The 126,887-nt window shown below is 33.8% G+C and overlaps 2 protein-coding genes across 3 annotated transcripts; one reads left to right on the top strand and one right to left on the bottom strand.

Annotated features, from left to right (window-relative positions):
• The first annotated feature begins 39,744 nt into the window (after window positions 1–39,744).
• LOC109619239 (mannose-P-dolichol utilization defect 1 protein) lies at window positions 39,745–66,101 on the top strand. Its single transcript, XM_034473124.2, has 5 exons — window positions 39,745–39,897; window positions 49,413–49,478; window positions 49,748–49,880; window positions 60,049–60,253; window positions 65,780–66,101. Exons 1-5 carry the CDS (start codon window positions 39,795–39,797, stop codon window positions 65,999–66,001), a joined length of 729 nt encoding a protein of 242 aa, XP_034329015.1. The 5' UTR covers window positions 39,745–39,794; the 3' UTR covers window positions 66,002–66,101.
• A 20,230-nt stretch (window positions 66,102–86,331) lies between these two features.
• Window positions 86,332–124,131, bottom strand: LOC105327383 (serine/threonine-protein kinase 26). 2 transcript variants are annotated; one of them, XM_011427825.4, is made up of 10 exons: window positions 123,773–124,131; window positions 109,617–109,856; window positions 108,118–108,283; window positions 106,883–107,037; window positions 104,299–104,484; window positions 95,318–95,466; window positions 93,592–93,676; window positions 93,088–93,495; window positions 89,063–89,263; window positions 86,332–88,654 (listed from the first exon to the last, which is right to left on the bottom strand). In XM_011427825.4, the coding sequence occupies exons 2-10, from the start codon at window positions 109,854–109,856 to the stop codon at window positions 88,610–88,612; spliced, it is 1,635 nt and encodes a 544-aa protein (XP_011426127.3). In that variant the 5' UTR covers window positions 123,773–124,131; the 3' UTR covers window positions 86,332–88,609. The 2 variants fall into 2 exon arrangements, with proteins under 2 accessions (XP_011426127.3, XP_011426128.3); XM_011427826.4 differs by having other exon boundaries at window positions 89,055–89,263; window positions 123,773–124,130.
• Between the last annotated feature and the right edge of the window lie 2,756 nt (window positions 124,132–126,887).

Genomic DNA, 126,887 nt, shown 5'->3' with positions numbered 1-126,887 from the left:
CTGATAAAAGAGTCAGTAACATGACCGTTTTCCATGATAACTTTTTAAAGCAAATTCCTTTAGGTCTATATTCTCCATCCATTTTAACTCTAACGATTCATCCCAAACTTCAGAGTATGGTAGTAAAGAAGGTTTTTGATTAAATATTCCTTATAAAAATCTTTTCACTATAGGATGCTCGCCAATCAACACATTGTTGTTATCTGCCAAAGGCGCTTTTTGCCGTGTTAATGCCAGAATAACTGTCACAACCTTTTATTTAGCGTAATATTAAAGGAACACAATAATAATCTCAGCTGCGTTGAAAGATGGCCGATTTTCTGGCATTTGAAACAGCGCCTACTCAAAGCTCTACGTATTGTATTTCGTTGAATGGCCAAATTAAAAAAGGTAATGAAAATATCCTCGCTTTCTTACAAAATGCACTCGTACTATTCACACTAGTTTTGTTACTCGGAATTGTCCAGAGTTAAAAGACTTAGTTATTTCTTTGATGACGGAAAATCCAGTACATCTAAATCACGTCCGGGAATCTCCACGGCAGAACTTAAACTGACTCTTTCACACAACGCGCATCTTTCACTCAAACATTCAATTAACACAATTAAGGAATTATAACACTCTCACACCGTGAGATTTTTACTTGTAATGTCGGTGTACGACAAGGAGAAAGTTTATCTCCATTCTTGTTTTCCTTGTATATAAATGATCTAGAAGATTATTTGTTAGATAAAAACATAACTGGACTGTCTACAATTACTGAGGGAATTGAAAAGGAACTTTTTTTATATTTAAAAATGTTTATCCTGTTTTATGCAGACGATACTGTTATTTTAGCTGAGTCTGCAAACGATTTACAGTTTGCCCTTAATGAATTCTATAGAGACTGTGATACGTGGAAACTAACTGTTAATATTTGTAAATCAAAAATTGTTGTATTTTCTAAAGGTCGTCAACCCAAATATGTCTTTTCATATAATGGTTTACCTATTGAAATAGTTAAGGAATTTAATTATCTCGGTGTAATTTTCTCAAGAACAGGTTCATTTTTCAAAGCAAAAAAAAAAAAAACGGCTATGTGAGCAAGCACAGAAATCAATGTACGGAGTTATAAGGAAGATAAGAACTTTTAATTTACCTATTGATTGTCAATTAGATTTATTTGATAAAATTGTTGTACCAGTTTTATTGTATGCATGCGAAGTTTGGGGTTATGAAAATATTGAGATTATTGAACGTGTCCATTTAAAATATTTGAAACATATACTTAATCTGAAAAGTTGTACACCTAGTTACATGGTATATGGTGAAACTGGACGATTTCCTCTGTATATAACCATTTTTACTAGAATGATTTCATTCTGGGCCAACATAATCAATAGCAGTGAAAACAAGTTAAGCAAAATCATATATATGTTGTACGTATTCTTTTTGATAAGGGACAAATATTAAATCCATGGCTATGCTCTTTAAAACAATGTTTTAGATAAATGCGGGCTTTCAAATTTATGGTGTGATCATGAATCGTACCATTATAACTCCAGTTGGATTAAGACAACTATTAACCAAAGGTTAAGAGATAAATTTTTACAAAAATGGCATAACGATATTCAGGAATCGACTAAGGGTGTTATATATAGAATTTATAAAACAAATTTTGAATGTGAACGCTACTTACTCTTGTTACCCAGTAAATTAAGAAAAATATTAGTTAAGTTTAGAACTACAAATCATCATCTTCCTGTTGAAATAGGAAGGTGGGGTATTGTTGAAAGAAGTAAACGTTATTGTAATTTGTGTAATTGTAACCAAATTGGTGATGAATTTCATGTAATATTAGAATGCAAGGCATTAAGTAAATTACGAAGTCAGTTTTTAGATACATATTACTGTTTTTCTCCTAACACTAAAAAGTTTTATGAAATCATGTCTTCAGTCGATTATATCACATTAAGAAAACTGTGTTTCTTTATTTCAAAAATTAATCATATTGTTCGTTCACCCCACTTACTTTCTTGAACTTTACAACTATATTGTATATATGTAAATATGTTTGTTCTTCTTATGTACCTCTTGTACCATTATATGGTGTTGAGTGAAATAAACTGAACTGAACTGAACTGAACTGAACTGACTCTTTGATGGGGGGAATGACACTAATCTTAAGCAAAACAAACAACACCTATACTCTTTAGCTTTGTCCCCGGCCCTCGAGGGATCTGAAGTAAATGTTTTCAATTAACAAAGAATTAGAAAAAAAATAAAATGTCATGGAAATTGAGATTTTCATTAAATTTACAACGTGACAATTCCTCCCCTCTCCTAGTAAGACTCTGACCCAGAGTCTAAGAAAACTTGAATATACGTACTAGTAAAGGTATACACACATTTAAGATTAAACAATACTTAGACATTTAAGATAAAACAGCAAATAAAACGAAGATGATATTATTGTCTGAGAAGTACATGTAACAATTTTCAAAATCGTGCATAATAACCGGAAGTTTGGAACATCTGGGGACTCTGGTATATGGGAACTGTATGTGGACTGGGACGCGGATGTTTCTGCGATCTGTATGACTTGGACGCGTATGACTGTCTCGATACGTTAACACGTGCATGGCATTGTTGATTTGCAGATGATCGGGTGTGGTGGTTTCGTCCTTCATATGTGTTCGTTGTGTCTGTCTCTGTTTGAGATGACGCCTCCGTTAAATGTAGAGTTTATGTGTTGGTCTCCACACTCCTTTTCCGAATGTGAATTGGTACAAAAGGGGGCGCAAACCTCAGCATGTTTATTTGTCCTTCCTTGTTCCTCAGACGATCCATAAGCGATTGAATCTCACTTTCCAGTTTAAAAATGTCGACATCCTTTCTTGAGATTTTCTTTTCAAGGGCCTTATTTTTCGTCCGCGCATCTTCAAGTTTTTCTTCCAGCGTTAGAACCTGTGTTTGTTTTCTGGCCATGTTTTCTTTGTTCTTCTTCCATGACATTGAGAGCTTTTGTTCGAATATTTCAATATTTCTCTGCTACTTATTGTTAAGTTCCCTCAGTGCTAAAATTTTCTTTCTAACTGTAGTTCGCTTTTTCTGGTCCGGAACTGTCGGTCTTGACACTTTCAAGAAAGAAATAAGTTCTGCGTCAGAAACATTAAAGAATGGGAATTCTATGGCGGTCTCATGTCGAGCCATGAACATGGTCCACCGTTTTTGGTCGCGCTTTTTCTTATGAGTTGATTTCTTTTTGACAACCATTACGTTCACTAGCTGTTCCGATACAAGAATTCAGGCGCTGCGTTGAAAGATGGCCGATTTTCTGGCATTTGAAACAGCGCCTACTCAAAGCTTTACACTTTGTCAGGTGTCCTTTGTAGAATACATCTCCGCAACGGTTGCAAGCTGTGTCGGACATGGTGCGCGATATTAGGGGAATTAACTGCTTGCACAGTGGTATGACACCCAAAAACATATTCCAAGAGATGATTTAAGTACTATTATACCTCTATTAAAACTGTTTTAGAGGGTTAAATGGAAATGATAGAAAAGAACAAAGTCTACATAGTCTACTCTAGTGCACTCAAACGAAAGGCCTCTCGCTGCTCGCAACAACAAGCATCTAGTTATTAAGGTCTTGCGTTTCCAACGGAAGACCTTATAGTAATTGTAATGTTTTTACTTTCTTACTATTTCTCCCCTTTTTTGTCGGCAGAGTTTTTCAGAGATTGCTGGATAGATTTTTCTGAAATTTTAAGGGATGATTGAGAATGTTAATGTCATTCATTTTTTATCAATATTTTGACCCCCAGGACTACCAGAGAATTTTTGAAACCTTTTTACAAAACATCATAACACCCCAAATCGAAATTCAAGAGTTCAGTTTGCTGGTTTATAAGATGTTAGAGCAGTTTGAGAAAGTAAAACGTGACAGACGCACAATTGTTCCTGTTTGTTTGTTTTGTATACAATCGATGCTTAACATGTGGGTTGGAAATTTTGTTTGTTTTTCGGGGTTTTTTGGGTTTTTTTTGTTTTTTGTATGTTCATAAAAAATATCTTTATTTACTTCTAACTTTGAAAGGAGGCCGATTCTCCTGGTGTAAATAGCTGTAAAACTTTTATAGAAAAGTATTTGATAATGTAATAGCCGAAAAAAGTACCCTGCAGCTTTAAAAGTTTAAATCCGTACAATTACAATTTCTTTATATGTTAAATAATTTCTAGTGCATTTTTATTAACTGGTGGTTTCGCTACATACCCTTGTTTGCGCTTAGAGGTTTTGCTCCGAATACATGTTAGCCCCGAGTGGATTCCCCACACATCGATTGTCGGTATTCCGATTGTCAAGCGCTCAGGATCGGGATCTCAGGTACATTAAACAATTAAAGATGAGCAGATTAATTAAACTAAATGACGAGGAGGAGAGGGAGAGGCTGATAATTTTCCATTTCTTTAAAAAAAATCATTCTACCAAGAAATTTGTCATGACAAGCTGTATCATTTCACCCGATCCGTACCATTATCATTTTTTCCCAAAAGAAATCTATCAAGTTTTTTCATCTTTTAGTAGGTGACAACGGAATTCCGTGGTTCCGTACAGATTGACAGGAGACTTCTAGTAAAAGAGCTCTGTCTTCTTATATAGGCCTTATGCGAAGAGCAAGACTTGATAAAGCGCTGTTAGAAAAAATATCCGTGACGGATTCAGGCACGTAGCATCGTTTTTGAAAGTGGGGGGGGGGGGGGGGCAAAATAAAAATCACAGGAAATTTGATATTTCCCAAAATCTTTAAAAACCTAATAATCCCCCGGGGGGGGGGGGGGGGGGCTGGCTTCAATTTCATTCCTAACTGCCGTAATTTCATATCAATTTTTACATACTCCCAAAAAAGTGGGGGGGGGGGGCAACTCCATGACAATTCAATTTTTTATATATAAATTTGAAAAAGAAATAGTTGCTGCGAGGAAAAAGGGGAGAGGGGGGGGGGGGTGGCTGCCCCCCTCCCCCCTGATGCTACGTGCCTGGGATTGAGAACAACTGTTAGAAGAAGACAACGTTCTGCAAGCCGCAATTTATGAACGAACCCGATTTAAAAATATTAATCAATATTTTTTTTGTATGGAACAATGAAATGATTAAAAAATTATATTATTCATAAATAAATTTCTTTATAACACGGAAAACGAACATTACCGCAACCCATGGTACATAGGAAAACTTGATAGGCTAACGTGTTATAGTCTATAATATGTATAACTTTTTACGTTTTTTATAGAGTACACGATTTAAAACGTTTTTTATAGAATACACGATTTAAGTGAAACTTTCTTAATGCAAATAAAATCCTTAAAAATATTTGATAAGTTTAATGAAAAAATATATAACCTTCATGTTGTTAGCATCTTGACATTCTGGACACTTTTAATATGCTACCCGTACAATGAAGTCGGGATCGTCTTCCTCCATTTTGACCTTCGGATTCAGCAAGAAACCAACGTTCCTAAAAAAAAAAGGTGATGCATAAAATAGTTGTTTAAACTGAATATAAAACATTTATTAACAAACTTTTATCGTATTTATATATAACTCTACCATATCGTTTACAAATTTATGGAGATTTAACGTTGGCATTTTTGCTTCAATATGTTCAAGGTGGTTCAAACACATTGTACATTTGTAAATAAATCCCTCTTTTGGGAAATATTTATTGTAAACATTGTACATTTCATTCATTCATCAGATGATTGGAATCCACGAGGCAATATTGGGACATTGACTGGACATAGCTTTAGTTTATCATTGTACCCTTTTAGTTTAGAGTTTTCTTACTTTGTCATTCAACATTATTATACCTCTTTTTATTTTTCACTGTATAAGATTTTTGCTGATTCCCAGAAAATCGCTGTAAACAAACTGATTCCCTGCAAAAAGATGCGTCAGTTCGATGAACTGATACACCCCTATGTAGAACACTAAAATAATTTCTTTTAACCAAAGGAAAAGTTCCAAAATATTCAGAATAAAATAATGAATACCGGTATTCATAACCATATCATTTAATTCTAGTTGCAATGTCATTTTTCATTGGCTATAAGTCTTCATCTTTTTCGTATAGCATATTAAGTTGTCTTTGTCACAGAACATCGTACGTGCAATTTATTATATTTTAAATATTTTGACGTTATAACTTGTTGGATACACAAAGAATTATAATTATTTGAATTTGATTGTTTGTATTGGTATAATAAAACAGTAAAAGTATACCATTTAGGGAGTCGGCAAGATTCCAGTTCCCCTCAAGCTAACCTATTTACCGAGGCGAAACAATTTTTGCAAAGTGTGAATTAGACTAATTTTTTATCTATAAATAATTTTTCAAAATAATATTAAATAATAACAAAATACATGGTCTCTACATTAGATAGCGGACCATTACAACTTACTATGTATACATGTCATGGTTTTATAATAAGAACCACATACATGCGACCACATACCATAACAACCATGTATAACGTCATATGGTCTTATTATACAACTTTATACATGAGGCTAGGGACCATGACAACCTCTATACATGTAATGGTCTTATTACGGGCCGCCAGGAGGCGGTCCGTTATTTGATACACATTTGTGTAACTGCATTTGTGCGGGATAGTTTTTTTATTGAATTAATATTATGCTTATTTTTATGACTTAAAAGTAATTTTACATGTAGAAATATATTTAATGCCTTTTTAAAACATTACATATTTTTTGTTTTACTCGTAAATAATTTAATTCTGGTTGTAACGCGCTTTCTGATTGGCTAAAAAAATATTTTATATCGTATAAAGAATGTTGCCTACGTCATAGTAAGACTAACGTCAAAAACGTATCAATACGCCTGACGTTACGTTTGAATTTTGTACAATTTTACGTCATTTTAAAGGTCAAATGACCGGTTTTATCTACAACGAAGAGTAAAAAATTAAATTATAAGCAATGAATTCAATATTTATTAGTTTTATACGATATAAAATGGTTTGAAACAGTTTACGCTTTTTTATAAACCGCTTCGCGGTTTATAAAGCGTAAACTGCCCCAAACCATTTTATATCGTATAAAAGAAATAAATATTGAATTCATTCCTTAAATGAAAAGTTGGTCATAGCCTGTCGCGTTAATTATATTCGGAAAGTTTCGGAGTTTTTCATTCTTTTCAAAACATGCATCGTAGTCTCGTTCAACCAGACGCTCGGCTGTCTCCGTATATCTCCGACGAGCAGAGATATACGGAGACAGCCGAGCGTCTGGTTGAACGAGACTGCAGGTGTCACTACAGTATTAAATTTTACTATATATTCTTACCAAAATTGCACAACTTTAGATACAGATTAAAAATTCAAAACGAACTTCTGGAAAAAATCCTCTTGACATCTTTTTAAACAACACTTCATTTACAATTTTCTAGCAAAATACGCACGTGCATCCAGCAAGGCGTGAGACTTTGTTTACCTCGAAGTTACACACGTGCTTGGAAATCAAGCCCGGGACTTTTCACCCCCCTCCGGAAACAACACGCATCAAAAATTCAAATGACCTCGCATTATTACAAAAATGGGATAGTTAGACCTCTTACACATTGTTTTTCATCTCATAAAAAAAATCAGCTTCTGTCGCGTGCGGAACCGCCCCGAATTCAAAGGAAAATTCGGGAATTATTTTGGCTCAGCCATGTTTTGACGTGAACCTTCAGTGAAATACTGTTATGACACCTGCAATATAACTCATTTTTTGTTTTCGCAAAATCAACATTAATAAAACGATGAAGATATCATACAATTACCGTTAGAAATGCTTACAGTAACGAACTCTATTCTTAATAATAATAGTAAAATGTAAAAATTCAAAACGTGTTGCTGAAAATATAGTAATTAAAATTTACCATTAAAATTAATGTAACGTTAACCAACTCGTTATTTTGTTCTTTGTGGTGTTTTTTTTAAAAATGTAAACAGCCAATGATGATTCCTACAACAATAATATTTTTTGCGGCCCATTTGACGCTTGCGTCAATATTATTTCTTGTTATAACTGTAACAGAGACACTTATTGCATCTGTTGGGGTTTTGAACCCGGGTCCTCTGGCATGCCAGTCCAGCACTCTACTCTACCAATCGAGCTAAAGGGTTAACGCACTAGCCAGAGCTAATAGGAATGCCATATACCTGACTCTACCACATTGTCCCTCTCCAAGGAAAGAGGCGTCCCAACTGTCATTGAGTGCTAACACCTATAGTGCGAAGTACTAGAGACAATCTCTCTCACCCGCCAGAGAATACCCAGGTCTCAACGTGGGCGCCAATTGTAACAGAGACACTTCTTGCCTCTGCTGTGTTTTGAACCCAGGTCCTTTGGCACGCCAGTCCAGCACTCTACAGATCGAGCTAAAGGGTTAACCCACTAGCCAGAGCTAGTAGGAATGCCATATACCTGACTACCACATAACAACCACATGTCAGAGTCCTCAGACCATTACAACCATATAAACCTATCATGGTCGCATTAAAACAACCTATCCCGTAATATATGAGACACTTGACCATTATATAGCCTACATACATGACATGGTTTCATTACTACATTTTCATACATGAGACCATGTACCATTCAAAGTATCGTTTCGGTTATGACGTTCAAACGATTACTTTCAGTTTATCCCTCCGCGTGCTTCAAATAGTGCAAGTCAAAATGAGAGCATACGACAGTTTTTTAATAAAAAATATTGATAAATTGTAATTAATTTAGCAAAACATTTACTTAATGGATAATTTCAATCCACCATTTTGCATTTTCCTACAGCAGACAATGTTTGTTTACGTTTTAATACGGCGTAGTACATGTAATACACAGTGTAAGGCAAAAAAATCTCACACTGCTGTCTCACACCGGACAAACCGATCGTACACCGGTGATAATGCGAGAAAATTTAAGCTCTGCTGGCACCATATTGTCTGTCCATCCATCTTTCCGTCCATTCGTCTATCTAAGATCTCTTGTCCGGAGTATATCTTCTCTCCCCTTTGCCCAATCTGTCTCATACTTAACCCATATTTAGGTAATATTTTTAGGCTTTGAAAACATAGTTTCTACAAGAAGATCATGGGTCATTACAACCTAAATATGTGTCATGGTCTCATTATACCAACTACATGTACAAGACTCAGAACCATTACAACCTACAGTGCATACATGTCATGGTCTCATTATATCAACTTAATCCATACATGAGATTACAAACCATCCTATTGTCTATTACTTGAGAAGGGCCCTTTCAGATCGTCAACAATTCAGTAATATTTAGTGGTTTCTATCTGTGATGGTCAGACCTGTTCGAATACCCTTTGTAGAGCACCAGACTAGAGTTTCGGGGGTACCAATTTGATACCCGGTCTGGTCCTTCATTATTTCTCCCATCACGTTACATTTAGTGGCTTGACCAGCCCCTGGAACTCTGCCAGGGGAAGAGACTTGGGTGGTCTTGGAGGGTGAAGATCATTTAAAGGGCAAGAAATTCGAATACGGGCACTTGATAGCTCAACTGATATAGCATCTGACAAGAGATTCAGGGGGTCAGGGTTGGAATCCTAGATGCAGAAAATGTGCACTAAACATCTACAAGTGTTTACAGTGACACAGTATTGAGTTAGTAACCTTAATTATATTGTATATATACTTGGAAAACACCTAGATGTGTTACACAAATTAGCTAGGTGGGTCATTATCAAAATATGCAGACTTTTAAAATATGTAAAACATGAGAAAATTATTGGTGAAAAAATTACTTTGATTGCAAAAAACACATTTAACAAACAATGAAGTATAACATCTAAAAATTTGCAAACATTGGAATCTACCATTTGGTTGATAATTAGACTAAAATTAAATGAACTGTGAAAATTTTGTCAGTGGTGTAACAGGCATATAGTATAGGAAAAAATTCTTAAATAAAATAAAATAATTCTTTTAAAATGATGGACGTAAAGTTTATATCAACAAACTTCATTTAAAGTTATTAGAATTAGATAACAGAAAATATTTGACACATTTACATAGTGACCAACATAACATTTGAGACAAAGTCTTGATGTTACTCAACAGATTTTTAATTTGAGCATTAAAAAGAACACAACTGGATTTTTCTTTTAATGGAGCATAAAAAAGACATTATTGTAAATGCACTGGTGTTTTCAAATATACATGAATCATTGTCAGTTAATTTTATTTGGAGAAAAATGTACACGTTACACCACTGATTATTATGTTTTACCACTGACTAAAAGTTACATGACTGACCTAGCGATAATAAATAAGAGATAAGCGTGTTAAATTTTGTAAAATAAACTAATTTCTATTTTTGATTCCATTTAAAACATGATAAATTTGATCTTAAATAAAAGTTTTCGTGCCTCCTTCTTTCATAATCTGAAGATAGACACACTGTTACACCACTTATAATCAGTGTTACACCACTGACACAAAAATGGCATGTAGATGTTTTTTTTACATGAATTCACTCATTCTTTGATGTTATATTTTTTACTATTGGCATCCACACACTTTTATCCACCTTGTACCGAGTTCGAACTTTCTTCGGCTCATCAATCTCACAAACAACATCTTCAATACTATACCAGCTCATATCAATCATACACTTTGGATAATAAAATTGAAATTTCTCCAATTTTCTCCAAAATCTATGCATACAATGCATATACACTTCCTCTTTGTCTATATATGTTTTTTGAAGCTCAGCTAGCATTTGTTACCTTAAAGTATTGAAAGAGTTTAGTATAACATAATAGGGAATGTGAAATGTCAGTGGAATAACATATATTATTGTACACTATAAGTCATTAAAAAATTTGATTTTTTAATAAAAATATGATGTGGTTAATTTCATTTCTTTATTAGAATAAATTTGTTTTTACTTTTATCTTTTAATCAAGTATTTAAATGGGTAAAACATAATTAGAGCATACAAAATGTCAATGGTGTTTCAAATAATGTCAATGGTGTAACAGGTCTCATTTTCCAGATTAAGAAAACACAATTGCAATTAAATAGTCAAGCTTTCTTTATTGTGACAGTGTCTAACTTGTAAAATTGATAAATAACAATTGTTCAAAATGCTCAAAATATAAATGAAATGGAAGAAAAAGTAAAATAATTAAATAATGTCATGTGGTGTAACAGTTTTTTCAGTGGTGTAACAACAATTTTTGGTTACACCACTGACCGTTATACCACTGATGTATCCATAGTAAATGTAGCAGTATGACCCAAGAGAACAGATACTACACGAAGCTACATAGCCTATGTTATAATGTGATAAACATTCATCATTTATGTGAAAAACTTCTTTGTTCTTTCATAATAGAAAACCTTAAATAGCACGTTATCCCACTGACACAGTTTACATTGTATTTTTCGGAGCATACTAACATTTTCTGCCATATTTTCTATCACAATGATGTCATCACTGATACATTTATCTTTTTAGTAGCAGGGAATGATGTCACTATGATCTGGGGGATTCCAACTGTAGTACAATATTATTTACTTGATGTATTTTAAGATATTTTTATATAATTTGCCTTGTAACACCAATGACAAAAATTTTTTGTACAAGCATATATCTCATCAAATTCATTGTTTTTAAAAGAGAACTTGTTAAGGAGCATAGCAGAAATTAAAATATGAATGTTGTTTTGAAAATTAACGGCAATTTTTGGAATAAAACATCAATATTATTGAAGATATTGTAGGTTAAAGACGTTGGAAAAATTTAATGACAACATAAATTCACTGAAATCTCATAACAAATAATATTTTTTTTATACTTTAAGCAGTAAAATTGTCGATTTATTTGTTCAACAATATGGGTTTAAGTTTCTTAAATCCAATGGTACTGTATATATTCCCCAGAACATTATTTTTCCCCCTTTAAATTGACACTGACGCAAAAGGCTGCATATTTTGATAATGACCCAGATAATCCAATAAACATTTTAAATTTGCAGTGTAACATTGGCTGAGAAAAAGAAAATGGTCTTGGTGTCAAACAGGAAAAATCTGGGCCCAGCTTTACTTTGTGAGGAGGTTCAAGTGGGTTTTGCTTATCAGGTAATGAAAAAAAGGATGGTTATCTACCATAATATTGTTTGATACCATACGACTTTGTCCATTTTGTAAGACTACATGAAGTCCTTTATTATATTTTTTCACTAAATTCAGAGAGTTGTAAAGACCCTTTTACAATTAATGCATAAGCAGAAGCGATAAAAAAAAATTTAGATTTGGATTGTAAACTGTTGCTGAAATAATCACATATTAAAAAGAAATTTTCATACCAAATTTGCACTATCTAAAAAAACTGTTATGTGAGGTAAACACATTAAATATTGCAATACATATTGCACCATATGCAACTGTCGTACAATGAAAACAAGTGTTGTAAAATGATGCAAGAGGACCTCTCTACTGATCAGGTAATTGAACATTTAAATGTGCGCCAATGCGATTGGATGTGTGGCGCTTATGCGATCATGTGTTACATGGTACATGTACGAACGCTCATGTGAGTCAAATTGGGTATGTATACCGCTTGTTTCCAACGCTGTGCTTGGAGATTTCGCAGATGGCAAGGGGGTATTGTTGCTGCAGCATCCATGGTCAAATATTCACATTTAGTGTAATTTCCCCTTATGTTTGCATTGGAAGCCAGCATTACGTTTAATATTCTGCAAACAGACTTAGCCTTGTCAGAGCGCAGGAGCACAAATTAAGTATTGTCATCACAGGTTTTGAATTTATTTATCATTGGAAGATTAAATGAAACGTTCAAACTTACTTAACCAATTTGATACGTACTTATGAAAAATAATCGTTTAATAATATCTAATCATTAAAAAATAAATTCCTGGCTAATTTCTGGCAATATATTTTTATTTGTGGAAACGAACTAAAGAACATGTTACATAGTTTGCTTCTGCGAATAAGATTATGCTGCCAGAAAAGATCTAAACTACATTAGATACACATTTTAAAATCATTATGAAGCTGACATTAACCAAACTCAGGAATATGTATTATGCAATAAATTAAATGAACTTTTTGCTCTAAAACTATTTTTATAAAGTTGTCTGCCCTTTACAAACATTAGAAAAATATAATTTTCCCAAAATATATATGGTAAATTATGAATTTTTGGCATTTTCAAAATTTCAAAGGTGAATCTTTGTCATTTAATAAACCCTTAAAATCACACAGAGATTTTAGTGATCATTTGAACAACATGGTTGCAAACACGCATAGATATGGGCATCTGCGATCCCTCTTTTGACTGTTAAAAAGTGTGAAAATACAAAAACATTGCAAGACGTTTGTATTACTGTTTGTGCATTGCATTACGATAATTTGGATTGCATTCGGTCGTGTCTGAATGTGTGCATGTCCACTCTTTTGAGGAGACTGGACGCAATTACTAAAATGCATGCAACAAATGTGAGACATCATGCAACATATGCGAGAGCCAAAACATTCTGATCACAAAGTAATGTATAGTGCGCCAATTGCGAAAGGGTTTTTAGGTAAGCTAAAATAGCTTTTAGAATCATGCAATATCAGATGGTTCAATTAGCCTTGTTTTGTTCTTGTGTTCAATTATACTTCAATTTCATTGGAATTCATCATTGTCTGCTGCTATTTTGTAGATATTGTAGATGTGGATAAAAATATTCTGCCATGCTTCACATCAAAAGAAGATGCCATGCCTCATTTTGCAGTGTCCAAAGGTCCAAGTACGCATTGTTTTTGTCAAACTTTAAAAGAAGATACTTAGCGAGGCCTTGTACCTCTCTGGGCATTTCCTCGGGATTAATTATAATCACTGTATTATGTATATTTCAGCTGTAAAGGAATATTTTATACCCTTCCTTGGAAACTTTTCGCTCTTAGATAGTATTGGTTCCAAAATGTTTTGACTAAACACACTGAAGAATTGCGTGTGTGTCAGAAAAAAGACAGAAAGACAAAGAAAGAGAGACACAGAGAGAAAGAGGGGCTGACAGACAGACTGATGGAAATAAGACATTTACCAAAGGCAAAAGGGCATTTGATACAAGGCCTTCAGTGCCGAAAAAAATTCCTACTCCCGATTCCTTAGACCAACCAAATCGAAAGATGGAAGAAACGTACTTCGAAACCTCTATTTTCTGTCAGTTCAACTTGAAAACAGATTTAAGAATATCAAACAAGAAATGTTTACGACTAAAGGCCGACAACTCTAATTCTTGCATTAGAAATTTCACCATGTCCTGTCTGTCGAATGTAAATAAAAGCTTGTGCTGCATGTTTGTGTCTTGTTTTCGTTTTAATCCACAACTTGGATAGCATCTGATGGACACACGAGCATTAAAACCCTCAAGTATTCATTTCCCGATTTTATACGAATTAAATTTGCATTTTTTTTTTCTGTCTATCCTTTTTCCTCAAATTTCTCTGAAAATCTGCGTTTGCATATTTACATGTATCAGCAACCTGTTCAAGAATCACGAAGGATAACTCTTCCTTCCCAGACCCCGATTTCTTTTGAATTTAGGAGAATGCGCCTCAGTTTACCCAAAGTGACATTCCAACACCTTTAAATAGTCGCTCGAGACCAGAGTTTGACCTGGCCTGTTCATTTCTTAGCTAACGCTATCCGGTCACATTGTTTACAAGCGGCACTGATTTTTATTGATAAACTGATGAACAAATACTGCCCTCTCAACCAATCGCTAGGCGCCTATCTATTCTTAATTAAGGTTTCACAACATTGGGCATAGGCGTCGGAACCGGGGGTCTAGCGGGGGCTTAGCCCCCCCACTTTTTTTGCAAAGTTATACCTAACCATTAGAAACATAGCATGATAGAGGCTTCAGCCCCCCACTTTTTCTCGTAGGAAAGATTATTGTTCCTAAATTTACCTTGAAAGATTGAGAAGTTGGATTCAGAAGCATACTAGCCCCCCCCCCCCGGATTAGGAATTTCATGAAGTTGGAAAAAAAAAAAATTGGGTAAGTTTTTTTTTTGTTTTAGAAGAATAGGTATACCCCCCCCCCCCCCGGATTAGGATTTCCATGCTTTTGGGAGATATTTCTGAGGATTAGTCTAGCCCCCCCCCCCCCCCCCACTTTCAATTTGCTTCCGACGCCAGTGTTGGGTATCAACTTCAGATGGACGGAAGAACGCTCCATCTCTTCTTTCTATCATTTTCCAAATTGACTATACACAACTCAACAAATTTTACCTTCTGTCAAGTAACAAGCGAAATAGAGTAGTGGCAACACTCTCACCTACGCATCTAATGGTTCTCGGATCGATACCGCTTTGCGGAACCAATTTTTTTTTTAATTTACCGATTTCCTGCAAAAGATTTGAACAAAACAAGAGGGCAAATAAATGGTGTAAAAAACCTTCTAATTGTTCCATAAACAATTAGTCTACTAGTTGTATCTGTTTTTATTCTTAACTTTTCTCAGCACTACTATTTCTCTCTCTCTCTCTCTCTCTCTCTTCGTCTCTCTCTCTCTCTCTCATATTGAAAGGGCGATGAAAATAATCAGGTTATTGCGCCTAGAATTAATAGTAATAATTCGGAGAAAAACATTCTGACCTAAAAATGGAACTTGATTCGAATTTTAGTCTCGCCCAAACGTTTCACATTGTTTGATTAAATGCAAATTTTCAAACCAATATAAGCACAACATGTTGACAATTATAAGTAGGAATTATTTTCAGTCCTTGTGCAGATGGTTACTGCTTGCTGATCGTATATTATCAATTTCATCTATATAGATGTATTGGAAATTCACATTATGTAACAATACAATTACAAAATTACAGCAACAAAATTTAGGAGAAACACAAACAGATACAGAGATAAAGGATAAAAGAGGATGAGAGAGAGATGTCTCTGTATTTGGTTGTGTTGCTCCTAAAAATTTTTTTTACAAACTTTTTATCATCTTTAAATGTATTAATTTGTGTTTTCAGATGATACAAGAAATCATGTTGACGCAAGCGTCAAATGGGCCGCAAAAATATACATGCAATTGTTGTATGAATCATCATTGGTTGTTTACATAAAAAACACACCACAAAGAAAAAAAAACCGAATTGGTTGTACTAATTTTAATGGTAGATTTTAATTTTAATTACTATATTTTCAGCAACACGTTTTGAATTTTAACATTTTACTATTATTATTAAGAATGGAGTTCGTTACCGTAAGCATTTCTAACGGTAATTGTATGATCATTGCTTTAGTATGAAGTAATGGAGAACACATTGATTTGTACATTATTTAGTTCAATTCATCAATATTCTCATGGAGATTACATATTTCAAACCATCTTGAATTTTTTGTTTTATTGTATTGAATAAAAACTTAATGTTTTTCGAGCCTACCGGCAAGGCCGAGAAATTGAGATTGGATACAATGGAAAACTCCGAAATTTTCCGAATTTATTATAGTCTCGATAAAAACACGTCTAACACGACAGTCTATGACCAACTTTTCATTTACGAGTAAAACAAAAAATATGTAATATTTTTTAATAGGCATAAAACATATTTCTACATGCCAATTTACTTTTAATTGATAAAAATGAGCATAATATTAATTCATTAAAAAAACTATCCCACAGAAACGCAGTTACAATATTTAAATGTGTATTTTATCGGACCGCCTCTTGGCGGCCCGTAAAAAAATGTGTTAATTTGTACATTGTAAAAATCAAACGCAAAAAATATTCAAAGGAGAATTCGATAGAGAGAAAAAAAGGATGCGTACTATATTGGTAAACAGTATTGCTCAAAACCATTTCATCTATATAGATATATTTGGAATTCACATTATGAAACAATACAATTACAAAATTACAGCAGCAAAATTTAGGAGCAACACAAACAGATACAGAGATAAAGGATAAGAGAGGGTGAGAGAGAGGTGTCTCTGTATTTGGTTGTGTTGCTCCTTAATTTTTTTGCTGTAATTTTGCAATAGTATTGTTTCATACTGTGAATTTCAAATACATCTATATTGGTGAAATAGTGTTGTGCATTGTTTAATGTAGTATTCAATATCTGTTTCCAGTGTTTGGTAATGCCAAACATCAGATTTGACCGTACCGTTCATGATTTACGATCAGCAAAAGGTAAACGTCTTCATTATGAATGAAAAGTTTTCCTACTTATAACCGTCAACATGTTGTGTTTATATCGTTTTGAAAATTTGCATATTATCAAACAATGTGAAACGTTTGTGATACGTTGGGGCGAGACTAATATGCAAATCGAGTTGCATTTTTGGGTCAGAAATATTTTTTCCCGAATTATTACTATTATTTATATTATTATATATTATTTATATACGGTATACTATTATTTATATTTATTATATATTATTTATTTATATGCGCAATGACCTGATTATTTTCATCGCACTTTCAATTTTAGAGAGAGAGAGAGAGAGAGAGAGAGAGAGAGAGAGAGAGAGAGAGAGAGATGGATACATGTGTATTTTGATGAACAGATAGATAAGGAGAGAGAGAGAAAGATAGAAAAACAAGACAGAAAGAGAGATATGGAAACACCATGTGTATTTTGATTAATAGATAGATAGAGTGAGAGAAAAGAAAAACAGAGATAAAGACCATGAGAAAGGTTGAAACTTTTCGCTCTTATATAGTAATTGGTTCCAAAATGTTTTGACTAAACACACTGAAGAATTGCGTATGTGTCAGAAAAAAGACAGAAAGAAAGACAAAGATAGAGAGATACAGAAAAAAAGAAGGACTGACAGACAGACAGATGGAAATAAGGCATTTTCCAAAGGGCATTTGAAATCTATTATTTTCCTTTATTGTGATTGAAACAAATGCGCAAGTTTCATACACATTAAGATAAATACCTCCATTCTACTTTAATATCATATTGATGTCACTTCTTTCATGTTGTTGTATCTCCTCTCCTTTAGTTTCATTTCCTTTTCAGTCATCTAGGTGAAAAAGACAGAATTTTTTTTTCAAAAATACACTTGAAAAAATAAAGAATAAGGATTAAAAAAATCAAATTAACAATTAGTCTACTAGTTGTATCTGTTTTTATTTTAAACTTTTTCTCAGCAATAATATATATATTTATTACATCAAAATTGAAAACGCGATGAAAATAATCAGGTTATTGCGCCTAGAATTAATAGTAATAATTCGGGAAAAAATTCTGACCCAAAAATGCAACTTGATTCGAATTTTAGTCTCGCCCAAACGTTTCACATTGTTTGATTATATGCAAATTTTCAAAACAATATAAACACAACATGTTGACAATTATAAGTAGGAATAATTTTCAGTCTTTGTGAAGATGATGGTATTTCGAGTGTTGCTTTAACTTTGAATATATCTTTCATCAACTTCATATATATTTTACCATTTCTTCTACTGTCATGCAATGCAGATTCGATATTATCGTAATAATTAGTTATAGCGTGTATTTTCATATTATTTACTTTATTGCAAACGTGTCGAAATTTTGTACAGTCGGTTATTGGTTCTTAAAACTGACATGAATTCATAAATACGCATTATTTCTCTTTTATCTCCGCCTACCGCCATATAAGTTGTCGATTTCTATTGTTCTGCTCATTGCTACAGAGTGCGGGACGGTTCGCCCCTAAAGACCTTTCGCGCTGAGACGTTTCGCCCCGAGATGGTTCGCGCCTATTAATTATGTGGTAACAGTAAATTGATATCAGCATGGAGAGCCTCCAAATAATGAGTTATAACACCTTAGGGTAATTAGAAATTTGATGAGACACATAATTATGATTGCTTGATTTAGATGTTTTGCGGCTTTTAATTATATGGTAACAGTAAATTGATATTAACCTACCATTGAGAGCCTCCAAATAAGTTAAGGTCAAGATCTAGTAAATGTAAGGTGCCTACAGGTTTATGAAATTCAGGATATAAATTCTTTTAATGATGCTTCATATTTATTTCTTTATTTGATAGGGTGTACCGGGGCTTAAATTTTTGGAAAAAACAATGAAAAATCATGTTTTAAACATTCTTTTTCTATGCAATATGAAGGATAAAAGTAACAAATCTCGGAGTTTTGTCCATTTTTGACCAATGAAATATATCTAGAATGCCTACCGTCTCTCCAAAAACGGCATTATACAATACAAGCTCTTGACCTCCTCTTTAAAATGATGTCATATAGAATATAGGTACCGGAATGACTAATCCCGTGATTAAATATAGAATGTCAAAATATTGTTTTATTTTACACACAATTCTTTAAAAGCCGTAAAATACGGGAAAAAAATTCATCAAATCAATTATGACGTCATAATAGTTCTAGCACCAAAAAGACTGTCTGGAATCATTTACTAGATCTTGACCTTAACACCTTTGGCTAATCAAATTATATATATATATATATATATATATATATATATATATATATATATATATATATATATATATATATATATATATATATATATATATATACATGTATATATATTAACATCGGATTATATAAATAGTTATATGATGAATTACGATATATTTCATATTAATATTTACTCATTATATTTACTCAAATTATAATATTTTGTATAAATGAAATAATATTTCCTTCACAATGATTTAGAGATAACACCTGGATAAAACAACAAAACTAGGCAAAATAAATATTCCTTTTTATTTTCATTGTTTTCAACTGCAAACTGCAAACATGAATACATAACACATACATAATCAATATCGTATACAAACATGAATAAGTAAGTTATCTCAACACAAACACAATGTTTCACAGAATCACAGTACATCACAGTACATCACATCACACCTCAAACGTCGATTACACCAGCGTAGATAGATCCGCAGACCTTCACGAAATGGGACGCGGTGATGATGTCCTCCATGTACCTGGCTGCCGCATCTTCAATCTTCTTCTGGGTGGTGGTCACTATCTGCCTCACGTTCCTCTCCAGGTCACATGCGGCGATCCTTGTCTTCACCAACTCTGCTTCCCTCAGCAGCAGGGGGATCAGGTGATATAAAGGAAGAGAGAGTCCATGGGCCTTCACGTTCATCCTGCGATGCCAACCTGAAAAATAAATAATGAATAAACACAGACTTATCAAACTAGCAGGTTTTTGCAGCAAAATTAAATTATAAAAAAATACAGCTCATATTGCTTTAACAATAACTTATAACAAATTTATATTACTTACCAGACATTCTCAGATGAATCTTTCAACTTCAACACTGAATTGATGATGATGAAAATGGAGAAGGGATCTTCGCATATGTAGCCGCTAGTTCTCATAATTAACACCCGTCTCATAATTAATTTCTCCTCTTTAGCTTGACATGGAGAGCCTCCAAATTAGTTATAATATCTTAATTAGAAAACCGATTCAGACACTTAATAATGATTGCTAAACAAACATAATTATATTTGAACGTGGATAGGATAATCGCTTTTTACATTATTAAACTTATCAACACTGGCGTCGGAAGCAAATTGAAAGTGGGGGGGCTAGACTAATCCTCAGAAATATTGAGAAAAAAGTAATTCCCAAAAGCATGGAAATCCTAATCCGGGGGGGGGGGGGGGGGGTATACCTATTCTTCTAAAACAAAAAAAAAAACTTACCCAATTTTTTTTTTCCAACTTCATGAAATTCCTAATCCGGGGGGGGGGGGGCTAGTATGCTTCTGAATCCAACTTCTCAATCTTTCAAGGTAAATTTAGGAACAATAATCTTTCCTACGAGAAAAAGTGGGGGGCTGAAGCCTCTATCATGCTATGTTTCTAATGGTTAGGTATAACTTTGCAAAAAAAGTGGGGGGGCTAAGCCCCCGCTAGCCCCCCCCGGTTCCGACGCCTATGAAAAGTGTAGACCGTTTTCCTGTGTTTATTATAACATCGCACGTGCGCAAGATACACACTGTGGCAGATCGAGCAATGTCAATGATCGCATGGATTTTAGAAACGGAGCGTTTTTGATGGAAACGATGTTACGTTGTTACTTTCTTGGATTGACTATTGTAACGAGTTTATGTTATGTAATGTTGAATCATGCTTATGGCACATGACGGCTGTGTTTGTATTGTCGCCTAGCAACCAGCGGAGATTGTCATGTGACCCACAGAGGGTATATAAACGAGCGCGTCGCAGCCGCAGCGTTCTTTACCCTAGCAGTCTTGAAAGAGAAAGACCGAGGGAGAAATTGCGAGACTAAGGTTTAGTAGGTGGGTTGCCTTGAGAGAGAGGCTTACCACATTGATATTAATAGGACCAATCGTGTTTGACCACTAGTTTGGTTATTATAGAGGCTTTCCTCTTGGAGGTTAGCCTAGCTAAGTCGTCGCCGATAATCTAGTAGTATAAATGAAGGGGTACGCGTTCAGTTAGAGGTAGTACACTGTCCGTCCTGCATAAGGCGTTACCACAGTGACTACCTTTGCTGAGGGTTTACCTCTTGAGTAGGTTATATAGCTAGGGCGTGCCGCGGGTATTCACTACCGCCTGAATAAGGCATATAATAGTGTTTACCTCGTGGTATTAATAAAGTTTCAATCCCGGCCGACCAGATTCATTTGTGATTTTACCCTAAATAAGGGAAGCCATTTTGAAAATATTTGTAGGCCAATTGTAATCGCCAATCATTTAGAGAGGAAAATTATTATTGTTTGATATTTTAATATTCAACCCCCAGACCCTAGAAATGACTAGGTAACGGACCCCTCGACACGTTACAAAAATAAATGGTTGCAGCGCGGTGGGATCTGGGTGACTGTTGAATTATTAGCTGATTTCTTTATGTGATTTGGGGTCGGAATAAATTCTTTTAATTGTATTGTGTTTAATTTTAAATTATGATGAGTGCATTAGAAAAAGAATTGCGGCAGTTGCATGACGGGTTGCCTAAGACAGTTGAGAAATCGCACGCCAGAGATTCAGGCATACCTGACAGCAGGCACACCACATTACTGAGTTCTGGTGCGAAACCTAAGCAATTAAAGAAGACCCCCAGTCTTCTTGGAGATGACGAACCTAGTTTTGTCGAAAACCTCAACGAGCTGACAAGCTGCAAGCAACGTGTATCAAGCACACCATATATCGACTCTGCAGCCATTGATGACCCTTATGACTCACTGCCTGACAAGGACAATGTAACACGCAGGTGTCAGAAAAAGGATGACAATGAGCCCGTCCGTTCAGAAGTTAAGGCAGACAAGTTTGATGGTAATTCATCCTGGGTTGATTTCAAATCACATTTTGAAATTTGTGCCGCCCTTAACAAATGGTCTGTTTCAGACATGGGGATGCATTTGGCGGTATCTTTGAGGGGTCAAGCCCAGGGTGTATTAGGAAACCTACCAGAGGGCGAGAAGTGCAACTACATACTATTGTGTAAGGCGCTTGAAGAGAGGTTCTCCCCGACAAATCAGACAGAACTCTACAGGGCTCAACTGCGTGAGAGACGACAGAAAGCCTCAGATTCATTGCCTGAATTAGGTCAGGATATAAGGAGGCTTACCAATCTTGCCTACCCATCAGCACGAGTTGAGGTAAAAGAGACGCTTTCCAAAGAGCATTTTATAGACGCCCTGAGAGACAGAGACATGCGTCTCAGGGTTCAACAAGCAAGGCCCATTGATCTCAATGATGCAAAAAGACATGCTGTTGAGTTGGATGCTTTTCAGGCGGTAGACCATCGAATGCACGACAGTCCAACCTATGCAAGGTCTACACAGAGTGATGAAAAACAGTTAGACACTATTTCGGTGTTGACAAAGGCGGTACTTGACCTTCAAAATGAAATAAAAATTCTGAAGAAAAACACAGACCATCCCACAATAGATATACATGAAAGAGGCGTACAAAAATCTACTGTAGTTTGTCATTATTGTAAACGGGAAGGACATGTCAAAGCCAAGTGTTTCAAATACCTGAAGTTATTGGATAAGACAAAGAGTTCAGACAAAGATCCATCGAAGAATGGTCTGCCTAAATCCAACAAACCAAATACAAAAAGTTCTGTGGGAAGGTCTGGTGTCACCTACAAAGTTGGAGAGGCTGGCATGTATTTACATGCATTATTGAATGGCAAAGTTGTTAAATTGCTGGTAGATTCGGGAGCTACCCTGAGCATATTATCTCCGGATGTCTTAAACTCTGTTGGTTTTGGGAACTCGCAGCTTGTGAGGCTGAGTAAACCAATAGTAACTGCAAATGGTTCACCACTAAAGACTGACGATCTACTTACAATCAACATGCAGTTAGGGAATGATAATTTTGCACAAGCGTTTGCCGTTGCAAAAATAGGGGTTGATGGTATACTAGGTCTTGATTTTCTGAAATGACCATCATTGCTTCATAGATATGGAATCCCTGTCAGTGAAAGTAGGAGGCTAACATCATGCTATACACATGGAAGGTAAAATTGGCTGTTGCAGGGTCACATTAGCAGATGATGTTTAAATACCACCGAGTTGTGACGTTGTCGCCAAGTGCAATGTTATTATTATTATAACATTTATATAGCGCTAAATATAATAAAATTACTCTAAAGTGCTTTACATAATAAGTTAAAACTACACAATGAGCATACACAAATAAAATTGATTGAGTAATTATAGGCATATAAATCTATAAAAAGAGGTTTACATATAGAAAATAGGCTAAACAGTTTTTAAAATATTCATAAAACATTTTCAGCACAAATTAAAGACTGAAGATCTAATTAAACTGATGAAAGGGTCAATTATAAAACGCTAATTTAAAAAGATGTGTCTTGAGTAACTTTTTAAAACTGGTCAGATTTTCTTCGAGTCTTAAAACTGCGGGAAGACTGTTCCAGAGTTCAGCTGCACTGACATCGAAACACCGATTTCCATAAAATTTGGCACGTGCCTTGGGCTTACCCAGAAATCTCGAGTTCTCTGATCGAAGTGATCTTGATGGAAAATATACATCAACAAGGTTCTGAATGTATGCCGATGACATCTCTTGCAAAGCCTTGAAAACAGTCAAAACTAGTTTGTATTGAATTCGAAATTCCACTGGCAACCAATGAAGAGCAATCAGCACCGGTGTGGTATGATCATGCTTCTTGGTTCTTGTTATTATTCTGGCAGCTGTATTTTGAATTCTCTGTAGATTTGACAAGGAGCTGGAGCCCAATTCATACAGCAATGCGTTTCGATAATCAAGCCTTGATGTGACACTAACGTTTTCCAAGCATTTTCCGAAATGAGTTTACGAATTCGACCAATATTTCGAAGTTGGTAGAAACACTGTTTTGAAATAGAACTAATTTGGTCATCTAAAGTCAGTGTCCGGTCAAAGAGTACCCCAAGGTTTCTAACGCAGGAAGTTGCATCAATAATCTGACCGTCAAAGTTTATTTTGCAGTTTTCAAATGCACCAAGTCTGTTTTTAGGAGAAAATATAATAAGTTCTGTTTTGTCTTGATTTAATTTAATGTTTACCTCCAATATTTGATGAAGTCCCAGAATTAGGTCTTATAGAACCGTCAAGTCGGTTTATGGAGTCAGAATGAGCCTTAGTAGCGCGAGCTCTTGTAACTGGAAAAACATTTGCACCAGTTAGAATGCTTAACTTGTCTGATCAAGTTCTTAATGTGTACAAGGGGACACTGGTGGCAAACCTGGTGCCAGTAGAAAATGTAGAGGATTTAAAGGATGATAAATGCTTTGACGACAAACAACAGTCAATGCCTGATCACCGTGATCTTTACGAACGAACAATAAAAGGAATGGAAGATGGTACAACCAGATTTTGCGTCGATTATCGCAAGCTTAATGGCGTGACAATTAAAGACGCTTACCCCTTACCAAGGATTGACGACTCACTAGATCAGTTGAATGGAGTCAAGTGGTTTTCCACTCTTAATTTAAACTCTGGATACTGGCAAGTGGAAATGTCTCCGGATGATCGTAGCAAGACAGCTTTTGCTACAAGAAGAGGCTTGTATCAATTTAAGGTCATGCCATTTGGGCTTTGTAATGCCCCGGCAACCTTTGAACGTCTGATGGAGACAGTGCTAAGAAATCTTCAATGGGATATTTGTCTATTGTACCTATAGTCTGTCCCAAGTTATTGCTTCAATCAATTTTTGATGATTTTTAATAAAAATACACATACCTGTGAAAGAAATATACATTGTAATTGAAATCGATGGAAGGGAATATATTCAAGATATCTTCATTGAACAAATATCCCTTTTCACTCATAAAATTTCACAGGAACGAAAACAATTTTCTTACGGAGATTTGTAATGGGAAATGTTTACATCTTTTCTCCATTCGGAATACACTCGGAATACATTGCGAAATTTTTTAACATTATCATCCGGGCTTATTAATGGCTAATGCAATGCAAAATCTCCGTAGACTTTCAATTTTTGGATGTGTATTGAAACCTGAAGCGGCAGAGGGGGCGTTTCAAAACAGATAATCTGGATATTTTTCATATAATAGGATGAACTTAGTTTGAGCACAGAGGTATTTACTATTATTGAAATATCAAGCAAAAAGTGGTGGAAGCAAAAACTCGGGACAGAGTATAGATGATATTATTGTGGTAGGAAATACCATAGAGGATATGATTCGAAATCTTACTGTAGTGTTCGACCGCTTACTAGCTGCTGGTCTCAAATTAAAAGCGCGTAAATGCACATTGCTTGCAAAAGAAGTAGAGTATTTAGGTCATATCGTATCTGAAAGAGGGATAGCAACGAGCCCCGAAAAGATCAAGGTGGTGAAAAAGTGGTCTATTCCATCTAACCTCATCGAGTTATGGTCATTTGTAGGCTTCCGCAGTTACTATGTATGTGCCAAATTTTGCAATGATTGCGAAACCGTTACATGACTTGACGAAGAAGAATATAACCTTTAGATGGAACGATGACTGTTAAAATTCCTTCGATAGGCTAAAGAAGGAACTAGCGACAGATCCAGTTTTAGCTCACCCCGATTTCGGTCAAGAATTCATACTTGATACTGACGCTAGCAATGAAGCCGTAGGCGGGGTGCTATTACAAATACACAATGGGGTAGAGAGACCTGTAGCATTTGCGAGTAAAAGTCTATCGAAGTCTGAAAGGAAGTATTGCGTTACTCGCAAAGAACTGTTAGCTGTTGTGCTATTCGTCAAACATTTTCGACAATACTTGTTAAGTTTGGCCGAAAATTTAAAATAAGGACCGACCATAGTTCATTAAAATGGTTGATGAACTTTAAAAATCCCCAGGGGCAGCTGGCTCGTTGGATAGAGATGCTGTCAAGTTATGACTTCTATATAGAACATAGGCAAGGAAAGTTTCACAATAACGCGGACAGTTTGAGCAGAATTCCATGCAAGCAGTGTAAGAGTGACCATAGACTGGATTGCCTTGCTTTAAAGCAGGATTCAGACAATGCCTTTGGTTTCACTGGAGATGTTACTTACAGTGAAATGCGAATTCTGATAGAAATCTAGGTATGGTGAAGAAGTGGTTGGCAAATCAAAAGCGTCCTGAATACAATGCCATATCAGGGAAGTCAATGACTGTTAAATCGTTATGGTCTCAATGGGATATATTGATTTTACATGAAGGTGTTCTATACAGAAAGTGGGATGATTTGATTTCAAAGAGTCAAAAATTACAAGCTGTAATCCCAAATGAAGAAAGAAGAACAACTCTAAAATTCTGCCATGATGATTGAGCAGTTGGTCATCTCGGTGTGCATAAAACCTTGGCAAAAATACGACAGTCTTCTGGCCGGGCTTGCAAAGAGATGTCAGACAGTACATTAGAGGTTGTGAGGTTTGCACCAAGAGGAAGGTGCCTACTATGACAACTAAAGCCCAGATGCAAATAGTTGGTTCAGGATCTCCTATGGAAAGGATAGCCACTGACATTCTTGGAGAACTGCCCGAGACTGATAATGGCAACAGGTAGATATATACTAGTTGTAGCTGATTATTTTACTTATTGGACGGAGTGCTTTGCAATGCCTAACATGAAGTCGAAAACAGTAGCTACGAAAATTGTAGAAGAGGTGATTACTCGACTTGGTGTCCCAGACACAATACACTCGGATCAAGGTCGACAATTCGAAAGTGAACTCTTCCAGGAGACATGTAAGCTACTTGACATTCAAAAGACACATACGACTCCCTACCACCCACAGTCAGATGGTATGGTTGAGCGTTTTAATCGGACTTTGACAACGATGCTCAGTGCCTTTGTAAATGAGCACCACTCCGATTGGTATGTCCATTTGCCATATGTTATGATGGCCTATCGATCATCCATACAGCAAACTACTGGAATGACTCCAAATATGTTAATGTTAGGCCGAGAGTAAAAAACGCCCCTAGATGTTATGTATGAACCACCTTGTAACATTAAACAGACTCCCTCAAACAAATGGTATGGGAACTCCAAGAACGCCTAGAAATTGCTCACAATGCTGTCCGAGAGAACATTGGAGAAGCCATGGTTAGACAAAAGCACTACCATGATAGAAAACTGAAATGGAAAACATTTGTTAGCGGTGAAGAGGTATATGTTTTCTTTCCGAGACGAAAGCCCTGGACCTCTTCAAAATATACAAGCTATTGGCAAGGTCCATATAGGGTTATCAAAAAAGATATCTGATATAACGTACTTCATCAATTGTGGTCCTAAAGGGGGTGAACAAGTTGAACATGTTGACCGTATGCGGAAGAAGTATCCGCGGGTACTTTCAAATGAGGAACTTCCACCACTAGAGGAAGGTCAAGAGCCACTCGATGAAGAGGGCAAAGATGATGTTGCATATGATAGCCCTGTCCGTAATAATAGACCTGTTAGAAATAGAAGGCCACCTAAATAGCTTCATGATTATTATGTTGATAAACCTGATAAATAGTGTTAAGTATGATAATGTCTGTAAGAGTACAGTGACTTATACTCTTTTCATTTGTTGTAGATGGCAAAGACTAAGACCACTCCAAAGTATGAGTTTCGGCGTTGTCCAAAGTGTTCCTATTCAGCAAGAAGAGGACTACAAAGGACACGTCTTCAAGTGTCCTGTGTGCGACTTCTGTAATAATAAAGAAGCTAATTAACCTGAAGCGACACATGAAGAGATGTCACCCTGGCCTAGCCAAGGAAGAAGTTGTTGGGAAGCAAGGAGGATAAGTGTGAAGAAGTGAGAGAACAGCGGGAAGACGATTGGCTTGCTCAAGATCCGGGAGATCTTATTGGAGAAATTTCAGATGAGGATAGCGATAAAGAAGATGACGAAGACACCACGAGTGATAAAGGAGCTGGATCTCAAGAGAAAGGGGTAGATGAAAGTTTGCTTGAGGGAAGGATGTTTAGGAAGCCGACAACGCCTTCGCGGCTTTGTTAAGGCTGTCCAAAGCTAAATATATATCGAAAAATGATACTATTTTAATTATCGAAAAATACTTCAACCGAGCGAGTTTCTTTAAACTTTTATTACCTAAATTAGCAGTGACATCCAACACTATATTTAATGTATTTTTGGGACGTCATATAATTCTCTTAAGCACATGACGGGTGTATTCTAACACGGTAAATAATCTATAAAAATCGCATCGGCGCAAGTGAATAATGACATTAAATCAAAAATATTTTTATGAAAAATCTTTCGATAAGTATTGTATTTTGCAGTTCTTGCGCGGGGTTCATATAATATTTCGTTTATTTGAAATATTGTCAACACATTTTGCACCGCCATCGAAATTAGGAACATTTTTACCTTTTAGATTCGATTTACACAAAAGTGGGTCAATCGGTAGGTTTCCCCCAGCAAGATTCACATTGGTATTTATTTTCTCTCCCGATTTCACGTAAAATATACTAAGATTGTTTTTATCTTTCACTTGCGCCAAGCCGTTTTTTATATGCATATAATTTAATTCTGTTTGTAACACGCTTTCTAATTGGTTGAAAAATTTATTTTAAATCGTATAAAGAATGTTGCCTACGTCATAGTAAGACTAACGTCAAAAACGTATCAATCCGCCTGACGTTACGTTTGAATTTTGTACAATTTGATGTCATTTTATGGATCAAATAACTGTTTTTATCAACAATTGAAAGCAAATAAATTAAATTATAAGGAATGAATTCAATATTTATTAGTTTTATACGATATAAAATCAGTTTACGCTTTATAAACCGCGAAGCGGTTTATAAAAAAAAAGCGTAAACTGTTCCAAACCATTTTATATCGTATAAAACAAATATATTTACATTCCAAATATTTTTTGCATGTAAAGTGTGTGAAAAGACACTGCAGTTATAAGACCGTAACACACACAGGGTACTCAAAGGTTAGAATGACTTGTTTTATTATGACGTTACAAACGTTGAACGCTGTAAAATGCAACGTCACAGGCGAGAATCAAAGTTCACGCTTGTGGCTGTTACAGTGGCTCTTCCATTAAGGGTGTTGTTTACTCAGGGTTTGAGTTCTCAAATTCGGATTGTTATAAAGTTCAATGTAATGAGTAAAATTTGTTCTAAACAAAAAAAGTATGAATAAAATGAATATTTATTGACAAAACAATTGATATTTTTACTTTATTACGTAATTAGGCTCAAACAAAAATAGACTTTTAGCAAAACAGAGGAAATTCGGACTAAATTTTGCAGATTTTGTTTTCCGCTAAACATTTTTGGCAGTACTCTAATATTGAAAGTTAAGATTTTATATTTTAGTCTATATAATTTTTCATATTTTCTGCTGGTTTTACCTCACTTATTCATTAAAATAATTGTATGGCACGAATTGCGAAAATATTAAAAAATGCTTAAAAACGATAAAAGACACCTTATCTCAAAATTTTGATAATTGACCTCATATAAATTTTATGCCAACAGAATAAGGTCAATATAAGTAGTTCAATGCTATAAATGTTTTTGTATTATCATCATTCAATTTTTTGTAAACTTAGATCAAAAATGGGTAGGAATTTGAAAACTGATAGAGGAAATTCGGACTGGAATATTTTTTCAAATTGTAGCTGAAATCTTAATGTTTTGTACCTATTTAGTGGCACTGTCATTCATAAAATGTATTACAATTTTTAAAGTGCTTTATTATCTGAAATATATTTACAATTAAGAAAATTTCAATTGTAGTGTAAAATTTTATCGGATTTTTCTTGATTTTTCAAAAAATATTAAATGGCCATTTACTCAAAAAGTAGGTCATTGACCTACTTTTTTGAAAGTGAAAAATAACACTACAATCAAAGGTTTATAATATACAATAGATGGGGTTTCATTATCATCAGTGGAATTTTTTTTCATTCTGAGTAAACGTCATCCTTAATTTGAACTTACCCATAGGATAAAAAAGAAATTTTGACGTAAAAATGACATTTGCAGACAAGGAAAGAAGTTTTAAAAATGTAAATATAAGCATTAAATCCTTATTTTTTGAAAGATATAGTCTCATAACTGCAGCGGTGTGTGCATACAAATTTTCATAACGCGCGTTATTCAATTTGTATGCACACACCGTTGCAGTTATGAGACTATATCTTTCAAAAAATAAGGATTCAATACTTAAAAATATTGAATTCATTCCTTAAATACACATCACTATTCATTAGATTACACGTAGCAGGGGGAGTCTCAAAACCATTAGTTTACGAATAGTTATTTACCTATTACGAAGCTTTAAAACTGTTGATTTTTTTTACACTTCATATCGGTGATATTGAATCACTAGTGTTTACAACAGTGTCTATGTAAAGGAATGAAGCGGTTTTATTATGCACAATGAATATCAGGGTCAGGGGGGTGTAATGAAGAATAATGACCCCCATTGAATAATGACCGGGGTCATTTTTCTACATAAAATAATGACCCCCCGGTCATTTTTCTTCGTAGAATAATGACCCCCCCCCCCCCCGGTCATTATTTTACGTAGAAAAATGACCCCCCCCCCCCCGGTCATTATTCTACGGGGGTCATTATTCTTCATTACACCGACCTTCTCGCAGCAACTTATTTTTTGCTTGTCAAGATTTTTTGGATCAGTCTGCCCCCCCCCCCCACTTTCAAAAACGATGCTACGTGCCTGGAATCACATGTGCTTGTGGAATACTTAACAAGTCAACATTAAGATCGCCTATTATAATGATATTGTCTGTGATTTCCCCGACCTTTTCAATGCTCCAAGAAAGACTGGTCCGAATATTTCCGTCGGAATTTGGGGGTCGATACACGCAACATAGAAAATAACTACAGGTATGGCTTTCAATTTCTATCCATATGCTTTCATTACATGTTGTTTCGAATTCAGGACGCCTTGTTGCTCGTAATAAATCTAATAAATATATAAATATATATAGAATCCCTAGAATCTACAGTATTCGATCTTATTGTATATTCTCAGGATGACTGTTATTCTTAAGAAATTAAGAAGCGTTTCTCCCTAACAGTATTTATACCTCTGATCAAATTAGATGGCTATGTGGAGTTTCTGTCATAATTACATGTAAAATGCGCTGTAAAAATACAACATCTTATAAATTTTTTGCACAGAAATATAAAATATCGGAAAATTGGAATTAAAGTTTTGTTATATAGGTGTGTTTTGTGTTTCATTCGTAACTACCGGTACATGTATTATGAAATCAAAATGAATTAAAATTTCATATTTGTATAGAAACACGAATTACTTGAAAAATTAAATTGTGTTGATATGGAAAATGGAATTGACCTAAAAATTTCAATTAACCTTGAATTTTGAATTGACCTGTATATTTTTGTTGTCATTGTAAGAAATAAATGATTTGAAATGTGTGATAAATATAATCGAATAACACTGACATGAAATACGTAATAATTAAATAACACGATTAGATATGTTTGAGTAGATAGGCTCTATTAAAAAGAAATGATATTTAGATTTAAGGGTCAATTAAAATTTCCCAGTCACATTGGTATTCTGTACACACACACACCCACACCCGCACCCACCCACACACACACACACACACACACACACACACACACACACACACATATATATATATATATATATATATATATATATATATATATATATATATATATATATATATATATATATATATATATATATATATGATGTAAGAATGGTTTAAGTGCATTGTATATTTTAAAAGCAGTTTACACTTATCAACATAGCCTATAAAACAGATTGTATTCATTGGTAGAAATCATTTTTTCAGTAAATGAAACATAATTCAACAAATATTTTAGGTCAGATCATCTGAAATCAGTTTCAGTTCAACTGAAATTTTCATATCAAAGCGGCCGCGGATCCAGAATTTTTTTCAGCCCCCCCCCCCCCTCCGGGAGGGGGGCGGTGATGGATAAAGTTGTTTTGTTTTTTTTGGAGGGGGGATTGAGGACGATTTTTGGGAATTTTACTACATGAATTGAATGCTTCAATTTTAATTTTCAACCTCAACCCCCAGATCCGCGCACTAACCAAGAAGAGGCATATGAGGTCTTTAGTATTTCAGGTCTTTAGAATTTTCAACGTTTCTGTTGTTAAATTTTGAATCTATTTTTATAACATAACACCAAAGAATATTTACAACTATTGTAGTTTTTTATTTTAATTAGAGTAGTATCATGATAGAAATAACATATAAAAGTCAACCACTCTAAGCGATTTAAAAATCTTCGTATGGGTTAATCATTTTTCATCTTTAATTGGGTCCATTCGGGTAATTTAAACGGGGTCATACTAAAACACGCCTGCCGACGCCTGCCGGGGAAAACACGCCTGCCGAGAGAAAACCACACGCCTGCCGTTTACCTGATGGATTATTTTAATATTTTCTTTGATATTTTATTTAACTTAACTAAATTAAGTATCATAATAACAAAAAGTTGACTTTATATTGATTATTTAGAACAAAATTAGCAAAAATGTTCAATGTTGGTTAAGATAGATAACTCTTACGTAGAATTCATACGCCTGCCGAGGAAATCTAGACGCCTGTCGTTTATTTGATGGATTATTTTACTTTTTTCTTTGATATTTTATTTCTTTTTACTAAATAGATGATAATAGAAATCAAAAGTTGATTTCATATTAATTAATTAACACAAAATAAGTAAAAATCGGGTAAGCTGGTAGCTCTTACGAAGAAATCATACGCCTGCCAAGAAAATGTATACGCCTGCCGTTTATGTGATGGATTATTTTAATTATTTCTTTGATATTTTAGTTTACTTAGCTTAATAAACGATAATAGAAATAAAAACTTGACTTTAAATTCATCAATTAACACAAAATTAATGAAAATCGGGAAAATAGATAACTCTTACGCACAATGCATACGCCCGCCGAGAAGAGAACACGCCTGCCGCTTACCCGGTGGATGATTTTAATTTTTTTATTTATATTTTATGTTTTCTAACTTGATAAATGATCAGATTAATTAAAAATTTACCAAATTTTTTAATTAACACAACATGAGAAAAAACCATGGGTAAATATAGGCGGAATCCATACGCCTACCGTTTACCTGAAGATGATTTGATATTTTGCTTACGTTAGTATTTTATTTTACTGTACTAAATAGCAAGCATAGATAAAAAGGAAAAAAATTGCAAATGGCTTAAAAATAAAGGGAGACCTCTTATGTAGAAATCTTACGACTGTCGATTTAATATGCACGCTTGCCATTTTATTTGTCATTTTTATTTGTATAAAATAATTTATGAATATAATTATATAGACTTATCATTTTGCCTTATAATTATGTTCATAACTTTACTTATTGCTGCTATTGATTCATCATATTATATGAAGTCGGGTGATACGAGTATGATATAATATTTATGTCATCCCTTTTAACTTTGACAAAGTTTTGTTTTCTATCAGAATTTATTATTTTGATTATTACGCCTGTCACTGAAGCGTTTTATGATAGAAATACAGGGTAAGATTTATCAACACGTCTATAGATACGAAACGCCCAAGGAATATACATGTGTACGCTTTTACGCTTGTCGAATACCTATATTATTGCCTGATATGATTTTTTCATTTTTTTTTTCTTCAGTCAACTGTGTACATGATCATAGAATAAGAATTAAATAAAACTGTCTGTGTTGTAAAGAGGGATACTATTAATCAATATCACAACTTTTCGCCTAACGCAAAAATTTATAATCTGGTATTTTCAAACAATATTTCATATTTCATTTAACTTTACCAAGTAAACGAATAAAGACACAACAATTAGATTTCAATGATATTAAAACGTAACACGAAACGTGTGCATCAAGTATATTTTTTTTCAGGGGGGGGGGGGGGTTAGTATTTAGGTTTGTCCCGAGGGGGGGGGGGTTGTCGAGGCAAATTTTTGGTGATTTTACTAGTATGTAAAAAAATTTATTTTCCAAGGGAGGTGGGGACTCCATCACCCCCACTTCCGTAAGAAATTTGAGTTTTACCGAGGGGGGGGGGGGGGGGGGGGGTAACCCTACCCACCTCCCCCCGAGTAGATCAACTCATAAAAAGAATGAGTGAAAATCATTTACAAGGCATAGCAAGGCCAAAGAAAAATTCTTAGATATTTTTCGTATGAAACGAAGTAAAACTTTTCTATTATAATTACTTCAGTTAATAAACTAAAAAATACATTTGAATGCAGCTTTTAAAAGTAAAACGAATGCATGTACTCGTACTTGAACGTCGTTTTACTTGATGGCTTGTCAGTTCAAAACTGTATGAACTATGATCGATTTTTTTTTTAAAGAAATAGAGCAGAAAATACATTGTAGTTGTTATTTTAATCTGTGTTTTTAGCGATACTGCTTACATTTATGTATTTTTTTTTATTTCCCACATGTTTACTTATGGAAGTGAACACTGGATGATGAAGGGGAGTACTTTTTGTCGATAAAAAAAATCATTAGGGTTTTTTTTTCATATAAGAAATACATGTAAATTACAGTATGTTGTAAGACATTCTTTAAAGAAGCAATTTTAAAAGCATTTCTTTGAGATAATTACAGTAATTATATTATAGATGGGAAAGATTGCCTTTAAATAGGAATTACAAGTTTTAAAAAAAAATCATATGTCCCAGAGAAGGGGGAGGGGGGTTCGGACCCCCCCCCTGGATCCGCCAATGAGTTATACTAACATTGTTAGCAAGAACATTGATATTGAAATATCCCAATCTACAACAGCTTACTGATCACAAGGGTCGATCTATAATAGTGTTCCACGATCTTATGGTCTATAGACCAATCCTGTTTTAAAGTTTTTCTAAATACTGGATAAAAAATCGTGTTATAAAACCAACAGAAATGGTGATACCAGTGGTTACATGGGCGTCGGAACCGGGGGGGGGGGGGGGGGGGGGGATGAGCCCCCCCCCCCCCCCCACACTTTTTTTGCTAAGTTAGACCTAACCAATGGGCACATAGCATCATAGAGGGTTCAGCCCCCCCCCCACACTTTTTCTCGCAAGAAAGATAATTTTTGCGAAATTTACAATGAAAAGATGGAAACATTGAAATATTGAGATGTTGGAGTCACAGGTATAATAGCCCCTCCCCCCCCCCCCCCCACAGATTAGGAATTTCAAGATTTGTGGGGGGGGGGGGATTTTGGTAGGTAAGAATATATTTTTTTAACTATAGTCTCTCCCCCCCCCCCCCCCACCCTATGGATTAGGATTTTCATGATTTAGGGAATTGGGGATTAGGTTTTTGGTTTTTTTTCCTTGTCAAGATTTCAGAGGATTAGTTTAGCCCCCCCCCCCCCCACTTTCAATTTGCTTCCGACGCCACTGCTATATACGGAAACCTTTATGAGAAAAGAGAGTTCATACGTGTATATATAGTTGTTTGCGTGTTAAAGCAAGAAATTAAGCTGTTTTCTTGCATCTCTATCACTCTCCCTCTATCTTTGTCTCCTCTCCTTCTTTCACTTCCTCTCTCTCTCTCTCCTCTCTCCGTCTTTTCCATCCACTGCCCTCTTTCTTTGTCTCTTCATAAACGGAAACAATTCAAATATCAAGAGAAAAAATACTAATAAATGTAGTTGCACCTGCGTTCAACTGTTCTAGTACATGTATTTTTCAATAAAAAAAAAATTCAATAAAATATGGAGAAAACTGCAGCGAGTCGGTAAGCGTAAGACATTCACATTCCAAATGTTCGACATCTGAACGTGGTGTTTTTTTCGGTTTTAATGTATTTCATGAGTAAAAATTTCTGAGTCAAAAATGAACGCAATATTCTATGCAGATCGGTTGTCTTTGAACTTAATGAACGTAAACTATCTTCCCGACAATTTTTATATTAATCAACCATACTGACTATAATTAATCGTAGGTCGTGGAGGTTTTGATAAAAAAAAAAGATAAATGCATGCATTCGTTATTATTGATTCTTCAATGTATATAATCATACGATACGGCTTACAATATCATTCACTTCACTATCCCTCAAACAGTTTCACTCATAGTTTTGTTAATAAAAAAACGGGACCACAATCTGAACATGCACATACAGATTAATGTATTTTTATCTCATTTTATTACAAATCATGTACTAATAACAAAATAATTTACTCATTATGTTCTTTGCTATACTATTTTTGGCGAATCGGGGTTGGGGCTACATGTCCAAAGATAACTAGTGATCGTTGCTCTACTGATACACGTGTATACATACACGTGTTAGTTTCTTGTGTATTCTGTGTGAATTGAACGGTTTTTTGTCTCTTAAGAAACAATAGACCTTACCTACCTGTATATTGGAAGACGACCGTGAAGCACACACCTTGTACACAAGCCACCTCTCTCTCTCTCTCTCTCTCTCTCTCTCTCTCTCTCTCTCTCTCTCTCTCTCTCTCTCTCTCTCTCTCTCTCTCTCGTATGTGTTTTAGGTGACTGAGAAAAATAGTTATGAACGAGTCGATCTACCTAAGTATGTCTTAAGATACTATGTATAGCCTTTGAACTTGCACCTAATTATTAACCCAAAAGTATTATTAAAACCTTGCAGTCCACTTTAATTATTCCAACTGATAGAGCAAGGTCGCCATATCATGGTTTCTGACTCTTATATTTGTATTTTTTATGTATCTATATGAAATTGAAGAATACTACCATTTTATCCTTATATATGTATATATCATGTACAAGCACTTAATAAAAAAAAACTATTTCTGATTAATAAGCCATCAGTTTTTAATTGGCCAGACTTACGTCTCTTCATAAAACGTGTATAGTCCATTCATAGCCGTAAACATTGAAACATTTGTGTTACTTATATCTTCGAGAAGCTTAAAAAATATACAGAAAAACAAGACTTATTTTGTAGGGGAAAATATCATTCATTATTATTTACGAGACAGTCCAGGCTTATAACCAAGAATATTGACATAATTTGAATCACTTTACAACCTTAATCATTAAACCAGGGGTTTTTTTTCTCCATTAAAAACTGAGACCATAAATCGTAAAGTTTTAACCCGGTCACATTTTCATCAGCTTGGAAAAATTAAACGAACTTAATATTGAATGATAACCTCAAAATAAAGCATATACTGAACATGTAGCTGTAATAATTATACCGGTATATTGATTGTGTTGAATATTGAATCAACCTAAAGAGTTCTACTTTGATTTGGTAATTGCATGCTCTGTAAGTCTGCTTTTTTTCTTCTACGAACAGAATAAGTCATCACTGGAAGGTTAAGCGTGTATTGGGTTTCAAAAGTCTATAGTGGGGTATGATTGAGTCTATGTTAGATTTTCTTGTTAGAAAAAGCCAGTTTTTTTTTTAAATATTCAAACTGATACCCCCTACCCCTCTTTCCCTTGAATGGAATAATTATCCTCTACACTGATATCATGCAAAGTAAAATTTTGCTACAGGCTTATGAATGTCCTGTGTAATATTTGATTTTGAAAACGCAGCGAAACAGAATCAGAATCTAGAGATTTAGATATAGTTTGGTGAACTAGGCAGTGAAAGTCTTGAGATGAAAAAGTTTTTCAAGATGTAAACAGTTACGAACATTGTACAGAACTAATTGTGTACGAAAATGTAAATGCACTTTGCTTAAAAAGTCTAACATTTCCCCATATACATTTACTAGAATTAATAATTTAGGAGCATAAATATTTATAAAATCTGGAAAGCTTACACAATTTAAGTACGCTAGCCTGTTTGTTTAAGAAATACATTATATAGCCTTCATACACGGATAAAGGTTATGCTAGTCCACTTCTCTAAAGAAATGAAATTGTCGAATTGCATCTTTTGAATTGATTGAGTTGGTGTAAATATTAAGTTCCATTACATGTCTTGAATTTTGTATTTACATGTTCACCCAACACAGTATTTACAGTTTGACTCCATACGTATTTCTGAACTTAGTATAACAGTGCATTAATTATATATATTCACATCAGTATACTTTCCTTCTTATTTCAGACACCACTTTTAGATCGTATGAATATATAACATAAGATATTTTGATTATACGTAAAATACATGCATATTTTAAGGGTTCTTCGAAAAACTAGAGACCATCTTTAATCTTAAAATTCGAGCAGAGACATACAAAAGTCATGTACATATAACAGTACATATGTCCCTGATTCGAGTTTGTAATATATCTTAAACAGTTTCTGTTTAATTAATTGCAACAAAAGAATAAGGGTATGAAAACACTAATACAGTATAACGATAACTATGTAAAAAGCTGAAGTTTTTCAAGAAATAAAAATAAAAGACATGGATAAATGATTAAATCAGCAGGCTTACAACTCAGTGTATCGGCAGGCGTAAGCAGGGTAAGAACTCTTTGTCTTCTTTACAGACTTTAAACATTTTTAATACTATTTTTCATTAAACAGCGAATACTAAATAACCTTTTATTTCTTTGATCATGTATTTAGTTAGGAAACATAAAATATCCAAGAAGAAAAAAATTATCTATCAGATAACCGACAGGCGTGTACTCTTCTCGGCAGGCGTATGCATTCTGCGTAAGAGTTATCTATTTTACCGATTTTTACTAATTTTGTGTTAATTAACGAATTTAAAGTCAAGTTTTTATTTCTATTATCAATTACTAAGCTAGGTAAACTTAAATATCAAAGAAATAATTAAAATAATCCATCAAATAAACGGCAGGCGTATACATTTTCTTGGCAGGCGTATGATTTCTTCGTAAGAGCTATCAGCTTACCCGATTTTTACTTATTATGTGTTAATTAATTAATATAAAATCAATTTTTGATTTCTATTATCATCTATTTAGTAAAGAAATAAAATATCAAAGAAAAAAGTAAAATAATCCATCAAATAAACGACAGGCGTCTAGATTTCCTCGGCAGGCGTATGAATTCTACGTAAGAGTTATCTATCTTTACCAACATTGAACATTTTTGCTAATTTTGTGCTAAATAATCAATATAAAGTCAACTTTTTGTTATTATGATACTTAATTTAGTTAAGTTAAATAAAATATCGAAGAAAATATTAAAATAATCCATCAGGTAAACGGCAGGCGTGCGGTTTTCTCTCGGCAGGCGTGTTTTCACCGGCAGGCGTCGGCAGGCGTGTTTTAGTATGACCGATTTAAACGTACCGTAGAGAACCAGTATAATCATGGCGACTGAGAGCTCAACCGATGGAGTGGGAAGCTATTTGCACTTCATATTTCCACAACCATGCTATGACGAATATTTTTTGAAGCTCAATTTCTTTCACGGTATGCATTTCCAGCAATTTTAATGCAACATTGTAATATGAGAGGTCAAAGAGTACTGTAAGTCGAGAATAAATCAAAGTCCACAGTATATCTATGTGTTTGTACATGTAGGTGTGTAGTTCCCCGGTACATAGAATTACCGAAATCCTCGTGATTTTCCGAAATACCCTTCAAAAGTACCGAAATACCCATTATAACATCATAAAATAGGGTTTTTACGATACCTCATTAACAGGTTGCCCCCCCCCCCCCCGTTTGGTGGTTTGAGTCCCATTTGGTGGTTAAATTTTATTTAAAAAATGACATGGCCTCATTTCTTGAACTCTTACTTTTGATTCCTATCATCTGGGCAAGTGAAAAACAATAGCAGCCAATCAAAAGAATGATTGCTAGGTGCACGTCAGAACCTAATTTTGATATGGAGGCCTGTTTGTGCAATAAGATAATTTTCACTTAAAAGTACATAAGGTGGCTCTATACACCCACAGCTTATTCCAATTTTCAATAGAAGACCACAAAACATATATACTTATCAAATATTAAAGTGATGATAGGGATACCATAGGTATTTTTAAAGAATTTTTAAATATTTTTTCATGCTTATGTAAAATATTTTTTAAAAAGATAGCTATTAACAAATTGAAAGAAATTTGTTTGTCTTATGATGGATATTTCCTTCGGACACATAAAAAAAAATATAACACTTCTTAACATTCAAAAATGTTAATATTGTTTTTTTTTAGTATTTCCCCAAAACATAATTTTTCATATTTTCTTACTCTGTTGACAAATCATCTGAAAAAGTTGCTTGATGTTATAAGAAAATGTATTTTGATAACTGTGACATAAAAAATTGAATGAAAATCATTGCAAATAAACACAAAAAATATTTTAAATTTTATTTGGTATGAAAGTTCCTCAGGTAAGGGTTATCGTTCCTAAGTTCCAAGGCCCAAACACCTTGGGGGTTTTCATTTCTGAGTTGAAGAAAATTTCCTAAATAAGATGTTGGAATGTTAAATACATACGTATTTCATTATAGGCCTGTTAAAGTGAATATATTCGCTTTAATGCAAAACTAAGTCAACTAAATAAAGGGGAAAATTGACAAGGCTAATAGAATTTATGTATCCCAACCTGAGAGAAATTCAAAGCAACTTTCCCATCCCCTTAAGGTGGTAAGGAACATCTGTCGATATTAATCAGGTCGGGTACACTACCTTATATGGATAGCATTATTTAACACGTGACAGTATTTACTTCAAGCAGATTCTCCAATCCACTGAATGAGTTGCAATGCATGACGGTCTACAACGTGTTTACGATTCAACAAACACACATGGTTTTTGTCTGTTTTATTCACAATATCTAATTGTTTGCCGGAATGTTTGTACATCTTGATTTTTACTTTAGAAGGTAAAAAAAGAAAGATTATGTACCATTGACTTTGTTCCATGCTCACCTTGAAAAATACTGTTGTTTTAGTTGATCAATTGTTGCTTTAAAAAAATGATCAGTATCAAACGACTGACAAACATAAGCATACAAGTACAAACAGATTTTGATAAGAAAAAACTGCACAATTGTGTATTGGTGACTTTATCATTGTGCACTAGAAATAAATACAGGTAACTGTATATTTTTAACAAACGTGAATAGCCACGGTAGTAGAAATGCACAAATATACAAACGCAGAAGCGCAAGCTATGCAGCATTTATTATTTTGTCCGTTAAGCATTCTGATGAATGTCCCTGAAGAAAATATCAACGCGCATTCTACTAATGTTGTCCCAAATATGGGGTATCACGGGAAAAAACGGTACTCACTGCTTCTAATTCAATAGGACTTTCCTCTCTTTTGAACATTGACAATGGGGTTTTTAAATAAGTTGAAAATAGGTTGATATAAGCCCTCATATGCAATATTTTTTAAATGTGAGCATAGAAATTGAAGTTCAGACATAATTGTCCATATTAATTTCATAAATTCTGGAAAATCATTCAAAATGAGTTTCCAAAGGACAATTCAAAATGGTATATATTTTTAATACGCTTTGTATATACTGAAACTTTGTCAATAAAAGTAAACAGATGGCTAATTTAGTATGCAAATTTATGGCGACGTCACAAATTATAGTGGTCTCGACCTGTTAATGTGCAATAAAGTATATTATAATTGAAACACTTTCACTGGTTTAGATTTTTCTTACACAGTATTCAACCAAAAAATACGTTTTAGAAAATTTTGAAAAGTTATAAAATTTATGGTTCTCAACGGGAATCGAACTCATGACCTACCTACAGGTTTGTAGTGAACCCACTAACCCACTGCGCTACGGTGTAACATATTGATGATGGGAAAGAAACTATTTTTAAAAATATCAACTTGATTTTATTGTTTATTTTGATAAATATTACCACACAAGGTGAAGGTGTCACATATGCCACATTACTTGTAAGTAATGAATTTTCCATTTATCAAATCAAAATATTCATTTCACAAATTTTTCAAAAGGGCGGTCCCCATACAATTCGCCTCAGTTTAAATTAGCCAGTAACTTTTTTGCGAACTGTGTCATCAAAAAGTGATGTATAGAGCCACCTTAAAAACTAAAATATCGAAATTTTTTAACTCTTAAATAAATAATGACTTAAAACCTCGTACCTCTGGTATTTTTTTTTTTACAATCTGACTGATTTTAATTGCAGCATTTTACTAAACTAAAAGCATGTTTAGGCCTCCATACCTAAATTAAGCATTTGACGAACATCAGTAAAGATCACTGTTTTCATTGGCTCCAATTGTTTTTCACTTGCTGGATAATAGGAATCGAAAGTAAAGAGTTTGAGGAATGAGGCCATGTCGTTTTTTAAATAAAAATTTATCTTTTTGGAGACAGATACACTTTGTTTTCCGGGATGCATAACATCTCAACCTTTTTCTAAACACCCGTGTGGAAAAATCGACACATAGAGTTTTTTAAATGAATTTATTATTATTAAGAAAACATGTCAGAATACTTGCACTCAAACCACCAAACTGGGGGTTGTGCCCAACCTAATAAATATCAAATTATAAACGTTACCATACTACAAATGTGGTTATTTAGGAAAAGTAAAATCCATGAGCGATTACTCTTTCATATCTTTGATGCATTTGAAATTCTTTAACTATTATTCTTTAACAATTTATGTAATGAATGTAAAAAAAGAACAAAAGTTTAAATGATTTATTATTTTTTGAATAATTCTTGTTTCTGTGCAGAAATTGATCAGATGTTGATGTTTCACTCATGAAAGTCGATGTCAGATTTGATCTTGAGAAGTCCCTTGATTGTCTTACTTTTAATCTGATTAAATAGTTTATTCTAATTATACCCCTGGTAAATGTGATGATATAGAATAGATATGTATAAATACGTAATGTTGATTAAAGTACAGGGGGGTTTTTCTCCATAAATTTAGTGGTGTTTTGATGCTTTTGATATCAAAGCAGAAAAGAAAAGCATTTTTCACCTGAACTAAGTGTTTCCATTCATGTGTAATAGTAAAGAGAGATTCTGAGAGAGAAAGGACAAATTATAATATTTGTTATTAATCTTGCTAAAGTATTAAAAAAACCCACTGTTTACATGTTATGAAAGACTTAATTATTATTTTTTTTTAGCAAATAAAAGAAATCTTAAAAGGTATTTGATTTACACAAAGAAAAAAATTCTGGTACAGGTAAACAGAAATTCAGCTGTTTGCCTGTTAAAAAAATCGCTATCATTGAATAATTTTATAAATAGTTTCATTTATAATCTGAAACTTTAGGAATGACATTTTAACATTCAAATTCATAAAATTATGTTTTATATTAATGCTAAAATATGGAATTTTGGTATTTTTGAGGGGCATTTTGGTGTTTTCAACGGGCATTTTGGTAAATCATGGGCATTTCGGTAATTGAAGTTCCCCGTAGTTCCCCATTTTCAATTTAATGGTTGAACAATATGCAAAATCTGCATATATTTTTTAACTTGATTTTTTTCTCTCTATTCTTTTTTATTTAGTTCAAAATTATCTATTTTTTTTATTTCCTCCCTACTTATACTTACTGTACATGCATGCAAAACTAGCTTAAAATTAGATTGATATGACAGTAAAGTATGGCTCTTGCTTGTCTATTGTATATTTAATCTCTCTATCAACCCCCCCCCCTCCCCCCGAAAAAACCCCCAAATGAACCACCTCTAAATTTATCGCAGGAAATATAGCGCGAGATCACTTTGATGTCATACATTAAAATCTTTAATCCTTTGTTTACGTATCTCAACTAAGTACGAAGGAATGGAAGCATGTAAAAAATCTCTTGGGTCTCACCATATCTTGTGCGGTACTCAAAACGTGTCTTCAAACCTCAAGGCACCGTAAATTATGAGTTAAATGTTAGCCATTTTTGGCATAGCATCACAGGAGAAAACAGTAAAGAGCATGAGTCAAAGTTTGAAAATTCTTGCTCTACTGGTGGCTTCAAAAGCCAGTACAATATATTGATAGAAATATAAAAATATCGTTCAATATGTTTTTTAGAACATCATGAATATATTGTAATACACAAATTATCTAGAAGTTTGGTCTGCGCTGAAAATTAGGAAGCTAAAGTAACAGTACTCTAAAACTAGTTAGGGCCCCGCAAGGATTTGTTACTGAGAATGTTACCATTGTATACTTGGAAGGTTGTGCAATATTTGTCCTTTGGGATTAATTAACCTTCCACAGGAAGAAAATACTAAGCTTTATCTTTATCTGTCACATTGAGAATAATTACTGCCTGTGTCTGCAAATGAACTTTGTTTTGAAGTTATAAGGTCAATTTTGAATGATGTGTAGTATTGTGTACATTCTTTGAAATATGGATTTAAAATATAATATTCATACATTATTTTGGTTAAAATACCGTACACAATGATTTATGATAATTTCATTGAATTCTAAAATCAAGATATATACATGTATTAAGATATCCTTTTTCACTATTTTATTTTTTAATTATTTATTTTATTTTTTTCTGCCTTAATGCTGTTAATTTTAACAGGTAATCAGATATTAACCCCATTTTGTCATTTCTGAAAAAAAAATCTTATTGTAAATTTAGAAGAAAAGGATGAGAGAGCAGAACAATTAATCCCCTGGGATTACACTGTAATTATCTTGCCTGCTGCAGAAAATTTAGAGGCTTATCTCTATCTGTCATATGAAGATTAATGAACACCTTTGTCTGCAACTGATGTTTGTTTTGAAGTTGAGGTCAACCCTGGGTGATACAAAGTATTTGCTTCACTGAAGGCTTGCATTTTATATAACACCTGTTTAAATCTTTTTGAAATACACATTTAATTTAGTTTTTTTATAAGACATGAGGTTATCCCTGTTTTATGCAGATACAAGGTTACTATTTAGAGTTTTTGGACATTCAGGAATTATCTTGAAATTTTAAAAATACAGTTGTTACTTATAATTTTCATATTTTTTATTTTAAATGTAATCAAATTAAACTCTCATTCCATGAGCTGCACCCTTATATTTTTACCCCTCAGTTTAAGGATGGTATTTGATAAAGAATATATTTCATTCTAGTCCAAATACATGTACTTATATTCTGTAAAATAAAAATAAAATAAATGAATTACAATAAATTTATTACCAGGTAGGTATCAGTTTTTTGGTTCTTTCTTTTTCTTTTTTAATGGATGTTTTGGTGTTGTTGTTGTTTTTGGTTGCTATGTTTATATTAAAGGAAGAATAGTACCTGAAAACGTTCCTTCTGTAAGCCCTGATTAAATTCAATAAATGGATGAGAGCAGGATAATTAATCCCCTGAGATTAATTATCTTTCCTGTTTCAGAAAATCTAAGGTCTGTCTTTATCTGTTATATGTATTACCATACACATGTGTCTGCAAGTGATGTTTGTTTGAAGTTGAGGCAAAGCCTAGGTATCATTTCATTGGTATCAATTCTTTGTTTTTTTTAACAAATTTTATTTCATCCCATGTTAACCCCCTTTATCCCGTGGATATGACTCGTTGGATATTTTTTTGATATCCCAAAGTTGTGACTTTACAACGGGATTTGCGTAGGCATAATGAAGTAAAATAATGTGGAGTTTTATAAACAGTGTAAACATTGATTGTGGTGTATAAAACATGGGATAAATAGAATCTCATATGATTTGTAGTATAATATGATTTTTATCCAACTTGTGTGTTTTATCCCCTCACTAAGGCTCAAGAAAAAAACACTTTAATTGTTGGATATGAATCATATCCAACTACAAATCATGAGATCCTATATATTGCAGTTCTTTACATCTTATGCCGGGCATTTATTTTTCATCATTGTTAATATAAAGAGGATGGAATTCAAAGTTTTTTTCACTTCTCTATATTATCATAGCGGGGCCCTTTCTGACTGGTCAGTTTTCTAGTTAGTTATGAAAATTATTCATTTCCTTCTTGAAAACCTTCCGCCACCAAATATAATCTCTTACTAAACTCTGTAAAAATGAAATTTTTTAAAAACAATTTTATTAAATATAGTTTATTTTGCATTGTAAAAAATAAATATACATGTACTACTAGAGTAATATGTGATGCAAAATTTTCAGACTAGAGGTAACCCGAAATGGCTACCCAAAACCTAAGAAGCTAACCATTTTAAGGAAGGAGTCTTCTCGTTATCAAACATACTTCTTATAATAAGAAATTCATGAAATTTTGACACAGTCAAACAGATCATATTACCAAATGACTCTATCAGTTTAATCAAATTTGACCTTTTTGTTTTTGCATAAAGATCAGGTCATGGTCACTACCTTTTTCCTCAACGTAAAGGCTGATAAAAACAAGTGTAGCTCTTTGTAGTTCTGTAGACATTTGTTTAAGATTTGAAGATTCTATTCTTCAATGAAATGAAGGAATATCAGAATGTCTATCAGCTTATACTACTAAATTGGAATAAATATTTATACTAAAATTGATATTGCTTGGCCCGCATTTCCTCTAATTTTCTCCAATTGTGAAGAAATATTGATTATTTTTTAGCTCACCTGAGTTAAAAGCTGAAGTGAGCTTTTCTGATCACTTTTTGTCCGGCGTCCGTCTGTCTGTCTGTAAACTTTTCACATTTTCGACTTCTTCTCCAGAACCAATGGGCCAATTTCAATTAAACTTGGCACAAAGCATCATTTGGTGAAGGGGATTCAAGTTTGTTAAAATGAAGGGCCACACTCTCTTTCAAAGGGAGATAATTAGGATTTATTGAAAATTTGTTGATATTTTTAAAAAATCTTCTTCTCATAAACCATTTGGCCAGAAAAGATGAAACTTGCGTGGAAGCATTCTCAGATAGCTAGTGTAGATTAAAGGTTGTTCAAATCATGGTCCCCGGGGGTAAGGTGGGGCCACAATGGGGGTCAAAGTTTTACATAGAATATATATATATTATATAGAGTTAATCTTTAATAATCTTTTTCTTAGAAACCAATCAGACAAGAAAGCTGAAACTTGTGTGGAAGCATCCTTATGTAGTGTAAATTTAAAGTTGTGAAAATCATGACCCCCTGGGGTAGGGTGGGGCCACAGGAATAGGGGTAGAACTTGTACATTGTAATATATAGTCTAAATCTTTAAAAAATCTTCTTCTCAGAAACTTATCAGCTATGAAAGCTGAAACTTGTGTTGAAGCATCCTCAGATATCGTAAATTAAAGTTTGTTCAAATCATGGTCCCTGGGGGTAAGGTGGGGCCACAATGGGGGTTAAATTCTTACATAGAATATATAGGGTAAATCTTCTTCCCTGAAACCTCAAACTTGTGTGGAAACATTCTTATGTAGTGAAGATACAAATGTGTGGTACGGTAGATTCAAGTTTGTTTAAATCATGATCTCCGGAGGTAGGATGGGGTCACAACGTGGAGGGGGGGGGGGGTTAAAAATTTACAAAAGAAAATTTTTAAACTATCTTTTGCAAAAAAACCCACTTGCCTATAAAAGCTGTTACTTTACTGAAAGCAACCTCAGATATTGTAAATTTAAATTCTTTCAATCAAAATTTTGAGGAGTACGGTGCATGGGGCCATATTGGGATTCCAATTTTACAAAGTAAAATATTTTAATTCATAAAAAATGAAATGTTATGATATATGGTTTAACTTAAATGCAAAACATTTTGACATATTGCTGATTCTTTCAAATTGCTTAGACTTTGGCCCTTGAATGATTCTTGGGCCACACAAGGGGTTCAGAGTTGTAATGTAGGTTCATATCCCATATATAAGCAATTGTTTAGGAATTTTTTGAGAACTGCAATGCTCAACATGTGATATGACTATAAAATCATCCTGTTCGAAAAGGGACTTGATTATAAGCATAAAAATATCTAGGATAAAAATGGACTTTTATTTATGCAGGATCTACATGTATTGTACTACATTGTCCAGATAGTTTGTATTATGACTCCATTAAGCTGATTTTACCATACCTATTGTTGCTCAGGTGAGTGATGTGGCCCATGGGCCTCTTGTTTATGCTTCAAATAATAAAATATTTCTGATTTTTATGTATTATCATGACTTTATAAAAAGATATAAATTGACAGAAAACCTAATATATTGACCATTTAATAAGAGAGAAAATCTGATTTTAGTGATTTTTTCACAAAAATCAATGTATAGAATGGGCGCTTTAAAAAGCTTATAAAAATGTAATTTGATAGGCAAATCATATTTTAAAAACATATTCTGAAACCCAAGAATCATATCATAAGTTCACATTAGTAAAAAAATCCAACATTTAATGTTATTGTTTTTAAAATGCTAGAACTATCTCATTAATCTGCAGCAATTCTGAATTGCGAAACGTGATATTTTTCTACGCCAGTATTACGCCAAAAATATAGTCCTTGTTAGATTCTAAACATTGAGTACTTTTTATATGCCAAGTTGTATGATAGTAAAAAAGAAAGAAAAATATACTATTTTAATTTCCTTTCATCTTGATTTAATGCACAATTAATCAAATTTACGTTTGACTAGTTGAAATCAGAAAAGACTCATTCCTTAAGAGTAGAACAAACAGACCCTGTGCAAATGAATATCAAGGTGAACAGACTCTGGGCAAATGGCTTTAAGGGAGAACCCCCTTTCAGGTTGAACTAACTCATGTGTTGTATAGGAAATTATAATTCAAAGTTGATAAAGACAAAAGTCTGAATAAAATCAGATCCTTGTAGCTCCTGTTAAACAAGGAGCAAGAATCTGATTTTAATCAAATTGCTGATAACTGAATATTCAGTTTAAGTCAAATAATGTTATACAAGGTTAGTACACAGACAGTGAGGATGAAACTGGTGTTGCTTGAATTTTACTTTCAAGGTTTCCAATATAGGAATATGTGAAGGTAATGAATGCAAGATAAATGCTATACATGTATTACTGTAAGATTTTTTATACGGTACTTTATTTTTTTCAGTCCAATGTTTCAATGTTGTCCTCAGTAAGGCTTTGGGTTATGGAATTATCCTTGGCGCTGTTTTAGGTAAATGATGATGTTATTTTACAAGACTTTCTTAATGTACTATTTTTAAGGATTTTGTTCTTTAGTAAACATTTCAGGGTTTATTTCTGTCAATATTATGAAAAAAGAATGTAAACTGCTATTCAGTTTTTTCCTTCTCAACCCTAGATTTTTTGATAACTTATAAATTAAAGATGAACTAAATAAAGGTTACTTATTGTGACCAGAACATGTCCATATATTAAGAATTTTTCATGTGTGTGTATTAAAATTCAAAGAATATTTTACAGTAAAACTGCCCCAGATTATGAAGATAGTGAGTGCTGGCAGTGGGAAAGGAATCAGCCTGGTAGCTGTTATGTGCGAGTTATTTGCCATCTCAGCAACTACTACATATGGATTTGCCATGAGCTTCCCATTCAGGTGTGAATAAAGATGTGTTTTATTATCATAGAAGAGGTATTTTTAAGTTCACTAACTGACAAAATCTTGGAAGCACGCTATACTGTCTGAGTCGTTGTCCTATGAAAGTTTTTGAAGTAGGTCTCATATCACCCATATCACCCTGCGAATGTGTTCAGAATGTATTCTTTATCAAGCTAAGTATGTAATATATCTAGAGGTGCTCAAACGAAAGATCACATGACTTTCCTTGAGGCGAGTTGAAGATTTTTGCAGTTCCATGTGAAATTTCAAGCAAAAGTATGAAAGTTTGGATAATATTCTCAAAATATTTAAGTGTTGATCATTTTTCATATCATGTCTTTCTCTGATGTATGTTAAAACATAAAAAAATCTATTAAGGGATAAGTCTTATTTCACAATATAGCAGTTATTTAAACTTAAACGATGATATTTAGAACAGAGTTATTTTTTTTTATAAAAAGAGAAACATTGGGTTGCTTTAGGTTGTAAAGGACACTTCCATGTTGTGACATATTATTATCCCATCGTGCAACTTGTTGCAAGGGGGATATAGCATCGCTGCTGTGCGTGTGTGTTTATGTTTGTGTGTGCATGTTCAGCTTGGAAGCAAGTTTAAAAGAAAACCCTTGCACAGATATTTATCAAACTTGGTACACTTATTTGGCATGGTAAAAGGACAAACCCTGTTAATTTTCAAGTCAATTAGTTGAGTACTTTTTAATATATCGTTAAAATAAAACAATTTTAAACAGAAATTTTATGTACGACTTGACAATAACTACTTCCGCTTCACTTCTTTGAAACCAAAGTGAAAGTAAGCAGTTCAAATCAACAACTTGATATTTTGTGGATTTAGATCTAGTACAGGTAAAGAAAAAGTAGTTTTTGTAGTAATGGAGAGTTAGTAGAATGTGGTCTCCTCATTTACATTTACTATAACTATGTATTCCTAAATAATGCATCCACCACACAATAACTCATCATGCTCATGTCGTGAGGGGATGCTCCGCTTAGCGGTGCCCTTGTTTATTGAAATCAACAATAAAATCATGTGTAACATGGTAGCACAGTGGGTAAGAACATTCAGTAAGAATCTTTTAGTCATGAGTTAGAACCATGCCTGGAAGTTTAAATTTTCACCATTCCAAAAAAATTTTAAACATAATTTTTAGACGGTGGCTATAAATGGCCACGGTCTATTGCTACGGTCCTGACCGGAAGAGTATTTCTCACGGGGACCCTAGCGGATAAGGAACGATAACTGTTAGGTATGCAGTGTTACACGCAATGTTTTATCTGTGTCGATTTCAGTATGATAACTAATTTTAATCTTATCAGATATTTTAAGCATTATAGCTGCTAATCATTTTGTACATATATTTAAATAATTAATGAAATTGTGTTTTATTTTAAATGAGCCATTACCCTGTCTGCTTACGCGGTATCGATAATTTATGCACCAACTGCCAGTTGTGATGTTAAACTCTGTATCAGGACTGCAAAAACTATATCACTGCGATAATTGGCTAAGAGATCTCAGAATAATCGCTTCTTGTTTTTTTTTATAATGTAAACAATTGTCAGAAACACACTACCGTATTTAAACAGGTTTGCCCTTTCATATTTCAGCAAGTATGCTTCATCGATAAATTCATTCATTTTCAACGCATTAATTTTAGTTGAGGCAGAATATTTATTTTGTTGTAGCTTATTAAAGAATTCACAACAGATACTGACGATGAATATTAGATAAATTACATTTTATTGAACTTCAACCGATCAGTGGCACACTTTTGTCTACAAGTGTGCATGTATTTTTTTAACATACAAAAAACTTGAAATTTACGGTACAAATGTGTTAAATTTTGGACTATCCTGTGATTTACCTAATTTCGTAACCCACTCAGTCTGTAGGAACATTAATTTTATTACAGGCACCTCAATATTCAGGCAGGCCAATCGCCAATGTTACTATAAATAGCACAAATAAACAAAAAACCAAACAGCGTCAAGGTAAAGCTTCCGCTATACCAAATAGTTACACAAAGAGCCACGTTTTGTCAGAAGTGTTGGCATTGTGTTTCTTTTTTTAAATTTCGAATGAATTGTCTATCTTTTTTAGTTTTCTTATTAAAACATTAGTATGCATTTTGAACACATACAATGCGCATGAATTTCCATGAACTACTTTGCTGCACGATGAAGAAACGGGGATTGAATATATAATTCTTGTTGCAAAATTCAAGGCAGCAACTGTTGAACTTTTTAACTTCTACTAGACAGACTTATTCTTTTTATAGACGCTTACAAAATTTGGCCGCTCTCTGATGCTTTGCCGACATTAAAAGCATGAGAGAGAGAGAGAGAGAGAGAGAGAGAGAGAGAGAGAGAGAGAGAGATTTTCAGTCTTTACTACACAATATGCATAAAGACACACCAAAAGAGCCCGGCTTTCAGTACTTCAGTACTTTGATTCATTTTACTTGCTGCTGACTTTCTCTCAAACACGCTAATCGATTGACCTCGGATTGTAAAACTCACGTGCAAATCAAGTCGCCATTTAACATGTACATGTATAAACAAACAATATTTTACGATGTTTGTAAGATTTTCAGTTCATATTTTTTGTAAGCAAATAAGGGATTAAAGACATGCTGTAAAACGTCTTATGGATTTCACGGCGTGTCAGCTCGTGTATCTCTAATTTGCAGCAAACGCTAGCTTTTTTGTGAGAAAAAAACAATCGGTTCAACTCATGCAATATTCCATATACATTTATCATATGGTACATTGTGAACGGTAATTTAAGATATAATAATTTTGTTCACTTAACAGTTTCTGACGAATTTTTCACACTAAACTGAAATTCGCAATTTAATGAGCGAAGTACAATCTGTGACTGTGATTAAATCTTTAATCCATATGCGCCCGTCTCTGCTATAAGAGAACCCTTTCTTTGGTTTTGGGGGATTTTTTCGCAAACAGACTCATGTACGTAAATATCGCCCCTTTTGTTCTCAAATAAATTTTAACTCGCGAGTACAACTCTATTATGAGCTTTCTTTGATATTTGTTTCCATTTACAAATCTGCAGGCATATATAAATGCGCCAGTTTGTTGCGACTCGCAATCGAAATACACACAGGTTAGAAAGTGTCATCACTCAACGAAATGCTACATCGGCCTTAGCATATACATCCATGCTATATTTGCGATAAATAATGAAACATGAAGGTAAAAGGTAAGGTGCTTCATAGATGACTGTAGTATTCTGCTGAGCTACAGAACTATAGCTTTACGGAAATATTGCCGGGATTTGCAGACCCTAGATCTATTGTATAGACATGCAAAAAATAAAATGAAAGAAGAAGGTACATTTTCCTTCAATATTTGCCCTTAAATTCAAAAGTTGTTTAAATCTCATAAAAATACACATATGCCATCTTGAACATGTGTATATATAAAATACCAAGTTATACACTTTTTTCTTGTTTCAAAAAATAATTATGACTTCAACACTTTGGCATAATTCTAAGATTTGGTCAAAAATGATGAAAATGGCACTTGTTCTCATAGTTTTTTGAAGAGAAAAGTGTGTCCGCAGTCGTCGCCCACAACGAAATTAATACAATTTTTGTGATATAGCATGATAAAGTTATTATGTGAGTTTCATCGTGGGCGACAGCTGCGGACATATTTTTCTATTTAAAAAACTACTAAGGAATTGGTGTCTTCTGCTCATTTTTATGAAAAGTTCGGGAAAATGCACTGTTTGTGACGTCACAATTAACCCTGTGAAAGTCTAATCAGGTAACTATTTATAGATTCTTAATGTATTGGTATTCTTGTGAAAATGAACGTTACATTTCAATTTCCTGTGATATTTTTAAAAATCACGCTAAAACAGGGCCAAATATGACTGAAACTGTACCTAGTTCTTTATATACACAGCTGTACGGTCAGAAAAACATGCGTTTAACTTGGATTTTGTTTGTTTGGTGTTTTTAAAAACTCATTTTGAATAATTAATCTATATTTCTTGTAAGTTTACTAGAAATGTTTAATGTAGCAAGTAAATTATGCGTGTTAAAGTGTACTGAGAAGCGATAAAATATACATGTGACTTTCTTAATTCATTCAAATGATTTAAATAAATCTATAGCTAAATACAATAAGACAAATGTACTTTAAAACGTTGATTAATGAAACTGCCGCGACTGAATATTGTATATTTTTTTCTCAAATTTTTAATCACTTTTGTTGAGAGCAAATGGAAATAATCCACTACAGTCGAAGATAAAATATTGATTGACTGTTTCATGATGACTTGCATTTTAAAAGCAATAACAGTTTTATCAAACAGGTTCTTGCAAACCATTCCGTTTTCTGTACACCTAAATGTATAACTGACTATGAGGACAAAAGCAAGTGTGATGGTCCACAAGCAAGTGTGATGATGCAACTTTTTGGGGGGAAAATTGAGGGAAAATGTTGTCGAGAGGGACAATAAACATACTACATGTATGCCCAAATAGTTAGTAAAAACCTGATAAGTATTTTATCATACCAAATCTTTATTTGTTCTCGTTACTTTGAGAAATCTACAATATCTTTAAAGCACAATAGTCCAATCCACACTTTTCAAAAGTTGTTCCCCTTGGTGGGGTCAACCCAAAGGTCAAAAGGGAAAAAAAACAAAATTCCCCTTCTTTATACAATCAAATATTTGGGCGTACTGTGAAATTGCTTTGGATTTGATTTATTCATTCAATATATATGTGGTGGCAACCCACATATTTAATGAGTCATTCTGGGGCAATCAAAATACATTTGTGTAGTACATGTATTACCGGAAACGGAGTTTTAATGTCAACTGATATAGATTCAAACATAGATACAAACATATAGATACAAACATATAGATACAAACTTCTATACTACAAAGGCTACTGTGATAAATCGATGGGTTTTCCCCAAAAGATGACTATAAAGAGACAAAACATTTGTAAAGTGTGGATTGTGAACACAACTACGATTTCCACAGAATTATCCATGTGAGTAACTCAGGACCAGTTGTGCTCGTACATATATGAGATGCTGGCTGTGGATTTTCGACAACAATAATTTCCATACATGTAATATGCCACTTTCAAACGGTGCCACTGTCTAACAGTACTTTCAGTATTTTGATTTGTTAAATATTGTGAAATTAAAAAATTATAAACCTGTAAAAGTATTTTAATTGTAATGTACATCAATATAGACAGATGTCCCATATCACTTTAATGTTCCTTGACACACCAATATTTATTTGATGGATAAACAAAGAATCTTTTGATAGATATAATATCACTAAACAAAGACCGATATTGGCTTTTAACTACAATATAAGCATCTTAAGATTCTTAATTGTTATTCCCTTGACCCACAACTAATACTTGGTTGTTATGTAAAGCCCCTTTCACAATTGGCGCACGACCACTTTACACCACTTTGCGATCGAAATTTTTTAGCTTCGCAGGTCCTCTCGCATATGTTGCACGAGCTCTCACATTCAGAAAAATTAAAAGGATATGCTGTAACAACTTTTTGGGGCCTCCTTATATGATGAATCTACACCGAGTTTGTTGGTTTTTCAGACACAATTAAATAAAAAAACAGTTTAAAACATTACGGTTACAGGGATAAATGTATTATCGCTATTCTTAAGAAAAAATCACAGCGGAAAATCATCTTGATTTGTAGCCATTTGTTAACGTTTATTTTGAATAAAGCTGAAAATAAAGGGTGGGCCTTAGTAAAAAAGAGCGATATGCCTGTCAATACATTGCAGTCTGAGGCATATTGCAGGCACGTAGCATCAGGGGGGGCCTGGCCCCCCCCCCCCCCCCCACTTTTTCTCACAGCATCAAATTTTTTAAAATTTACATATAAAAAATGGAATTATCATGGAGTTGGCCCCCCCACTTTTTTGGGAGTATGTAAAAAATTGATATGTAAATAAAGAAATGAGGAGTGAAATTTTTTTTGCTTGTCAAGATTTTTTGGATGAGTCTGGCCCCCCCACTTTCAAAAACGATGCTACGTGCCTGTATTGAGAGTGGGGGGGGGGGGGGGCTAGACCTTATGGGGGGGGGGGGGGGGGCCTCCACCCAGTTCTGAAGCCTATGCATTGATTATACATGTAATAGCTCTTTAATATATCACATGACAACATTTTTCATTTGAGTGTATTCATCAATCAAGTGAGTAAGGTTATCAAATGTCGCACAAGTTCATGCCTGATAAACAACAGTCGTTTATAATGCGGAAGACCAATCAATTTCTTGAATGTTTGTAATTTGAGCGCTTTGAGGTACAATTTTCTTCTTTCACATAGAGGAATTTTTTTAAATTAAATACAATAACTAGCAAGTACAATGTAGTTGAAGATGAATATGTACCTATGTGCATATTCTGATATATATAATTTAATCGTTTTATAAAGTGAGGGGGCAGAACTAAAATAAAGGGAATGGGAAGTTAACAGTGTACCACCACCAAAAATTTAGTTTTATATCTTGCATAGGATCTTATTTTTGGTAAAAATGGTATTCATAAGGGTACAATGTCAAAGATTAAGTGTAGGAAAATAAGCATAAAATTTGGATACAGTTTATTTTATGGTATTCTTTTTTTGTTTTTCTACCGAGGGGCCATATGGCACAATATCCTTTGATGTTTGAACACCCATATAAAGCCATCGTTGCTCAGGTGAACAATGTGGCCCGATGGGCCTCTTGTTATATTTTCGACTTCTTCTCCAGAACCACTGGGCTGATGCCAAACTTAGCACAAAGCATCCCTAGGTGAAGGGGATTCAAGTTTGTTTAGATAAAGGGATACGCCCTCTTTCAAAGGGAGATATTTAAGAATTATGAAAAATTTGTTGGTATCTTTAAAAAATCTTTTTAAAAACCAATTGGCTAGAAAAGCAGTAATTTATATGGAAGCATCCTCAGGTAGTGTAGATTCAAGTTTATTCAAATCATGATCCCTGTGGATGAGTGAGGCCCGATGGGATGTAGAAATTTTACATAGGAATATTTAGAGAAAAATCTTTAAAAATCTTCTTCTCAATAACTAATTAGCAAGAAAAACTGTAACTTGTGTGGAAGCATTCTCAGGTAATGTAGATTCAAGTTTGTTCAAATCATGATCCCCGGGGGTAGGGGGTGTCAAATTTTTACATAGGAAGGCATAGATAAAAAATCTTTAAAAATCTTCTTGAAAAGTATTTAGTCCAAAAAGCAGTAACTTGTGTGAAAACACAGGTTGTGCAGATAAAGTTTGATGAAGCCATGATTCCCTAGAGAAAGGTAGGACCAAAAAGTTGGAGGGGGGGGGTGTTATATATATGAATAGAGAAAAGTCTTCCTACAAATACTGAAACAACAAAAGGGGCTTGGTATTTACCATAAAAATATGTGGATAAAAACTGGCAGATTTTTTCAATTTTTTTAGCAAGATCTACTGTAATAAGATTTCAAGATATTTTGATTTTGATGCTATAATGCTGATTTGATCAGAGTTATTGCTATTGTTGCTCAGGTTAGCGATGTGGCCCTTGGGCCTCTTGTTTAATTTAACTAATGAAAAATCATGTTACAATATATTACAGCTGTATCAATGTTATTGTTGACAAGTCGATCGTGTTAAATAGTTTGTGTACTGTGGGAGATCGTTCATGTGACATGTGGGGTCGTGTGTGTATAAGAAAAATTGGTTTGCATATTCTACCATGCATGATCGTTTTTTTGTCGTTTTGTATTTTTTTACAGAATGCTAGGATTTATTCTAAAACAGGAACAAGTAGTTTTTAAAACAATGTGAATTTAAACCTTTTTTATAGAAGAATTTTCACAATTGTTTACATTCAAGTACATGTATTATGTCAGTGCTAATATTTTGTGTACTCAGTCTATATCAAGCATCCATCCAATCATTGAACATAATTTTAATCATATTGTAAGAGAGACACGTTGAATGAATGCTGCCAACCTTACCCATTCCCCGTTCAAAACTATAAACAATTATTCCCCAAGTTTTCGTTCAAATAAAAATGATACATATTCCTTTATGTTACTTTGTTTAGACATTCATTAAAATTTATTAAGATGCATTAAAATTATTTATAATGTTTTGAATGAAAATGTAGTTGTTCCAATTGCTGTAACCAAATGGAAAACAGATCTAACGGATTATAATGTTGAAGATCTTACTATATGTGACATTTTTAAGATTTGTTTTAATACTACCAAAGATTCTTCTGTACAATGGCTTCAATTTAGAATTTTACACAAAATTCTTCCAGTTGGTTTCTACCTTAAAAAAATTAATGTCAAAACTACTGACATATGTGGGTTCTGTAAAAGTAATGTTGAAACTATTATACATGTTTTTATTTCTTGTGAGAAAATACATACCCTGTGGAGTGAACTTAGTTTATACATTTACAGAAAGACCTCTGAAAGAGTCGGATTTAATATGTCTAATATTATACTTGGCCAACTTCCATTGTCGTTTCATAACAAAGTCATTAATTTTATAATTCTTTATATGAAACAATATATATTTTGTTGTCTTATGTCAAATAAGATTCCATGTTTAATTGGTTTCCTTTGTCATTTAAAACTAAAATACAATATTGAAAGATATGCTGCAGTACAAACTTGTAAATTACAATATTTTGAAAAATTATGGGATAGTTGGAAATGTATCTTTGATGCTGACATCTAATCTATTTTCATTATGACTATTTTTTCTATTTCTGTTTTGTCACTTAAACTTTCTTTTTTTTCTTTTTTCTTTTTATGTAGGCAAGTAACCACTAAATAATACATTTAGGTGTTTTTTCATAAGTGTGGGTGTGTATGTGTGTGTGATTGAATGTCTTTTCTGTATGTTTGTTCCTTGAAAAAGAAATAAATTATAAAAAAAAAAAAAGATGCATTAAAATTTAGAATGAATAGAATTCAATCAATTAAGTACTATATATTATGGATAAATGGGAAGTGTAAAATTGAAATTCTTTGGATCAAGGTAGCAAAGAACTATATTTGATATTAGTCAAATTTTGCCCCCATAACTCGCTAATTTTCAAGTGATTCAGGTACATTCATCTGTTGTGTTATTTTATAAAAGAGTTGACATAAAATATGTTTTTCACCAATTTATTTGATTTATTTGCACTCACTGGCAGTATATGATGTCAGGAGTGACGTTATTTTAATAATTCAATCAAAATCAGTCAAAAATTGACATTTTTCTAATCTTTTTTCTTTGAACAAGAACAAACTTTTTGTCACTTATTAGTATTGAAGAGATACATATTTGGTGAAAATATTTTGTTTGTTCAAGCAGTCGCTCAATGTTTCCTTAAAGAAAAACTGCTTCAAAACAAGCTGTTTTATGCTAAAAATGGCGGGAAAAGGTAAACTTTATGATGTCATATTTTTAAATTGTGGGCACTAAAATCAAAAAGAAAATTATGAAAAAACTTCAAATGTATATTTGTTCAAATAAAACAAAGAATTACAGTAAAATGACAATAATGTTCATTTAAGGGGGCCATTTTAGGCTCAAACCATATATAGTCCTTTACCTGTATCTCGCACAATTAAATCATACATAAGGGAATCGGATTACATAAACAGCAACTCGTTAAAATGGTGTATGAATTCTATCATATCATTTACTTGTAATAATAAAACTGTTACAGTACATGGCTACTGTACATGCTACTTTTCAATAAAACACAAGTATATTGTAATACAAATAAAGCAATACATTTTCTTAAGTCTAATCTTTAAAATTAACTTTGATTTTGCATGTTAATTGGTGTAGAATCGTTTGTTTGCATATTTTATCATTATCATTTGTGTATCATGAAAATTCAGTAAGTTAGTGATCGTTCGGGTATCCTGTGTAATTCTTCGTGTATTGTGTGTGATCATCCCTGTATCAGATTCGAATGTGTTATTTGTCAGCAATAGCGTTGCTACCATTGTAAACATATCAAATTTTATTTTCTGTGGAATACTGACTGTATACTGTAACAGTTATAAATCGAATTATACATTTATTAAACATTACTCGTAAAACATTTTGTTCTTTGTGTTTACAGTGCCTATGGGGAGGGCCTTTTCCTGACCATACAGACAAGTCTAATTGCCTTTCTTATTCTGTTCTTTGGTGGTAATGCAGTTGGAGCTTTTATGTTCGGAGCACTGTATACAGGCATTATGGGATATCTTCTATCTGGACTTTGTCCAATAGCTGTACTCAGCGCTTTACAGAGTATCAACATACCTATAGTTATTTTAAGCAAGGTAAGATTGTTTCATTTTTTTATTACCTTTTTAGCTCACCTGAACAGAAGGCTCAAATGGACTTCTCTGAACAAAATTTGTCTGTTGTTGTTATTGTAAACTTTTCACATTTTTTTCCTTTTCTCTAAAGACAATGGGCCAATTTCAACCAAATTTGGCACAAAGCATTACTGGGTGAAGGGGATTCAAGTTTGTTCAAATGAAGGGCCACACCCTCATAATAGGGGGATAATTTTGAAGTATTAAAAATTGTTGTTATTGTAAGTTCACCTGAGAGGAAGGCACACCTCAGCAGAAGGCTCAAGTAAGCTTTTCTGATAAAAATTTGTCTGTTGATCACATTTTTATCGTCTTTTCCAGAACCACTGAGCCAATTTCAACCAGGCTTGGCACACAGCATTATGTATTGGGTGAAGGGGATTTAAGTTTGTTCAAAAGAAGGACCATGCCCTCTTTTAAAGAGAGATAATTTAGAATTTTTGAAACTTTGTTGGTATTTTTCCAAAATCTTCTTCTCAATAAAAAAAGGCAAGAAAACCTGGAAGTTGTGTTGAAGCATCCTCAGGTAGTTTCAAGATTCAAGTTTGTAAACATCGTGTTCCTCAGGGGTAGGGCCACAATGGGGGTTGTCAAATTTTCACATAGGAATATAATCAATATAAAATTGAAAATTTGGTGGTATTTATCAAAAATCTTCCTCTCAAAAACCATTTGGTCGGAAAACCTGAAAATTTTCACATAGGTACCGTAATCCGGTGAATATAATACACACTTTTTCCCCAGCATTTACCTTGAGAAAGGGGTGTGTATTGTACATCCCTATAGGATTTTGACATATATTTTCCCTCGGTGAATTTTTTTTAAAAATATTATCTATGCTGACCACAGACAAAAACTGATACTTAAAGTCTGTTATTCAATAAACTGTTTCAAAATGGCCTTTAAAAAATAATTTGAACTCCCTATTCTTTATCTCCGTGTACACCGCTATTACAACTGTTATTAATAGAATGCGGGCTTGGATGGCCACGCACTATTTGTAACCGATCTTTGTAAACAGCTTACACATATTGTGGCTCATTTTTGACCATTGTCATGTAATGTTAATTGATTTATTGCAAATAATTATGAATATAAATAATTCTATAACCTATTCCGTTAATTGAAGCCATTGTTGTGCTCCCCCACCGCTATTGCTTGACACTTTGGGTATCTCAGACACTCCCCTTAGGCTATGTGTACTGTACACAACACAACTATTTGTGCACATATTTCATTATGGTCCAGGCCTCTAATTGATCACTTTGATCGGCATCATTTAAGAATTTAATTAGGTCCGTTATCTCCATACCTGTACACCATCCGTTTTTCACTACACATGAGTTGTAATGACAAAACAATTATATACGTTTGATTTTATTTACAGTAATTAATTTAATATTAGATCTATTTAAAACATTGAAAACAAAATAAAGATTTTACCGCGATGTATTAGTTACAATAAATCCTTATCGAAAAAGTATTGTGTTTTTCTTATTTTGGTAGTGTATTTCCGCAATGAAATTGAGCGTGTATACAAAGTATAACTGCTTTCAAATTGTTGATACTCAGCATTACCGTTTGGTCATTTTTTTTTATGCGTATTATACATCCAAACTAGCTTTTTTAGGTCACCTGAGTCACTCAGGTGACCTATTGCAAGTGGTCTTCGTCCGTTAACAATTTTACATTTTAACTTCTTCTTGAAAACTACCAGGCCAATCGTTACCATTTTTGGTGTGAAGCATAGCGACGATATGAATTTGCTTAATAATTCTTATAAAACAGGAGAAAAATATGAATATACAAACATTCTCATAAAAATCATTCAAAACTGAAAATTTATACTACTTACATCAAGTGAAATCAATGTGATTTAGTACAAATCAAAATATGTTGCCACAATCACTATACCGGTATGTAGGAAAATCTTACGAGAGAAATTAGCGGTAAACATTTTTGGAGAATTTATTTGGGCATTTTTTCAAGAATAACTGATATAATATGCAAAAAACGGTATAATTCAGCTCGAAACATTAAATTAAGCCGTTTTTAACCGGGTTTTCCAACGGAAAAATCCGGTTATTAAAATGGTGAAAATGGCGGGCGGGCGGGCGGCTGCCAAAAGGGTACCCTCATTGTACGGATAACTCCTCCTACAGTTTTCAAGATAGGAAGTTGTTCTTTTGCAGATCAATTGTACATATATCAGAGGTGTGCATATTGCTAGGATTTTGATTTCCGATAATTTATCGAAAAAATACCAGCTTTTGAACTTAGTCATTTTTTGGCAAAATGTTGCATATAGGGTACCCTCATTGTACGGATAACTCCTCCTACAGTTCTCAAGATAGGAAGTTGTTCTTTTGCAGATCAATTGTACATATATCAGAGGTGTGCATATTGCTAGGATTTTGATTTCTGATAATTTATCGAAAAAATACCAGCTTTTGAACTTAGTCATTTTTTGGCAAAATATTGCATATAGGGTACCCTCATTGTACGGATAACTCCTCCTACAGTTCTCAAGATAGGAAGTTGTTCTTTTGCAGATCAATTGTACATATATCAGAGGTGTGCATATTGCTAGGATTTTAATTTCCGATAATTTATTAAAAAAATCCAAGTTTTTGAACTTAGTCATTTTTTGGCAAAATATTGCATATAGGGTACCCTCATTGTACGGATAACTCCTCCTACAGTTTTCAAGACAGGAAGTTGTTCTTTTGCAGATCAATTGTACATATATCAGAGGTGTGCATATTGCTAGAATTTTGATTTCCGATAATTTATAAAAAAATTACTAGCTTTTGAACTTAGTCATTTTTTGGCAAAATGTTGCATATACATGTAGGGTACTCCATTTCACTGGATAAGGGTTGACATGGATTATGGATACAGTTTACATAAAAGAAAACCCGGTTTGCTGTCACATTGACAGCTTTTCACTTGTTCTTTTATATTTTACATAATACGGTTATTATTTACAGGTTTGAATTACTAACGAGAGGGTATTGGTATCGTAAAGTTACGACAAATTTTACACATAAGAATCTCATAAGATGTTTTATGAAAATGAACAAAAACTTAAGTTTTCACTTACGATAAAAATTAATTGTAAGATTGTTTGTGAAAAGAGCTGCAGACGGTGTCCTCTAAGATTGAAAGGGTGGAAAGTCAAGAGTTGGAACAGAAGTGTTAAACAATTATTTGCTTTAATTTTATTAAGCTGTTCTCTTTTATGTTTTTTGTTTAAATGCTCACAGGGAGAGTTTCTGTCTGCCCCTGGGGATGGGGAATGGGGGGCTGTTTTAATAAAACATGTCTACTAGCCACTTGTTTCAGTTTATCTATGAAAACATATACACATTAAACCTATCTTGAAAGTCTACAAATATGGGAAAATTATTTTCAACTATTTTTTTGTACCTTTTCAATATCAGGTCATGCACTCTATTATGATCTTAATATGTTTTTCACTAAAATTATAGGTTTCATAATCCTTTTTGAAAGATTTCAAGCAGGAAGATGGTTGTCATTACAATATTATAATTCTTTTTACTCCAGAATGAAACTCAATTAAATGTTGAGACTCCTCGACAAGTTTGGGCTATGATACTCAGGTGACCGTTAAGTTCTATTGGCCTCTTGTTGCAAAATACCAACAAAGAAGATTGGGGAATAAGATGGCGCAATTGCCCATTTGGTTTAGTCGTAAAAAACAATTTCAAATTCAGCATTTTTTCAATTAAATATATTTGATACTAGAATGTTATAATATGAGTTTACAAAATGATAATTTCTAACTATATTCAGTTTGAAATATTTAAAAAAAAACGATAAGAAAAAAATAATAAATCTTTAATTTTGGTGGTATTGAACCCACAACCTAAAAACCCAAGTTCAATAAAGATACCTAACGTCTGGAGCTCTAACCACTGAGCCATTTCATTCATAACAAAGTGAGTTGTTTAAATGCTATATGAAACGTTGGCCAACAAATTTACTGACTTGTATTATTTTTCTAAAACGTTCAATTGCTGAGCTACAAAATGACATTTTTTAACTCTAGTGGGTCATCTTTCCACATTTTTGTTGAGTAAAATCGGTTTAGATTCCATTAAACCGCATTTAGACTGTGACAAAAATATGGAGCTCAGACCCACTCTATGAAAGAAAAGGCATTGAAGTTATAAAAATTACACTATTTGGAGGTTTTGACACGCATACGCCAGTTTAAATCAATATATTGCAAGTATTTAAATATTTAAAGGTTACAACCCGATGTGACGTTAAATATACATTGTTTTTAAAAAAAAAAATTTAAGTACATGTATCAGATTTAATGATATTTTAATTTTGTCGTATCTAATCATTCCTCATATGGGCATTTTACATGCCTTATTCACCCATCTTCTTTCAATAATTTTAAATTATCTTCCTCTTAAAGAGGGTGTGGCCCTTCATTTAAAAAAATTTAAATTTTTTCACCCTCTGATGCTTGGTGTTAAGTTTGGTTAAATTTGGCCCTGTTGTTCTGGAGAAGAAGATGAAAATGTGAAAAGTTTATGAGACCGACAACAGACAAATCTTGATCAGAAAAGCTCACAAGCTTTCAGCTCAGATGAGCTAAAAAGTAAAAACCAATAGGTTAGAAAAGCTGTTACTTGTGTCAAAATATCTTTAGATAGAGTAGATACAAGTTTGTTTAAACAAGTTTGTTGATCCTCAGGGGAAGGGTATATATAACGAAAATCTTTAAAATTCTTCTCTAAAACCATAAGATCAGAAAAACTGTAGCTCATGTGGACGCATCCTGTGGTAGTCTAGATTTAAGTTTGTTCAAATTGTGATTCGCAGGGGAAGGGTGGGACCAGAATAAGGTAGGGGGGGGGGGAGTGTTGAACTTTTACATAGGAATATATAGAGAAACTCTTTAAAACCTTTCTACTCAAAATCCATTTGGCCAGAAAGACTGAAAATTGTGTGGAATCATCCTTAGGTAGTGTGGATTCATGGTTGTCTGAATCATGATCCTTGGTAGTAGGAATGGGGCCTTCAATGGAAGGGGTAGGATTATTTATTTTGAACAAACAGAAAAAAATATCTTATTCTCAAAAACTGAAACAACAAAAGAAGCTCAACTTTTAACTTTAAGTTATGTTGAAAAAAATTTGAAAATCTTTGAAAATCAAGATATACTTTGCTAAGTTTTTTAGATATTTTTTACCTGATACTATAAAGATTCAAATTTTCTTCAAATTTTGTTGGCTAGTATTGCTCAGCTGAGTGATATCGATATGGCCCATGGGCCTCTTGTGATAAGAAATATATTTTCACAGTGAATGTTACTAATGCCATAAAACTTGTCTATATATAGCATAAAATAACATATACTTGCAGAGTGTATATATATATATATATATATATATATATATATATATATATATATATATATATATATAATTTCTTCTGTTTTAAAATCAGATGCTACAGGCAGTGACTAACTACCGCAATGGGGGTACAGGTCAGCTCTCGGCTGTTACAGTCTTCCTGCTGTTTGCTGGGTCATTGGCAAGAATCTTCACCTCCATACATGAGACAGGAGACAACCTGGTCATTGTGACATTTATTGTTTCAACAGTATTCAATGGCTTAATTTTTGCACAGATTCTTTACTATTGGAATTCCAAATCAAAGAAGGACTGATATTAATGCATTCCTATTTTATAACACAACATATATGATTACAAACTGGACAAAGTATTGTACCATTGCCATATCAGAAAATAAATTTATACAATCTTGATTTTACATCAATTAAAAAGGCTATTATGGTCATTTGAGTACTATATGGCCCTCTATAGAGCAATAAAAAGGCATTTGATTATTGCAGTAGTCTGCTGCATTGTATAATGTGTGTTTTACATAAATAGAAAAAATCCTGGTAAGGATAGGAGATTTAAACAATTTCAGGATAATGAAATGTATGAAACATATACTGTAGAGGAATGGAAGGGCATGATAACTAACGGGCACTATTGCTACATTAACGTGGGGCTTATGAAAGCCATCGTCTAAATGACAGATGTTGTATCACTTTAAAAATAAATTAGATATGAAACTCTTCTAAAATATTGCAAAACTAGCAAAAAAATAAATAAAATAAAACTCATATTATCCAAGATTTGACAATATGTCGCAGGGTCTTGTATGAATAAATAACGCTGGTACTGAGCTATTCACTGGTTCTTTATTTCGAGAATTGTATATTAATAAATAAAACTTATAAGTACAAATACACTCACACTCACAAACAGTTGCACAATTCATACGCAACATCGCACGGTAATTTAGAATATTTGAATAAAATGAATGAAAAGTAATTTACAATTAATATATTTCAATTACAAGGTAAACGGAAGCTTACCAGGTATCCAGAACTATGAGTTAACAAAATATTTGAAATATCTTGTACAGGTAAGGTTAAGATACACTTCACTGTGACTTCCATGAAGGTAAAAGTCGTAGGGTTGGGAATTGGCGGGATTTTCGTTATTTATAGTGAGTTAGTAAAGTCATGCATATTAATGAATTCAGTCGTAAATTTTTATTGGTCAGCTGTAATATAGTAGTAAAGAATAAACACGTGGTCAATATACACCCGTAAACAAAATCCTCACATGACTAACCAAAACTCATTCATACGTTCACCCATTCACCTCTCATACACGTTCGATTGGCAATGTGCGCCAAATATGAATATGCAAAATATAACAACTGCAACAAATACATAATCAAAGTACTGAAGTACTGACGGGAGTTGATTTTATCGATTGTTATTCATTTTAAAATCAACGATATGTTATTTTGCATGGCAAGTAAATTCCTATAAGTATTTGAATTACGCACATTTTTATAATATGAATCCTACAGGAATTTCGTGAAAATCCAATATAATCATGTTGTGTAATATTCAAAGAATAACTCCATCAAACTACGTATTAGTAATCGAAATAGTTATGAAAAATTGTATGGATCCAAACAAAATTGAACTCTACTCTCGTTCAACCAGACTCCCAGCTGTCTCCGATAATCTCCGACAAGCAAGAGAGACTCTATCCTTGTCGGGGATTTACGGAGACAGCCGAGCGTCTGGTTGAACGAGACTATATTGAACTCTGGCGCAGGAATACATAAAATGTACGACTTCAAAAAATATCTAAATTGTTCGTACTATTTAAAATCTGACTATTTACAAGGTATCTATAAATGAGTTTCCTTGAAGAACAATGCTTAAGAACTCATTACATCGAATTTATTGATTAGAACTAAATGTTGTCAGCGGTGTTGATTTGTGCTTAGGTCCAAACACTGTTTCACTTTCGGTTTGCTCGAGTAACTGCATAGGAGAGTTGATTAAAATCAACTCCCAAAAACAATATATAAAAAGAGGATACTGGAAACCTACTTTTGAGAAGATGCATCAACTGACCATTCTTACATGTATATCCTAGGCTGCAACGAATAAAACATAACAAAATTTTAAAAAATGAATCTAAGTAATGATGAAAAGTGGGTTACTTTGACCTACTTTTGAATATACATTGAAGATATAATGCATAGGCGTCGGAACCGGGGGGGGGGGGGGGCTAGCGGGGGCTTAGCCCCCCCACTTTTTTTGCAAAGTTATACCTAACCATTAGAAACATAGCATGATAGAGGCTTCAGCCCCCCACTTTTTCTCGTAGGAAAGATTATTGTTCCTAAATTTACCTTGAAAGATTGAGAAGTTGGATTCAGAAGCATACTAGCCCCCCCCCCCCCCCCCGGATTAGGAATTTCATGAAGTTGGAAAAAAAAAATTGGGTAAGTTTTTTTGTTTTAGAAGAATAGGTATACCCCCCCCCCCCCCCCCCCCCCCCACGGATTAGGATTTCCATGATTTTGGGAATTACTTTTTTCTCAATATTTCTGAGGATTAGTCTAGCCCCCCCACTTTCAATTTGCTTCCGACGCCAGTGTAATGAGGTTGTAAAATACATTAAGTAACAAAGTTTGATGATCATAGGTCAAATAATTTCAAAGTTATAGATTTCATTATAAATCATTCATTAATTGAGTGATATGGAATACCAAGCTTAAGAATTTTTCAAAGGTAGCTTTGTAGTTTTTGATAAAAAAAATTATGCTTTAGAAAAGATAAGCATATAAGTCCAAACTTTTATTTTCTTAAGAGATATGAAATTCTAGCATGTGCTCTACTTAAAAACGACAGTGGAGTCAAATTTTATTTTTATTTTTTTTTTGGGGGGGGCTTATCTCTAAGATTTATCTTCCTTCTTAAAATCAAAAGCCTCTAGATGCTGTATTCGATCTCTTGGCATGCAGATCAGTTGTCCAAAGGTACTAGTATACCAAGAGATAGAAAAAACTGTTAAGTACTGTACCTGGCAGTATGAAAAAAAAATTCTTCATCTATTGTACCCAGTCGTTTAAAGCATTGACTTTAACAGGTACATGTTATATAAAACTTTTCACTTCCTTCATTGCCTGACGTCATGACGTCAGGCATATCTAAGGTTTGAAAGTTGCCTTCTCTGAAACAGTGCAGACAATGGAAGCAAGCAATATCATGATATTTCACAAAAAGATGAACCGATGCATGTTTAAGGTGTCAGCATTTACATTCACAATTGATGAACATGTTATATGGGATGTAATAACAACTGCGAGCAAGAGTTTTCAGGTAAAGGGGATGTTAACCATGCAGTGCACGTGTGTAATCCCGATTTAAAAATAGATAAGCCATATTTGAACGGTGGAAAAGGGGGAGGGGGTCATTGCAACAAGTTGTAACATGTTGTCTATTACGGTACAATGTAAGTAAAAGTTGGTGTTGGATTATCATTATTACAAGCGAGTCATCAGTTTGGATTAAAACAAATATATATTTATAAAGCTGGAATGTTTACTGGAGGAACTAAATCGCCAAAGCGGGGTGTGACCCGATTTTCGTGCAGTTGATCATTAATCTTGAAAAGGGAGCATAACTCGCGTGTCTTATTCAAAGGGGCATGGTCACGAGTTTGGTCAAATTTTATTTTTTACAATGCTTTAGCAATGTATTTCTAATGATCGAATGAAATTTGGGTGCCAATTGATAAGTTTTAAGCAAGATACAGGGCTCACAATTCTTCGTCATGTAAACAAGGCTCGTGCCCTGTTTTTTGTTTACATAGGTTCAATATACCAGTAAAAAATCTCTTTCAAGCTAATTTGTCTATCTTCTAGTTTATTTTAAGCATAAAAAACAGTTCCTAAAGATTAACTCATTCATTTTAGGTCTAAAACTGGAATTTTTTCTTCAACACTCAAAATGTAAACAAAAGCTTTGTTTACATAGCGAAGATTTGTTAGCTCTTTAACTCGCTTAAAACTCAACAAATGACATTAAATTTTTGGTTGCTTATTAAAAATGCCTTACTAAAGCATTGTAAACATTAATATGGAAAAAAGAATTTTTGACCAAATCGTGACCATGCCCCTTTAACAATTACTAATCAAGTGTGTTGTTAATTCAATAGATTTCTTCCAAAACATCCGATCCAAAGTACAATATTTACATTTACTTTCTTTCCCCTATTAAATTGCATTGATTTATTTGAGTGATATTTACGCATAACACAGAAGACCCAATCACCAAATCTGGTGCGTATGAATACAGTCTTCCTCCAGTATTTCTCGAAGAACATGACTCACTCTCCTCGCGACTTCAACCCAGATCACGACCTGATATTATACTTACGCTGATAAATACTTCTTGATGTAAACATATTTTAACAGTAAAATGAATTCAATTGATTTATTTCTTAGAATACCAAAAGTAAATTCATCAAATTACAGAATGAAAAATAAAATTCTCATATAAGTTATCAAATCTCTGTGCACTATTTTTGTCAGCATGATTCGGCTGTTCCAATGGCTCTTCCGTTAATTGCACATTACTCGTTGAATAAGGCAGAGATTTAAAAAAATAAATCATGTTTTCGGAAAGAGAATACATGTCAAAAAACGTAAATACATGTATAAGCATTAAATCATAATTTTTTGAAAGATGTGGTCTCATAACTGCAACGGTGTGTGCATACAAATTGAATAGCGCGTTATTCAATTTGTATGCACACACCGTTGCAGTTATGAGACCACATCTTTCAAAAAATTATGATTTAATGCTTAAATATACATGAATGTAGCTGCTACAAAACATATGTCAAAAAATTCATCTGAGACCCTCCCCATGGATCCCTGCCAATGAATGAGTCCATTCAAACTCTCGGCCCTTGCGTGAATGGTAAAGCAGGACTTCGCGCCATAATCTCTCATTCATAGTTTTTGCGCGCCGATTAGTGGACGAGTCCATTGGGATCATGCGAATACCCCAGAACACACTTTGTGTTTACATCACAGGCATGTAGCATCGAGGGTTGGGGTGAGGGAGGGAGCTGCTTCCCCCTCCCCACTATTTTTTGCAGCAGCCACTTTTTTTAACTTTATATAATAAATGGAAATATCATGGATTTGCCCCCCCCCCCATTCCCTCCACTTTTGTAGGAGCATGTAATAAATGAAACTGACAATAAGGAATTCTAATTGAATAGACGTTATAGTTAGGTTTTTTTTATGAATTTGAGAATTCACCCTTTTCAGCTCACCGAGACGAAGTCGGGGGGAGCTTATGCTATACCCTCGGCGTCGGCGTCCGGACCTGGTTAAAGTTTTTGTTGCAGGTCCTGTATCTAAGCTATTACTTGTCCTATTTTCACAAAACTTGCATGGATGATGCATCTGGACCTACTTGTGGACTTGAAAGACTTGGATGCTGAATCTGGGTCATAAATTTCAGATGCTAAAGGAGGTTAAGGTTTTTGGAGCAGGTTAAAGTTTTTGTTGCAGGTGCCCTTTGATAGCAATATCTAAGTTACTGCTGGTCCATACTTCACCAAACTTGCATGGATGGTGTGTCTTATGATACTGATGTACCAGACAGGCTTGAATGCTGAATCTGAGCTACAATGTATAGGTTTCGGATGCTGGAGGTGGTTAAGGTTTTAAGAGCTGGTTAAAGTTTTTGTTGCAGGTGCCCTCTGATGATAATATCTTATTTACTACTGGTCCTTACTTCACCAAACTTGTATGGTTGCACCAACCATACGTCTTATGATACTGATGCACCTGACAGGCTTGAATGCTGAATCTGAGCCATAGGTTTCGGATGCTGGAGGAGGTTAAGGTTTTTGGAGCTGGTTAAAGTTTTTTGAGCAGGTGCCCTCTAATGATTTTATCTTAGACTAACATATAAACATATGATTATCATATCATTTTTTAACAGATGATATATGATTTTGTGTCAAAACAGAATCCATGAATATCCAAGATCATAAAGTATGATTTTCATATAATATGATAATGGTGGTCTCATAAAGGTGATGTCTCATAAGGGTGATGCCTCGTCTCGGTGAGCTTTGTAATCTATGATTACCTAAGTTTATAATTGCTTGTCAAAATGATTTTTATGAAGCTGCCCCACACACATTAAAAAACAATATGGTTGGAAATTTTAAAAATGTCTTTCAGTTGATTTTTACATTTTAATATAACAAATACAATTTCTAAAAATGACTATTCAATCCCCAGCTTTCAAGCTTTCATGCACTTATATGATATGTGTTCATTCCTAAAAAAAATTTGAATTAATAAAATAATTGAATTTCAAGTGATACATATGTACATGTTCTAGATCGAAGGAAAGACTGACATTTGGTCTTAAATTTGCACGTTCCGTTTATAAATTTATGATCATCAGCGAAAATTGAAATTCATTTCTGATAACATAGCCTAATTGATACATGCATGCCTCCATTGAATAATTCTGTTTAGTCAGGCAAGCTTTCTGGAAAGCTATTACTTGTTGATCTTATGTTTCAAGCTTTCAATACATACACTTTATCTCATGGCTATCAATTGCTAGATGTACTGTACTGCACATGCAAAAAAAAAACATTCTGTATGCAGAATAAAGGTAATGGTATTTCTTGAAAAAAAATTGATGCATTAAGAAATGAAGATAATAATTTTTCTATTGATCGACGTATCAAAGAAAAAATTGACCGGAAAACTTCATCAATGCGCGTAGCGCATTGATGAAAAAGTTTTCCGGTCAATTTTTTCTTTGATACGTCGATCAATAGAAAAATTATTATCTTCATTTCTTATCATTTAATTAAACATTTTCAAATAAAAAAATGTGAAGTGTCATTGATCAGAAATGTAAATAATGTAAATGAAGCGGCGCGTATGAATACAAAACAACAACAGCAACAATATTCAAAATGGATGCGCCTTCAGCTGATGCAGAGCTATTGTGCTGAATTTAATGGATTTAACACAAATAGTGAGTTAAAATCTGAACCGGCTAAATTGAAAACGAAAGGAAAATACATGCGATAGCTTGTGATAATATTCACTGTGCAGAAAAACTCGTAATAAAACTAGTTTTCATGTGAGATCGCTGAAATATGCAACTGGACATAACCATCCAAGGAAAGGCGATCGTGGACGAAAATAGCTGATATATCGACAAAGAACAGTATGTATAAGCGACTTTTGTAAACGTTGTGGTTACTAGATAGCCAGTGATGTACTTAAATGGTATATCTGCCGCTTGGAATGCACCGAAGGAGTTGATGCATTAGTTACTGAGTACTCATAGCTTTTCTTTACGACGCTTATTCTGATGACCGATCATCTACGTGTGTAAATTAAAAAAATTATCGTTACCAAATTTGAACAGCAGTGTTACCGGGAAAGTTTATAGGCCTATTTGTTCGTTATAATATTCCTGGAAAAGAAACAGCCAGCCTCGCTGTAAATGTTGATTGATCTCAAGCAGACGAAATGTTGAGAAGACGCTTAATTTTCTATTTCGTGAATCAAACAATGTGTTTTGTTAAATTTTGAAGGTTAAACTTTCAAGTTTGTATATTCACAAGGTTGCATTTTGTTTGCTGACAATAAAACAGACACAACTTTACATTTTGTTGACAGTGTTTATCTTGGAAATTCCCATTCTATAAATAGTGTTAAATCAGAACAGTTGAGAAAAGTAGGTCCGGCAAAAATTTTATTGATGCAGGTATCAAAGAAATTTTTCAACCAATCAGAAGCGCCGATATCTCATCAAACGAATAAATATTAGGCCTAAATGATTAAACTTTCAAAAGAAATTACATCTTAATATACCGGTAAAAAAGTAACCTGTCTGGATTTTCAGAATTTTTGTCAAAATCACAATGATTTGGGGGTTGAGGTTGTCCTCTAGATGATGGTATCTGTGTATGCTTAATTAATAAATATCATAAAGGCGATATAAACAGTTTCACAATGTCCATAATGATGGTGTACTGTAATCATAAAAAGTAAATGTCTCAGGGTGTCGAGGACACTTAAACATTTGAGCCCCTTCTTTTTGTATTAGTCCGAAAGTAAAGGTTTTAACAATTTAGAATTTACACTATCTGAGGATGCTTGCATAGTAAATCTGAAATTGTAGCTTTCGGTTTTTAAGAAGATTTAAGCATCTTCCGGTGATTACTATTGAAACAATTTAAGATATTCATATATAGAAAATGTGAACAGTAGCTGCAGAACTGTATAGCTCCACGTGAAATGCGGATTGACGAACCGGATAAGTTTTTGTATGGGTGGAACTGAAGCATCACGGTCTGTCAACCTAACCCTCCTGTGCAGCTACCAGTTCAGCAGCTAGGAAAACTTAATTTTTGGCTCACCGAGACAAAATTAAGGGAAGCTTATGCTGTACACCCGGCGTCGGTGTTGGTGTCTTCGGACCTTGTTAATGTTTGTGGAGCAGGTTGTATCTAAGTTATTACTGTGCATATCTTTACCAAACTTGTATTGATGGTGCATCTAGGCCTAATGATTGACTTCAAAGACTTGGATTCTGAATCTGGGCCATAGGTTTAAGATGCTGGAGGTCGTTCAGGTTTTAAGATGCTCTTTGATGACTTTATCTAAATTACTACTGGTCCAAACTTCACCAAATTTGCATAGATATGCAATACGTCATATGATACTTACAAACTTTACAAGCTTGAAAGCTGAAACTGAGCTTTAGATGCTGGATGAGGTTAAGGTTTTTGCCGCTGATTAAAGTTTAGTCTTTAGATTTCAATGGCTGGGCATATTATCATTCTTATGATACTGATGCACTTAACAGGCTTAAATGCTGAATCTGAGCCATAGAATTCGAATGCTGGATGAGGTTAAGGTTTTTGTGGATTTTTAAACATTTTAGAGCAGTTGCTCTTAGACGGATCAATCTTTACTAAATTTTGATAGATCATGCATTTTTTTATACTTATACACTCCACTAGCTTGAATGCTGAAGTTTCGGATGTTGAATGAGGTTAAAGTTTTTGCACTGTTATGCAGAATATCATTTCTTACCGTCTTCTGTGACCAACCCGATAACGAACCCGATTGTAATAATACAAAAAAAACCTGTCGATTAAATTTACAACACAATGCTTGACACAATTTTACAGAACTTATTTGTTTGTAAGAAACAATTAAAGGAATGGTACAAGTAATGCATGATATTATTACTGACTACATACTTTCCTCGTTTATTCAATAGGACACAGACCACAACTATTTCCCCCTCTTATTCCTGTATACAAAAATAAATCATATAAAAAATTCCACCGGCTCAAATGAGTTCAAATACAGCATACCTATAGAATGACACTAGTCCAACAACCAAACTACAGGAAAATCACTCGAGATGGGACTGAGATATGGCCCCTAAAATAACCCCTACCATTAAAAATTCACTTTCAATTTGGAATGTGTGTAAACATTGGCCTCTTTACACCCTTTCTATTGCGCCTGTAAAGATAATTTTTCTAAATTTTTTCCTGCCTGTATTTTTTTTTCAAACCTTCTTTCCATCCATGCCATAAAAGGAACCAAATTCGACCATTTAATACCCCTAGGAATTTTTGAAATAATACATACATTTTTAGAATGGAACTACTTGCGTCAATGAGCACGGGGTAAAAATTGACCACGGGGTAAAAATAGTGGTATGTGACCAATACACACCGAACCCGATAACGAACCCGAACATTAAAAAAAATGGAATTTAAAAAAATTATTTTCTCGAAAAAATGTCAACCAGACGCTACAAAAGTGTAATCTTGATCGGTAGTTTGACATTTTGAAGCTGTTCAGCAAATTTCATAGTATTCCTCAAACGCATAAAGAAAGGAAACACTGAAGTGGGACAGACAGACGGACGAAAGCTATAGTTCCCTCCGATGAAACTGGTAGGTGATTAATAATAATAATAATAATATTTTTTGAACACACTACATTTTTTTAATAATTAGATAAAGATCATCGACTATGATTTTCATAATATGTGATAAAAGTGGTCTTGTAAGGGTGATGCCTGTCTCGATAAACTCTGTAATTTTATATTACTTATGTTTGATACTTACAGTAGTTATTATATGTACCTGGCATGAATTAAACAGGAATCCATAATCACATGATTTCAGGTATCGATGGTAACGAATTTTACTTTTACATGTATCTATAAAACTCCCCACCCCTTCACTCCAATCAAGCTCTCCCCACCCTCACTCTCTCGTCACCTTCACCTCACTCTTAGTCTTACTCCACCTTCCCCTCTTAGTTCATCGCCCACGCCTTAACTCACGCTCACTCCTTACACTCCCCCGTCGTCATCCCCTAGCCCCACTCTCAACCCCGTCACCCTCTTTCTCACCCAACCTTTATTTTAATTCCACTCCCTCGTTCACCCATCTCTCTCTCCTCTCTCCTCTCTCTCTCTATCTCTCTCTCTCTCTCACTCATTTCCTCACCAAATATACACTTCCCACCCTATCCTTTAACCCTGCTTACCTGTCACATAACCTCTTCCCCTCTCTAATCTCACCCCATTTGACCCCAACCCCTCTCTTCCCTCCCTCTTCCACTGTCACCCCTTTCACTCCAATATCTCATCCCATCTTCTCTTCACATTCTCACTTCATTCTCTCCCTACTTCATAACCTACTCTCTCACACGATTTTTGTTTTGTGTCAATTATGCAACTATCGTACCTTACTCTTTAACCCCACTTTCTTACCCGACTCTACCTTTTCTCTCAGCCTACAATCTTTTCCCTCACACTCATCCCAGTTGCTAATTCCTGTCCTTTTTTTTATTTTTGCTCTCACCGAGTCTCTCGTCCCACCCTTTCCCTTATCGACATTCTCACTTTTCTCTCAGTCCATTTCTCCTATCTCTCCCCATTTTCCCCATGTCAGATGAAAGGGAGAGAGTGGGGTGAAAAGGGGTTAGAGGAAGAAAGTGTCCCCCTGATATCCTGCTCCTTTTTCTAGATACATGTAGGTGCTAAACAGATGATGATGAGACCCTGCAATACATAAGGGTATCACGCCTCACGTTTATTATACTGGGCAAAATTGTTCTCCGGCCCAGGAAATAAAATTGTTCGTATACTGTTCAAATACTTGTTGACTCAAAATAGTAATGAAATTGGAAAAATCAAAGTTACAGAATTGGATGTAAATCTTTTTTCATGCAACGTTGTACATAAAACAGTGTAGAATTTTATTTGGAAAGTTTGTACTAATTTAATCAAGACCATGAAATAAATTTGAAAATGGTTACACAGACACATGTGGCATGGAATCCTCATCACTGTGAAAAAACTGCCTCCTTGAAACAAAATAAATTTAATCTTAACGTTAGAGTGAGACAATTTCTTGAAAACTGCCATTTCCGATTTTTTGTTTCAAAGAGGCATATTTTTGATAAATCTGACTTTTTGAAAAAAAAAATCATCAATACCCTCGAAATCTAAAAACCATGTGTTAAACTTCCCTTTCAAATTCGTGTCTAGAATTAGTCGAGTGGTAACGCAGTTAAATAGATTTAAACCGTGTCTTACATTTTTGACTGGGTTCGAATCCTGAAAAAGTTAGAAATATTTTCTTATTTTATTTCTTTTAATCGCATGGAAAGGTTTTTTTAATAGATAATGTAAGATATCAGAATAAAGTTATTTAAACTCTTGTTAATGTAATATTTTGCATGCGTGCTTATTATTTTTCAACAATACTGTGTGAAGTCCCCGTTATAAACTTGATAAACATTTCTTCTAAACAAGACATTTTAAAACAATGTTCTCAGTATGCATCAGAAAGTTGATTTTTCACCCTTCCTATGAAATAATCGGGTATGCTGATTTCAAAGATACATGTACAAGTTGTAAAAGCAAATAAACCCATTTTCAAAACTAGACTTAGTGTTTATTTAGATACTATAGAAACATAGGATGATGATAATAATTACAACTTTGGCGGTTTTGAAGAGCCAGAATCAGGTTCATTCATGTATCTCAAGAATGATATTTTAAACACTCTGGACAGTAGAAATCAAATTGATGTATGTTAGCGTTCGAAAACAGAATGTACCCATTGGTTATCTTTCTAACTGTATTTGGTGGTTGCCGTGTTCGGTAGAAATGCGCGTAAAATGTTTGTTTATTTTGCCTTCTACGGAGCATACCCGTTATATAAATATAGTCGCCTACGAAATAAATTATTTATAATAATAACAAAACACATGATTAGTGAAGGAAGCGCTTATTTGCTGCATTTATTTACACGTACAAATACAATGTAGGCCTACATCTAAAGATTCTTTAAACTTCTTTCTGAAATAAAGCAAATTACATTTTAATATGCATAGTCTTTTGATTTTAAATGTCACTAAATAAGTGGGTGGGTGGGTGGGGATTGTGTAAATGCGGCAAAGAAAAGCCGTTGAATGAGTGAAGACCGTGATTAACTTGAATACCGGTTTTACAGGTTATACGCTATAAATAAATGGCTACATGTTTAAATACATAAAAGCAAAACACATAACATGTGTTCTAGTACCTATCACACCTCACATCCTACTCAATATTCAGGGTCATGAACCCTGGAGAGCATTCATTATTGTCCGCAAGAAAGACAACTCTTGAAAACGTGCATTGCCTATAGTCTGTTTAAGAAATAAAGTACGAGTTTTCGTGAATGATTTGATTTGAACATATTTTAGGATTGAGTAAAATCAAAAGACTATGCATATTAAAATGTAATTTGCTTTATTTCAGAAAGAAGTTTAAAGAATCTTTAGATGTAGGCCTACATTGTATTTGTACGTGTAAATAAATGCATTCGTGAATGTTGCAGAATAACCTCCGAGGTCAAGAAATGTTGTTTTGAAATATAAAAGCCGATGCGTAAACGGATGCTTTTATATTTCAAACAACATTTCGAGACCGAGGAGGTTATCCTGCTACATTCACGAAAACAAGGGCTTTATTTCTATTCTACTAACAGCCCAGTATTCCTACAGATCGTTTCTCCTATAGAGAGACGATCTAGGTCATTTTGACGGCTGTCCTGTGTAACCCCAACGGTTTTGTTAGTTTACATGTGTATCGATCAAAGGAATCACATGCAGACGACAGAATTTTTTTTTGATTTTTAATACTCTTCACTTATTTATAAACTATCTTTGAGTTATATTCCTAATATTTTAAGGGCAATTAAATACGATTATTACTACTACACGTTATGTATTTTATGTAAAAACACGCAGTGAAAATGTGCTACATCGTTTTGACTGGAACTAACACGTGAAATTGACATGGTTTTAAAACTTTTTACGGTTTGAAGTTGTACTTTCATGATCAGTGCGAGAAAAATAGGTATTTCTGATTTGATAATTTACTGATGACGTTCGTGGTATATTGGAGAATAATGTCCGCGGCATCTCTTTGATCTTGGCAATAACTGTAGTAGAATTCTTAATCTTATTAAAATGAATAAAGTATATTTTGAAGTATTTTAATTATACGTAATAAATATAACAATCATCTTCGCTAGCCAAGGGTTTTCGGTCCCCTTTGCTCCCCATAAACCCTTGGCAGATTTCATTACGAAAACTCGGTGACAAGCTCCGGTTTATGATTGGCTGCAACTGCGAGTAGCTGATCCAATCGCAGTGCTTGTAAATATAAACTTTAAAGGAAAACACATGTGTGATCTTTGGTAAAACATTCAGTGCTTTTAACAAGTTGAGACACAAGTTCTCGAGTACAGTGCCTTCCCACCGATGGTCTAACCAGATCGCTTTAAAAACCTGTATATTTTACTGGGATTGAACATAGTTCTACAAACTTGTCAAGGCTCGCGTGATAGCATGGGAAGTAAACATGGCGAATGTAGAAGTTGCATATCCCGTTAGTATATACGTTCCTGCCTATGGTTATTGCTTTTAAGGGTTCAATGAGCTGTGTTTTATGTTATTTCTTTAGTCTGCAATATTTATGACAACGATACCTTGTTTTATGGCATGAAGGCTTTCATATAAATCGGCGACTTTTTCACTCCCGGTACAGGTCCTTACAAAACACTATGAATAAAACATCCCGTGCTTTCCCTAGGTTATAACTCTAATTATTAGTATTTAATAACATCGTTAATTATGTTCCGATATTCGGTAGTCAACATATTTTCAAGTTATATTAATGCCATGATATGTATATAACCCGTTGTTTAAAGCTGACATGAATTCATAAATACGCATTATTTCCCTTTTATCTCCGACTACCGCCATATTAGTTGTCGATTTCTATTGTTCTGCTCATCGCTACACACCCCGTATATAAAGCCGAAAGCAGTATTCATGCTTCACTGCATTCAGGTATTTCATTCACCCGAACACGTTACCTTGGACGAAAAGACGTGTAGAAACTCGTTTTGAACAAAAATAATATGACAGCCATATCCAATGAAAGACGAAACAAGACAAACTGAAATCCAGACACAGATACTTCAAAAATCCTCGATAATTGTAGACAGTTTTCCTGTGTATGTTATAACATTGCACATGCGCAATCACACACTGTGGCAGATCGAGCATTGTCAATGATCGCATGGATTTTTTTGTAGAAACCGATGGAAACGATGCTATACGTTGTTACTTTCTTGGATTTACTATTTTTCATCTACTGTTTTGGATGGAATACCGCCGGGGTTTTCAAAAAGATATAATGTTCTTGTTTACTTTGTTTAAATCTACTGAAGAGCCCGGTAGGGCGATAGTCTCGTTCAACCAGACGCTCGGCTGTCTCCTTAAATCTCCGACGAGCAGAGAGTCTTGTAAATCGCCCGGTAGGGCGAAAGCGCTATAGATAAAAGTTGTTTGAGCATTGGACTTATTTTTTGTGTTTATTCATCCCCAATACTAAGAAAAAGGATTTATTGAATATATATATATATATATATATATATATATATATATATATATATATATATATATATATATATATATATATATATATATATATATATATATATATAATATTTATGGAACTGTTCATTTTCTTTTTCTTTTTTAATTATTTATAATGTGTGATATCACTTTTCACTCATTTTGGATTATATATATATATATATATATATATATATATATATATATATATATATATATATATATATATATATATATATATATATATATATATATTGTATAGTTTTTGGTTTAATTATTTATATTTATAAAGTGACATATAGGTCCAATGGACCGGGTGTTTATTCATTAAGTTATTATATAATATACATGTCTCAATATTTGTTTATAAAACACATGTGGCTATAATAAATTATTTTTCACTCACTTACTTAAATCTTACTGGTTATGTGAATACAAAATTCTTTTTTCAATAACTAAACAAATTCGAAAACTCGACTCATTCAGTAATGCAAAGTTTATCAACTTACAAAACGCTATAAGTTCCAATTTCCTTTAAGGATACTAGACTTGACCCGTGCGTGCACGGGTTGACATTGTAAAGATATCGGACATTTACGAAATAGATACATCGACACATTGTATATTTTTTTTACATTTACTAAACCAAGCTTTAGGCATACAATAATGCTATTAATTTCACTACACTCTGCTTAGTTAGAATAATCTAACTGTGTCTTGGGACAGACCTTCACCACAGTTAAAATGCCTCTCATGAGAGACATAAAACAGAGATTGGCAACTGATCGAAATCTCGCGAAATCTCGCGGTCCCTATTGAAAAGTGTTCTTAATGTCCTTTCCGATATATTTCATTTTATCGACGTAGTCATATTGTATATTTAATTTGATAAAATGAAATATATCGGAAAGGACACCAGTTTAAATCAGTATATCTTTCTAATTAACAATTATATTGAAATATAAACAGCTAAAACCTATTATCAACATATTCAAAATATTGTTTTTTAATGAGTTTATGTCATATAAACAAAGAGGAGCCAGTTGGCCACCGGTCGTCCGAGATTTCGCCGATGTTTTATAGCTGTTCAATATATTTTCTATATATAAATCGTATTTTTTCAAATTTTTGTTTCAAAATGTCTAGAACCTAGGCACACTTTTCTTTAAAACATCTCAGTTTATTAAAATGTAGTTCTCAAACTAAGGTTGGTCCCGTAACACTTTTCAACAACAAAACACGCTAATAGTGGAGTTGTCAATCTCTGTTGGTTATGTCTTTGCTCTCATATACCCGTAATGTAGGAAAAAATTGCAGAATCGCTCCGAAACGAATTTGAGGAAAATTAATGAAGCTGCATTGAAAATAACAGTTGAATTATTCATAACAAACCATTTTGAAGCTGTAAATACCTTTCATCTAAAAATTAATTCATATTAATAAAGAATAATACACTTTTTACCAACGTTTTTTACTGGCTTCGAATTTACACACCATGCTGACATTCGGTACTCTCGCGACTCTTCATGTCAAATGCACAGAGTTAGAGTTATCTTCCATATTTCCTTTGATGAACAGAATATATGAAAAATTTTCACGAATTTGTAATATTGTTTTTGAGTTTATCCATGCAAATGTGATATTGTGGAAACATAAACTAAAGAGCCTCCCGTGATTTAGCGTGAATAAAATGCGTATGTGTAAGATTGTAAAATCCAAAAAAACTCAGATGGTTTCCGGATTTTTAAAAGGAATTTTCATTGATTATTAATTAGCGAAGCTTGATTTAGAAAAAATGAAAACAAATTGGTAATCTTCAAGTACCAATGATGTTTAAAATATATAAAACAAAAGACAACACTCTTCCGACTTTTCAGTATTAAAGCCCAAAAATTCGAGTCTTTTATTTTGATATAGTAGTATAGATTACAGTTTGATTGGTATATCTAACAACTTAATCTATAAAAACCTTATTGAAAGAAAGTTTTGTAAGCATTGTTTTCAATTAATACTGTGTAAAGAATTTGAAATATACGGTGAGAACTTTTTGGAAAATATTTATGAATGCAAGATTACAGATATAAAAGATAAACATGTAGAGTTCAGTTACAAACTTTTAGATAATATATATTATGTAATAATGTATAGGCGAGCAAATGGGATAGAATATAAAATCAGTATATACACTGTTAACAAATAGAAAATGTAAAACACTTGCTTTTTTAATGTAACAATGTTAAAAACATATGGAATGCTGTAAGTAATTTGTTGTCATTCAAAATGCAGTAGAAACATTATTATCCAAATGTTGTTAAACAATTCCTTGATTTTGTTGTAGCTTGATTTTACATCTGCTTTTTAAAATTCTGCAGTAATATTGTCAATTCCAAGTCTCACCCATTTTTTAAAATTTCTAATTGCATTTCTGATCACTAGTATGGATGGTTCTTCGCAAATGGTTCTCACATATCTCATCTGTCTCTTCAACATCAACAGGATGTTCTGGTACTTCTCTGTTCAATACCTCACAGGGGTGCTGTTTCCATCTCTCTAGCTGTTCTGTACAACTTGTGATAAGTCTTCTTTTTTTCATCGAAAATGCCTGCACTTCGTTTTGGTTTTTCATTGCTTAGCATTTTGGTGATGTTATATAGTGTTTTCATAGTTTGCATGTTGGCAGCATTTTCAGTCTAAACTAGGATGTTATTAATCCATTGTCTTTTGTCTTTTCGTGTCTATCTTTTCTATCTTTTGCTTTGGTCTGTTCTTCTATCTAAACTTTCCCTTTCTCTGATCTTGTTTCTATCATTTTTATGTGTATACATGCTCTCTCATCTAAAAGTTTTCATGACATTTCACTCATCCAGGGTCTTATCTTTTCCGTTTTTTGAGTGTCGAATCTTGTGCTTAGGCTTTCTTGTGTTTGTTTTGGTGCTTTCTTTAGTTTACTATTAAGATGGTGCGCACAAGACAGTGATCGCTTTAAATATCAGCGGAGCGTAGTACTTTTGTGTCTTGTATAGAGTTTCTAAATCTTCTGTTTACAAGCGTGGGATCGATCTGATTTCCACTCTTTCCGTCTGGAGATATACACGTTATCTTTTGAATCTCCTTATGTGGGAACATTGAACAAGTTATTACCAGCTTCATTGTAATGGCAACTGTTGCATACCTTTATCTGTAGTATTAAAGCAGGAAATTTGAGTCCACAATTTTGATAAAACAGATGTAGTAGTACATGATTTTGTTACACCCAATTGCACACCTGAAACTCCTGACCGACTTGCTGTTTAGGATTTTGTGCATTTATGCCTTTTTAAAGGGGCATTGTCACGATTTGGTCAAAAATATAATTTTTTTCGATTTTAATATTTACAAAGCTTCAGTAAGGCATTTTTAGGCAACCAAAAGAAGATGGGGAGAATAAGATGGTGCAAATGCCCATTCGGTTTAGTAGTGAAATACAATTTTAAATTTATTTTCCCCCAATTAAATATATTCAAATATATCATAATACAACTTTGCGAAAGCAAAATTTCTAACTATAGTCAGTTTTTGAAATATTTGATAATAAATAAGAAAAAAAAATATTGTCGGAAATGTTGGTGGTGTCGAACCCGTAACATAAAAACCCTAGATATAAAAGGTTAAGATATGCCAGGTACTCTAACCACTGAGCCATTTCAGACACAACAAAGTGGGCTTTTTAAATATTATGTGTGACTAAGGTCACGAACTACCGGACTTGTATTATTTTTTCAAAACGTTCAGTTGTTGGGATACAAAATGATATTTTTAATGTATAGTGGGTCATCTCTGCACGTTTTTGTTGATTGAAATCGGTTTGTTTTCCAATAGGCCTTAATTAGACTATATGAGAAAAATACGGAGCACAGGCTCACTCATTAAAAGAAAATGCCTTGAAGTTCTAAACAAGGAATGATCGGCAATAATGATAAGCTAGAAGCAATCAACATGATCAGTTTGATGTAAAATAATTCACTGTATTTTTACAAAATATAGAATATTCTGAATCTGTACACCATAATTTCATCGTTATAAACCGTCAACAAATTTAATTTTGAAATAAAGGGGAAAGCCGTTCGTAAACTCCTTGTCTTGCTTTATATTTTTAACGTAATTATTAAATGTTAATGTATCTTCCTCTTCAGAATACTAGGTAGGGCTCTTCAAATAGCATTATCACGTATAAAAAGAAAGAGTTGTATTAAAATAATTTATTTAATGCGACTGAAAAACATTGAATGCCATCATAACTTGCTATTAAGGTCGCATTATAACGTATCAAGCCGTCTTCCTAGCTACTATTATGCAACATCAATAGATCGAGGTCAGTTCATGGAGCATCTTCTTATGATCGAGGTCAGTTCATCGAGGTCAACTGCATTACTGAATGAATCTTTCGATCGAAATTCTTACGCGTGAGACGAAATGTGCATTCTTGAATTAACAGGTCGAACTGTGTTTAATGTATGTTTGCATCTCTTAAGGTAAATGAATGGAAATAAAACTGAAAAAAATGTTATATAAATACTAAACGAAAGCTTCAAGTTTTATAAGAACTACTTATGCAAGCGGAATATGTGCGCACGTGGAAGCATTTGCCGGATGCCTCATATGGACACAATAGTGATCGGCCGAAGCCGATCACAAAAATGACATTATTTGCAGGTTTTGATACGTATACGCCTGTTTGAGTCAACATATTCCAAGTATTGAACATACCTATAGGTTAAAAATCAATGATTCATTATATATATTGTTTTAAATGATTTTAAAAAAAACCATCAGATTTATTGATACTTTAATTTTTCAATAGCCTCTCCGACCGCGTATGGACATTTTACACGCCTTATCCACACATCTTCTTTCGGTGGCATTCGTTTAGTTATAAGCCAGTTACAGCTTTAGGCCTAACATGAATGTGCACGTTAAGAACTGTTTATTTATTCTGAAAATGAATAGAAAGCTAGACAAATAAGCTTGAAAAACGATTTTGGGGGGTAGATTGAACCTTTGTAAACAAAAACAGGGCACGAGCCCTTTGTGCATGACAAATAATTGTGAGCCCTGTATCTTGCTTATAACTCAACGACTGACCCTCAAATTTCATTTGATTATTAGGAATGAATTCCTAGAGCGTTGTAAATAATGAAAACAGAAAAATAGAATTCAAATGCAGACCTGTATATTTGCTGTTACTTTTCTCCTGGCTTGGAATAAGTGCGTAAAATTTATTTCATCGCGACCGAGTAATACGGCAATGCAAGATGTAAGACCTCTACAGCAGAATGACTTGAACTATTACGAATCTGCTGTTTACATAGAGGTTGTTGGGAAATCGGCAATGAAAGAGGAATATGGCGGACAATGGCTTTTACTAGTCGTATTCAATTTCAAAATAATCCTACAGAAGTATTTAAAATTTTGTTTGCTACTAGTATTTGGCTTCATGTTATAGAGGAGTTAATGTGTATTAATTTATGAAGATATGAAATAGTAGTTTAAACATCAAATCAATAGGCATTTTTGCAATATCATTCACCTCTGTTCTTTAATACACAAACATAAGATTTCTTTCAATATTTTAATTTTATTAATGAGAACAATAACAACAAACAAGAGGCCCATGGGCCACATCGCTCACCTGAGCAATAATAAGTATGATAAAATCAGCTTAATGGAGTCATAATACAAACAATCTGGACAATGTACAATAATACATGTATAAATAAAATCCACCCCCCCCCCCCTGGATATTCTAATGTTTATCATAATTAGTCCCTTTTCTAACAGGATGATTTTATAGTCATATCACATGTTGAGTATTGCAGTTCTCAAAAAGATCCTTAACATTTGTTTATATATGGGATATAAAGCTACATCAAACTCTGAACCTTCTTGTGAAGCCGAAGAATTGTCCTGGAGCCAAAGTCTTAACAATTATAAAGAATCATCTGGCTGATTAGTTTCTGAGAAGAAGATTTTTAAAGATTTACTCTATATATTCCTATGTAAAACTTTAACACCCCATAATGTGGCCCCACCCTACCCACAGGAATCTACACTACCTGAGGATACTTCCACACAAGTTTCAGCTTTCCTGGCTGATTAGTTTCTGATATGAAGAATTTTAAATATTTATTCTATATATTCCTATGTAAAACTTCGAACCTCCATTGTGCCATACTCTACCCCCAGGGAACATGATTTTCACAACTTTAAATCTACACTACCTGAGGATGATTCCACACAAGTTTCAGCTTTCCTAGCTGATTAGTTTCTAGGAAGAAGATTTTTAAAGATTTACTCTATATATTCCCATGTAAAACTTCGACCCCCTATTGTGGCCCCACCTTACCTCCAGGGGTCATTATTTTCACAACTTTGAATCTACACTACCTGAGGATGATTCCACACAAGTTTCAGCTTTCCTGGCTGATTAGTTTCTGAGAAGAAGAGTCTTAAAGATTTACTCTATATATTCCTTGGTAAAACTTAGACCCCCATTGTGTCCCTACCCTACCCCTGGGGATCATGATTTTCACAACTTTGAATCTACACTACCTGAGGATGCTTCCACACAAGTTTCAGCTTTCCAGGCTGATTAATTTCTGAGAAGAGGATTTTTAAAGATTTACTCTATATATCCCTATGTCAAATTCGACCCCCCATTGTGGTCCCACCCTACCCGCGGGGGTCATATTTTTCACAACTTTGAATCTACACTACCTGAGGATGCTTCCACACAAGTTTCAGCTTTCCAGGCTGATTAATTTCTGAGAAGAGGATTTTTAAAGATTTACTCTATATATCCCTATGTCAAACTTCGACCCCCCATTGTGGTCCCACCCTATCCGCGGGGGTAATATTTTTCACAACTTTAAATCTACACTACCTGAGGATGATTCCACTCAAGTTTCAGCTTTCCTAGCTGATTAGTTTCTAGGAAGAAGATTTTTAAAGATTTACTCTATATATTCCTATGTAAAACTTCGACCCCCTATTGTGACCCCACCTTACCCCCAGGGGTCATTATTTTCACAACTTTGAATCTACACTACCTGAGGATGATTCCACACAAGTTTCAGCTTTCCTGGCTGATTAGTTTCTGAGAAGAAGAGTTTTAAAGATTTACTCTATATATTCCTTGGTAAAACTTTGACCCCCATTGTGTCCCCACCCTACCCCTGGGGATCATGATTTTCACAACTTTGAATCTACACTACCTGAGGATGCTTCCACACAAGTTTCAGCTTTCCAGGCTGATTAATTTCTGAGAAGAGGATTTTTAAAGATTTACTCTATATATCCCTATGTCAAATTCGACCCCCATTGTGGTCCCACCCTACCCGCGGGGGTCATATTTTTCACAACTTTGAATCTACACTACCTGATGATGCTTCCACACAAGTTTCAGCTTTCTTGGCTGATTAGTTTCTGAGAAGAAAATTTTTAAAGATTAACTCTATATATTCCTTTGTAAAACTTCGACCCCCCCCCCCCATTGTGGCCCCAACTCTACTCCCGGGGGTCATGAATTTCACAACTTTGCATCTACATTACCTGAGGATTCTTCCACACAAGTTTCAGCTGTCCTGGCTTCACGGTTCTTGAAAGATTTTTGAAAATTTCTCAAAATTTTTCATTAATTTTTAATTATCTCCCCTTGAAAAAGGATGTGGCCCTTATTTTTCACAAGTAATTCTTGAGAAGATGTTGAAAATGTGAAAAGTTTACGGACAGACGGACGACAGACAAAATGTGATCAGAATAGCTCACTTGAGCTTTCAGCTCAGGTGAGCTAAAACAAAACAAGATAATCTGTCCCACATCTTGAAGCTCGTATTCTTAATTCTTCACATTAAAGATCCACTTCCATTTTATTAGGACGGGCTGTAGAGAATAATTAGGAAAATATCAGTTTTAGGTGTATTTCTAATATGAAAAAGCAATGTAAAGCAAGGACTTAATGATTAAGAGGTTCAATTTTTACATTTCGATGAAATCATTAATCTTATCAGAGACACTCGATCAGCAGCTAATGATGATTTTATACCTGTATTATTGTCAGCAAATACGATAACCTTAAAAGTGACTCCATAAAAAATTAACTGGATTGCATTGTTTGATATTATTTACCAACAAAGTAAATGGAAAATTGTCAAATGATAGAGATAGAATTGAAATAATAGAATTCTTTTTTTTACATGTTCCATTTTACATGTTCCATTTTACATTTTTCATTTTACAGTTTCATTTTGTATTATGTTTAAATGGTTTCATTGCAACATACCTTCTAACCTTTTCTAATGCACGTTTAATTTCCATTGCTCCTTGGGTGGGTGCGGTAAGAATTTCTACAATACCACCAAGAAACTCGTCTGTCAAGCCTGGACATGAGGTTTCAGCCAACTGAAAAGCATTTAACAATTCTTCAACGATTTGCGTCGATGCTGTTGATTGGCCCCTCTCCTCACAATCTTCTTTATATAACAACTTCAACTATAACAAAGAAATTATATGTTTACATATTTTAAGGAGGAATTAAAATGACATTTTCTTACTATAGCTCCCGAGCCATACTAATTCAAATGAATTTGCTGTTCGTATTGCTATAAGTATCATCTAGTTGTGTAGTAACCGTATACATTAATGATATAAACTTGATAAGTAGTTAGAAACCTGATCAAAACTGATATAATTTTATTATTAACGAACAATTTAGCCGTCCATAAATAATACATTTTAAAAATTTTATCACTAATAGTCAACATTCTTATCCACTAATGACAATAGGCCTTAACGGTCACCCGAGTAGCACATAACCCATACATAAACTTCTCGAGGAGTCTCATATATTCATTTAATTGGGTTTCAATCTGGAGTAGAAAAATTTGTAATGACGACCACCTCCCTGCCTGAAATCTTTCAAAAAGAACTATGAAACCTATAATTTTGACGAAAAACTTAAAGATCTGGTCTACAAAATCATGAATTCAGTTTTCCTTTCAGGTGTGTGGGAGTAAAGAAGATAATTTTTAAACATTATATGCATTAACACCTATGCATCCTTTTGGCCCTGCCCTAGAGTGAAAACCCATACTCCAGGGGCATGAGATTTAAAATTTTAGTAAAGGACTTCCTGGTAAACATAATTATGAAGTCAGTTTTTCATACAGATGTGTGAGAATAGAGAAGAAAATTTTAAAACATATGCATTGATACTATATTGCCATACCCCCCCCCCCCTCCCATGTCCTGTACTCCTGACCCAGGGGCCATGAATTTCACAATTTAGGTAGAGGAGTTAGTGGACATCAAAACTATTTATTCAGTTTTTTGCCCAACTGTTTTGGAGTAAAGAAGAAGATTTTTTTAAAGATTTAATACATTTTTACTATATGGTCATATTGGCCCACCCTAGAGCTTGAACCCCTGACACAGGGGTCATGAATTTCATAAATTGGTAAAAGGCTTCATGGACATCATAATCATGCAATTAGTTTTTAACAAATATATATGGGAGTAGAGAAGATGATTTTCTAAGACTTAAAACATTTTTACTATATGGCCATATTGGCCCCACCCTAGAGCCAGAAGCCCTGACCCAGGGGCCATGAATTTCACAATATTGGTAGAGGACTTCATGGACATCATAACCATGTAACCAGTTTTTTCCTCACATGTGTGGGAGTAGAGAAGAAGATTTTTGAAAATTTTGCTTTTTTGCATATTTGGCCCCATCTGTGGCGCCCCGGGGATGGTAGAGCCATGAATTTCACAATTAGTATTCCTCTTACCATAGAGATGCCTCACACCAAAAATGGTAACAATTAGCCTTTTAGTTTTTAAGAAGAAGTTAAAAATATAAAATTGTTAAAGGACGACGCACGACGACGGACGAAAACGGATAGCAATAGGTCACCTGAGTTTAATCAGGTGACCTAATAAATCTGAAAACGCAGAATAAATAAATTAATGACATTTAATAATACAGTTATACTTTTTTGCATTAGTGGGTAGATTTCAACTATTGTTACAAGTAAATATGAAATGGTACTTTTTTAACTCGTGCATTTATATAAACCCCTTAGTCTATTTTCTGCTGGCTTAAAACGTATTAGACAAATTATTAAAGAATAGACAATTGAAAATAAGTATATCGTTGACTAATATTAATAATCTTTTATATTGCAATAAGCCTAGTGGATGGTCTTGCCCATTGGATTAACTTCAACCATTAATGAAACAATTATGAATGAAACATAGCACTTTTTGATAACACGCAATTTCACCTTCCCCTCTGTCTATTTTTTAGTTCAAGTAGCTGCAAAAAGATTTTAAACAAATGATTAAATGGGTTTCAATTTTGATTTACCAATTCTGTAATTTAGATAAGGTGTTATCTTTTAGACATATGCTTATAAGAAACATGACTTTAGCCTGCATACGCAGCTTCTATTTTTAGTAAGAGGGCATTCTAGATTCGGTAGTTAATGTCAAAAGTCAAAAGTAATTAATATGCTTTTAATACCTCTTTAGAAAACTGAAAAAGCAAATTAGAAATCAATATGATAGTCTCCTCATTACTCAGTTTAGCCAACAGAGAAATGGACAAAGGGACGTGAAATAATGCACGTGTTTAAACTGTACTATTTCAGACATAGTTGTACATGTACTAATAATGATTGAAAACCATCCATTTATGCAATAAAAATATATCATTGATCAACGATGTACTTATATTGCGCTTTTATTTTATTTCATTTCAGATTTTGTCCATTAGTGATATATTTTTAAAACTTTATCAATAATGGACTGCCAGGTAGTTTGTTTATGATGAAATTACTAGAATATCATGGTCCGGATTCTGGCCGCTAATGCAACTTTATATTGATAGTGGATCATCAGTATCATTAGAGGTTACTGAACATAGCTAGTAAGATTTCTTTAAGGTGGAATGCCCCTCTTATAAGAGAAATAATTCTCACTTTGTTTCTGTTAGCTCACAATTATTAAGGCATGTACCAACAACGGAGGCGGTGTTGGGCCACATTTTATACTGGAAGACGACATTTTTTAAATTCAAATATGAAAAGAGTAAATTTGAACGGAACGAAAGCAAGGAACGGAACTTATAGCAAGGGGCAAAAAAGTTAAAAAAAAAAAAACTTCCACAAAAAATTACAAGAAACTATTCATATTGATCATATTTTTATGAGGTAATATTTATGTACTCGTACAGTACATGAGTAATACGTGCTTGATGTTTCAGGCTAGAGTATCTTTAGAAGGAAACAATTTATTTTTCTCTTAATAGCTCGTTCACAAAGGTAAATGAATTATAATTGGGGGAAAAAAACCGTGACTGAGGCAATTGCAAACTCTAGACTTAGCCATCATCATTTGAAACTAATAACATTTCAAATGTAAACAATTGAATAAGGGTTTTCTATTCTGAGAGAGCACATATGGGAAAAAAAAATAAAAAAGAACAGATCACATTTTATTCAAGATGATATACCCTATATTGAGATTATACCAATTACTGGAAGATCATTCACTTGATCCCCTAATTTGTGTTATAACAAAATGTTCTAGATCTGGTTTACATTTTTAGCATTTCTTAAACATTTGGATCCATTTACTATTATCTTATCCAAATCAAAAAAAGAAAACCTTTTCTGGAAAATTAAAAGCTATGGCAATTTATTATGTACTCTATGTAAATCCAGTGTGTAAAACCTTCAATAGGTTATGAAAAAGAAAGATAACTCTTGCTGATTGAAGCAGTTCTTGTTACAAACCTAAACAACAAAATACTATTCTGAACTAAAAAGCAGCGCTTCATTATATTTTGTAACATGAATGGACATTGTATATAACTATATATCATTTTAATATGCATTTCATATTTTGATTTTATGCTGTGATGAACAAAAATGGTTTTTCATAATCACCATGTCTAATTTTCTTCATATCATGATTACACACATTATCAATTTTTGAGAAATTTAGCAGCGCTTCATTGCTCCAACTTAATTTCATTTGAATTTCTTGGTATTGATTTTAATGTAAATTAATATGGATTTTTTTTTAAATATATCGTAAAATTTATAGCAGAGGGATATTACATCTTGATTCAAATATCAGTTGTTATATTTTAAGGTATATTTGGTGAATCTGAGACATTAAACCTAGAAAAAAATAATATATTGACTGTTTTGTGTGGTTGTATCTGGTTCCGAATGGGCTAACCATTTCATCAAACAAATTTATTTAGATTCTAGAAATGCCAAAAACGTCGTTAGCAATCAAATACTTACCCTGGCGAGAAGCGGCATCACAGTGACGTTGAGAGAACTTAATTCAGACGTACTGTCGCCATTATGAGCCCGAAGACCGTCACTGATGTCCTGATCTGTGTACTGATAATCGTCAACGTTTTCATAGTCAGGTTCACTTTCGACATGTCCTATAGACTTTGTCGAATTTTCTGAAATTAGATCACTGGATGCACTATTGTTCTTGTCTACTTTTTCATCATTTGTGTCCAGTTTTGATCCCATATCATTTCTTGATTTGTGTACAACCGAGTAGTTATATTCTTCATCATTTTCCGAAGGCCTGTCCTCGCCAGTAGCTTGCTCTGAGCGCTCATCACGTTCTTGACAAGAGCTCTCTTTTGGCTGTCTTATTGTTTCAAATTGTTCCACTTCCCGCATTGTGTCATACTGAAGTAAACATAGAATGATATTAAAACATGGCATTTAAAACGAGAGTTATTACTCCAGAGCAAGGAATATATTAAAGTTCGAGATGAGTCTTACATTGTGAATAGGGTGGTCTTGTACGAATTCTTCAAGATTTTTCACCGTGCTGTTCCAGAAGTCCATTGACTCTGTATCAGCAATTCTGTCAAAAAAACAAAAATCAGGGTCTTTATCATTATCTTTATAACGATAGTTTCCTTTAACTAACTTATCAAAAATACACTTGAGCTAACGACACAACGGAATGGGTTTTATGAGGGGTGTTTGTCATCTATTCTATACTCGTACATTCAAAGCATCTTCGTCCGATTTTTATGCAGTTACATTTTTTAGATAATTTTTTATACCAATAAATTATCATGAAGCAATAAACATTTTAAAAAAATCTTTATACATGTAATAATTTATTTACACAAGAATGGGTCGCCCTTCGAAGATACAAAAATTGAAAGTAAATAATTTTGGTAGATTAAAAAAAATACAAAGTGCATGCGTCATTTAAACAATGAAATGCTTTCTTTTGTGCTTCATGCGGGTATAACGGTAGCTAGCATTGCAGAAACGAATACATATAACCCACTTTAGCGATATATTTTTTACTGAGATGCTAGCTACCTTTATAGCCCGAATGAAGTACTAAAGAAAGCATTTTATTGTTATATTTACATCTATCATTATATCACTATCAATATATCTATTATGTACATCTTTCTTTGAATCGTTTAATCAATTATCTATCAAAAGTGAGTAAAGGTACATAAATTATTATCATTGTCGATATAAACGTTACACAGAAGGAACAGCTTAATTTCCATTTATGTGGAGGCTGCCATTGTAATTACAGTTTACTTGGTCAGTCCGTGCAAGTCCATAGAGTTTGTGCTCTCAATGTAGCTTTAGTTTCAATGTAATTAAAGAATAAGGAATCATTCTTTGAGTATTACGCAAATCAGCAAAATAGAAAGAAGACATCGATAAAGGATGGTCAAATTATTGACAATAGCTAATGTACTTGAATTAGAGTTGACATTTTAAAAGCATAACATTTCATCTATAACAGGGTTTTTTTAAATAAGAAGAATGCGCATTTTTCTTAGGCCGATAGCTACATGTAGGTCCTGCCTTGGATAGATTTCTGTCTAGTCGATCATGACGTATGAATTATCATCAAAATTTTGTGAGAAATAGAGGGAATCATAGAGAGTGGACGTAAATATGTGTAAACGAACCAATATCATTTCGTTTTGTCCTCCGATTGCTCGTATTTATTCTTTTTCTATTGAATATACTGAGTATATAATGCAAGAATTCCACGTATAAATTTCAGGACATTTGTGAATAATTGTAAACACTGTGATTTTAGATAACCAAACATCTTTTAAAAATTTACATTATTTTTGCGAATTCTTTATCCTTAATTATATCCGCCTCTATATCGGGGCGAATCTTATTAGGGGCAAAGTCCAATTTATGACCTGTTCATAAATTTTTGTTTGTAATCAGACATAAAATTACTTAAATAATCAATATTCAAACAATATACTTTCTTCTGGGGATCAAGCGGGATGTGAAGGTGGCAACATTGCAAAAAAAAATTAAAATAAAGTTCAACAATAATAGCCCTTCCCACCACTTTTATTTAGATGTAAATTGGATCCCGAACTTTTGTATTAAAAATAAAACAGATTACACTGGATGATGATGATGATGATGATGATGATGATGATGTAGAACACCAAATCAGTAAAAACATTTTTGTTTTATCAAAAAAGAAAAACAAAACCTTAAATCGTCGTCGTCGTCCGAATCGTTGTCTGACGGAGTTTGGTTTTTTCGCCATTCACTGTATCGATCAACGACATCCTGTAGAGTACTCGTCTTCCGGGCCCGCTTTATAAGTGTGTAGTTCAGCAGCTCCCTTGCTGTCGGTCTCTAGTAAGAAAATTCAGAAGCAGACTAGTTTCCAAGCTTGATAGCATAGATGTGACTATCAAATGATGCCCGGAATTTTAAAATTATTAAAAATCTTTTAGCCTTATGATATTTAATGTAAATTTTTAGAATAGAATACGTGTATATGTTATCGTAGTTAGAAAATCAAAGCTGTATGACGTCATAAGAACAGTGTTTTAACTGATATCTGTAATGTATTATAAAAGATCAATCAATAATCCTAGAATCCCAGTTTGCAATGTAACAAATGGACTGCATTGACTTTACTTAATGCTTTTTATATTATGTCTATTATATTAATTCATATTTGTGCAGTTGTCTAATAAGGTTTTCCATTTCCAGCAGAATCATGTTGTTTTTCTACGTTTTCTTTTCCCTTGTTATAATTAGGATTTTCTCTTCCTAACGATAGACCTTTCTTTCATTCTACTGTTTAATAAGATTATTATTATTATTATTATTATAATTATTGATTTATAATTATTATAATTATCATTATTATAAGAGACTTCCTTTTTCAACGCAAAATTCGCTCTTTTTCTTCGACGATTCTAATAAGGATTGAACATATAAAAAATCATTTAGAAAAACCAGAGAAAAACCAGAGGCCCATGGGCCACATCGCTCACCTGAGCAATAATAAGTATGGAAAAAATCAGCTTAATGGAGTCATAATACAAACTATCTGGACAATGTACAATAATACATGTAGATCCTGTATAAATAAAATCTATTTTGCCCCTCGATATTCTTATGTTAATAATCATTAGTCCCTTTTCTGTCAGGATGATTTTATAGTCATATCACATGTTGAGTATTGCAGTATTAAAAAAAAGATCCTTAACAATTGTTTATATATGGGATATAAAGCTACATCTAACTCTGAACCTTCTTGTAAGGCCTAAGAATTGTCCTGGGGACAAAGTCTTAACAATTAAAAAGAATCATATGGCTAATTAGTTTCTGAGAAGAAGATTTTTAAAGATTTACTCAACATATTTGTAAAACTTTGACCCACCCCCATTGTGGCCAAACCCTACTCCCGGGGGTGTCATGATTTTCACAACTTTGAATCTACACTACCTGGGGATACTTCAACACTTCAAGATTTTTAAAGATTTACTCTATATATTCCATGTACCCCCCCCCCCATTGTGCCCCACCCTATCCCCGGGGGTCATGATTTTCACAACTTTGAATCTACACTACCTGAGCATGCTTCCGAACAAGTTTCATCTTTTCTGGCTGATTAGGTTCTGAGAAGAAAACTTTTAAAAGATTTACTCAATATATTCCTATGTAAAACTTTGACCCACCAATATGGCTACACCCTACCCCCAGGGGTCATCATTTTCACAACTTTGAATCTACACTACCTGAAGATGCTTCCATACAAGTGTCAGCTTTCCTGACTGATTAGTTTTTGAAAAGAAGATTCTTAAAGATTTACTCAATATATACCTATGTAAAACTTTAACTCCCCCCCCCCAACATTGTGGCCCTACCCTATCCCCGGGGTCATGATTTTCACAACTTTGAATCTAGACTACCTGAGGATGCTTCTACACAAGTTTCAGCTTTTCTGGCTGATTAGTTTCTGAGAAGAAGATTTTTAAAGATTAACTCAATATATTCCTATGTAAAACTTTAACTCCCCCCCCCCCCCACATTGTGGCCCCACCCTATCCCTGGGGATCATGATTTTCATAACTCTGAATCTACACCACCTCATGATGCTTCCAAACAAGTTTCAGCTTTTCTGGCTGATTAGTTTCTGAATTTTTAAGATTTACTCTGTATATTCCTATGTAAAACTTTGACCCCCCCCCCCCCATTGTGGCCCTACCCTACACCTGGGGGTCATGATTTTCACTACTTTGAATCTACACTACCTGAGAATGCTTCCATACAAGTTTCAGCTTTCCTGGCCTAATGGTTCTTCAGAAGATTTTTCATTATTTTCTAATTATCTCCCCTTGAAAAAGGGTGTGGCCCTTAGTTTTCATAACTTTAAATCCCCTTTGCCAAAGGATGATTTGTGCGAAGTTTGGTTAAAATTAGTAGTTCTTGAGAAGAAGTCGGAAAGACGGACGACTGACAAAATGTGATCAGAAAAGCTCACTTGAGCTTTCAGCTCAGGTGAGCTAAAATGCTTTCTATTTACATATAGAGTATATGGCATGTCAAACCTTGCAATATTCGATCTTTTCAATTTGTATTGTATAGTGTCTATTTGTATTCTATAATTTTTCATATTTTATATTTATATTGTATTATTTTCTTTTTGTATTGTACAATTGTCCATTTGCATCGTATAATTTCCATTGGATTCTATATTTTTCCATTTGCAGTGTATATTTTTTATTTGTAAACTATAATTTTCCATTTGTATTGTATTACTTTCTATTTGCATTGTATGAACTTCAGTTGTATTGTATAATATTTCATTTGTATTGTATAATTTTACATTGAATAAATTTCCTCTGTATTTTATAGTTTTTCATTTGTATTGTAAACTTATTCATTAAAATTTATTATTTTTTTTATTTGTTTTGTATCTTACAGAATTTTTCTTTGTATCTAATTAACCTGAAATTCCAGACACCTAGGCATTACCCATTTTGATAAAGGATAATATTAAACAAATTAATCCTTCGTAACAAACCAAATTAACAATCCTTAAAGCCCCTTTCATAATTGGCGCACGACCACTTTACACCACTTTGCGATCGAAATTATTTAGCTTCGCACGAGTTCTCGCATACGTAGCACGAGCCCTCGCTTACGTTGTACGAGCTCTCGCATTCGTTGCATACGTTTTACTGGTCGCATCAAGTCTCCTCTGAATAGTGGACATGCACACTATTCAGACGCGACCGAACGCGATCCAAATTATTGCAGTGCAACGCACGAACATTAGTACGAACGTTTTACGACGTTTTGTGTAGAGTGATACACGATTTATAAAGACTGTAAGATAAATCGCTGGTGTTTATGCGTCTGTTTTGCGACCGTGACCGTGTGACTGTTGCTCAACGTGTCTCATGTAATCTTGCAACGTTTTACTATCATTGCACGACTTATCACCCTCAATATGCCATGCTTTGCTACTAGTATATATACCCTCTATAAGTATCTCTGTTTCAGAACAAAATTTACAATATACATTTATTGCATGATGGTGAGGGAAATATATGTATGAAGATTTATTCCCTCAAGAAAAATCATATTTCCCAAGGGCTTAGCCCGAGAGAAATTTGTTTTTTCTGGGGAATAAATCTTTATGTTTCCTTAACATTAATGCAATAAACGTTTTATTATACCAAGCAACATATGATTACACAAAATACGTTGATTTCTAATGATGTTTGACTTTTCAATAATCGCAACATTAACGTCGTGATTGTTTGATTTCCCATGTAACTGTCTCATTTTTCTTTCATAAATCTTAGATAGTTTAGTTGGTTCTGAGATATAAAGAGAATCATAATGATTAAATATTTTTGATTTAATCATATTTGTCTACATCGTATGCTCATATCGGCTTTTTCATTCCTGTGACATCGCCCTGTCTTGTGACTTTCTAGACCAATCAGGTATAATAGAATAATCATATTGAGTTATAATAATAAATGCTGCTGCATATCTGTATCCTCTTGGGTGGCATCTTTTCTCGCTTTCAACTATGTCTACTGAATATGGGCGGTATATATACACCCTCTGACTCGCACGATCATTCGTACCATGGAACGCATAATTGCAAGTCTTATAACATTGGCGCACGTTCAATCGTCCGATCACCTTGTCTCTCGCGCGTTCCTATCGTATTATCCTTCAACATAAGATTGCTTTCATTGTACAAGAATCGCATACAGACGCAAGATATATCGCAAGATTCAATGCGTTTACATCGTACAACGCTCGCTTAGATCGTGCGAAATTCGTAGGAATACTTTTTTCATATGCGATTATTTTGGCAACAATTAACGAACCATATCTATTTTTTTCGGTCGCACGAATATTTGGTCGCTTCTGCTTGTGCGCCAATTGTGAAAGGGGCTTTAAATACAATACAAATGAAAAATCATGCAATACAAATGAATTAGTTTACAACACAAATGAAATATTTTACAATACAATGAAATGAAATATTTTGAATTTATAAAATACACACGAAGGAAAAGAGGCTCGGTGGCAACATCGCTCACCTGAGCACCAATAGCCATAACTGGGATTATATGAGATTAATAGCAATTAATTCTCAACATCTTGACGATTAAGTAGAATAGATCTTACACAAACAATCGATCAAGAGAAAAGCTGTAAATGTGACAGCAAACCGGGTTTTCTTTTGTGTAAACAGTATCTATAATCCATTTGTCAACCCTGAATTAATGAACACCACCTATCCAGAGAAATGGGGTACTATATATGCAATATTTTGCCAAATGATTACAAGTTTAACAGCTGGTATTTTTTTAAATATCTCATCAGAAATCAAAATCCTAGCAATTTGCACACCTCTGATATATATATTCAATTGATCTGCTAAAGAACAGTTTCCTATCTTGAAAACTGTAGGAGGAGTTATTCGTACAAAAGGGGTACCCTATATGCAATTTTTTTGCCAAAAAATGAATAAGTTCAACAGCTGATATTTTTTTCACAAATTATTAGAAATCAAAACCCTAGCAGTATGCACAGTTCTGATATATGTCCAATTAATCTTCAAAAGAACACTTTCTATCTTGAAAACTGTAGGAGGAGTTATCCGTACAATAGGGTTACCCCATATGCAATATTTTGCCAAAAATTATTAAGTTCAACAGTTGGTATTTTATTTCTTTATAATCAGAAATCAAAATCCTAGCAATATGCACACCTATGATATATGTCCAATTGATCTGCAAAAGAACAATTTTCTATCTTGAAAATTGTAGGAGGAGTTATCCGTACAGTAAGGGGTACTCTTTTGGCAGCCGCCCGCCCGTCATTTTTATCATTTCAATAACCGGATTTTTTCTTTGGAAAACCCGGTTAAAAATCTACCAATTTTCATCCACATCTTATAAATCCCCTTTTCTTATTTTAGATTTTTCACTATTCCTATTTAAAACCTCTCTCCTTTGTGGTCTCACTTTTCTCCAGGGAAACATGCTCAAACTTCAATCTGCACAATCTGTGCTTTCACACAAGTTTAAGCTTTTTAGGCTGGATGCTTTTCAAAAAGATTTTAAAATATTTTTTTATATATTTCAATGAAAAACCTGATCCCCAAATTGTGACCCCACCTTACCCCTGGGGACCATGATTTGAACATACTTGTCCCAACACTACCTAAGGATATTTCTACAAATCTGAGCTTTTCTAGCCTATTTTAAAAGTTTTAAGAAGAAGATTTTTAAAGTTTTTATCTATATATTCCTATGTTAAACTTGATCCCCCAGTGTGGCCCCACTTTACCCCCGGGGACCATGATTTGAGCATAAATGAATCCACAATACCCGAGAATGCTTCTACAAAAATTTGAGCTTTTCTGACCAAATTGTATTAAGGGGAAGATTTTTGAAAAATTCTAAATTATTTCCCCTTTACAGAAAACGTGGTCCTTCAATTGAAAAAAAAATGAATCCCCTTCCCCCAGTAATACTTTGTGCGAAGTTAGGTTGAAATCTGCCCAGTGGTTCCTGAGAAGAGGATCAAAATGTGAAAAGTTTACAACGACAACGACAGACAAAGGACAAATCTTGATCAAAAAAGCTCACTTGAGGGTGATTCAAGGTGACAGATATATTTTGAATTTTTTTTATCTGAAAAGTAATAAGTGTTTTTCAAAAACAGAGGTTGCATATATAAAATAATGTTCTAAATAATACAAAATTTACGTATATTTATTCAAATGCTCTGAATAAGAATTTCAATGCACTGCCATATTCTTTTTTCTACATTTTGACTTCGTGAGAATTTATAAATATATATTTTGCTATTGATCATTTAGTAAGCACACTTATTTTTGTTCACTGAACGTCAAAAGTGTATACACAATGTATGATTGAACGCCGACTTATCTTTATTTAAAAGCAATATACATGTACTGCAAATATAGATCATGTTTTGAATTGCATTTTCGCATAGATTTCCCTTTAAATCGCATGGGGTTTTTTTACTGTTGCAAACCAATATATTTGGCTATAATAAAAAAAGAAGTATTGCAGTTCTTATGCTAATTTCCCCTAAAGATTAAATGGAAAAATTAAACTTAAAGAATTTGATGTACTACGGTAATTCTTTTTTTTTCTTTTTGCTTGCAACACGTTGTATATAAAGCAGTGTAAAATTGTATCTGGAAGGTTTATATTTACTTTGATAAGAACATTATATAGAACTAAAAATGGCTACACAGACAAATGTGGAAGATGTCAAGCGTTATAAAAGGGGAATCCTCATTGTTGTGAAAAACTGCCTCCTTGAAACAAATTAATTTAATCTTAATGTTTAAAGTACGACAATTTTTTTAAAAACTACAATTACCGATTTTTGTTTCATAGAGGCATATCTTTAAAAAAAATTTCGTTTTGGGAGAAAATCATTAATACCTTTGAAATCTAAGAACACTATATAATTCCCCGGCTGAAAGTCATGTCTAGTTTAGTCGAGTGGTAACACAGAATAGAGTGTTACCGCGTGTCCGACTTTTTTGATTGGGTTCAAATCCCGAAACAGTTGGAATTTTTTTTATACAATTTCTTTAATTCGCATGAAAAGGTAAATTAATGTATATAAAAAAAATTAAGAATGTCAGAATAAAGTTCTGACGCCTGTTATTGTAATATTTTGCACGCGTGCTTTTTCTTTCTGTGTGAAGTCCCCGTTATAAACTTGAATTATAAACATTTTCTTCTTAACAAGGATTTTAAAACTATGTATGCATCAATGTAGAAAGTTGATTTTTCCCCTTTTATGAAATAACCGGGTTATGCCGATTTCAAAAATACATGTACAGGTTGTTAAAAGCAAAAGAATTTTTTTTTAAAAAGTAGGAATCGGTAATGAAGCAAAAAATTATTGAAAATATATACGAATAATTTTGTTCCACCTTTTTATCTGGACTAGACGTTTATCTAGATACTATAGAAACATGCGATGATTATAATTACAACTCTGACGGTTTTGAAGAGCCAGAATCAGATTTATCCATGTAGCTCCAAAGAATGATATTTTAACACGCCGGACAGTTGAATTCAATTGATATATATTAACATCATCTACAGTATATACGAGACTGGCGATGCGCAGTTTGACCCCAAAACTGACCAGTTTCATAACGTATTTGAATTCCATTCGGGCGTTTTGGTATTTGATCACGTTGACCAGCCCCATATCCCCAATCCCATAAAGCCCAAAAGGCTTCATGGAAGATTTGATCACGTACCAACCCGTATTTATATCCGTATACACATCCAAACTATAACCTTTTCTTTAATAAGAGGGGAATATAGTTGTAGTCTGTGTCCATCATGGACTGTCTAATTTCTTCCCAGAATTCTAATCTACGCAAGCGCATTAATTTTGGAAGTTTCATTCTAACTTAAAATAGTCAGCCAGCGGGATGAATAATAACATATAACTAATGAAACACGTGATAAAGAATAAAAGGCCTTTGTTGTAAGCAAATTTGCTTATATAGATGACAATAACTATATATTTACATAAAAAAGTGGTAGAGGTAAATAAAGTGTGTATGATCTTACAATAATATTAGACAAAGTAAAATTGCATCTTCGTGCATTCCATGGAACCGATAAATGTGATTTCTGCGTTTGTTGAAGTCAATTTCTGCTTGGTAATTGTAATGAATGGATTATTCCAAGTATATATAGTTTTTAATTCGAATACCTAAACAAGTATGTTGATTCATGCGCGTTAATAGAACCGGGCTGTGTTCCAGATCGTAGCTGCTACGTAGGGCTACGTAGTTGAACGGTAAGCTAGCGTAGCCTCTACGTAGATATTCGTAGCCTAAATAGTTTATGCTAAGCATCAAATTCAAGATGGCCACCTTAGTTACCATGTTGTAACAAACATGAAATATATTTACTTAGTGATATTTTGTTCATCCTTTAAGTTATAATGAATTTTAACATGAATATTTTCCGCTTGTAATTAACAAATTATGTCGATGTAATTAGTCTTTAGTTGAATATTTCAAACTTCAAATCTGAGACCTAGCGGCTAACATATCGGTCCGTTCAATAGATCAAGATATCTACGACCTAGCGGCTAGGCTAGCTGCTACGATCTTGAACGCAGTCCCGGTTTTCTATCAAGTAGTTTGTTTGAGGTGGTATGAGACACCTATAGATATTTAAATGGATAACAGTACATTATAATTGAAATACTTTCACCGGCCGTTTAGAGTTCCCAAATTGTACATTATTTGCTAAAAAAAATTATGTTTATAAATTTTAGGAAAGCTAAAAAATGTTAAAGCCCCAGCGGAATTCGAACTGGTTCTTTGTTATCGCTCTTAACCATTGAACTACGCTGTTATGTAAGAATTTTGGGAAAGGAAACATTTATAAAAATTTTGATAGAAAGTATGAAACAATATGGAAGTGTCCATACCACCTTACGCCAGTTTATGACGACACGTAGAACTAGAAGCACGTTTAAAATTTGAATAATTTTTAATTTTATAAATCCAACTTAAAACTGACATGCTGATATTAAATAGTATATGTATGTAATACATACATTAAAGCTGCTGCGTGTCGTTGCTAGTCCATAGGGGTTTAAAGGAAAAGTACTCACGTCTTTCGGATCCTTATTTAGACAGTCTTTGACGAAGTCTTTTAAGGCCGGGGAGAAATTTCCAGACAATTGAGGAGGATCCTTTTTGGGAATTTGAAAAATCACTTTTCTTGGGTCAAGATCGGCATAAGGAGGTTCTCCTTTGGCAAGCTCTATAGCGGTGATTCCTAAGCTCCATATGTCAGCCTGCAATTGTCACAAGTCTTACACATGTTCCCTTGTCAATGCTAGAAAAATCAAGAGTGTTTGCTATGTCCCTCTCTATCTAGTTTTTTTATTTATCCTTTTCGACACAACATTACTTGTAAAACGAAATATATGTACCTTTATCAGGGCATAATTTGGCTGCACCTTTCAGATATCTCTACCTGTGACGTTTGTTCTGATGTGTAGAAACTTTCAATGTTCATATGTAGTTATTGAAGTGCTGTGTCTGTGATATTCACAGAACATTTTTTTTTTCGTTTGAGGTGAGTAATGGTACAGAGAGGCGTGGCAGCCGAGTCGCGCAGCGAAAAAAATTGCCCCACCTTTCTGTATCCATAAATCCCTTACAAACGAAACAAGTGTACCTGTAAATGTTTTGTGTCAGGGTTATTTGCATAATCACAAAGGCATGACGTCATAAATCTATAATTAGACAACACATAGTTTGTAAAAATGCAGTTACACGTTGTTTTAGGACGTTGAAGTGAAATGGCCGAAACGGGGATATGCCATTGCCTTTTAGATAGATTACAATACGTTATATCTCATATTTTGCGAGGTCATGGAAAATGAAGGCACGTAGCATAGTGTTGAAAGTTAGGTGGGGCCACAGACCTTATATTCTCCTGCTATTTTGTTTTTTACCCTATAACTTTTACACCCTCCCAAAACGTAGGGTGGTAGCTTTTACCAAGACCATTGACGTCGGGTATCTGTTCAAATATTTTAGAGAGACTGTGCCAAAGGAAACGCTATTTTGTGAAATGTATGCTACATATATGGATAACAGGTTGCAAACAGCTATCATTGGGGTTCAAAATCATTGTTAGTTTTCATGACTAAATAATTTTTGTTAGCTAAAATGATTCTAAAATTGATGTTTAAGTTTCATGTTTGTGGCTTAGAAGTTCTTGTACAGTATGTGGAAGTTATTGTACAGCTAAGCCCCGCCTACTACAAGCTACATGTATATTATGTTGGAATTATGCCAAAGGTCTTCTGTCCAAATCAAAGAATTGATAGCATCAAAGAAACAAGAGACCCATGTGCCACATATTTCACCCGAGGAACAATAGTTATGATCAAATCAACTTAATGGAGTCATAATAAAAATATCTGGACAATGTAGTATTATACATGTAGATCCTGTACAATAAAATCCATTTTTTTCTCCTGGATATTCTTACATTTATAATAATGTTCCTTTTCTAACAGGGTAATTTTATAGTCATATGCATGTTGAGCACTGCAGTTCTCAAACAGATCATAAAGAATTGTTTTTATATGGGATATAAACCTACATCAAACTCGGAACCCCTTGTGAGGACAAGAATTGTCCAGGGACGAAAGTCTAAACAATTTTAAAGAATCAGCAATGTGTGTTTATCAAGATGCTTGCATAAAAGTAAAACCATACATTACAACATTTCAGTTTTTGTGAATAATTAAATGTCTTCCTTTATAAATTGGATCCCTAATGTTTCAGCTTTTCTGGCTAATTGGTTTCTAAGAAAAAGATTTTTCTCTACTATTTCCTATGTAAAACTTCAGCCTCCCATTGTGCCCCCCCCCCTCTTTCGGATCATGATTTGAACAAGCTTGAGTCTTACCCTACCTGTGGATGCTTCCACACAAGTGTCAGCTTTCTTGGCTGATTAGTTTCTGAGAAGAAGATTAACTCTATATATTCCTATTTGAAAGTTCGCCCCCCCCCCCCCATCCTTCCCCAGGGGGTCATGAATTCTACACTACATGAGAATGCATCCACACAAGTTTCAGCTTTCCTAGCTGATTAGTTTCTGAGAAGATTTTTAATGATTTACTCTATATATTCCTATGTAAAATTCGACCCCCGATGTGGCCCCACCCTTGCCCCGGGGTCATGACTTTCAAAATTTTGAATCTACACTACCTGAGAATGCTTCCAGATATGTTTCAGCTTTCCTGGCCAAAAAGTTCTTGACAAGATATTTTTGAAAATTTTTACATTTTTTTAATAATTCCTAATTTTCTCCCCCTTGAAAAAGTGCGTGAATCTTAATTATAATTTTCCCAACTTTGAATCCCCTTTGCCTAAGAATGCTTTATGCCAAGTTTGGTTGAAATTGGCCCTGTGGTTCTATAGAAGATGCTGAAAATGTGTTTAAATTTACAGACAGACAGATGGACAGGCAGATGAAAGACATATTGTGATCAGAATAGCTCACTTGGGCTTTCAGCTCAGTTGAGCTAAAAGTGTCGCAACATGACACAATTAATAGCTATTGGTTATTAAATTCTCTGCCTTAGCATTCTTGTTTTAGAGATTTGTTCTTTGAATGATGATAATAAGTACCCCGCCGGTGTGTTCTTTTATCATTGTACCGATATTCTGTACCTTTGTGTCGTATTTTTGCCCTTTGATGATTTCCGGCGCCATCCAATATGGAGTACCCACAAAGGTTTCCGCCTTCCCTATTGTGGACAACTGCCCTGCTACCCCGAAATCCGCTAGCTTGACGTCACCTTTGTGCGACAGGAGGATGTTGGCAGCTAAACATACAAGAACGTTTATTTATTGTTTATACCATTTTAAAAGGACAACAATCTTTTGTGGGGACTTTCCTTGAACATCTGTCTATAACTTGGCTGGAAGTGTTTCATTACAATTGCCATTCCTACCAATAATATTCGATCCTTTATATACTTTGACTAAATAATTTTTATACATGTATCATTTAATCCTCCCTTTTTCCTAACATTAAGTTAAAATGAATATTGTTTACTGTTTCCCGAGAGACTGTCTAAAATTTCAATATGTGTTTAATAATGTTTGGGCATCTTTTAATTCTAGTTTGTCCTATAATACAGTTTACCGTAAGCTACATATTAAAGATAGTAATTATAACATTAGCAAATATTCAAAACTTTTAAATATGGAAAAATTTAAGATTTCGGTTATAATCTTGGAAAAGTTATTTTCTATAGTATCAAATAAAGAATTAAGACGGTTGTAACGGTTCAAATAGTTTACTATCCAAAATACTTGTATTCGAATGATAAAATACGGTATAGTAAGGCCTATAAAAAAAATTGTGTGTTTAGGGTAACACTGATGAAAAAATTAGGTTAGGTAGGTAGGGATTTTTTTTAATTTTATCATATTTTTTTCTGCATGAATCATAAGAATGTTTGTTTGTGCCATATTTAAAAACGGATTTTTTTAATAGAAATAACATAAAATTCACAATCGGATAAAAACAGACATCTAAAAATGGTAGGATCGGGGCATTTTTGTAGGTTAGGTCGGGTTACCCTTAACACACATCTTTTTTTAGGCCTAATTGTATGTGTACTTTTCTCACCTCCAAATAAAAAATTATACGTATATACATGACTTCCCTTTTGGACTTTACTACGATAAACATGTTAAACTTATTTATCATGTTTAATAACTGCCTATAACAAATGAATTACATATAGCCTGTTGATTTTTTTCCTGGATAAAATGTCTACATATATATGTGCATCTGATAGGATCTTGATCTCATGATGACACCTAATTAAAAATTGCCCATGTTGTCCATTACCTCTTTAACTTTATTCATTTAACCTCCAAGTATATCTAGCTACCTTTGATATCGCGATGTACTTTTCGTTCGTTGTGGAGGTAATCTAATCCTTTCAAAAGTTCCCTCATTACAACTGCAATGTCTCTTTCGGAAAATGGCGCCATTTTAATGATATCCTGAGCAGACCCGCCCCCAAGGTACTCCATTACGATCCAAAGCTTAAAGCCCTATTGGAAACAGACTGAACAATTTTATACTGAAACAAGCTTAAAATTATCGATACAATAAATCAATCAATTCAAACTGATTATTTCGGAGACATTTGATAATTTGATATACACTGTACAGTGTTTTCTTGCATATTATTTGTGCCCGATGAAACACATATTTAACATTTAACAGATATAAGATATGTTTATGATTTATTCTATTGCCCGCTGAACCTATCTGAGATGTTTCGTCTTCAGAGACAAATTTTTGATCTTAGCTTTAAAACAAGAGGCCCATGGGCCACGTCGTCAACCTGAACAACAATAGTCATTATAAAATCAGCTTTATGGAGTCTTATACAAAATACATTGTATCTGGACAATGTAGTAGAATAGGTCTTGTATTAATAGATTTTCAAATTTTTCTCCAGGTTTTTTTTTTTTGCAAAACATTGAGCGACTTTTGTAAGTATGTAATTAATTAAAACATTCGACCCTCCAATTGGGCCCTAATCTACCCCCGAAGATCATGACTTTGACAGATTTGAATTTTCACTATGTGAGGTTGCTTTCACCATATTACAGCTTCTTTAACCAATGGGTTTTTGAGAAGAAAATTTAAAAAAAAAAAAAAAAAAAAATTCTATATATATTCCCATGTAAAATTCAACCAACATTGTGGCCCATTCTACCCCTGAGGATCATGATATGAACAATATTAAATCTACACTACTGGAGGATGCTTCCACACAAGTTTCAGCTTTTCTGGCCAATTGGTCCCTGATCAGAAGATATTTAAAGGTTTTTATAAAATTAATATATACCTTTGTAAAAATTCGAACCTCCACTGTAGCCCCACCCTATCCAGGGATTATGATTTGCTCAAACTTGAATTTACACTACCTGAGGATGCTTCCAGACAAGTTTCAGCTTTTCTGTCCAAATAATTTTTTAGAAGAAGACTTATATAAAAAATTGCACTTCTCAAAAACTAATAAAATATCAATAATTTATAATTATTGGCCTTTTGACAGACTGCATGGCCCTTCATGATAGAAAACTTTAATCCACGTCACCTAAGATTGTTTTGTAGAATTGTAGCAAGTTTGGTTCAAATCGGCCCAGGGGTTCTGAAAACTAAGTCGAAAATGTAAAAGTTTACAGAAAGACAGACAGACAGATACCGGACAAATAGTGTTCAGAATAGCTCACTTGAGCTTTCAGCTCTGGTGAGCTATAATTATTAATGAGTAAATGAATGAGTCAAATCAAAATCGTCGGTCGTGCATTCAATTTGATTGAAAATATCTAGACCTCATCTGTGTCAGTTTTGCATGAGACACTTCTTTACCTGTACAAAGGACCCAAAATATTTTGTGACAAATGGGGAGTCACACTGTGCCAGTATCCGCATCTCCTGTTGTATGTCGTCGATCTCGTCCTCTGCCTCCTCCAGATCTATGATTTTAATGGCCACCACTTGCTGAGTGTTCGTATCCAGACCTTTGTAAACACGTCCAAAGGATCCTTTGCCGATCTGTTCGTCCATCTTTTGAAATCGACGCTTCAACTCTGAGTCTCCAACATTCATCTGTAGAAATGAAATCTTTTTAAGTACTTTACGAATTCAATCGACAATTCAGGGTGATTCGCTAAAATCTAAGTGGGTGTGGCTGCGGCTACGCTTCGGGATAGAAAAAATTTGGTTTATTTTACCACTTAACTTGCCTCAAAATTTTTCCGAAACACACATGACATCAACCGACCTCGGAACGTAAGTATACGGTAAAGAGAGAAATTTTCGCCCCTGTTTTATTTTCTTTTTATTTTATTTGAAAAAAAGTAATGAGGCGCTGCTAGATTTTTCAAAAATTGATTATGTGTCTAATCATGATATGAAGAAAACTAGACATAGTGAATAGGAAAAGCCAAAGAGGTATAGCGCACTTAATATACGACTTGGCCTCAAATATAACATTTTGCTATACATTTTCAATATTATACAATATTTAGTTTAAATATATTCAAAGAAACGCAAATTGCACAATCACCATGCTCTAAGAGTCTTAATTATCTTACACGACATCATTAAAATATTCAGGTTTTGTTAGGGATATATAGGAAAGTAGTTAGTGTATACGATAAAAAATTGGATATTTGACTATTTGAACCACTCTAACCAAAGACATCCGATTAAAATTATGCTCTACAGGTATTGTAGTACACGTATACATTGAAATAGTTTTGGTTTAACGTGGTCCTCGTACTGAAAATTAGACAAATATTTCAATTAGTGTCTTTTATAATACAATCATGTTTATAGCCATATATATTGAAAACGCATCTATCGAAAATGTTAAATGCGTGGCCTAGTGGTAACGCGGAGGTATTTTTGATTTTGTGGTCGCTGGATCGAATCCACTAAGAAGTTTTTTTTTTTCACTTAAATTGAAACATGAACAGAATAGAGAGGTTAAGTTACATGGGTATATCCCTCTAACTATTTTTAGAATCGGTAGGACAACAAAGAAGTGCCTTTAAGCAAAATAGTCCCTATACTTGCAGAGTGTATATACATTTATTGGGACATTTTAAATCAGAATATTTTACACATGTCAGAAAAGAGGATTTGCAATTTTTAAAACAAGTGTCAAAATTGAATTATCATTTGAAGAAAAGAATTGAAATTGTTTGATGTACACCCTTTCCAAAACTGAGAAATTCCCTACTTTTACTTTCATTTTCAGAGTTTTTCAATTTTGCCAGAAAACGAATCTGACTTCAAACCACAAAATTTCAACAGGAAAGAGACAACTTGATGAGCTTTCATTCAAGAGGTCCCTCGTTGCTGAACGAAAATTAGGGCCGGAGCTATGAACCATAACGTTAACATTACCGCCTATGAAAAATGCATTAGTGGACTATACCCACATGTATCTATTCTTCCGGGGTTTTTTTTAATTATCTTGTTTAATTCAGTCTGAGTATTAGCTGCAATAATGTAGCCCTCTCCGATTTTTTATATCTGATGTTTACTGGAGAGGGCTACAATTCCACAGGATCTCCGTAATGGTGCAACATTAATTTTTTAATGCGGCTGACTTCGGTCTGAAAAGATCGATTTAATATTTGACTTCCTTTAGATAAAATGATTTTTTAATACAGGTTGAACAAATTAACTGTATATAAATCAAAACCAGATAAAACAAATCAGCATGTTTACCAGTCGTCTTTTTCAGCAGTCATGACAGTTCTCGCGTGATTTTATGGGATGTACGCTTGGAGATTTGATGGGCTTGATAACGTGAATGTCAGTGTAAATAATCGATCTTACCTCGTTATATCACTAAAACATCATTTAAGGAAATGGTATATAATGGAAAATTCATATTTACCGCGTTAATTATGTTTAAAATAGGGGAATTCCTATATTCAGTTCAAGATCCGCTCCTGAATTCTCATTGGCTGTCCCAAAATAAAACCGGTCAAGGTCAGTAAACATGGCGGACAAATTCAACTTTCGTTGTTGACATACACGAAAAATAACCGATATATGCCAAATATGGACTATACTTGATATTTTTGGATTAATTTATGCCATAGACATCTACAACGTTTGAGTTCAGGTAAGAAATGCAAATGTTATTGTCATCTATAAACGATTTGAGACGAAATCGTTGCGGGAGTGAATCACTCCCGCACTTGCACCATTACGGAGATCCTATGGAGTTGTTGCCCTCTCCCCCCCAAAAAAAAAATCGGGAGAGGGCTACATTATTGCAGCTATCTGAGTATGAGCTTCCCAATATAAACAGATCTCTTCATTAACACTATACATGTACTCTTTTTACACTTAGATCCATTGCATTCTGCTTGAACTTATCACGGTTCAGAATATCAACTACTGCTACACACAGAGTTTACCGAATTTATGACAAATCAGTTCTTACAGACACCATTATAAAATCAGTACACTGTATCCAGGTTTCGAAAATCATATTGCGACACCTGAAGCTATTTTTAGTAACAGGTAATTTCCGTCCAAACACAGGTGTAGGCGAAATAATGGGAAAAGGCGCTATACCTCTTTTACCATCGCAGCATAAATTTATTAAAAATACAAGTTGCTGTCCTTAAAAAAAGGACTACAATACGTGGACCATTTGCATGTGTTTCCACGAAAACGTGAAAGCCTTAAGATTATCAGAGATTCCACCGACTCTAGCCCTCTGCTTTTAACATTGTATTACGTATACATGTATGTATAGCCCTGACTTTTTATCTCAGAATTTAAAGGATTCATACTTCTAAAATAATTTTGATCTATCTATGAATGAAGTTTGCATGTATAGTATCAGGCATTCGGTGAATTCTACTATTTGCGCACACATTACGATTCGCACTACTTTGTTAACTATGCAGTGACAGCTTTGTGTAAATAAAAAATTTCATATTTTGATGCATTTTTCTTGAGATTCAAACTTTTATAGTGACATAATTAAATGCTTAAAAAAAATTAATCGGGAAGCTCTCTAGCCTCGACTACGTTAAGTTACATGTGTATTCGGAAAACAACAAAACATTGCAAATTATGCTATTTGATGCATGTTGTAGTTTCGGCATAACATTAACTTATTTCATAATACTGGTAGTTCATATCACATGCCAATCATTTCTTTAAAAGGAATATTTTGTTTCTGTACTGTTTACCGACAACTTTACAATTACAGCGCCTTTGAACTTATATGTGCATATGGCACGGAATTCCGATCCCGATTCAGATAAACGTGTTAGCCTGGTTCCCTGAGCTACCCATTACGCACAGGAACCAAGCTAGCTCATGCGCAGGCTGAATTTTCCCCATAGCATCCGGTTTAACCTCGCTTATATATTTTCAGGGTCCACGCAATTAACTTTGTATGAAAATAATATATAATTCATATTACAAAACATAATGAACCACTACCTTTTAGTTCAGAATAGCACTTTGTTGTATAGGTTTGTAACAAAAATTGCTTCAATTAGCAAGAGTTATCTTTCTTTATCATAGACTATTGAAAGTTTTACATACATGTTTTAAATACAGTACATGATAAATTGCCACATTTTCCAATTAATCAGAAAGGTTTTCTGTTTTTAAACTTGGATAAGATAATAGTACCTGTAAAGGGATCCATATGTTTTAGAAATGCTTAAAGTGTAAACCAGCCGTGACAGCATTTTGTTATAACACAAAAAGGGGGTCAAATGAATTATCTTCCACTGGAAGACTTCCAGTAATTGGTATGATCTCAATATAGGGATTTATTGTCTTGAATGAAATGTTATATTGTTATTTTTTAATTTTGTTGTCCCATATCTGCTCTCTCAGATAAGAAAACCCTTATTCAATTTTAAGCATTTGAAATGCTATAAGTTTCAAACGACTATAACTAAGTATTAGAGTTTGCAATTGTCTTGGTCACGTTTTTCTCAATTATAATTCATTCACCTTAGTGAACGAGCTATAGATCAAGAGAGAGAGACAAAATTTCATCCAAATTCTCTGGCCTAAAACATCAAACACGTACTGTTCATGTACTTAACTAGTACATAAAATTTAGTAATATTTTTGAAAAAATAATCCATTGAGGGGAGGGGAAGGAGTATATATGTAGATATTGTCTCATTAAAATGTTGATAAATATGATTCGTTTCTTGCATTTTTTTCGTAAAAGTTTTCTTTACTTTTTTCCCCTGCCAAAAGTTTGGGTTCAGTTCGTTTCGTCCAAATTTTCTTCTTTTTTTTTATAATTGAATATTAAGGAATGAGTCTTCTCGTTATTAGACATACTTCTTATATTAAGAAATTCATGAAAGTTTGACACAGTCAAACAGATATTATAACCTAATGATTCTATCAGTTTAATCAAATTTGATCTTTTTGTTTTCTCACAAAGGTCAGGTCAAGGTCACTACCATTTCACTCAACTTAAATGATGATAAAAACAAATGTAGTTATCTGCAGTTATGTAGGCACCTGTTTACGATGTGAAGTTTCTATTCTTTACTGAAATAATAGAAGGTTAGAACGTCTATCAGCTTATACAACTAAATCGGAATAAATATTTAAACTTCAATTGATATTGCTTAACCCGATTTCCTATAATTTTCTTAAATTTTGAAGATAATTTGATTAATTTTTTATGCTTCCAATATTAAAATATTTCTGATTTTCACGTATTATGAAGATTTTATATAAAGATATAAACTGACAAAAACGCTGAAAAATTGACCATTTAATAAGAGAGAAAATTCGATTCTTACTAACGATTTTTTCACATAAATCAATTAATAAAATGAGCGCTTAAAAGGCTAATAAAAATGTTATTTGATAGGCAAATTATATTTAAAAAACAAATTCCGAAACAGGTATCCTATCACATTAGTTGAAAAAAAATCCCGCATTAATTTAATTGTTTTAAAAATGCTAAATAGTCATGAATCTACAGCAATTCTGAATTGCAAATACGTGATATTTTCCTACGCCAACGTTCCGCAAAAATTATAGTCCTTGTTAGATTCTAAACTTTGATTGCTATTTCTATGCCAAGTTGTATGATAGTAAAAATGAAAGAAAAATATGATAATTTAATTTCCATTCATTTTGATTTTAATGAATATTTAATCAAATTTACGTTTGACAAGTCGAAAACCAGAAAAGACTCCTTCTTTAAACAAATGTCGCCTTCGAACATAAATTGGGGCCCAGCACTGCCTCCCTTATTGCTACATGTCTTAGTAATTTTGAGTTAACAGAAAGAAAGTGAGATTAATTTCTACAGAAGTTATGATCTCTTATCAGAGGGATATTCAACCCAAACGGGGCTGGTGAGGGTGTTAGTAAGATATTTAAAGGCAAGTAATGATATCTATAAATTAAAATGTCAAAGGAATTTTTTAGGTATGGAAATTTTCCTTCATTAATTTGATAAGTCAAAAACCGTGCGCAACTTTTTGTGCACATTAAATATATATATATTTTTATGGATGGAACTGTAGCTCCACGATCCGTCAACCCGAATTTCCCGTGGAGCGACAGTTTTGCGGCTATACTTATATTTTACTATGAATTCATTTTTTTTCGCTGAAACACAATATTAATATTAAACATTTTTATGCTGGTTATAATTCATCATATTACAATGTTTTATCCAAAAATCCATTCATTTATATAAATTGAAGAACCCTATCAGTAGAGTAGTTATTTCTTCGTGACAACCCACTATTACATAAGTATATTAAGTTGGTTATGATTAACTTAAGACTCTCAAACTAAGAGTTGGATAATGAAAAGTTTATATACAGCAATGCTGATTTTAATCTTGGTTAGATTAGCGTCTTGTTTTCTAGACATTACATTTTAGGCCTCATTTTCTAATATTTTTTAGAAAATGATAAAAAGCAGTATCAAATTAACAAAGACGCTAATCACCGGTACAATTGTAAAGCCACTTACGCAACAAGACATATGTCAGGGCCCCGAGTCTCTAGAACAATATAAACAAGAGGACCAGGGGCTACATTGTTCACCTGAGAAACATTGGTCATTACTCGAATCAGCTAGCCGCAGCATTTGGAATCAAAGAGAGGCTATCCAGTCATACAAAACAAGAGGCCCATGGGGCCACATCGCTCACCTGACCAACAATTACTTTATATGGGCGTTCAAATGATATTGTACCATATGGCCCCTCTGTAGAATAACAAAAAATAAATAGTGTAAAGTATTTGAATTTTAAACTTATTTTTGCATACACTTAATCTTTGACATTGTACCTTTATGTAATGCCATTATTACTAAAAAAAAATAAGAAGAAAATCCTTTGCAAAATATAAAACTAAACTTTTGGTAGCGGTACACTGTTGACTTCAAATTCCCTATATTTTCGTTCTGTTCCCTAATCCCCCCTATATAAAGCGATCAAAATATTTGAGAGCATTTAGGTACATTTTCTTCCCTAAATACTTACCAGTTACTTTATTTGTCATTTAAAATATTCTAAACCAGGATGATTTTACACTGTAAAACTTCTTAGGAATAGTGATAATATTTTTATCCCCGTAACAAAATGTGTCAGAACTATGGAAACTGTTTTCATTTACTCGTGTATGAAAAACTATTAAAATTAATGTGGAATTCATATAATTCTGAATCATCGTATAAAGAGGGGGCCCCAGACAGTAGTTACAGCATATCATTTTTTGTACGAGTATTTAACGTTTAGCGAGACATTTCTAATGTATAATCAACCAAAATTTCAGCGTCAATCATAGAATTATTAGCAAGATACAGAGTTCACAATTTTACTAGAATTTTAATTTGGTATTTCCTATTCAGCATCTAAAATGTAAACAAAAAATGGCCTCTTATCTGTGTACAAAGCTCTGTATTTTGCTAATAATTTGAAGCTTAACACTCAAATATGGTTAGTAAATAGAAATTGTAAACAATTTAACAGAAGAGACATGCACTAAAATAAAAAGCACAATTTATTTTTCAAAATGAATCCTATATATATATATAACTAGTACATATTTCCTTCAACGATATTAAAATCTGTTTAAACTGAATAAACGAGAAAATGCTGAGCATCTCAACAAAACACATTGCATTAATCAACCATTACCAAAAAGATATTACCGAATTACCAATAGAATGAATTGTATTTTAGTACTTTGTTAATACATCAGATTTTGCTAATTTGCACAGGTAAACAGTCAACTGTCTGATTTACCGAAGTCTATGTTTGATTCGATACGTAAAAAATAACAAAAAAAACAGGCGATAGTTCCCCAGATTACAAAGCATAAATAATTGAAAATGAACGAAAAACAAAACAAGCTAACATAACACAACCATCAAATGTGAAAACTGTCAACGCATTGAAATATTTAACCTCAATTTACTTCACAAAATCGGCACCAATGTATCTTGCATGTTTCAAAGATTCCTTTTGCACGCGAACTGTTGCACAACATTTGTCAGATCGACCCGTTTATCATTCAACGTGGCTGCTTTAAACAAAGATCCTACTTTTGCAGGTGTCATTACAGTATTTCACTCAAGGTTCACGTCAAAAAATGGCTAAGGCAAAATAATTCCCCAATTTTCCTTTGAATTTGGGGCGTTTCCGCTTGAGAAGGAGATGAATTTTTTTATCGGATGAAAAACAATGTGTAAGAGGTTTAACTGTCCAAGTTTTGTAGTAATGCGAGGTCATTTGAAATTTTGATGCGTGTTATTTCCGGAGGGGGGTTGAAAAGCACATGTGTAAGTTCGAGGTAAACTAAGTCTCACGCCTTGCTGGATGCACGTGTGTATTTTGCTAGAAAATTGTAAATGAAGCGTTGTTTAAAAAGATGTCAAAGGGATTTTTTCCAGAAGTTCGTTTTAAATTTTTAATCTGTATGTGAAGTTGTGCAATTTTGGTAAGAATATATAATAAAATTTAATACTGTAGTGCAACCTTTATACCGTTCCGTTTTAGAAGTATAGAATACCGAACCCGAGGTAATAATCTGATCGAAACACGCATTTCCTTTATCATTATTATTCACTTGAGCTTTCAGCTCAGGTGAGCTAAAAATGGAATCTCAGTGCACAGTGTCAATGAGTCTATTTGTTTCAGCTTATTATAAGCCATAAACAACGAATGATCCTTCATTTCAACAAACTTGAAAGTTCTTAATCCAAAAATTCATGAAGAACATTTTAAAACACACAACTTTATTTTTACTCTTTTCTGATTATCTTCCCTTTGAAGGGGAAGTGACCTTTCATTTGAACAATCTTGAAAGCCCTTCCCCAAAAGATGTTTTGTTCCAGGTTCCTTTGATATTGGCTTTATAGATGTTCCCCATAATAAAACCCAGCTATTATTAAATTCATATTTCTATAAAATTCATATACTCCTCTATATTTATGCATTAAAATATTCTCTTCATTTTTTACCATATGCAATTTAAACTAATTCTAGCTAGTTAATCTGCAAAGTTTCGAGAAAATCGACCGTCTGGTTCTTTTTAGGGACCATCTCAAAATAGAGGTACATTTACTATAGGAATATATAGGAAATTGTCATTTTCCGCACTTCGCAGCAGATTAAAAAATATTACAATAGCTTTTTTCTCAAATTGCTATATATGATTGGTAATATCATTTCCTACCTTATATGTAAAAAATACTAAATTATACAGTCTTGTTATTAGTGGAGGCCATCTCAAAATATTAAAATGCACCAAATTTTGCTATATATTTGGAGCATTACGAATGGAGGTTGGTAAAATGGATTTATTAAAAAAATAAGAAAAATGTCCCTGAGGATATCATAATTCTTTGTATAAAATAAAACGGTGTACAATTTTTTTATTATACTTTCATATGTTAAATACTGAAATCTGATTGGTTTACTAGACGCAGTTGATAATCCGTTCTATTACCCTCAGCGTTAGCAACACACTAAGCAACGGGTAACACAACGAATTGTTACATGCGCGTAAATTATGCGCGTACGGTTCGCGGTAGAATTCACGTCATTTCTATATAAAAGCTATTTATTTTATTATATTGAATGTCTTAATTTTAGAGAATTTTTTAATTGCTTTTATATAGAAATGGCGTGAATTCTACGGCGAACCGTATGCGCATAATTTACGCGCATATAACAATTCGTTGTTAAGTGTGTGGCTAGCGCTGAGGGTAATAGAACGGATTGTCAACTGCGTCTAAACCAATCAGATTTCATTATTTAACATGCAGGTATAATAATTTCAACTATTACCCTCCCAAACAGGCACTATTTATATATTATTATACTTTCATGTTAAATGCTGAAATCTGATTGGTTAAGACCCCGGTGATTATCCGTTCTATTACCCTCAGCGTTAGCAACACACTTAGCAACGGGTGACACAACAATTGTAACATGTGCGTAAATTATGCGCGTACGGTTCGTCATGGAATTCACGTCATTTCTATATAGAAGCAGTAAGAAAATCTCTAAAATTAAGACATTCAGTATAATAAAATAAATAGTGCCTGTATGGGAGGATAACAGTCAATTTCAACTGTTACCCTCCTAAACAGGCACTATTTATATAATGTTATTTCTTATAACGTACTTCAATCTACAAAGCTTCGATTTTAGCTCACCTGAGCTGAAAGCTCAAGTGAGCTATTCTGATCACATTTTGTCCGTCGTCCGTCTGTCCGTCTGTCCGTCTGTAAACTTTTTACATTTTGAACTTCTTCTCTAAAACCGCTTATCCAATTTCAACCAAATTTGGCACAAAGCATTCTTATGGGAGGGCGAATATAAATTGCAGAAATAAAAGTCCGATCTATATTCAAAGCGGAGAAAACCTTGAAACTGTAGAAAAAGGGGGTTGCATTTTTAAAAATCTTCTTCTCAAGAACTACCGAGGCAAATTCAACGTAGTTTAGCATAAATTATCCTTATGGGAAGGAAAATATAAATTGCAAAAATTAAGGGGTAATTCTGTTTCAAATCTGAGTTATTACGAAAATAATAATAAAGGAAAGGCGTGTTTCAATCAGTTTAATAGCTTCAGGCTCGGCATCCAGTAAAATGGGTAGACAAGACTTGGCCTGGGCAAAACATAAGATTGGCAGTTATTAATCTGACAATCTCATTAAAATTTCAGGATATTTGATGGACTAGTATATTTGTATTCGCTGTAAATATTGCTGCAAAATAATGCGTATTTGGAATTGACGATTGCCGATCTGCCCCGGCTTTTATTTTGCCACGGCCTGGGTTTGCATACCCATTTTACCAAGACTCGTATTCCATACTTCTAAAACGAGGTTCTTTATACGAAAAAGGGTCGATCTGACTATGATGAATTTGCTTGTTGTGCAACAGTTCGCGCATGAAAGGAAATTTTGAAACATGCAAAATATATTGGTGCCGATTTTGTGAAGTAAATTGAGGCTAAATATTTCAATGCGTTGACAGTTTTTACATATGACATATGGTGTTAGCTTGTTCTGATTTTCGTTTCGTTTTCATTATTTATGCTTTGTAACCTGGAAAATATCGTCTGTATTTCGTGATTTTTACGTATCAAATCAAACAGTTAACCGTTTACCTGCGCAAATTAAGCAAAATCTGATGTAGGGGTACTGAAATACAATTCATTCTATCGGTAATTCGGCATTATCTTTTGCGTAATGGTAGATTAATGCAATAGGTTTTGTTGAGATGCTCGGCATTTTCTTGAGTTTATTCAGTTTAAATAGAGTTTGATATCGCTGACGGAAATATGTAGGTATACATGTATATATATGATTCATTTCGAAAAAATAAATTGTGTTCTTTATTTGTTATACATGTAGTGCATGTTTCTTGTGTTTAATTGTATACAATTTCTATTTACTAACCATATTTGAGTGTTAAGCTTTGAATTATAAGCAAGATACAGAGATTTGCTCACAATTCTATGTTTGTACACAGATCGTAAAAACTAAAGATTAAAAAGTAAAAAATTTGTCAACATTTATTAAGAAAATTTTCAAAGTCTGTTCTTCTAGAAACCAACTTTAACAACTTATTGTATTGTAAACTTAACCTTTTTAGCTCACCTGAGGGTGGGGCCACAATGGGGGGTCGAAGTTTAACAAATGAATATATAGAGTAAATCTTTAAAAATCTTCTTCTCAGAAACTAATCAGCCAAGAAAGCTGACACTTGTGTGAAAGCATCATCAGGTAATGTAGATTCAAATTTGTGAAAATCATGACCTACGGGGGAAGGGTGGGGCCACAATGGGAGATCGAAGTTTTACATAGGAATATATAGAGTAAATCTTTAAAAATCTTCTTCTCAGAAACTAATCGGCCAGGAAAGCTGACACTTGTGTGGAAGCATCCTCAGGTAGTGTAGATTCAAAGTTGTGAAAATCATGACCCCCGGGGGTAGGGTGGGGCCACAATGGGGGGTCGAAGTTTAACATATGAATATATAGAGTACATCTTTAAAAATAATCTTCTCAGAAACTAATCAGCCAGGAAAGCTGACACTTGTGTGGAAGCATCCTCAGGTAGTGTAGATTCAAAGTTGTGAAAATCATGACCCACGGGGGTAGGGTGGGGCCACAATGGGGGATCGAAGTTTAACATAGGAATATATAGAGTAAATCTATAAACATCTTCTTCTCAGAAACTAATTAGCCAGGAAAGCTGAAACTTGTGTGAAAGCATCCTCAGGTAGCGTTTATTCAAAGTTGTGAAAATCATGACCCCCGGGGGTAGGGTGGGGCCACAATGGGGGATCGAAGTTTAACATAGGAATATATAGAGTAAATCTTTAAAAATCTTCTTCCCAGAAACTAATCAGCCGGCAAAACTGAAACTTATGTGGAAGCATCCTCAGGAAGTGTAGATTCAAAGTTGTGAAAATAGTTACCCCTGGGGGTAGGGTGGGGCCACAATGGGGATCGAAGTTTAACATATGATTATATGTTTAATATTATATGTAAATATTTAAACATCTTCTTCTCAGAAACTAATTAGCCAGGAAAGCTGACACTTGTGTGGATGCATCCTCAGGTAGTGTAGATTAAAATTTGTGAAAATCATAACCCTGGTGGTAGGTTTGGGCCACAATGGGAGGTCGATGTTTTACATAGGAATAAACAGAGTAAATCTTTAAAAATCTTCTTCTCAGAAACTAATCAGCCAGGAAAGCTGAAACTTGTGTGGATGCATAGTCAGGTAGTGTAGATTCAAAGTTGTGAAAATCATGATCCCCAGGGGTAGGGTGGGGCCACAATATGGGGTCAAAGTTTAACAAAGGAATATATAGGGTAAATCTTTAAAAATCTTCTCAGAGACTAATCAGCCAGATGATTCTTTATAATTGTTAAGACTGTGGCCCCAGGACAATTCTTTGGCCTCACGAGAAGATTCAGAGTTTGATGTACGTTTATATCCCATATATAAACTTTTGTTAAGGATCTTTTTGAGAACGGCAATACTCAACATATGATATGACTATAAAACCATCCTGTTAGAAAAGGGACTAATGATTATAAACATAAGAATATCCAGGGGAAAATGGGTTTTATTTATACAGGATCTACATGTATTATTGTACATTGTCCAGATAGTTTGTATTATGACTCCATTAAGCTGATTTTATCATACCTATTGTTCCTCAGGTGAGCGATGTGGCCCATGGGCCTCTTGTATCATTATGTCATAAAAGCGCCATGGCAATGCTTCCCTACCGCACAACGGGAAAATCGTTTAAAAAACAAAAAAATTCTTTAAAAATCTAAATATTTTTATCTGTATTTTGTTTATTGTATTCAATTTTATAAATGACATCGTAAAAATTTCATAAGAATACCAATCCACTGTATTATACTAGAATGTGCAAAAACATGCGCAATGAAAACTAAAGTCGGCCTCCTAAAGTAGTAGTATTCATGTCCAAATTCTTTAAATATGCCACCGACTCATTTAAAAAAAAATGCTATTATAGTTAATTCAGATATCTATAAAATTCATGTATTCCTCTATATTTATGCTGTAAAATAGTATTTAAAGATACCTCCGGACCCCCTTCCCCTTTGCAAATTCAAATTTCTTTAAATTACATTATGAAATTACCAGAAATATGCCTCAGATCTACCTGGAAATCTCAAATAACCGTCGACCCCCCCCCCCCCCCCCCTGGAATTCTTTTCGGGATCTGCGCATGGGCAAGTTACTTTATTTGTTAGACCTTTGTACTTGGAGCTTTAAATCATTTTAACATATAATTTTTTTACGGTTGGTCGAGCTATTCGAGCTGTTTTGTTGTTTTTTGGAAAAATAAGTACGGTGTAGTTAGAGTCTAAGGAAAGGGGATTATGTTGCGATTCACTTGACTAAAGAATGCGGATATTCCAAATAAGAATCAAAAATGTTAAATAAATATGTACACACGACACCGTTCGTACACACATGTGTGTTCATTCAGTCAACGACAAGAGTTTTCACTCGTTATATGTTGGGGATTTTCTTAAATGATTTGCATTTCTAGACAGTGAATTATTATTATACAGGAGGGTTCCAGACTTGCATGAAGTATATACTTCAATGCCACACAGAAAAAACTGTTAAATCTCTCGATTACTACAATTACCATGAATATTCCCCATCTGCAATACTAGTACCCTCATGTGTTAGAGCTCAATTTATCCACAAGTCCTCCTCGTAATGCTTCGAGATCGCAACCTATATATAGTCCCATAAACTAAAAATCATTTTACTCTGGAAATTTCAAATGTCCTAGTTTCTGCATAAGCAATCAGTTAAAATAAACATGAATCCGCCCAACTTTAACAACAAAACAAAATAAAAACCCATACATGTATGATTATCGAGTCTGTGACGTAAGGCGAATGTTTACCTGCACAGGTAATCTCTAAATATATGAACTGAATATCACGACGTACCTTAGACCTGTTTCCTTATCGCTTTTTCCAGTGACTCGGGGGGCTCAAATTTCCTCCTACCCCACGGGTTATCCCACAGTCCAGGTCAAATTCCAGACTAGGGAGACAAAACAATCTGGTTTCCGGCCTAAAAGACAGCGCTGGGTTTAGATATATCGATCCTACCATAAACTTTGTGACGTACCCGCTCAAAACAAGACTTCCTGGTAGAAAAAAGATCCCTGGGTAAAAAGATTGACCCAACCCCCTCTTGGATCATGCGACTGGCAACTCGCTGTGAATAGGTTATAAATACTTCAAAGAAAACAGCGTGCGACAGAGTACCGAATGACAATCACGGCTCGAAAACGAAAACACGATGACTCATTTCTTGTCTTCTGTCAATTTAATAAAATTCTACTATCGTGATATTGCTAAATTCTGCTACTATTAATAAAATGAACATTTAAACAATGCATTGCGCCATCCATTCTTTTATCAGGCACATGGAGCTTTCGTTTTTCAATGGGAGGGAGGGAGTTTAGACCTACCCTATCTTGATTAAAAAAAACCTAATTTTGCCAGCCTGGAGTGTGTGGCGGGGGAGGGGGTTATGTCTGGTGTCGGGGTTATGTCAGAATGACATATCAATTTTTAAATAATAAAAATATGCATTTATGAAGGACTATATGATTTTATTGACAGAGTACTTATTGAGCAGCTGCACTTGTGAGTGATCATTCTACATCCCAGAAGACGAGTCGAAAGAGATTGTGAATTCTAATGCACACACACACACACAGGTCTGTTATCTTAAAATTTTAAACATGTACCTGACTGCGTACCTTTTTTTTGTTGCTGCTTATACTGTCACAAATTTAACATTTGAAATAAAAAAGGATTCCATTCACTAAATCTTTATCAGTCAAAAGTAACAGTATGCCTTGACGTCTTTTCCGCTAAATTTGTGACCACCAGAAGAAGCCTATATGGTATTCATAACCTGCATGGTTTTTTTTTTAAATCTTCAGTTGTTAATCCACATACTTATATTTACCCGTATTATAAACGGACCAGTAAGCCCCGGTCTCAATCAATCGATGTGGAACAAGTCTTCACCGAGAACGCCCAATGATATTGAAAAAAAAATTTCAAGTACTTTTATCTGTTTGGAAAGTCTCCAATTTAAACAGCAGTTGCAAATAACAGCGAGGATCCGAATCAAAGACCGCGTATTGCTAATCTAACAAACTTTCAGTTCTAGCCTTCGGAGAAGTTATTGTGTGGTGATTAAATCAAGTATATTCAATTTATCTGTGAAAGAAAATGCCAAGAATCTGATGATATGGAAGAATAATTTTAACATCACTTACATGCTATGTAAATTACCATAAAGCTTTGTAAATATCAATTATCAATGGCAGTAATTTCTCATCAACCACGCATGCGCGGATCCAGAAAATTTTCCAGAGATGGGGGTCCGAGGAATATTAAAGTTTGCCAGTGGGTCCAATGCATATCTATAAGAATTTTACTGCGTAAATTTTAGAAATTTGATTTTTCCAGTTGAGGGGAGGGGGGTCCCCTCTTGATCCGCACATGCAATGCTTGCTTATTGGGGGATCTTTTTTCATTCCTTCTGCTACGCAGTCAAAAATGGGGAAGTGCACTTTGTATGATATGTTGCTCTACGGAAAATTCGGGTTGATACGTCGTAGAGCTACAAGGCCACAAAAACAAAACAAAACATGCAATTTACGGTGCGTGTACAAATACTCCCGGTTTATTTATTTCCGAACACATTCTGTGCAAATATTCGATTCCAAAAAAATTCCTCAGACATATTTACTACTGATAAATTCACTTTACTTACTTTAATCACCGTCACCAGCCTTCGTTAAGTGTGTATTTGGTTAACATGTAAAATGGCGACTCTCGATCTGCATGTGAATTGAACATACATGTACTTCATTTTCCAAAGTCGGTTAGCGAGTTTAAGATAACGTCTGGGTAAGTAAAGGACGACGTCAGCAGTAAATCTTCTGAAGAATTCATGGTTCTATTTATTTCCACAGTATTTGGGGAAATTCGGGCTGAGTTTCCCAAAACTATCGTAAGATTTATCTAGACAGATGAGTGTCATTAGATCTGACACGACAATCATAATATCTATCAGATATTTTACAGAACTATCTAAAGTATTAGAAATCTTTATGTTGCTTGACACACCAATATATTATTTGATGGGTCGACAAAGAATCTTTTTTGAAATATGATTTGACAAAAGTAAGACCATTATCGGTTTTTAATTTTTTTTTATATGAATTTTTTTTTTAACAGAAACCAGAAAACTCGTTTTGGTTTCAAACATGATATTTCGGTGCTTAAAATTTAATACCGACTGATGCACCATACAATTATTTCTTAATATAAAAAATATTAATGAAAATGAAGAATTGTAATTATTTTTTAAACCAATGGAAAAAATCTACTTATCAATTATTGTCAGGTCTGCTCATGATATCATAATCAAAGTACTCAAAGTACTGAAAAGCGCTAAGCCAGCCTCAATGCTACTTTTTTCAAACCATTGTTAATATTTTAAAATCATAACTATACAGAAAGTAAAAGAAAAAACAGTTTCATGAAAATGCATCATATGTATGAGATCCTGACCATACCATTTCAATCAATTTGAAGAGAGGAGTTTGTAATGTATATTAACTGATTAGTTAGCCCACTTACAACTAAGTTGGGATGAAAATTCGATTGCGCTTTTGTACATTGGAATTCTGGGAATGAATTAGACGGTCCTTGTTTAAGAAATTCGAAGTTATGAAACTGACTGTCCCTGGGTTCCGGAGTCTGCATATATAAATTTCTCGAATTTGAGAGGATATGTGGTGTAAAATTCAGAGAGCGATCTTTGCAATTTTAAAAGTCTATATAATTATAAATAACTAAAGTTGGTGTGAAGTCATACATTGTACCGCTGCACGCCTGTCTCCTACCCTACATTTATAAAAGTAAAGCGTGCAAACTCAATGTACACCCGCAGAATATTATTGTTCTGGTCGTTATATATCTTGTATTTTTATAGGTTGTATATTCAATTTTGATCTAAGATTAATATTCC

The sequence above is a fragment of the Magallana gigas genome, chromosome 8, assembly GCF_963853765.1.
Source record: "Magallana gigas chromosome 8, xbMagGiga1.1, whole genome shotgun sequence".
Taxonomy (NCBI): domain Eukaryota; kingdom Metazoa; phylum Mollusca; class Bivalvia; order Ostreida; family Ostreidae; genus Magallana; species Magallana gigas.
The sequence above is the reverse complement of the archived record's forward strand: the minus strand, read 5'-3'. Positions and strand labels throughout refer to the sequence as shown.

Excerpts from the sequence above, each read along its gene's own strand:
- LOC105327383 (XM_011427825.4), bottom strand. The coding sequence starts at position 109,856 with ATGAATGTTGGAGACTCAGAGTTGAAGCGTCGATTTCAAAAGATGGAC. Across the intron at positions 95,467-104,298 it reads TAAATAAGGATCCGAAAGAC|AGACCGACAGCAAGGGAGCT; the intron begins GTGAGTACTTTT and ends TTTTCTTACTAG. Across the intron at positions 93,496-93,591 it reads AAGACCACCCTATTCACAAT|TATGACACAATGCGGGAAGT; the intron begins GTAAGACTCATC and ends TGTTTACTTCAG.
- LOC109619239 (XM_034473124.2), top strand. The coding sequence starts at position 39,795 with ATGGCGACTGAGAGCTCAACCGATGGAGTGGGAAGCTATTTGCACTTC. Across the intron at positions 39,898-49,412 it reads GAAGCTCAATTTCTTTCACG|TCCAATGTTTCAATGTTGTC; the intron begins GTATGCATTTCC and ends TATTTTTTTCAG. Across the intron at positions 49,881-60,048 it reads GCCATGAGCTTCCCATTCAG|TGCCTATGGGGAGGGCCTTT; the intron begins GTGTGAATAAAG and ends TTGTGTTTACAG.